At 44.6% G+C, this 143,407-nt stretch overlaps 4 protein-coding genes across 26 annotated transcripts; 1 reads left to right on the forward strand and 3 right to left on the reverse strand.

The window, feature by feature from the left end:
• Positions 1 to 5,708: 5,708 nt before the first annotated feature.
• Positions 5,709 to 56,068, reverse strand: KIF3A (kinesin family member 3A). Of its 7 annotated transcripts, none has more exons than XM_043587409.1 (19): positions 55,894 to 56,068; positions 52,231 to 52,504; positions 42,721 to 42,865; positions 42,497 to 42,581; positions 33,669 to 33,774; positions 27,999 to 28,138; positions 27,164 to 27,361; positions 26,683 to 26,857; positions 22,885 to 22,983; positions 21,074 to 21,145; positions 18,973 to 18,981; positions 15,262 to 15,418; positions 14,694 to 14,874; positions 13,982 to 14,092; positions 13,018 to 13,143; positions 11,789 to 11,842; positions 11,362 to 11,430; positions 10,662 to 10,786; positions 5,709 to 9,000 (listed from the first exon to the last, which is right to left on the reverse strand). In XM_043587409.1, the coding sequence occupies exons 1-19, from the start codon at positions 55,897 to 55,899 to the stop codon at positions 8,952 to 8,954; spliced, it is 2,181 nt and encodes a 726-aa protein (XP_043443344.1). In that variant the 5' UTR covers positions 55,900 to 56,068; the 3' UTR covers positions 5,709 to 8,951. The 7 variants fall into 7 exon arrangements, with proteins under 7 accessions (XP_043443344.1, XP_043443391.1, XP_043443381.1 ...); XM_043587456.1 differs by having other exon boundaries at positions 55,808 to 56,068; XM_043587446.1 differs by lacking the exon at positions 55,894 to 56,068 and adding an exon at positions 55,402 to 55,650.
• An 8,953-nt stretch (positions 56,069 to 65,021) lies between these two features.
• On the reverse strand, positions 65,022 to 91,688 carry SEPTIN8 (septin 8). 11 transcript variants are annotated; one of them, XM_043587536.1, is made up of 10 exons: positions 91,393 to 91,531; positions 79,665 to 79,785; positions 78,526 to 78,721; positions 78,004 to 78,184; positions 77,317 to 77,478; positions 76,636 to 76,732; positions 76,267 to 76,435; positions 75,902 to 76,034; positions 75,617 to 75,807; positions 65,022 to 66,345 (listed from the first exon to the last, which is right to left on the reverse strand). In XM_043587536.1, exons 1-10 carry the CDS (start codon positions 91,420 to 91,422, stop codon positions 66,180 to 66,182), a joined length of 1,446 nt encoding a protein of 481 aa, XP_043443471.1. In that variant the 5' UTR covers positions 91,423 to 91,531; the 3' UTR covers positions 65,022 to 66,179. The 11 variants fall into 11 exon arrangements, with proteins under 11 accessions (XP_043443471.1, XP_043443428.1, XP_043443417.1 ...); XM_043587493.1 differs by lacking the exon at positions 91,393 to 91,531 and adding an exon at positions 89,459 to 89,578; XM_043587482.1 differs by lacking the exon at positions 91,393 to 91,531 and adding an exon at positions 89,459 to 89,576 and having other exon boundaries at positions 65,022 to 66,342; positions 78,004 to 78,190.
• A 31,566-nt stretch (positions 91,689 to 123,254) lies between these two features.
• On the forward strand, positions 123,255 to 127,087 carry SOWAHA (sosondowah ankyrin repeat domain family member A). The gene has a single exon (XM_043587584.1). It carries the CDS (start codon positions 123,676 to 123,678, stop codon positions 125,383 to 125,385), a length of 1,710 nt encoding a protein of 569 aa, XP_043443519.1. The 5' UTR covers positions 123,255 to 123,675; the 3' UTR covers positions 125,386 to 127,087.
• A 4,297-nt stretch (positions 127,088 to 131,384) lies between these two features.
• Positions 131,385 to 140,063, reverse strand: SHROOM1 (shroom family member 1). Of its 7 annotated transcripts, none has more exons than XM_043587646.1 (9): positions 139,730 to 140,060; positions 139,174 to 139,327; positions 134,778 to 135,786; positions 134,632 to 134,687; positions 134,193 to 134,402; positions 133,437 to 134,003; positions 133,202 to 133,316; positions 132,823 to 133,095; positions 131,385 to 132,703 (listed from the first exon to the last, which is right to left on the reverse strand). In XM_043587646.1, the coding sequence occupies exons 3-9, from the start codon at positions 135,747 to 135,749 to the stop codon at positions 132,371 to 132,373; spliced, it is 2,526 nt and encodes an 841-aa protein (XP_043443581.1). In that variant the 5' UTR covers positions 135,750 to 135,786; positions 139,174 to 139,327; positions 139,730 to 140,060; the 3' UTR covers positions 131,385 to 132,370. The 7 variants fall into 7 exon arrangements, with proteins under 7 accessions (XP_043443581.1, XP_043443563.1, XP_043443553.1 ...); XM_043587628.1 differs by having other exon boundaries at positions 133,202 to 133,337; positions 139,730 to 140,059; XM_043587618.1 differs by having other exon boundaries at positions 134,632 to 135,786; positions 139,730 to 140,063.
• Between the last annotated feature and the right edge of the window lie 3,344 nt (positions 140,064 to 143,407).

The following is a 143,407-nucleotide window of genomic DNA, read 5'->3' on the forward strand; positions in this document are numbered from 1 at the left end:
AACCATGATATCAGGAACTGAGCCAAAGTAGGATGCTTAACCCACTGAGCCACCCAGACACCCCAATAAGTGTTTTTTGAAAATTAAAGAACTAAAAATGACAAAGACAAATGCTGGTGAAGACGCAGAAGAGTCAGAACCCTCATATATTGCCAGTGTGAGTGGAACAAGGTGCAGCCACTTTGGAAAATAGTGTGACAGTTTCTCAAAAGGTTACACACAGTTCCTATATGCCCCAGCAATTTTAATCCTAGCTATCTGTCTACCCGAGAGAAGTGAAAGCTTATGTCCACACAAAAACCTCTACACCCACGTCCATAACAACATTCTTCACAATAGCAAGAAAACAGAAATAACCCAAATAACACCCGAGGAGAGAATAAAGTGTGGTATACCTATGCAACAAAATATTACTTGGCACTACAAAGAAATGAGGTACCGATACATGCTACAATATGCAAAAAGCTTGCAAACACTAGGCTGAGTCAAAGGAGCCAGACACAAAAGGCTACATAGGTTATGATTCCATTTATATAAAACGTCCAGAAGAGGCAAATCACTAGTGGGGTACCTGGGTAGCTTAGTCGGGTAAGAGGCAAATCCATAGGGGCAAAAAGCAGAACACTGATTTCCAGGGGCTAGGGGGATGGAAGAAGATGGAGTGAGTGCTAATGGACACAGGCTTCTCTTAGGAGAGATGAAAATGTTCTCGGACAGTGATGACGACAGTTGCATAACTGTGAATACTAAAATACTAAATACTGGGGCGCCTGAGTGACTCAGTCGGTTGGGCGTCCAACTTCGGCTCAGGTCATGATCTCGCGGTCCGTGAGTTCGAGCCCTGCGTCGGGCTCTGTGCTGACAGCTCAGAGCCTGGAGCCTGCTTCAGATTCTGTGTCTCCCTCTCTCTCTCTGACCTTTCCCCATTCATGCCCTGTCTCTCTCTGTCTCAAAAATGAATACACGTTAAAAAAAAATTTTTTTTTAAATAATAAAAAATAAAATACTAAATACTAAAATTCTAAAAACCACTGAAGTGTATACTTTAAAAAGATGAACTTTATAGTATATGAGTATACTTCTAGCATATGAGTATACATCTTAACACAACAGTTACTTTTTAAAACGTTAAAAGGGAAAGGGCGCTTGGGCGGCTCAGTCAGTTGAGCATCTGACTCGATTTTGTCTGAGGTCACGATCTCACGGTTTGCAAGTTCAAGCCCTACATCAGGCTCTGCGCTGACAGTGCAGAACCTGCCTGGGATTTTCTCTCCCCCTCCGTGCTCAGGCTCTCTCTTTCTCTCTCTAAATAGATAAATAAACACCAGAATTTAAAAAAAAAAAATTAAAAGGGAAGACAAACAAAAGCAGTGGCAAGTTGTTGAAACTTGCCTTTTGAAGACATGCAAGAAACTGCATCTAGTAGCAGTGAATGAGCACTCTCGTTTCATCCTCGCTTACACGTATGTGACAAAAATTAATACTAGTACTAAAATTATACCCAAACATGTCACATCTTTTTAACCCTTTCAAAATAAGGGAACAAATCAAAAGCTTGAAGTCTCACCCTGACCACAGCCAGTTTCACCCTGCCCACATAAAATACCAGCATGTCAAGGGCAACAAGTAACTAAGAGAGTCATGGAGCCTTCTAAGGCCACACTGAAAACTTTAGTTTCCTTTCTTCTTTGATTGAGACTCATTTGCATTCAATGGTTAATGTGAGCTGTAGTCTGCCACAGGATATGAGTTGTGGGTTGTATTTGTGTATGAGGCCAGGACGGTAAAAGGAAAGGTTGTTGGGAACAAAGACTTAGACGGGGCCATAGGAAGGACAGGCAGACTCCGGGCACATCTGTCAGAAGCCAAGTTTCAATGGTTAAGAGGCAACTAACATTTTTATTTGCTTCCAGACGGGTGGTTCCGGGCTCTGGACAGAAACGCCCAACAATCACCCCTTGAATTTACCAGGAGGGCAAGAGAACATGAACTGAGGAGGACACACATAAGAAGAAGGAGTGAAGAAATGAGGATGAAGTGAAAGGTGAGATGGCTGTCATTTGAACACATTCATTTAGAAACTTTGCCACAGCCCAGGCTTGAGGGGATGTGCCTGCCTGCATGGACTGTGCAACACTGACGACAAAGTCTGAACCTCTCCTTGCCAGCAACCACCTCCACCTGTTGCCTACGTATATATTATATCTCTGACATTAGTAGGTAAGAAATACCTATTGAATAAATGAACGAAAGAAAAGATGTTTCACTCCAATCTATGGTGGAAGGACTTTTATTGACACATCCCTGGACCAGCCACAGTTAGAAATGCACCAGGGGCTTCCTTGTTCCTTACTGGCTTATCCATGCCGGTGAGCCTGCCCTATCCTTCTCCCCCCTCCTCCACAGGTCATCTTGGGGGGGGGGGGGCTCTCAGGGTGCCCAAATCATCTGAGAACAGGGAATTTCAGCGCACAGCGGGCTGCATGGCTTTCTCATGGGGTAGGGCTCAATCAGTACGCAACGTTAGCCTCTCCATTCCCGCCAGCTTCCACTGAGAGCAAGGACTTTGTCTGGTCCCAGAGCTGATTTCTTGGTTCAATTTATAAGCTCAAGTCGAGAACCAAAATCTAGTTAGCTGTCAGGCCCAGCGTTTCCCGAACTGGGTTTGCCCTGAGCCCCTGGACATCTTCTCCTCAGCTCTCCACAGTGCGGCTCTTGGGATCCATCCTTCCTATCAACTTCCTCTTAGGTGCACCTTCAGGCTCTCCACCGTCTATTAGCCAGTGTTAAGCCAAACACAATCATTCATTTACTTTTGTGCGTGCTGGCTGCAGGCCTGGGTACCTGCCAGGTGACGTGAGTAAAGAGAACCAGGGAGCTCGCAGAGAAGACAGAGGGCTTGGCTCCTCTGGCTCAGAACCAGGTCAGCCCCCAGGGCCCGGGTGTGCCCACCATCTGCTCTCCCAGCTCCCGTCTATCTAATCCTTCACAGTCTTTCCTCTAAAACACAAATGATATGAGTGACCCACTTTAAATTCCCATGTGGCTTCATATTCCTTACAGAAAACTCCTTCACAATAGGGTCCTGGCCTATCGCTTTCCTTTTCAGGCTCATCTGTCCCCATGCTTTTTGCCTTCTGTATCAAACATCCTACCGGGGCACGTGGCATCCAGACCCATATGTTACTCCTGCTGCCCCGGATGCCTTTCCCTACTTGTTACAACATCTCAAACAGCACTGTCCCTGAGAAGATGCCTTTTCTGACCATTTGGTGCCAGGCACCATCCTGGTTGCCAGGGAAGAACACGGAGCCTGGCAACTCACCAGTCACACCCCGTAACTACAGCCCTCAATGTGCCGCACGCTTGTTCTCATTTCCATGGTCACCTGTCCCTCCGGAGGGAGGCTGTGAGCATCGCAAAGACCTTCTGAGCAGAAGAGCGTGGGCACACAGTAAATAGAGAAGACACCAGTGACGCAGTGGCACAATTCATGATGGAGTAGAAATCAAGGTCAACATAATATTTCTGTAATGACTCTGGTGCTTTTAGGTTGGGTTAGGCAATATCCTCTCACTGAGATTCGTATCAACTCCGAGAAATATTTTATTCAGTTGTAAAGTCCCAGTTAAATTCCTTTGTACCACTGGAGAAATAAAGCCTTTGATTAAAACCTAAAATTTCCCCAGCCCTCTGAAAAGGGGAGGGGGAGGGGAGCAGGTGTGGAAGAATGTGTGATCTGTCATATTCTTTAGTCAGAGCCATAAACGTGTTTGGGTAAGACAAAGTGATGTTCTGATAATGTTGATAAAAGTAACTTGAAGATTGGGTCACAGGAAGCCCAAGATAAATGCTGAGAGGAAACAGGTTCTTTTTGAAGTAGCCTCTTCATAATCATTTTCCCACACATTTGTTCAACTTCCGAAGGAGGACTGAAGACCTGATTTGCTTTGCAAATGAAACAGCCTAAGAATGAGACACTCAGCTCCTGTTGTAACAAATGTGCTCAGAGGCTCCTCCAGCTCGGTGTAGGCTTAGGCTGTGGCTTCCGAACTCTGTGAACTATTCCCGCAGGCACAGGGTAACTATGGTCCCCTAGGCTGGTCCTTGGCTCTATTTTTTGTTTTGTTTTTGTACTTGGTTTTAAAAGAGATTTCTCAAGGTCTTCAAGAGGATAGACAACATCCTCAGCAGCATCCTGACAACACAGGCAGTAACAGGTTTCGTGAGGGAACGCATTAGTGGGTTAGTGGTATCGCTTGGTCAGAATATCACGCTCGGAAACTCAACTGGGGAGGATGGGCAGATGCGAAGGCGGCACTATTTATTACCTTGCTTGGGCCATAGCGGGCCTTTAATCTTCTTCTCACATTCTACACAGTGAAGGAGTGGGAGCTAAGTTAGCAGCTGGGAAAAGAGAACAAGACTGAAAGGCCCAGAGGACTCTCCTTTCCTATGTAAAAGCACATCAAGTCCTCTGAGACTGGCTGACAAATCCAAACCTCTCAGCACCTGCCTGCCGTGAATTTTCCAAGGCAGCTCAGCACGGTGCCTGGTAATCAATAAGTGTTTGTTAAAAGAACACACGATTAATAATAATCCAAGCAAAGTTTTGTTTTACAGATATATTAAGCTCATTAAAAGTTTTTGAAAGAAATCATGGTATCTTACCACTAAGAAATGTCTCCTTTTACCTTTTAGTGACATACATTTTTCATACATGCTTAAGTTTCTGTTCTCAAATACCTAGTGAAAGGGTAACAAAATTTGGATAAAAATATTTTTGGTGAAAATAAATTTTATCAATTAGAAGAAACATTTTAAAACTTCTCTCCCAGGTTTCTGTTTCAGGATGATTTCTGTTTAAAGGCTCACAACATTAAAAGCTTTGGGTGTGGGGGCGCCTAGGTGGCTCAGTCGGTTAAGCACCCGAGTTTGGCTCAGGTCACGATCTCACAGTTTGTGGGTTCAAGCCCCGCACTGGGCTCTCTCTGTGCTGACAGCTCAGAGCCTGGAGCCTGCTTCAGATTCTGTGTCTCCTTCTCTCTCTGCTCTCCCCCCACCATACCCCCCCCCAGCTCGTGCTCTCTCTCTTAAAAATAAACATTTGGGACATGTGGGTGGCTCAGTTGGTTGAGTGTCCAACTTTGGCTCAGGTCATGATCTCACAGTTTGTGGGTTTGAGCCCCACGTCAGGCTCTGTGCTGACAGCACAGAGCCTGGACACTGCTTAGGATTCTGTGTCTCCCTCTCTCTCTGCCTCTACCCTGCTCACACTCTGTCTCTCTCTTCCAAAAATAAACATTGAAAAAAAATTTTTAAATAAACACTAAAAATTTGTAAATAAATAAATACACATAAAAAAAATTAATAACAAAAAGTTTTGGGTGTGAAGGATGCTTGGGTGGCTCAGTCAGTTAAGCTTCTGACTAGTGATTTCGGCTCAGATCATGATCTCACGATAGAGCCCCACATTGGGCTCTGATGACAGCACAGAGCCTGCTTGGGATTCTCTCTTGCTCTCTCTCTCTCTCTCTCTCTGCCCCTACCCCACTCACACAAATCTTTGTCTCCAAATAAACAGACATTAAAAAAAAAATTGGGGTGTGAAATGACACAGGCCTCTCTAAACCATATAAAATTGAGATGCCAAGCATAAAGACCCACAAAGAGAGTTCAGGGGAAAAAGCAGACCACCACTATCAGTGTTAGGTAAAGATTTTTATTTCTAACTTAACCATGCTGCATGTATACATACAATATCAATATATACAACTTGAACAAATACAATTTATACATAAAATACAATGGAAGTGTGGCTTTTGAAATTAATGCAACAAACTCATTGGAAGATTTGCAATTTTGGCCAGTATACAGTATTGTAGTAATGCTACTGAAGTTATTAATGATTTAAAATTAATCAAACTACAGTATAAGTTCAAAGGCACTAGGAAGATCTAGGTTTTCTTCTAGCATTTTAAAAACAAAAAATAACTAAAAAGGAAAACAAATGTATACATTAAGAAACTGGGCAGACACTGGCATGCTTAAATGTAAACTCTACCCATTCCTTAATTCACAGCCCTGTAAGAAAGAGAGGGACCTCCCTTTATAGAAGAGTTACGGGGAAAAATATTTTTAGAAGACTAAAAATGACAGCTACAACCCAAAAACCATAATCATAATTTTAAAAATATGTTACAGATCAAGTAGAATCACCTCCTTCCCCCAAAATAATCTTAAATTTCTTGCTGCAAAAAAAAGGTCCCCTTTTCCCAGAAAGATGAGATACCTTGTCAAATGGATTCTACTTGCCAGATAAAAACACAGATGCAGGCCACCCCCATATACCTTGATTAATCTTATATTTTACAAGAATCTAAACAAAAAGGGGGTGTACTATTATATTTTAATATCCTAATTATAAGTATATATAATTGAGGTTTTAAAACAGGGTTTATTAAAGAATGTATCACAAACAATTAACATTCTACCAAGGCTCCTTTTAATAAATAAATATTACTTTTTTAAATTAAAGAGAAAATACCCTTTCAATAACCTATTTATATGAGACACTCATCTTAAAACTGTCTATTTCAAATAATGAGCAAGTATCTTCATCCATATCCTTTCATGAAATTAACACTGAAGTTAAAAATATTTCATTTTATGGGCAAAGACACAGTACATGTGAAGAAACCACAGAATTGCTATGATCAGAGCTAAATGAACAGCTCTAAAGTCACTATCCCATGTTTTCATATGGATATTCAAGCCTGGCTCAAATATCTTATTTTGGTATTTCATAAAATGAATATCTAAGGTACATCTGGTATAATCAATTTCTGATGTAAATGTTAAAAAAAAAAACTGCTCACATGGCCTGTTTTGTAAATTCCTCAATGTTTTGACTTTTTACAGATTTTTGCTATTGTAGCAGAAGTGGAATAGAAAAATAAATCTAACACACTGGCTTAAATTTTCTGTTTTAAAGCTTAATGCACAAGTTGTTCCTTCCCCACAGCAAAGGGAATATAGTGAACGATACTGTAATAGCCTGTAATAGCGTCTTATGGTGAAAGATGGGAGCTACACTTGCCATGAGCACAGTGTAACTCAGCAGCGGAATCACTATTTTGCACACCTGAAACTAATGTAACACTGTGTGTCAACTCTACTCAAAAACAATAAAAAATGAAGTTATTCCTTTCCTATTCACTGGATGGTTAAAGGCTAGAAGTGTGGATTTTTAGAAAGAAGTATGCATCTTTTTTATTCTACTGGCAAAATTAAGATTTCTCTGGAGCATTTGCTAACCATTAAATGTGCATCTACAACTGCCAAGACATTGTGCACAGACAAAGCTTTTACAAGACACAAATTCACCTCTAGTCTTCACAGTACCTGAACAATGCCCCACAGAGTGTAAAGTCAAAACTTCTAACTATCTTACACATTACAAGGAAAATGCTGCCAGGTAAATGCAATTCTTATTACCTAGAAAATATTCACCATACACAGGACATCTGGTACACCACCTTTGGAATGAACTTTAAACTTAGAGACGCATTTTTACCACCACCTCACAATCATGCCACCTACACTCACCCCCAGTCTATAGGCAGCTTGGTAACTACAAACCAATATTTAACCAAACTTACTAAAATACTGTTCACTTAATAAATACTAATTTATGAAGTCTCAAACTTGCAACCAATGGACTTTAGGGCTGATCATATAATTTTAAAATTCATAAAAGATACATTAAGTGGCTTAGGAGTAGCATAACTTATGAAAAAATTAAAATTTTGTAAGCAATCACCATGAGAACAATTCTAACTATTACAACTTATTTTACTATAAAAATGATTTTTTTTTTTATTTTTAAAGGAATATGGTGTAACTGGGATTTGTCAATAAAAGAAATTCAGGGAAGAATGCTTTCTTTTTATAAAATATGAATAAAAGCAAAACAAATGTTATAAAGTCTAAGAATTAAAAGATACACATATTTCTTGCTTTGATTGCATTTTGTGGAAAATGGAGACCTTTCTCAATTGGGAGATACAGAGCAATTCCTATCACAATTTAGAACTGAGATGCAGAAAAGCATCCATTAGTCACACTCAAAGTGAATTTTAGAAAATATACACATATGGGCAAAGGTTAGTGACCAGTATTTAGCTTCTTAATTTTCTGCAACTGTGACTTTTATATCTATGTACAAACTCAATGCTTCGAGAGAACATGAAACCAGAACCAAAAAAGTGTATTTCACTTGAAGTCCAAGTGGCAGAAAAAGGTCAAGAGAGGTCCTAAAGAAAAGTGTTTCCAACTTTTGCATTTTAAACATGTATACTTCTAAAGTTTGGCTGCTGAATTATAAAATTTTCCAAAGATCAATAACGTAAGTTGTCTCATACTTAAAATGCAATGAATGTTAGTATAAAAATTAGAACATTTTTAAATAGGCCAGGTGGGTGTTAAGATCAAATAATTTCTTAGATATGCAGCCCATACATTCACATATGACAGCACAACATAGAATGATGAGATCTGCTACTTTCTGTGTGCAAAACAGGACATATATATTTTTTTCTATTTTGCCTATCCAGTTACCTAATTATACAGTAGTTGAATAAATCACTAGCAGATTTATGTATACATTAAACTGCAACTCTCTCAGTATAGTAAGCTGCTCCCCCAAGTTCCCTGCACAGTATAGAGTGTAATATGACAATCTGAACAATTACCAGTTGTACAATTTTAATATGACATTAATATATATACTGACTAAGACTTATTAGGCAAAATATTAGTTCCAGTCTTACTCCATGATTTACAGCTTCCATAATCTGAAATTACACAACAGTCTTCAGTGTTTTAATTAAAGATTTTGTCTAGGCATGAGAATATCATTAATTTTTATTGTGACTTTAAGTCTGTAATGTTTACTGAAGTAAAGAGTCAATCACAGTTTCAGGCTTTGCAGAACGCTTTCTGTTTGGAGAAGAGAAAAAGAAAATATGAATGCTTTCCTAAAAGACTGAATGCAAACACTTTACATTATGTAGCAGGTATGGCCACAGAGTGGCCATAAGGTCTAGAAACAAGCCAAGGTTTGCCACGTTTGACATGTTAAGAGATCAATGCCCACCTTTTTAGGCCAGAGGAAGGTCACCTGAAGTAGGTGCAAGAGCCTGACACTTCACCCTACCAACCAGAATGTAAGGGATTGAGTCAATGAAAACTTCTAAAATAGGACTAGACAGGCCAGGGCCAAGTGGGCTGTATGTTTGCCAGGCCTGAGCCCCTGGATTATCTGTTCTGGGGCATGCTGAAGGTACAGGTTCATTCAGTGAAAAAAAGAGACACAAATCCTCTGAAGCAACACCTGCAGAAGCATGTGCAGGGACCGATGGAAATACTACATTAATGTACGGTGTTCAATGGAATTTTGCTTAGCACACTGAACTATGCATTTCTAATTTACAGGAACATCACATTGGACCTTATCAGGTAATGTGATACATTATCAACAAACCATTTATTGTGTATGTTTACGTTCAGGGGCATCTACTGTTTTTATAATACAGAAGGCTAATTCTGGTACACAGAGAATGACAGGTTTGGCTCATCCAATGTTGGCTCAAATGAAATTTTTTTACGTTAAACCATTTATCATCACTCTTGTGTTGTAATTTTTCTTATTGACTGCAGAGGTAAGAGAAAAATATCTCTATTAAAAATGGAAAAATGAACGATCCAGCAGGATTTGTGTTTGACTTCTTCATTCACTAATATTACACACATGGCTTCTGTTGACATGTGAAAAGTTTTTAACAAGTGGCACTTGAATGCCAAGAAATGTAAAAATTTCTACATCTTTACAATGCCACTGACCTTCAGTCACATATACCAAATTTATAGATGTTAGGTTATGTCTATGATGTTACGTAACATAAAACATTAAAACCTTACAACTTCATCTGACTTATAGCTCAAAAGTCTACATACTCAAAGTAGGGGGGAAAATAAGCTTAATATTTCCTATCATTTCAGGAGCTCCAAGTGTTAAAATCAGTTTAAACAAGCTGAACAGTACTTAACGTAGGGAAGGGAGAGAAGAAACACGCCCCAGCCCTGATCTCATGTTATGATACATATAGACTACTCAACAGTCAAAACCAGCACTCAAAGGAAAGGGAAAAATGGTCAGAAAAGCTTTCTTTAACTAGCAAGGTTCAAGGTTCTTGGAGCAATGTTTATAACAGAAAAGCAAGCCAGCAAATATAAGACCTTGGAGTTGAACCAGGCAAATTCATTAGCATCTCACTAGAAGAATTACTGTAAGAAATTAAGGGATTAAGATAGATAGATAAGAGATGACTTCTAATACATTTGGATAGAACAAAGTATATTAAAAATAAACTCTAGTACTCAGGAAGGCTAAAGAAGTTGGAAGCCTTAATTTAATTCTTTAGTTTTTACTTACTCAAATCATTACTACATAAGGACTCTGATATCTATTTAAATACAACTAAAATGCAGCTTTTTAATACAGCTAAAATATTTATTATGTTAACTAAATTTCCTCTAAATGTATCTACATAGGATATCTCAGTGCTTTTATCTCACAGGACTGAAAGAGAAGTCTTTACCTTCGCCCCGTCTTTGGCCTTGCTTTCCCCTTTGACGTCCGTGGCCTCTCTAACTTCATCAGGGACTGCCGGAGGCTCTCCTCAGTATAGGCAAGATACACATGGGAAAGGTCCACTTCAAAGGGCTAAGTAAAGGGAGCAAACACAAGACACTCTTATAGGAAGGATTTAAACCAGATGTGGGGAGAAGATTAAAAACACTGAATATACTCCTAGAGAAAAACTGCAGAAGACCAAATAAATGTCTAAGGGTATCTTTTTCTAATGCCACTCATGTCAAACGTATTCACCACGGGCGGTAAGTAAGGATCCCTGACACCCTATCAATATCTTCAGAGGAAAGGAAAACCATTATTGTTTCCCCTACAGCTGCTACTTCCTCTTGCTGACCTAGGTCCAGGACCAGCTCTGAGAAGGAGACAGACCCACTCTGGTCTCTAACTATCCCCCCGCCATGGCCTGGAGAGGTGAAGAGGCTCTGAAGAAGCCACCATGCCACCTGTGTGGTGCAAAGGGAAAGCCTACCTTCATGACTGAGGGGAGCAGAAACGTCCTCTACCCCCCTCCCAGGGCTTCTCTTCCCAAAAGATAGGCCTATTTTTCAGCTGAGCTGATTAATTTAAATCATATTGATAACACAGATGAGTGACCCACATCCTATAAAGAAACTGGAGTTACAACAACAAAAAAGCACTCTTACATCTTTCTCTTTTTTATCAGGAGCTGGAGTCTGCTTCCTCATGTTATTTCCTGTATAGGCAACACATTTCTCAAAAAAGGAAAAAAAGGGGAGGGAGGAAAATTATCTTAATTAGCAATTAATACTGAGAATAAGGCAAATTACTATGAGGTATACTGATGTTACAATCATAAAACGTAATTTGAATACTGGAAAAGAAAGGAATCTAGAACTCCGACAGTCCTGTGCAGCCCCAAACGACACCACTTCCCCTGAATAGTCTGTGTGTTAGAACACGGTTAATGAGAAAAAATATCTTATCCACTCTAGTGGACTCTCATCTGATTCATTCCCTGGACCATCTTAGTCTCCTCAGAGCCAGCACAGTCCCCAGGCCACAAGATGCACTCCATTAAGTACTTCATGAGAGGATGAAGGTAATACTCACCAGCTGCCATTCTCCTATGTCTTCATTCCAGTGGACGTAGTTTTCAATCATTTCCTTTTAAGAGTCAAAGATGGTCTACTTTTAATATTTAATAACATTTGAAATACTGAAAACGCTCTCAAAACTAAAATTTTAACATATTAAGTAAAAAAAGTTGCCTCGAAACATTATAAACTGCATTATAACTTCCTGATAAATTTAAAAATACATACTTTGAAGGAATATACATAAATGCAATTAAACCATATAAAAATAAAAAAGCAATAAAATGAAGAACATGGGATTCAGGATGATGGCGACCATGAGTTGGAAGAGGCAACGGGATGGCAGAGGGGAGAGGGAAACCGTTTGGTTAGAAATAGGTTACGTCCTGATAGCAGCTTTTGTTATGCATGACAAGGTCACTACAAAATAAATAACAAAAAAAGGCCAAAACAAACACAACTAACCAACTAAATAAAAGCAGGTCACCCAAGGACCAGTAAGGAGAATGTACCATGAAACAAAAATTTCGTCAACCTGAGGTCCAAAGGAAAAAAATATTAAGGCTTATTTTCAGAAAAAGTTCTTTGAGCTATACAGAGACTCGAAATAAATTTTTGAAAAATTAGTACGTTAAGGTACACTAAAATGTACCAGAAAAGTGGCAATTTGGGGTACAGAGAGGCTGACATTTTAAAATTATACTAGAATTAAAAATCAACATCCACCTGGAGATGGATGGCAGTGATGAGTGCAAAACACCATAAACATACTTAATGTCACCGAACTATATTCCTAAAAATAGTCTAAAAAGGTAAATTTCATGTTATGTGTATTTTACCATATACACTACACTATGATACACACACATGCGCGCACACACACACACACACACGCACATACACACAATTAGTATCCATACAGAGGGAGAAAAATTAGCAAAGGAGTTTCATTTATTCTATTTATAGGATCAAGTATATTGAATGAATAAACAGGAATGCAATTACCTAAATCTGGGTTCCTCCAAAGGGCTGAGAAATTCTTAGTTAGATACTTACATACTCAGAGAATTATGTATTGAGAAAAGATAACAGTTGAAGTGAAATGTGATGGCCTTAGTTCAAGTAAATTTTACTGTCAACAACTGAAATGTAAATACGTACCATCAATTAAATTAAAAACTATATTCCCATTTCTTCACCCCAGCCAAGTGATGTAACATCTAGGTCAGAGAACTTCCCTCTTACCTGATAATCTTGAGGTATAAAGTTATCAATAATAAGCATCTGAAGTCGAAGCTCCCGGCTAAGTTGTCGAATATTCTCCAGGAGGCCTTCAATTTCCCTCTGATGCTCCTGTTGGAGATCAGCCATCTACCAGAAGAATCAATAAAAATATGAAGGGTAAACAAGATTTTAAATACAGAACAGTTTTATCTGATTTAAGCACTGGCCTAAGAAACCTTGTAAAACTTACTCAGTTTTTTCACAAAAACAATGCACAAAATGATACTACCCCTTCACTATCTATTTCCACATTATTTTTTTTCTTTTTTAATGTTTGTTTATTTTTAAGAGAGAGAGAAAGAAAGACAGAGTAGAGTGTGAGTGCAGGAGGGGCACAGAGAGCGAAGGAGACACAGAATCTGAAGCAGGCTCCAGGCTCTGAGCTGTCAGCACAGAGCCCGACGCAGGGCTCAAGCTAGGTTAACAGCGAGATCATGACCTGAGCCAAAGTCCGATACTTATTAACCAAATGAGTCACCAGGTGTCCCTATTTTCACATTATCAAGGTTGGAAATACACAAAATAGCTTAACAGCTAAAATGTGAAATTGCACACAAAGGAGAAAATGTTATTTCTTTAAAACTGTAAGCATACAGGGGCACCTGGGTGGCGCAGTCGGTTAAGCATCCGACTTCAGCCAGGTCACGATCTCGCAGTCCGTGAGTTCGAGCCCCGCGTCAGGCTCTGGGCTGATGGCTCAGAGCCTGGAGCCTGTTTCCGATTCTGTGTCTCCCTCTCTCTCTGCCCCTCCCCCGTTCATGCTCTGTCTCTCTCTGTCCCCCAAAAAATAAATAAAACGTTGAAAAAAAAAAAAAAAAAAAACTGTAAGCATACATTATAACCTCTTTAGGATTTTTAATCATACTCAAACAACTTTTTTTTTTAATTCAGAGCTACATTTGTAGGTAATGTCTAGGAAACCAACCTCTGATTTGGCAGCCATCAGCATAGTCCACACTTTCTTTAATTTCTTGGTTTTTCCCTGTGCTTCCTCTTGCAAGCTGGTGTATTTTTCTTCAATATCCAAGCGTTCTTGCTATGACAAAAATTGATAAACTTCAGCCAGAAACATTTATTCGTTAAGTCACAAATTTCATTATTTAACAAATGATAAAAATGTTTAGCAACTATTATCCTTCAAAGCAATTCACAGATCTGCTTTAAAATTTTATTAAGATTATAGATATAAGACAAATACCACATGATTTCACTTATATGTGTAATCTAAAAAACAAAACAAATGAACAAAGAGATAAACAAAAAGCAGAAACAGATCTATCACTACAGAGAACAACTGCTGGTTGGGTTTCAGGGGGAGAGAGGCAAAATGGATGAAGCAGGGAGTAGGAGGTACAGGCCTTCAGTTATGGAATGAGTAAGTCACAGAGATGAAAGGTGCTGCACAGGGAATATAGTCAAGAGTACCGTAACAGGGATTATATGTTAACAAATGGCAGCAACATTTGCCGGGAGTACAGATTAACATATAGAAAAACTGAATCACTATGTTGTACATCTGAAACTAGTATAACATTGTGTGTCTACTATACTTAATTAAAGATTATGGATATAGAGCTTTTCACTAGAAGAGTTAAATACCCAAGGCTAAGTGTCAACCAGAAACAAAGTCACATTACCTCTTTTTCCTCAAGTTCTCTGCGAAGTTGCTCTGCTCTTTTCCTCCGTTCTTCCAGCTCCATGTTAGATTCTTCAAGAAGTTTCTCTTGTTCCTCAGCTTTTGCCAACAAATCAACACCACCAACAATTACCTTCTTCTCCAGAGCAGATAATTTCTCTAGCAAAGATTGATGTTCTTGTCTGTTGATTAAAAAGAATAGTTAATATCCATCGATTATCTTCTATCAATATCATTTCCCAAAATTTACCAGGTATTTGGATGCAAAATTTAAAAATAGGGATATAATTATGTAACACCTCTATCAAATTATATCACAGTGTAGTATTAATTAACTTATGATTTAATCTGTAACACCCAACTTCACTGATAATTGTTCCTCCTACACAGAGATGAAATAACAAAAACAGATGTAATTTCTGGAAATACAACAAAACCTTCGATCCCAAAAAGCTATTCTGGAGACAAAAATCAAGCTTTTAATTACTATTTAATTTTCTTGCTTATACATGCTATGAAAAATACAAGATTTTTAAATCACGAATCTACCTCAATTCAGTAATACTCACTGAGCCTTAAGTAGATCTTTTTCCCGTTTCTCTAATTCAGCTCTAGCCTTGTTTCTTTCTTCTTCTTCCATGTCAAGCTTTGTTTCAAGTGCTTTTCTCTCCTCATCAATTTTTGCTTGCATTTCAACCATCTTATCTGGGGACACTTTCTTTTTACCTATATGAGTCATTTATTTGCAACAATCACTTTAGGGCCAATTTTTCAGGCTTGTATAAATTCTCTTCAATTACAAAAGATACCTTCCTCAATAATACAAAATCAAATACAATTTTGAGCAAATCAAATAATATATTTTATTTCTATTTAATATGTTCCTAGAATAACTTTTTAACTAATTGCTAAACAAACTGCTGTGTAATTATGCGATGATAACTAAAAACAAAAGTATGTGAAAGAGAAGCAAAACAGGTAAGTAGGAAAAAAAAAAGAGAAAGATTAACAGGAAAGCCTAATAAATAAAAAAACCAAAGATCTATGTGTCCTCAAATACGCAGTATGTTCAAAAAAGCAGTATGATTATTTACTTTTTTCTGATAACGAGGTACAAAATAAAGTGGCTTCCAAAAATACCCCCCAGAGTTTATTAAAATAAATGAATAAATAAATGGCACATATAGTCATAAAATGCACAGATGAAAGTATCAGGCAAAATTTATAGCAAGAAGTTTCTAACATGTATCTTCAGAATTTTTGTAAAATTTATGTTTAATAACATTACTTGAAACATTTCATATTATACCTTTATTAAAGGAAGAAATTCTATACTAATTATTTAACGGTTACATTACAATTAACCAGGCATTTTACAGTTGTTGAGCTACCATGATCTATCATCGTGTCTTAAATAAGCAATTAAAATAGCTCATTATTATGTCAAACTCAGGAGCCTAAATCTCAATAAGCCACTTTAAATATGTCAAGAATCAAATATAAATAGAAATACTATCAAATAATAAAGCTGGAAATGCAGTTTCCAGTTGATTATTTTGACTATAATGCCAACTAGAGTGTTTCACATATATATAATAGGTATCCAATGTAAGTTTATTGAATGAATTTCAAAATCATGAAACTAAAATGAGAAATCAAAAAGAGCAAATAAAAAACCAGGTTATCAAACTGGTTATGAAACTGAATCAAATAAATTCATTTCTGGTAATACAATTTCTTTGAAACATACTTTCCTTTAGAAAAACGATCAAACTTTTCGTAGAATTGGTGTGTGGCTCTCCTGAAAGCTTTCTGTCATTCTTAACTTCCTTCCCAAAGGACCACAGAAGAGTGTAAACCAGAAGAGTTTATAAATTGTTAATGTCTCCACCCAAAAGCTAACCCCTCCTGCTAACAAGGAAAGAGAACTGAAAGATAATGATGATGCAGATATTTATCTGAATATACATTTTCAGGAAACATGAGATGAAGAAGCATTCAGAGACTTTAAATCTTTAGGATAAAATTATATTAAAAACCCAAGGGTTTAAAATATATTACCCTCCATTTCTATAGAAATAAAAGTCCAAAGCAAACTTAAGCCACAAAACAAGTAAGTTAAACAAAAGAGTAAATAAAAGCACTGATCCAAATTCATGCTTTGGTGTGGTGTGATTCATTGCATTCCAAAAGTCAGGATGTAGACCTGAGTATGTTGGCTTCTTTGGCACAGCCACCTGTATTGAATATTCTGAATTATGCTGTTAAAAAAATGATTTTAAAAAGCAATCTAATTCCTACTCCCAGTGAACTCCTAGACAGGATTAATCAGCAGTACTATTTCTTAGAAATTTGAGGGGGAAAAGTTGAAGTTCAGGTATAAAGGAATTGCATACAGAGGGTGCCTGGCTCAGTGGGTAACACATACAACTCTTGATCTTGGGGTTATGAGTTTAAGCCCCACATCGGGTGTAGAGATTAAAAATAAAATCTTTAAAAAAATAAAACAAGGGGGGCGCCTGGGTGGCGCAGTCGGTTAAGCGTCCGACTTCAGCCAGGTCACGATCTCGCGGTCCGTGAGTTCGAGCCCCGCGTCAGGCTCTGGGCTGATGGCTCGGAGCCTGGAGCCTGTTTCCGATTCTGTGTCTCCCTCTCTCTCTCTCTGCCCCTCCCCCGTTCATGCTTTGTCTCTCTCTGTCCCAAAAATAAATAAAAAACGTTGAAAAAAAAAAAATTTAAAAAAAAAAAAATAATAATAAAAAAAAATAAAACAAGGGCATGCATTAAAAAATTGTAACTTATTTTCCACCTCAGCATTACAAATATTTAAAGAAAAAATGGCCAATATGTTAAGACAAAAAACAAAACAAAAAAACCTCTCTGTAAAGATGTGGATATTAACAGTATAGTGGAAATAATCTGATAAACATATGCACATTAATTTTTAGGGTTCAGGGTTCTAGTTGTTTGATTAACACTTAAAAATATCTAGTTTCTAACCCCATTAAGAGGCAGTAAAAAAGATATTATATATAGAAATACAAAAGCACAACCTGTTGATGAATTACTAAGCAGGCCTGAATTGCATTAGTTATTCAAAACCATTCAGGTAGGATTTTCAAACTGATGCTTTAGCAGCAAAAATCTTACTGTGCTCTTACAATATTCTCATAAAGATGACCATGCATACAGGGTTCGGTTCAGTTTCAAAAGTCTAATATTTAAGTTAAATAATATTCTAGCCAGTATTATTCAGATAAATCAATGTATTTCTCTGCAAATAATATTTCAGGCTAAATGTGAATATGTTCCAACTCTCCTAACCAGTCACTTAAAATTGTGACATCACTAAAAGTCACTCTTACGTTGATTTTTTTTTTTAAGAATTTAAAAAAATCTTAACTAAACCAACCAAAAACCCTTCTTCTAATACTGCATGATAGATTTCAGCACAAAATTTCAGGTAAATACATCTTAAAAGTTGGTCATGTCATATAAGTATATAATTAAGCCAAACAGGAATAATAGTATTTTTAATTGCCCTTTGCCATGAATTCCAACCAAAATTGCCAAGATGAAATTAAAGGGAAGAATTTCAGGAAGAGTTAACTGAATTTCATTCTCATTACATGAGCATTGTTGGGCGTAAGTACCCAGGTGTGTGATTCCTTTTTTTATTTAAGAAAAAAAAACTTTAAGTTTTTTTTTTTTTTTTTTGATTCCTTGCTTTAAAAAAATGCTTGAATATGAAAATCATTTATATTTGCATTACTGAAATTTGGCCTAATGGGTCCTTAAAAATTTAGGAAAAAATATTCTGTCATCTGGTTCTGGTGTTATATTGACTTTTGTCTATTGTGTTGATGAGGTCTAGAGAATCCAGTGTGTGTGAATGTTGATCTAACACTTGTGAAATGTTCCTCTAAAAAGATCATTTGGAAACAAGACTGTTGCTAATATCCTCCTGAATAAAAATGGAGGTAACTTTTTTTTAATTTAGGAAAAAGTAAGTTTTTTAAAAAAAACTAAAAGTTGAAAACTAAAGTTGATTTTTTAAAATAAAAATTGAAACATTTTTTTTTAATTTAGGAAAAAGTGAGGTTTTTTAAAAAAACTAAAGGTTGAAAACTAAAGTCAAAAGAGTTTTTTAAATACAAAAGACAGATACTTACCTTGTAAAAAAATAGTATTAAATTTTAAAAATGTAATGTAATTAAATAACAAAATTCTTTATAGTTTAAATAATTATACCATGTGGAGTGCAAATCAATCACACCAACCTGCTTGATCTTTCAGTAAGAAGTAGTAAGCAAATCGTAGACAGGAAGCATATGCACAGAGATGAAGAGGAAAAAAAGAAAAACATTATTTCCTTTGTAAAACAAAGAAAAATGTATAATAGCATTTACTTACAGTATAAATACAGAAATAAATCAAATCATCAACACTGAAAGAGAGCAGCTTTACGTAAAAAGAAAGGATATTCAACACAATCAGAGATGTAATTTAAGCAAATAAGATTAAGATTACACTTCAAATCAGTCTCAAAAGCTCACACAATGACTCCCACACTCCTGAAAATATAAGAGTTCAGCACCATGTGGTTACACCAACGATACACATGGAATTGGGAACCTGCTAAGATCTAGGAAGTGGTCTGTAAGGACAAAACAAAAAACGATGCCAAATTTAAAAAATTAGCTGAAAGTAGCAAAATTTGCATTGTCTGTTTATAAAATTTCCCAATTCAATGTTCTAATATAAAGATCCAATACAGGTGTGCCTCCCTTTAAGAAAATCCAACACAAAAACCTCAATCAACTAAAGAGATGAATTGGATTATGGTAATTTGTAGCGATAACTTGATTAACAAAAGGATTTAACGAAGAAATGTTAAGGACAGCAAGTTCTCCCAATGGATGTGATTCTCCAATTTGGTTTATAAGCAAATTTTTCAGAAAAAAAAAACCACAACACATTAACTGCATAAAGTGAAGTACACCTGTATAATAACAAACTTGCATTCAATCTATTAGTAGATTGTTAAAGGCAATTATGATTTCATAGAAGTAAATGATCAATTGATGATTCAAGCAAAGAGCACCTTAAAAAAGGCCATTCATATTTTTAAAAGGAAAGGTACATACAAGTTACACACAGCAACCACATGCTGGGAAAACCATTTTTCCAATGCACCAACACACCCACATCACAACAAAAAACGTTGTATGCTAGGTACACAAGTAGTAACTAAAACTGCATGAACAAAGTACAACTCATTTCATATAACTACTCTTTAAAGATTAAGGTAAATTTTTAAAAAGAAAATTAAATTATAATGTTCCACTCAGATATTTTCTCAGACCTGACAGTTTATAATAAGAAATAATACCTCTATATGGTTTCTAAAGCAATTTCTTGTATTTTATAAATTATCCTATGAAATTAATTGTTTTGCTAAAATGTAAGAGTTGTCAAGAGAGAAAACAATTCTTAATATTCTTGGAATTCTTCCTCTAGAAAGCTAAATGTATAAGAACAACCAAAGGTTTTTGTTATTAGTTTTGGAAAGGTGAGTACACGGATAATGCTTTAAAAGGCAGTAAGCTGCAATCTAGTACAAGAAAACATCAATTCCCCTTTCTTCTAAAAATATAAATAAAATTAACAATACTTTTCAACTTAATGAAATTAAGGTTTAAGAAAAAGCCTTTACGACTGAAATAAGTCTAGACAGATCCTGCAGAAACAATTTCTTGTGGATCTGAAGTCTCTAATCATACCTTAGAACATTTCTTAAAATCAATCAGGTAGTTTAGAAATAGAGAAAAGTGGCCATTTGAAATACTACCCAATGTATCTTTACTTGCTTCAAACTTTACAGTTTATTTGGGAGCTTTCCATCTTAAGCTACCCCTAAGAATAGGACACCAAAGCAGAAGATCTTTATAACCGTAAATAAAACATGTTATAATGGGCACTGGTGCATTGCCAAATATAATTTGTACTTTTAGAAATTCAGGATTTGTTACTGCATGTCCCTTATACTGACTAGGGTTAGAAATTTATGATGAAACCTAAAAAGGAACCTCTTAATTATTCTTTTATACAGCTTACTAGCTCTCTTTACATTATCTCAATTGCAAAAGCATGAATCTCTCTTCCATTGTCTCAAACATAAGCTTAAGCACATGTTTTAACAATTATGGGTAATTGGAAGCAATGAAGAAGGGGAGAAATCATCACATGCTTTGTTCTACTGAGAAGTCCAACACGTATTCTTTAAATAATGACAGGGAGCAGTGCAGCATTTCTCAAATGAAGCCCACGGGTTATGGAAAAGCCAAAGCTCTGTGACGTAATTTAAGAGCTACCACTCACTAGGCAAGGACTTATCCAGAGGTTTCTCTATGACAGAACATGTGGAGTCTGAACTACTGCTGCTGCTACTGCCTGGAAGACAAAGAAATGAACCCAACGGGAACCAAAGAAAGAGGAAACAAGAAAATGAACACATACACAGAGGAAAATTCAGTTCCAGAAACAGAATTTTAAAGAACAATCAAGCTTTGTACTAAAGAACCAAAACTTATTTTCCCTTAAAACCAGTCCTGGTATATTATCCAATATTCTCTAATTACAAAGTCAGACAGGGCAATTAGAAACTGTATTCCTTTAAGCATGTACTATGGGCAAATCCCAATATCTACTTAAAACAGCAGCAATTCAGAGGTTGGAATGACATGAATAAAAAAGTCAGTCAGTTGGTGACATTTAAGTCTCTTTAAACTATTTAGTTGATAAGTTACAGGAAGTGAGTTTTAAAACTCCAAATTTAAAGTTATGCACAATTAAAACTATAGAAATGATAAATTACCCTTCATTATAGACAGCTTGCTTTGTCTCCAATTTCACTCCTTCTCCACCAAAAACATCAAGCAATTGGATGTAATTATGTATGTTTAAGGTTTCATGGCAAAACTGTGAAAGGCTCACTGAAAAATTTAAAATTTGTAAGCCTATCTTACAAGGTAATAAAATATCTTACTATTAAATATTTTAACATATTAAGCAATGGCATTTTTTTCTACTTAAAATTTTATTTTTAACAGATCTATTATCTGCTTTAGCTATGACAACTCTGAAAAAAATAGGTATGAACACAAAACCATTTATGTAAATCAGGGGTGGGCAAACATATTCTGTTAACGGACAGATAATAAATGCCTTAGCATTTATTCTGGGCTATCCAGAATCATGTGAAAGCAGCCATACACCATATGTAAACAAATGAGCATGGCTGTTTAAATAAAATTTTATTTACAAAAATAGGTGGCAGGGCAGATTTGGCCAGTAGACTTATCATTGACCAACTCTTGCTCTAAATCATGTTCTACCTGTCTTTTTAAGTTATAGGACCTTTCATTTTAAAATTGGGGACTTCTGGGTTTATCTTCAACAAGATCATTTTAATAAGACAAGCAAAATATGCACCAGCTTGAAAACAATGATCCACACATTAATGATCCACATTAATGGAAGAGAGTTCTGAAATAAACAAACACTCAGAGCACAAAGGCTTGAAAAGCGGGCCATTATAATGTCTCTTTCACCTGTTACTTTTATCTTTATCACAATAAACACAACCTTACTTCACCCTTGGCAACAAATGCCCCATAAAAGAGTAAGAATGAAAGTGCATTTTACAAAGTATTGAAACATAAAATCCTCATACAAAGTTATTTAAAAAATTCAGTGACTTCTAAAGCCTACCCATGCTTGAGAAAAACTCCACATTATCCTGACTTCCTAAAACAAAACAAAACAAAACAAAACAAAACAAAACAAAACAAAACAAAAAATTTAGGTTCCTAACAAAGATCAAAGTTCCCACATAAAATTAAAACCCTGAATGAAATCTTAACATGGTATAACCACTATCACAGATTTTTACATTTCTAAATTGTAAAAAGACAGAAGATAAGGTATTCTGATTCAGCTGTAAATAGAAGATCAGCACTAGAGAAAAAAATAAGGCAAAGTTAACCATGTATATGGCATATTTCTTGTTTGAACTGCTACCATAACTAAAAATGGCAAAAGAAAAGGCATGCACTCAACTGCATTAGGAATGTGAAATCATATGTAGGTAGCAATCCCAGTTAATTTCTAGAATATTAAAAAGAACTTACCCCTTCTTTTTTTCCTCTTCTCTCCATCTTCTCCAACCTCACCCTCTTCATCATCCTCTTCCTCTGACCCACTGATATCAGAGCCTGATATTTCTTCCCCTGAACAGAAATTTTACAAAACGATTTATATTCTATACCAGGTAGGTCATGACCTCTATTAATTTTCTTCATTAAGTTTTTTTTGCCTGAAACAACCCATATTTTAATATTCCTAAACAGTATATCAGATATGCTAACCTCAGGAATAGATATGATGTACGTAGAGGCTTTAAAGTTCCTAAAGAGAAGTTAAACTGATCTACTTAAAATTTCAAATGATTAGTTTACAAACAGTTCTAAATACACATAAAAATTTCATGTTAAAGTTGCTATTTCGGTTTTTTGAAAAAGAGATCACTTTGGGAGACCATTTTCTCATGGGTTTTCTGTTTAAGATGTTAAATAATTCATTCAACCAGCATATTTTTTTAAGAACCATAAAACTGTCATCTAACATAGTGATTCCACTTTTAGAACTATATCATAAGAAATGTTTCAAAAGAAGGGGTTATTTGTACAAAGAGTATAATAACTTTTCCTTAAGACTGCATTTAAAAAAAAATTTTTTTTAATGTTTATTTATTTTTGACAGAGAGAGACAGAGTGCAAGCAGGGGAGGAGTAGAGAGAGAGGGAGACCCAGAATCCGAAGCAGGCTCCAGGCTGTGAGCACGGAGCCTGATTGGGGGATCGAACTCACTAACTGTGAGATCATGACCTGAGCCGAAGTCAGACACTTAACTGACTGAGCCACCAAGGCGCCCAAAGACTGGATTTTTTAAGTAATCTCTACACTCAACGTGGGCCTCTTAACTCACAACCCTGCGATCGAGAGTCACTCTTCCAAATGAGCCAGCCAGGCACCCCAAGTATGACTTACAATGAAAAACAAAAAATAAAATAAAAGGGAGTAATTAAACTAATATTACTTCAAAGCAGTACTATATTACCTCCAAAATAGTTATTTAAAAATAATACCGTCAATGTAAGAAATGTCTAAAAAAAACAAAGGTAACTTGGGGGGAAAACTATACACTCATCACAAATGATAATATCTGAACAACAGTAAATAATAGATGGGAAAAGATCGGCATATTGGGAGAAAAAAATCATTAAAAACATTTTCTTTAGGCCTAGTGACAATGACACCCTTGTAGCAGTGAGTGCACATAATGTCCAAATCTCGATTTCTAAATACCATTCTCCACTGAGAGGGACCAGGGAGAAACAGATGGTTTTAAGACCAGAGCAGGGAAAATATAAAATGAGCCTAAAACACATGTGGTGCCAGAAATAAGTAAGTGCTCAAAACCACAAGCCAAAAAATGATGGGAGCATGCTCAAAGGATGTAGCAACCAACTACCCTGAAGGGGTGACTATGGCTAAAGTCCAAGTAATTTGAGCAATAAAACAAATAACGATATTGTTGCATTACACTGCACAACACAGTGCATTGACATAAATAAATAACTGAATAAATAAACCAGTGGGAGATAAGGGACTATTCCCCCTCACAAGAGAATGCCAGACATTAAATATTAGAAGGAATGGTGAGAAGAGAAAGTCACCAATGAGCAAATGCCACAGATTTATTGCTACAGGCAAGAACCCCTGTTGGGTGCTAAAATTAGGGCAGAAAAGAATGATGAGAAACAGGATCTTTTCATAATTTTTCAGAGTATCTTCTCATGAGACATACCTTAAGACCAAAGAAAAAAATTAAATGATAGAATTTATAGTGAAGAATCCTTGCAGAATAATTATGAGAGAACTACAGACAACCCAAACTGAAGAACATTCTACAAATATATGACCTTCACAGTGTAAAGACCATGAAAGACAATGGAAGATGAGGAACTGGAGACAGGAGGAGACTAAAAGGTCCTGACAACTAACTGCAATGTGTGAGCCTAGACTACATTTTAAAGTGAAGATAAAGGGCATTTTTTGAGAAAAAACTCAACATCTGAATAAGATCTACAGATTAGTTAATAAGTCTGTATCATTGTAAGTTTCCTGGTTCCAACAAACATAAGAGATGTTAACATTAAGGGAAGCTGTATAATAGCTATATAGAAACTCACTATACTTCCAAATTTTCGATAAGTCTATAAAAAGTGTTTAAAAAATCATTCTTTTAATGGTTTCCCCTACCTTTTTATTGTTTGTGACCAACTGTATTAACCATAACACTCTTACCTGGATTATAAAAACAAATGTCATAAGCATCAATGAAATGAAATGAAATGAAATGAAATGTTTTAAATATAAAGTCAGCATTACCACATGATCCAAAAATTCCACTTCTGGGTATATACCCAAAACAAGTGAAGGCAAGAACTCAAACATGTATCTGTATCCCCACATTCATAGCACGATTATTCACAGTGGTCAAAAGGCAGAAGCAACCCAAGTGCCCATCAACAGATGCACGGATAAACAAAATGTGGTGTATACAAAGAATGAGTATCATTCAGCCTTTAAAAGGAAGGAAATTCTGACACATGCTATGACATCGATGAACTGTGAGGACTTTATGCTAAGTAAAATAAGCCAGACATAAAAGTACACATATTATATGATTCTACTTATATGAGTTATCTAGAATAGTCAAATTCAGAGATAGAATAGGGATTACCATGGGTTGAGGCAGAGAGGGGGATGGAGAGTAAATGTTTAATGGGTACAGAGTTTCATTTGGGGATGATTAAAAAGTTTTAGGGACGGACAGTGGTAATGGTTGCAGAACAAGGTTAACATACTTAATGAATAAACGAATAAAAGTAGTTAAAATGGTAAATTTTACGTGATGTGCATTTTGCCACAATTAAAAAATGTAAAAAAATAAAGGCAGCAAAATAAAGGATGAAATGAACATTAACAAATCTAAGAAATTTAAACCTTTAAAACATACTGACTATAAATACCACCTAGTGGTCATATTTAAAATACCAAATTTCATTACCTAAGAGGCAACTCAATTATACTGCTTTTCCTCAATAATCTTACTCAAATTTATTCAATCAGTACTATCTCCAAACATTTGTGATGTTGGAATTCACATCTGACGTATCCAGTTTCCCCATAAACTGTAAAAAAGCTATTTTAAGCCCTCTGTTTATCTGCTATGCAAAGCACCCCTTATGCCAATCAGTTCTTAGCATGAAGTGGAGAGAGTCATTGAGCACTTAATGACAGCTGGTAAATTTCTCACCCTCATGAACAAGGTCTTCAAACTTTCTAACCTTCTAACACCTTATTAGAAAAGGATTCCTCAAATTCAATCTCATGTTCAAATTTAAGAACGAAAGCATTATTTTCAAAGCCACACAATGAATTTTGACTTAGAGTAAATGTGGTTTACCCATGACTCTCTGATAGCTTTCTTTATTTTGAACAAGTGACTGATACTCTAGGTCATTTTCACCTAAATACATATATGGTAAAACTCACTCTTATATGGAGACAAAAAAATTCATTATTGAATAAGTGGGCAAATGAAATCTACAAAAGGTCATAGGGATTGAGATGGAGGTTTAAATTAAATCAATTTTTAAAAATTACATACACAAATATTACATAATTAAACTTAATATGAAAATGCTAAAGTATGTATCAAGTTACCTTGTAGAAATATTCCTTAAAATATCAAAGTGAGATGCTCAAAGAATTTAAATAAGTGATTTTTATTAGAATACTTAGTGGTTAAACAATATATTTTTAGCCAATATTAACATTAGTATTTTGAGAAAAAGTTACCTTCTTCAAGCTTTTTTTTCAGTTCTTCTATTTCTTTCTGAAACTGACGAAGCAAAGCATCCTTTGGATCTTCATTGATTCTAGCTTTATTTTTAATATTCTTAGCACGGTTAGCATACCGTAATGTACTAATAGTTTCATCATAATTGTAATCTGCTGGCCCAATATTTGCACACTGTTGAATCAGGAATACAAAACATTTTACCCTTGATGCAGTCAAAATTAATACTACCACTACAAATATATCAAAAAGAATTTCTTAAGCATAGATAGTTCCTCTCTGGCCTTCTGGAACAAGAAAGCAACCACCACACAGATTTCTAAACACCATTATATGGGTTAGCACACATGATGTTCTTCCAAAAGAATCATCACAAAATCAAAAAAAGTGAAATATCAATGGTTTTTAAAAAGTCATGGCAATACATAAACAGGAATCTGAAATTTGCCTGATGCTAACTATTCCACAATTAAGTCTTACCATCATGGTTTTTGAATTTCCTCCTAAGGAATCTTGAAGAAGACGAGTCAATTTAGAGTTGCGATAAGGAACATGAGTGCTTTTTCCATCAACCAAGGCAGAAATTACATTACCAAGGGTGGAAAGGGAAAGATTGATTTTTGTGGCTTCCTTCAGGCGCTGTCCAGTAGCTCCAGTTTTTGCTTGTCTTTCTGAACCCTACAACAGACATAGAAATAAAGCTCAAATAAAAAATAGAGAATATGCCTCTGACAGTTTAAAACAGACTTTGATGCTGAAAAATCTGACAGGATATCTGGAATTTGCTTCAAAATAATACAGGAAGGGAAAAAGTGGCTAAAGGCAAAAATGAATCAGGACTGGCCATGAACTGGTAAGCTGAAGCTGGGTCACAGGTATATGGGAGATCATTCTCCTATTCTAACTACTTTTGTATACATTAGAAATATTCTATGAGGGGCGCCTGGGTGGCGCAGTCAGTTAAGCGTCCGACTTCAGCCAGGTCACGATCTCGCGGTCCGGGAGTTCGAGCCCTGCGTCGGGCTCTGGCCTGATGGCTCAGAACCTGGAGCCTGTTTCCGATTCTGTGTCTCCCTCTCTCTCTGCCCTTCCCCCGTTCATGCTCTGTCTCTCTCTGTCCCAAAAATAAATAAACGTTGAAAAAAAAATTAAAAAAAAAAAAAAGAAATATTCTATGATAAATAAGTTAAACACGTACATAAGTAAACAACTTAAAAACTGTATGTAAATTACACATTTTCACTTGAATTTTTATCCGTTAATAAAAGGTAAAAAACAACAAAGGTTATTCCTTCAGTAGTATCCTGTTACTTACCGCAAGGTCTACAAGATGGAGCTTCCCCATTCTGACATGCATGTTACCATCAACGCCTTTTTCACTGCATTCTATAGTAATTGTAAAGATGGCATGGGAACGGGAACTGTGTTCATTCATATTAGTTGCGCCAACAGAACCTTGAAGAAAGGAAGGAAGTTCTTAGAAAGTGTAACACCAGGGAGCATCTTTAAAAATAATCAAATATCCAGGGGCCCCGGGGTGGCTCAGTCAGTTAAACGTCTGGCTCTGGAATTCAGCGCGGGTCATGATCTCATGGAGCCTGTTTGGGATTCTCTCTCTCTCTCTCTCTCTCTCTCTCCCTCTCCCTCTCCCTCTCCCTCTCTCTGCCCATCCCCTGTTCTCTCTCTCTCTCTCAAAATAAATAAAACATTAAAAAAAAGTAATACCACAATTAAAATTTTTTTTTAATCTTTAAAAATCTGATCCGACACCACTTTATAACATCTGGTAAGTAGTACTACACATACATGTTTCCACAGAGTATTATTTTATCTTCTGTTTTTTCCACCTAACATTATCTCCTATATTTCCATGCAAAAACAACTTGCAAATCTTACTAAAACTGATTTTGCTATTCCCTGATACTTGGATTGTTTCCCATTTTAGGTCCTCATAAGGAACAACAATACGAGCATCTTTGAGCAGATACCTCTCTTTCTCTTAAGGACTATGTCTATGGGATGTATTTTTCAAACTGGCACTAGTGGATCAAAGAGTTGGAAGAGTTTTACAACTATGTGATTTTCAATCTGGGGTGGGAGAAAACGTGTAATGTAAAAAACTGGTATTAAATATTTTAGTACCTATTATTTTTCCAACATAAGTACAGCATGGGATTTATGACTGTGATTTTTATTTCCAGTTATGAAAACAAAGCAATGCAACAGACAAGCTATACTGAATGTTATAATCCCTAAGGAGAAAACTGCTTGCAGCAGTCAAATTGACTCAATACTCCAACCTACTAAAATATCACATATGGAAATAAAACAAAATTCCACAGCTTTAATTTGTGTCAAAATTTTTATTTTGGAATAAGAAAAAAATTAGGGCGCCTGGTTGGTTCAGTCGGTTAAGCGTGCAACTCTTGGTTTCAGCTCAGGTCATGATCTCACAATTTCGTGACTTCAAGCCCCTTGTGGGCTCTCAGCTGGCAGTATGGAGCCTGCTTGGAATACTCTCCTTCTCTCCCTCTCTCTCTGTGCACCGCCCCCCCCCCCCCACCAACTCATGCTGTCTTTGTCTCTCTCAAAATAAATTAACAAACTTTAAAAAAAAAAAGAAAAAAATTAAATATTTATGTTTTTCAAGATGGTAAGGAGAACTTATGCTATAAATACGACTGCATGTGTATAAACTCATATATGTAAGAATATTTACTACAATATTACTAATAACAGTGAGAGTGAAAACAACACAAAAGTCCATGAATAAAATATTGGGTAAATACGTTATGTAGCTAAATCCAGCGAAATACTATATAGCTATTTTTAAAAGGTCTACCATGTGTTGATGTGAAATGATTTCTATAACAACACCCTTAAGTGAATAAATACTAGTATTATTTGGTTCCTGAAAAAAGGACAAGCACTCTCTGTAAAACTGCACTTGGGCATTCATGGACTGTATCAGGAAGGGTACGTGGGAAATTAATGGAGGTTGCCACTGGGGCGGGAACTAGGTGAATGACACCCAAGGGTAAAAGAAAGACTTGTTTTTCAATGTTTACTTTTGTGCCTTTTGAATTTTAGAACATGTGTATGGATGATCTATTCAAAAATAAAACTTTTCAAAGAAAATGATAATTTAAAAAAAATTTTTTTTAACGTTTTATTTTATTTTTGAGAGAGAGCGTGAGCAAGGGACGGCAGAGAAAGAGGAAACACAGAATCGGAAGCAGGCACCAGACATTGAGCGTGTCTCCAGAGAGCCCAACGTGGGGCTCAAACCCACGAACCGTGAGATCATGACCTGATCCGACATCGGACGTTTAACCAACTGAGCCACCCAGGCGCCCCAAAATGATTATTGTTTAACGGCTGAAAGACACTGGTCTAAAGAAATATTAGCAAATTCACAATAGTGCCCGCAATGCAAATATAATTGACTATCTTAAATTTGCATTTTAGTTGCCAAGCACGTCACATATTCATGAAATGAAAGACTTTTTTTTTAATGTTTTTTAACATTTATTTTTGAGAGACAAGAGAGAGACAAAGCATGAGTGGGGGAGGGACACAGAGAGAGAGAACAGAATCCAAAGCAGGCTCCAGGCTTTAAGCTGTCAGCAAAGAGCCAGACGTGGGGATCAAACCCACAAACCATGAGATCATGACCTGAGCTGAAATCAAACGCTTAACTGACAGAGCCACCCAGGTACCCCTAAAGACTTATTTTCTTAAGTGTAAAATCAACTAGTTCTATACTATGACCCCCTGCACAAAATGGGAACTAATTTTATATTTGTATCAATTTTTCATCTGTTTAGAATAACAGCTTTTACTGTCACATTTCCTTGCTCTGCTACTGTCCTCTGGATAGTTACTTTACTCTATTTCCATATGATAAAATTACTATTTTTATGTTAGAACTTTTCTATTTGGTATTTGTACTAAATGTCTAATTCTTGGATTCAATCTATTAATTAAGAGTATTTTTCTCTTTTCTATCTTACGTCTTAAAATGTCTTTGGCTTCATTTCTCTTTTTTTATTTCTTCTTATTTCTCTTATTTCTCTCATTAGAATTATAGTTTTCCTTGAATCAATCTCACATACCAAATTAAATTAATTCTTTTTTTTCTTTTTTTTGTTTTGTTTCTGTTTCTGTTTTTTAAAAGTTTATTTTTGAGAGAGAGAGAGAGGGAGAATGTGTGAGCAGGGGAGGGGCAGAAAGAGAGGGAGACAGAGAATCCCAAGTAGGCTCTGCATCATCAGTACAGAGCCCAACATGGGGCCTGAACTCACAAAATGCAAGATCATGACCAGAGCCAAAATGAAGAGTCAGATGTTTAACCAACTGAGCCACCCAGGTGCCCCAATTCTCAGTTCTTAATGGAAGTTTTGATCACTACTGTGAATGGACACTTAAGTCAAAAAAAAATTTTTTATAGAATAAGCAATACATGATCATATTCCTGGTATAAAAAAATTTGAAAATACAGACATCTGAAAACATAAAGTAAAGGCTCCATATATCCCTTTTGCCCAAACTTACTTCCCCTTCCCTAAAGGTAACCACTATTGGGGTGCCTCGGTGGCGCAGTCGGTTGGGCGTCCGACTTCAGCCAGGTCACGATCTCGCGGTCCGGGAGTTTGAGCCCCATGTCAGGCTCTGGGCTGATGGCTCAGAGCCTGGAGCCTGTTTCCGATTCTGTGTCTCCCTCTCTCTCTGCCCCTCCCCCGTTCATGCTCTGTCTCTCTCTGTCCCAAAAATAAATAAAAACGTTGAAAAAAAATTAAAAAAAAAAAATAAAGGTAACCACTATTAAATGTTTTGTTTTGTATTTAACATACACACAAGTCTATACACACACACACACACACACACACACACACACACACACAGCCCAAATACAGAGTTGTTTAATAATTTGGCTTTTTTACATACATAAATGAGATGATGCAGTACATACTATTTTGTGATTGGCTTTCTTGTCATTTAATGATATACCTTGAAAATCTTTCAGGTCTCTATATGTAGATTTACTCTTTCTTTTTTTTTTTTTTTTTTTTAATTTTTTTTTCAACGTTTATTTATTTTTGGGACAGAGAGAGACAGAGCATGAACGGGGGAGGGGCAGAGAGAGAGGGAGACACAGAATCGGAAGCAGGCTCCAGGCTCTGAGCCATCAGCCCAGAGCCCGACGCGGGGCTCGAACTCACGGACCGCGAGATCGTGACCTGGCTGAAGTCGGACGCTTAACCGACTGCGCCACCCAGGCGCCCCTACTCTTTCTTTTTTTTATAACTTCATTATGTTCCATGGTATTTCTGTACCATAATCTGTATAGACAATGTTTGACTGATAGATATTTAGACTACATCAAACTTTTACTATTACAAATAATGTTGCAATAAGGCATTTTGTTTGTTTATGTCTAAAAATATTTTTCTAGAGGTGCCTGGCTGGCTCATTTGGAAGAGCATACAACTCGATCCCAGGTTTGTCAGTTTGAGCCTCACACTGGGTGTAGAGATTACTTAAATATTAAGAAAATATTTTTCTACATATATATCAATATAGGTAGGTAGGTAGATAGATACGTGTTAGAATTAGAAACACTGGGTCAAAAGGCATGCACTCTCTATCGCTTCTCGGCCTTTTGGCTAAGAGCAAGTGTAAAAGGCATGATCTCTAAAAAATGTCAACAGATACCATTACACTACACTTCAGAAAGGCTGTAGCGCATTACACTCCCATCACCAGTGCCCGTTTCGTCAGAGCTTCATGAACCTGGATATCCCTTCGTCAAAAACAATGGGTGAAATATCTCCCACTGTTGTTCTAATACACGTTTTCCTGATTAATTGTCCTGTTGAACATACCTTCATATGCTGGTTGCTGTGTATAGTTCTTCTGTGAGTAACATATTCATATATATCTTTTGCTCATTTTCCTGTTATCATGTGGTCTATTACTTGGTTTTTTAAGAATACAATTGATTTTTGGGGCGCCTGGGTGGCACAGTCGGTTAAGCGTCCGACTTCAGCCAGGTCACGATCTCGCGGTCCGTGAGTTCGAGACCCGCGTCAGGCTCTGGGCTGATGGCTCAGAGCCTGGAGCCTGTTTCCGATTCTGTGTCTCCCTCTCTCTCTGCCCTTCCCCCGTTCATGCTCTGTCTTTCTCTGTCCCAAAAATAAATAAACGTTGAAAAAAAAAAAAGAATACAATTGATTTTTAAATTTTTCTTTAATTTCTTTGAGCTTCCTAGATTTACAGTCTAGTCAAAAAAAAAAACTCTTAAAAAGACGTTTACTTCCTACGTTCTTAATTTTTTACCTCTGATCTCTCATTGCTGCTGGCAGCACCACTAGTACTAGGCCCGAGGCAGCTTGCGTTTAAACAGTGCTGAAGTTTCTTACTCTTTACACAAAACTTCGAATAATTCTTAAAAAGAATTTCATTTAATTTTGGTTTGCTTTCTCCCCAACAAAAGGGAAGCAGTAAAGAGCTTGGTTAATGATGACTAACAGTCTACACTCAAAGACTATGCCACTTACTAAGTAGTATACAACCTTTTGGACAAGTTACTTAAACTAAGATTCAGTTTCCTCAATCATAAAATAGGAATTTAGTACCTTCATAGTCCACTGTGAGGATTTTTATTATTTTATTATTTAAAAAATTTTTCTTTTTAACATTTATTTATTTTTGAGACAGGGAGAGACAGCATGAACGGGAAAGGCTCAGAGAGAGAGGGAGACACAGAATCTGAAACAGGCTCCAGGCTCTGAGCTGTCAGCACAGAGCCCGACGCGGGGCTCGAACTCACGGACCGCGAGATCATGACCTGAGCCGAAGTCGGACGCTTAACCGACTGAGCCACCCAGGCGCCCCAACTGTGAGGATTTTTAAAAATCATTTTTATAAATAAAAGCTTACTCAACACATAAATGTTCAACCACAATTATGCACTACCACTTACGATTTTTGTGGCCTAGAGTCATAATTCTATCCATATCGTCAGCATTATTTACCACATAAGCTGATAAATCTTTGATATAAACTCCCACATCAGGTCTTTCTTTAACCTAAAAAAAAAAGAGAAAGAAGAAAATTACCATAAGATTTTATACACATATCCGTAATTCTTCCACAGTTAATTATCAAACATCTATTGTGTATTGGACACTCTGCTAAACAGTGATGATACAGTGATGGACAAGGTAGTCATAGTCTCTACATTTGTGCAGGTGACAATCCATGGCAAGAACATACAAATGAAAAATAATACACACTATTTAATTTCAATTGGTATATCATGAAGCAAAAAAGTACAGGATAGTATGAGAATGCATTATAGCAAGACTAAGACATATAGTTTCCCCAAGATGATGTTTAAGCTAAAACTTGATAAAATAAGAGGTAGCCAATTCAGGCTGGGGTAGCAAGAAAAGAGTATGTTATGGGATCCTGAAATGGGAAAAAAACTAAGCACTCAAAAAAGTTAAAAATAAATAAATAAAAAGCCAGATCAGCTGGAAAGAGTAGGAAGCCTGGGACAAACAGGCGGGATACCTGGCTACAGAGGTAGGCAGAGATAAGACGAAGCACAATTATTGGTCTTTATGTTAACAGCAACTTGAAGCCACTGGAGGATTTCAAACAACGGAGTAAAATAATCAGATCTACAACATCTATGTAAAAACATTACCTTTCTACGAGTAACCTTACGAGAACTTTCATCAAATTTCAAGGACATATTTAGGATAGGTTTACCTAAAATACAGTGTTAAAAAGCTGACACTCACTTTGTAAGGCCCTATTAGTGACCTCCACGAGTCAACAAAATATAGGCATACCTCAGAGCTATTGCGGGTTGGGCTGCAAATGACAATGAAGCTGAAATACTGAAATAAACCAAGTTAAATGAATTTTTTGGTTTCTCAGTATATATAAAATTATATTTATACTATACTGTAATCTATTAAGTGTGCAATAACATTATGTCTAAAAAACAGTGTATACAAATCTTAAATAAGAAATATTGTATGGGGCGCCTGGGTGGCTCAGTTGGTTGGACATTAGTTAGTCCAACTCTCAGGTGAGGTCATGATCTTGAGGTTCCTGGATTCCAGCCCTGCATCAGGCTCTGCAGTGCAGAGCCTGCTTGGAATTCTCTCTCTCTCTCTCTCTCTCTCTCTCTCTCAAAATGGATAAACAAAAAAAATTTTTTTAATATCTTATTGCTTAAAATGCTAACCATCATCTAACCTTTCAGCCAGTCATCATCTTTTTGCTGGTAGAGGGTCTTGCCTGACTGATCAGAGTGGTAGTAGCTGAAGGCTAGGGTGGTTGTGGCAAGTACCTAAAATAAGACAACAAAGTCTGCTGTAGTGATGGATTCTTCCTTTCAAGAATGATTTCTCCATAGAACATGATGCTGTTTGATAGCATTCTACCCACAGAACTTCTTTCAAAATTGGAGTTAATCCTCTCAAACCCTGCCACTGCTTTATCTACAAGTTTATGAAATATTCTAAATCCTTTGTCATTTTAACAATCTTCACAGCATCTTCACCAGGAGTAGATTCCATCTCAAGAAACCACTTTCTTTGTTCAATCCATTAGAATCAACTCCTTATCGGGGCGCCTGGGTAGGTCAGTGGGTTAAGTGTCTGACTTCCGCTCAGGTCATGATCTCACAGTTCATGGGTTTGAGCCCCGCATCAGGTTCTGTGCTGACAGCTCAGAGCCTGGAGCCAGCTTTGGATTCTGTGTCTCCCTCTCTCTCTGCCCCTCCCCCACTAGCACTCTGTCCCTCTCTCTCTTTCAAAAACAAATAAACATTTTTAAAAAAAGGAAGCAACTCCTTATCCATTAAAGGTTTATCATGAGACTGCAGCAAGCCAGTCACAGCTTCAGGCTCCATTTCTAATCCTAGTTCTCCTGGTGTTTCCACCACATCTGCACTGACTTCCTCCATTGAAGTCTGGAAACCCTCACAGTCATCCATGAGGGTTGGAATCAACCCCTTCCAAACACCTGTCAATCCTGATATTTTGATCTCTTCCCATGAATCATGGATGTTCTTAATGGCACCTAGAAAGGTGAATCCTTTCTGGAAGATTTTCAATTTACTTTGCCCAGATCCATCAGAGAAATAACTCTCTAGGCAGCTACAGCCTTAGGAAATGTATTTCTTCAATAACAAGAGTTGATGGACAGGCTGCAGAATGGATGTCGTGTTAGCAGACATGAAAACAACATTCATTTCATTGTACAACTTCATCGGGACCCTTAGGTGATCAGGAGCATTGTCAACGAGCAGTAATATTTTGAAAGAGATCTTTGTTTCTCAGCATGTCTCAACAGTGGACTTAAAATATTCAGTAAACTGGGGCAACTGGGTAGCTCAGTCACTTGAGAGTCCGACTCTAGATTTTGGCTCAGGTCATGATCTTAAAGTTTGTGAGATCAAGCCCTGTGTCAGGCTTTGCACAGACAGCACGGAGCCTACTTGGGATTCTCTCTCTCTCTCTCTCTCTTTTTCTCTCTCTCCCTGCCCCCATCTGCCCCACTCCCACTCATGCTCTCCCTCTCTCAAAATAAATGAACATTTAAAAAAGATATATTCAGCAAACCATGTTGTTGACAGATGTGCTGTCATCCAGGCCTTGTTGTTCCATTTATAGAGGAAAGATAGAGTATATTTAGCATAATTCTTAAGGGCCCTAGGAGTTTTCAGAGTGTTAAATGAGCACTGGCTTCAACTTAAGAGTCATCAGTTGCATTAGCCCCTAACAGGAGAGTCAGGGTGTCCTTTGAAGCTTTGATGCCAGGCACCGACTTCACCTATCTATGAAAGTCCTAGATGGCATCTTCTTCCAATAGAAAGTTGTCATCTACACTGAAAATCTGTTGTTTACCATAGCCACCTTCATGAATTATCTTACCTAGATCTCCTGGATAACTTGCTACAGCTTCTACATTAGCATCTGCTACTTCAGCTTGCACTGTCATGTTATGGAAACGGCTTCCTTCCTTAAACCTCACAAACCAACTTCTGCTACCTTCAGACTTTTCTTCTACAGCCTCCTCACCTCTCTCAGCCTTCACAGAATTAAAGAAACTTAGGGCTTTTCCCCGGATTAGGCTTTGGCTTAAGAGAATGTTGTGGCTAATATCTTGTATCCAAACCACTAACACTTTCTCTACATCAGCAATTAGGCTGTTTGCTTTCTTATCATTTGTGTGTTCACCAGTCTAGCACTTTTAATTTCCTTCAGGAACTTTTCTTTTACAGACAAAATTTGCTGTTTGGTGCAGGAAGCCTGACTTTCCACCTATCTTGGCTTTTGACAGATTTTCCTCACTAAGCTTAATCATTTCTAGCTTTTGATTTAAAGAGGTGTGACTCTTCCTTTCACCTCAACACTTAAAAGGCTGCTATACAGTTAATTAGCCTAATTTCAATACTGCTGTGTGTCAGAGAATAGAGGCCACCAGGAGAGGAAGAGAGATGGGGAACAGCCAGTGTGCAGAGTAGTCAGAGCACACGAATTTATTAAGTTTGCTGTTTTATGTGGGCGTAGTTCGTGACACACCAAAACAATTCTAATAGTAACATCAAAAATCACTGATCAGAGATTATCATAACAAATATGATACTAATTAAAAACTTTGGAATATTGTAGTAATTACCAAAATGTGACACAGAGACATGAAATGGGCAAATGCTGTTTGAAAAATTGTGCCAATGGATTGCCCGACACAGGGAGAACCACATTATCTGGAAAGCGCAATAAAGCAAAGCATCATAAAACGAAGTACACCTGTAAAGTGAAATGGGAGGCTGAGGTCTGTGGCTGCCAGTAGGGAGAACCATTCCACAGGCAGTAAGATCCCAAAGACAAAGATGACAAACAAAATTAAAAAAAAAAACAACCCCATGGGCACCTGGGCGGCTCAGTTGGTTAAACGTCCAACTGTTGATATCAGCTAAGGTCATGATCTCACGGTGTGTGAGATGGAGCCCCACATCGGGCTCTGCAATGACAGCACTGAGCTTGCTTGGGATCCTCTCTCTTCTCTGCCCCTCCTCCTCAGGCTCTCTCCCTAATTAAATAAAGTTTAAAAAAAAATTAAAAAACAACCCCAGAGACAAAAATCACAAGGGCAGACACTCCAAATTCTAGGTGTTGATTCGAGATCTACTTGGCGGTTTGGGAGTTTTTTGGTATTTTTTGTAAAAATTTATCAGATATATTTATACATTAGGAAAAATTACTCTTTACCTTGTCATGAGGTATAAATATGCCCTTATTTTATTTAGTAGTAAAGGAGTAATGGTGGTCTCTATAAACCAGGGGTGTCAAGCTGCTCTGAGAGCCCTAGAGAGTCCATGGTGGCCCTGAGGGGGCCACTGTAGGAGTTTAGGGGTTCTCAAGCCCAGACAAATTCTAAAGAGAGCTTCACTTTCATGTGTTTTGCACACTGTGCTTCCATACAAGGCCTGGTACAATGAATGTATTTAATTGTTTTAAGTCTTTTAAATGTTTGAAAATTACTGGTCTATATCATTTACAGATGATAAATTTTCCTTCTCAGGAAATCTATGGTAAAGAACACTGTGTATATTTCTATTCCAGCAAACTGATATTTCTGAGAAATACAAAAATCATGCAGCTGATGTCATGGCAATGTCAAAACTTTTAAGCATTTACTCTCATTTTCTGCAGTCATGTCATTATAGAGCAGAAACACACTTCTAACTTGCTTTAGTCTGCAAAATCTAAGGTCATTTCCAATCACAATGTGACATTAATTTAAAATTCATTTAGTAAGTGCAGTAGATAAACTGATTAGATATGAAGATGAAGAACTGAAATATGACTCTAAATTTATGAAAGTTTTTATTGGGTAATGATATCAAATAATTTGTCATAAAAACAAAGAAATTTAGCTTCTATAACAAATACAGTTTATAACACTCAAACAATAGATCTCAAAGGAGCAGTTACTCCCCAGCCTAGAATATTTTAGAAATTTGTAGATTGAGTTTCTGGTTCATTTGAGAACATGATTGGTATTCATAGGCAGGAGCCATGGATACTAAATATCCTGAAATGAATGGGATGGTCTATCACTGAAGAATTGTCCCATACAATTTTGATGTCCTAGTATATATTCACATGAATGAAAAAAATTATTTATGATTACCTGAGTCTAGACCCAAACTCTATTTTATATATAAAGACAAAGTGCTTTTCCATGGTAATAATAGAGCAATGTACAAAACTGAGGAAAGAACTACTACTTTATTTTGTTCAGAATACCAATAGGTAGTTACTATTTTAAAAGACCATGCCATTGACAGGAACACCAAGCAAGGTGCTTCTTTGTTTTTGTTTTTTGGAGGGGGAGTTAAAAAATTTTTTTTAAGTTTATTTATTTGAGAGAGAGAGAGAGAGAGGGAAAGGGAGAGAGACAGAAAAAGAGAATCCCAAGCAGCCTTCACACTGTCAGCGCAGAGCCCAATGCGGGGCTCAAACCCATGAACTACACAATCAGGACCTGTTTTTGGGGTTTTTTGTTTTTTTTTTTAAAAGAAGGTTCTCACCCAGTGGGAGCCCAACGCAGGGCCTGACAAAGGGCCTGAACTCACAACACTGAAATCAAGATGTGAGCTGAGATTAAGAGTTGGACACTCAACTGAATGAGCCACCCAGGCCCCCCCAGTCAAGGTGTTCAGATCACGGATACAACATACTTATAACAGTCTGCATTTGTAGCTGTTGCGTTCATGATGTTTACATATGCCTGACTATTTCATTATGTCACTGAGTACGGTCATATCTAAGCATTTATATAATGAAATACTACCATTTTATATTTTCAGTACTTTTATTCTCATTTATATTACAGTTGGGCATTCATCAGCAGATGAATGGATAAAGAAGATGTGGAATTCTGGATTACACCACCATTCACCTACATGACTGTGATTGAGTCAGGAAACCTCTCTAGGTTTCGGTTTTCACATCAACAAAACTGAACTGCTAGGAAGATTAAATGAAATAAAGTGTGTACTACTACCACAGTTTATTGCATTTAATGCCTACTACCACACTGTAAGAACTTAATAGTAGCCACTGTTACTCTACATGTATTCTACGCAATTCTACGACAGTACCTATTGTTGTTCCATATTCAACTACCATATACACCTTATTCTTTAATCATTTTACTAACAATGACATTCCAATCAAAATTCCAATATTAATATTTTAAAGGCTAATCTTTTTTATGTCTGTCTCATATCTTAAAATATTAAAATGTTAGGCAATATTTACCAATTATTTACCACCTGAGCCAGCAGTCGAGCTTCAGGAATTTATGCTCAGATACGCCTGAAGATGTATGAATTAATATATGTACAACACTATTTACTATAGAATTGTTTATAACAGATCAGCAACAACCCAAGTGTTCATCAAGAGAGGGCTGGCTGAATACATGATGCCCCCCAAAAACAGTATGCAGCTTTTAAAAAGGACAAAAGAAAAAAAAGAAGAATGAGGAGGCTTTTCTGTACTGATATGCAAAGATTGTCACAATCCATTGGTTCAGTGAAAAATACAAAATGCAATGAGGGATAAAAATAGGATTTTCCGGGGCGCCTGGGTGGCGCAGTCGGTTAAGCGTCCGACTTCAGCCAGGTCACGATCTCGCGGTCCGTGAGTTCGAGCCCCGCGTCGGGCTCTGGGCTGATGGCTCAGAGCCTGGAGCCTGCTTCCGATTCTGTGTCTCCCTCTCTCTCTGCCCCTCCCCCGTTCATGCTCTGTCTCTCTCTGTCTCAAAAATAAATAAATGTTAAAAAAAATTAAAAAAAAATAGGATTTTCAATAAAAAACAGTGAATAGGAATCAGCTAAACTTATCAGTTAACAACCTTATGTACCTGTTCACAAATTTTGTGATTCTCTAACATTTATGCATGTAATTTCGTATTTCCCTTTTCGGGAATTCATCATGACAACAGTCTTTCATGACAATCTATTATTCCAATGTGTAAAAACTAGAACTTCTTAATCAGAAATTATAGTTTTTCCTTTAGGTAAAAGAAACATTGAAAACTACTATTTTTTATTATATCTATAATTAATACCATTATTTTTGACACTTAAAAAATTTCATTTTTCCCCCTCCCCTCTTTTTTTTCTTTTTCCTTTTTTTCAGTCACATTAGTGTTGACCTTTTTTTTTTAGGTTTTTTTTTTAGATTATTTATTTTGAGAGAGAGAGAGACAGACAGGGAGGGCAAGTGAGGGAGTGGCAGAGAGAGAGGGAGACAGAGAATCTCAAACAGTCTCCATGTTCTCAGCACATAGCCGGACAGAGGGCTTGATCTCACAAACTGTGAGATCATGACCTGAGCTGAAATCAAGAGTCGGACATTCAAATCAACTGAGCCACCCAAGTGCCCCTTCTTTTTCTTCTTTTTTGACACATTAAAAATTTCTGACTTAGAATAAATTGTAAAGTACTCTTGGCATCCATACCAGAAAATGGAACCTTACATTCACATAAAAATCTGTGTGAAGGGGCACCTGGGTGGCTCAGTCAGTTAAGCATCCATCTCTTGGTTTAGGCTCAGGTCATGATCTCACAGTATGTGGATTTGAACCCCACATTAGGCTCCAGGCTGAAAGTGTGGAGCCTGCTTAGGATTCTCTCTCCCTTTCTCTGCTCCTCCCCTGCTCACACACACACTCTCTGTTCTCAAAATAAATAACCTTAAAAAAAATCTGTGTACAAATGTTCATAGATGCTTTATTCATAACAGCCAGAAACTATAAACTGCCTAGATGTCCTTCAACAGGTGAATCGTTAAACTTTACATATATACACCATACATTACTACTTACCAGGTGAATGGTTAAACTTTACATATATACACCATACATTACTACTCACCATAAAAAGTAATAAACTATCAGTACATGCAACAACTTGGATAAACCTCAGAGTTATGCCAGGTGAAAAAGGCCGATCACTAAAGTTATATGTTGTAAGGCTCTATTTATATGACATTTTTGAAACGACAAAATTTTAGAATTGGAAAGAAGATTAGGGACTGTCATGGGTTAGGGAAGGGGACAGAGGAACATAGTCAGGAGAGAGGTGGGTGTGGTCATAAAAGGGCAACATGAGGCATCTTTGTGATACAACTGCTTAGTACCTTGACGTGGTAGTGGACAGATCACATAAACATGTAACAAAATAGTACAAAGTACAAATGAGTACAAGAAAAACTGGGCACTTAAGTAAAATCTATAGACTATAGCAATGTCAATATCATGGTTGTGATACAGTACTAAAGCTCTGTAAAATATGACTACTGGGGAAAACTGTGTAAAAAGTGCTTCTATGTAAAGGGTAATATCTCCATATTCCTTCTTAACAGCTGCACATAACTCTACACTTACCTGAATAAGAATTTTAATTAAAAAAAAAGTGCAGATCAATATACATATAGAGCTACTTACAGAGCAGAAGTAAAATTCTATTTGTTTGTATTTACATAAAGGAACACTGAAGGAATACTGACAGTGGTTATCTTAGGGTGGGGAGAAAATGGAGTAGCAACAACTTTTCAATGCATAAATTTTCACAATATTTAAAATTTTGAATTGGGACCATATAAACAGGTAAAAAAATAAACTATTAAAAGTACCTTTTGTACAAAAGGAACTTTAATTTAGTTAACATTCTACTGCTTTGGAAAGCACTTCAATTCCAGTTATCCTTACCTCTAACCTCTGTGTCTGATCCTTGCCCAAAAGGTCACGAACTTCTTCATTATATATTTCCAAGTAAGACACTCGAACCAAAAATCTGTAAATAAAACATCATTTAAAAAAACAGAGAAATACTTACAAGAACAGTTTTAATATGTATTGAGAAGATATGTGCCTATATGCCTTTCTTGTGTTTGTACTTCTCAATAGTAGAAAATAAAAGAATTCTCTTTTACCTTGTATCTCCCTCTGCTTTTGCAATATGACCAAATATGTGAGCAAATGAATTTGGAATGATTCCTCTAAGTTCAGGAACAGCTCGAACGCCTTCCATGGTAAAAGTTTTGCCTGTTCCAGTTTGTCCATATGCAAAAATAGTCCCTGAAAATGATGAAGAGATTCAATCACTTTTAGAGTCCAATGCTACAGAATAACAGCTCTTAAAAATAATTCCTTTGACATTGTGATGCAATTTCTTCCTTGGATTTAAAACTTACTCAAGTACAAATTTCACTTCTATTATCAACAATTACAACATGTACTCTGTGCCAGGTAAGCCAAGCACTGTTAAAGCCCTAAAATCAATGATATATTCCTAATTATTAATAAAAAGTATCCCAAACCGTAAATGTAAAGTCTTACACCATGGCTAAGCATAAGAAATTCATTATAATGTGTATGCTAATTACTTAGTGTAAACTTTACGTTGGAGAAGGTAGTACAATTGCAGGAGCAAAAGAAGACCAAGTTCTAGAATGGAAAGACCTCAGTGTGACCTATCTGCCAGTGGTGAGCCATATGACCTGACACAAGAATCTACCCAGAGACTGTCTCCTCAGTGGTAAAACAAGGATAAGAATAAGTACCCGACATTAATAGTAAGAACCAAATGAAACAATTTACTCCCAAGCGACCATCATGATGCCTGGTAGAGTAAAAGTAAATGGTATTTTTTTTCTTCTTTATCCTAAAATAAATTCATTACTTCAAAAATATGTATTTTTGAAGTAAAAGCTGTAAGGAATAGGGGAGTCAAAAAAGGTGACAATACAATCATTACAGGTAATTACAGATAGAATTTAAACTTTCTAAACACCTAAATTCACTCATTCAACAACTACTCACCACACACCTGAGTATGGTATTGTGCTAGGCAGCAGGGGACACAGTGACAAACAAGACAAACATAGTCCTTAATCTTACAGTGTGTGTAATCTTGGAAAGGAGGTATTGGTCAAATATTTATAGGAGGATGAATCCTGGGACTGAGAAACAGAATTCTAGATGACAGTAAAGGGACATAGTGTAGGCAGGAGAACTGATGCAAGAGGAAATGCGGGGGTGGAGGGGGGAATCAGGAAAGGCATTCCAGAAAAGCTAAAATTTAAGATGCAATCTGAAATATGAGTAAGAGATAGTAACAGAGTGGACAGCAAGAGGCAAGAGAGAAAAAAGAGAGGTTTTGAGGAAATGAAATGAGATCAGAATGAAGGAAACAGAGATGGAAAATGAAGATGGATGTAGACAGAGCTAAAGACACCAGCAGGAGCCTAATCACACAGGGCCACGAAGACCATACTAAGGTTTTAAGAAGGTATCATAAAAGCAAAGCGAAGCCAAAGAATGATTCTGCAGTTAGGAGTGAACCAGGATCGCTACAGCTATACTGTGTACATAGAATTGGAAGAAAGCAAAGGGAGATTTGTGAAGAAACCAGTCAAAGAGCTGGAGCTGACAACAGAAGGGAGTGAGAAAGGTGGAAGGATTTCAGAGACATGTAACAGAATCAACAGCACCTGGGAAATAACTAGCCAGGGGAGGAATCCAGGACGACTTTCAAATTTCTGGCTTGAACAAAGGGATGTATGGTTATGCTGTATACTGCTGTATACTGAGATGGTGAACACCACTAGAAAAAATGACAGTTTGAAAAGAAAGACCATGAATTCAGTGCAGGGCACATTGAGCTTTAAGTGCCCGTGACACAACCAAATAAATGCATGCATCAAGCAGGCAGGTGGAGGGATGAAATGTATTTGCTCAGTGAAGCCCTACGAGTGCATGTGATTTCCACGGGAGACAGCTCAGTTTAAGAACACAGCACAGGAAGTGACAGCCCAAATGACAAAGGCTTTTCAACTATCACTCTATGCAGTTAACCTCTTATGTCATCATTTCTAGACTTTCTGTGACAATAAGCACAATAATTAATCACAACAGAAGCCATTTTTTACCCATGGGAATAAAAAAGTCTTAATTTTTCCCTAACTCACTGAATATTTCAAACTCTGCCATAAAAAATGCATTATTGCATTCAAAAGAGCTAAAAATATTATGAACTCACAGACTGCACTTTATAACTGACACAACAGCTATCATTTACAGATCATCTGCTATGAGCTAGGCATGTACTTTACATGCATCCTTACTGAATTTTCACCCCAATCCTAAAAGCTGGGCACTATTTCTATTTCCACGCTTTAGTTGAGGAATCGAAGGCTTACAGAGGTTGGATTACTTGCTCAATGTCATAGTAAGTGGTAGAAAGAAGGTCTGCACACAGTCCATTTGGGTCCAGAGCTCATACTTTTAAAAAGTATGTAAGGGCCAGAAATTTTTTGAATTCAAAATTAATTCCTAATGCAACTTCTATGAATGCATTAAATACATGAAGATTACTAATTTAAAAAGGTTATTAATCTCTAATTTTAGAGCTGAGAAAGAAGGATCAGGAATGCCTGAAAACAAAAGAATCTCATCTCATTTTCAGAGAGGAAATTCCAAATTCCTAGTTTTTTACGTTCAGCTTAACAAATCTAATGCCAGAATTTCCTTCATATGAACTTCTCTTAAAACTCTACTTTTTAAAAACTAAAAACGACCTGAAATCTTACCACATCTCCCTATTTCCTAACTACATCTTTAAAATGGTGGAAGGCCTACAAAAAATCTGCACGTGGATTTTTATTTCAGTGCATAATTCTAACTGCCAAAACTTGGATGCAACCAAGATGTCCCTCAGTAGGTAGGTGAATAAATAAACTGTGGTACAGCCAAATAATAGACTATTATCCATTATCAGCATAAATAAAGATATAAGCTATCAAGCCATGAAAAGACACGGGGAAAACTTCAGGGCCTATTAACTAAGTGGAAGAAGCCAAACTGAAAGTTTACATACTATATGATATTCTAGAAAAGGTGAAACTATGGAGAGAGTAAAAGCATTAGTGGTTGCCAGGCTTAGTAGGGGAAGGAAAGATAAACAAGCAGTGCACAGAATGAAACTATTATTTATGATATTACAACAGTAGACACATGTCATTATATTTTTTGTCAAAGCCCACAGAATGTACAAGAGTGAACCCTAATGTAAACTATGGACTTTGGATGATAATGACATGTCAGTGTATGTTCATCAGTTGTAACAAATATACCACTGTAGTGGAGGATGTTGAGAGTGGGGAACTTTGTATACGTTTGGGGACAAAGGATATATGGGAAATCTCTGTGCTTTTTTCTTTCTTTCTTTTTTTAATATTTTTTAATGTTTGCTTATTTTTGAGAGAGAGACAGAGTACAGATGGGGTAGGGGCAAAGAGAGAAGGAGACACAGAATCTGAAGCAGACTCCAGGCTTTGAGCTGTCAGCACAGAGCCTGACGCGGGACTCAAACTCACGAACTGCAAGATCATGACCTGAGCTGAAGTCGGACACTCAACCGACTGAGCCACCCAGGCGCCCCTCTCTGTACTTTTTTCAATTTTGCTTTAAACTAAAACTGTTCTAAAAAACGAAGTTCACTAACTTTTTAAAAAAAGTTTTAAATGGTAGAAGGATTATGTATTTGTCTTTCCACATTTGAATAATACATTTAAATAATGTAACATTCTATGTTACAGCAGTCCTGATTTTGGTCCTTTTTCCAAATGTTTTTCTATGTTACTATCAACAATTTTCAGTCAGCATAATAGGTGCAAAATAGGTGAAAAGTCCCTTGACATTTACATACTAATTCATACGACATTTTTTAAAATACAGTTCTATTATTTCAAAATTAAACTTGTGACACTTCAGCTTCCAACAAAGATAGAGTAACAAGGACCAGATTCACCCTCCTAACTGAAACAAATACGAAGCAACAGTTTTCAAGACCATGGACTCCAGTCAACAAAAGGCCGTGACCCCTGAAAACTGGCAAACAGGTGAGGTGGGCCCTGTGACAGCCCAGCTTCCTGGCTTGTGAGATAATCAGAGCCACAGACCAGGATGGGGAACCCAAGGAGTGCTGGGTGCATTCCCCGAGTCAAGAAGGAGCCACAGTCCAGAGAGCCCAACGCAGCTATATGCTGTAGGGCACAGCAGTAGAGAGGACAACAGTGCACACAAAACTCCAGATTCCAGACATCTGCAGATGGTCTTCCTCAAGTACTCAGCTGAGTACTAAGCATCTCACGAGTGTGAGGAAACTATTTAAATGGGGGGGGGGGGGAGGCAGGGGGGAATCATTTGGAAGGAAGAGTCCCCGGCACTCAAACAGGCCAGAAACAGTATCTATTTATACCAGTCAGACTGGAAAACCTCATGATTCACAGGACATTAGGTACAAAAAGGTCTTGCCTCATTCTTAGGGAAATAACCTCAGACTGAACACTGTTCCACTCCTAACTAAAGATCTTAAAAGATCTAAAAGAATCAAACCATTTTCAAGTAACTGCAACTCAGAACAAAGTTCATCAATATTTATAGAAATAAAAAAATTCAAGAGGCAAGGTGAAACTCACAGTGTCCTGGCACCCAACCAAAATTTGCCTAACTTGCAAAAAAGATATGACTCATAATGAAAAAATCCATCAATCAGTCAAAACCAATTCAGAATGGACACAAATGTTAGAATTTGCAGATAGGGACATTAAAACAGTTATAAAAACTATATTCTACATGTTAAAAAGTTAGGTGGAAACTTTGGATGGATATATGAAAGAACTTGGACAGAAGATACAACAAAGACCCAAATCAAACTTCTAAAGATAAAAATTACGTGTGGGATGAAAAATACAATAGATAAGATAAATGGCAGATTCAACACTGCAGAATAGAAGATCAGTCAACTTGAATATATATCAGTAGAAACAGTAAAAAATGTAACAGAGGAAAAAAATAGAAAAAAGAAAAACAGCATCAGTGAGCTGTGGGACAATTTCAAGCAGCCTGATATACATGTCACTGCAGACCCCCCAAAAAAGGGTGGGGACAGGAAAAATATTTGAAGAGACAATGCCTGAAATTTTTCCAAATCTGATGAAAACTACAAACTCACAGATCCAAAAAGCTTAATGAATAGTAAGCACAGAAACATAAAGAAAAATACATGGCACATCATAATCAAATTGCTCAAAACCAGTGATAGAGAAGATCTTAAAAGCACCCAAAAAAGATATGTCATGTAAAGAAGAACCAAGATAAGAAGAAAAGCAGAATTCCAGGAGGAAAAAATGCAAATGAGAAGATAGGAGAGGTATATTCTTCAAGTATTAAAAAAAGCTATCAACCTAGAATCCTATACCTAGTGAAAATTTCTTTCAAAAACAAAGGCAAAATAAATACTTTTTAGACTACAAAATCTGAAAGAATTCATCACCAGTAGACTTGCACTTGAGAAATATTTAAGGAAGTTTTTCAAACCAGAAGGAATGTTACTAGATGGAAATATAGATCTACATAAAGGAATAAAGAGTACCAAAAATGTTAACTACATAAGTAGTTATAAGTAATATATGTTTTTTCCTATTATTTAAATCTCTTTAAAAGATAACTGATGGTTTAAACAAAAATATTAACACTGTGGTTTGGAGTGTATAACATGTAGAAGTAAACAACAGCACAATACTGAGGAGACAACCACTGGAAGTACAGCACTACATAATTTTTTTAAGTAGCATAGTATCACCTGAAGGTAAAGTGGGATACATTAAAGATTTATACTATAAACTTTAATGCAACCACTAAAATAAAACAAAGATGTATTGCTATATATGCCAACAGAGAAGAATGGAATAATAAAAATAATACAAAAGAAGGCATAAAAAGAGGAAAAGAGTACAAAGAGAAAACAAAAAGCAAGACATAAATTGTCTCAATACCCGCAGTGAAGAAGCAGAGTTAGCAAGACTGAGTTTAAAAACACACACACACACACACACTCAAAATACTACCAACTACACAGTGCTGTGCCAAAAAGAGCTAACAACAGATCTGGGACTGCTATTCTTTGAGAGGCCTGCTTTCAAAGGTGGCTTTTGACTATCATCTGGGAATTTGGATTTAAGAAGGGTTCTCATCACTCCCTAACTGGTAAGAGTAGCTCACTATGCCTAACTTGTTTATATAAACAAGGTGGTTTGTGCTAAACACCTGCCTTCCTTCTCCTGAGAGCCTGGGATCTTGGCAAGTGCTAGGCTGAGGGTGCCCATATGAGCAGGCTCCAATAAAAACTTTGGGCACTGTGTCTCTTACAGAGCTTCTCTGACAAACAACATTTAACAAGTACTATCATAGTCAATGGTAGAACAATTAAGCACATCTTGTGTGCCTACTAGTAGGAGAGGACTCTTGGAAGTCTGTACCTGGTTTCCTCCACACTTCACCCCAGGCACCTTTTCCCTTTGCTGTTTTTTGTTTTCTTTCTTCCTTTTTTCATTTCTTTTCTTTCTTCCTTCCTTTCCTTCTTTCTTTTGGCTATGCATGTGTGTCTTTTTTGCTCTAATAAGCCAAAGCTGTAAGTACAACTATAGACTGACTCCCTTGACTTCTCCTAGCAATCTGCAAATGTGGTAACCTTAGTGACTTCCAGTATAGCTACCTACTAGAAATGCACTTTCAATATAAAAACACAAGTAGGTTCAAAGTAGAAGGATGAAAGAAGATATACTATGTTAACATAGCATCAAAAGAAAATTAGAGTGTCTATATCAATATCAGACAAAGTAGGTTTCAGAGTAAGGAATATTACCAGGGATAAAGAGAGTAATTTCATCATGAAAAAGAGATTAACTCACCACAAGGATTTAAAACGCCTAAGCATTTATGCACCTACTCAGAGGGTTTCAAAATTCATTAAGTAAAAAGTGATAGAACTGAAAGGAAAAAGCAAATACAAAAACGAAGTCAGAGAATTCGAAACCCCTCTCTCAGTAATTGACATACCAAGTAGAAAATAATTAAGTATAAAGAAAATCTGAACGACACTATTGAACAAATTGATGTAATGAAAGAACATTTATAGAACACTCCACCCAACAACAGCAAAATACACATTCTTTTCAAGAATATACAAACATTTAGGGGAGCCTGGGTGGCTCAGTCGGTTGGGTGTCCGACTTCAGCTCAGGTCATGATCTCACGGTTCATGGGTTTGAGCCCTGCGTCAGGCTTTGTGCTGACAGCTCAGAGCCTGGAGCCTGCTTCTGATTCTGTCTCCCTCTCTCTAGCCTCCCCCACTCACACTCTGTCTCACTCTCTCTCTCTCAAAAAATAAACATTAAAAAAAAATTTTTTTAAAGAATATACAAACATTTAATAATAAACTTCATTCTAGATTATACAACACATCTCTAATTTCAAAAGATTCAACTTTTACATAGTATTTCTCTGACTAAAATGGAATTAAACTAGACATCAGTAACAGATCTCTGGAAAATCCCAAAATATCTGGAAATGAACACTTTTTTATTTTTTTAAAGTATTTTTTTATTTTTTTAATTTTTTTTTCAACATTTATTTATTTTTTGGGGGACAGAGAGAGACAGAGCATGAACGGGGGAAGGGCAGAGAGAGAGGGAGACACAGAATCGGAAACAGGCTCCAGGCTCTGAGCCAACCGCCCAGAGCCTGACGCGGGGCTCGAACTCACGGACCGCGAGATCGTGACCTGGCTGAAGTCGGACGCCCAACCGACTGCGCCACCCAGGCGCCCCTAAAGTATTTTTTTAATACTTATTTATTTTTGAGAGAGAGAGCACGCGCAACATAGCATGAGCAGGGTACAGGAAGAGAAAGAGGGAGACACAGGATTTGAAGAAGGCTCCAGGCTCCGAGCTGACAGCACAGAGGCCCACACGGAGCTTGAATCCACTAACTGTGAGATCATGACCTGAACCAAAGTCAGACACTTAACTGACTGAGCCACCCAGGCACCCCTTAACACATTTCTAAATAACCCAAAGATCAAAGAAGAAATCAAAAGGGAAGGAAGAAAGTTCTTGCACTGCATGAAAATGAAAACACAGTGTGTCAAAATCCATACAATGCTACTAATGCAGTAGTTAAGGGTTAATTCATAGCATTAAACCTCTATATTAGAAAGGAATATAGGTCTCAAAACAATGACCTCAGCTTCCACCATAACAAAGAAAAAGAGGAATAAAGTAGGAGGGAAAAATAAAGATCAAAGCAGAAATTCACAAAATAGAAAATGTAAAAAATAATAAAGGAAAATTATTAAAACCAAAAGCCAGTTTTTTGACAAAATCAGTAAAATTGTTAAACCTCCTGCGAGACTAATCACAAGAAAAAGAGAAGACACAAATTACGACTTATCATGTATCACGTACCAATATCTTACTGAAAAAGATCACACCACATTCTAACATAAGAATGATAGAGGACTGACATAAACAACTTGTTGCCAATAAATTCGACAAATTCCATGAAAGATAAACTACCAGAGCTTACTAAAAGAAAAATAGGTAACTTGAACATCACTATATTATTAAAGAAATTGAATCTTTAGTTAAAAACCTTCCCACAGGGTTCCCTGGTGGCTCAGTCAGTTAAGCATCTGACTCTTGATTTCAGCTCAGGTCATGATCTCACGATTCACGAGATCCAGCCCTGCACTGATGGTGTGGAGCCTGCTTGGGATTCCCTCTCTCCCTCTCTCTCTTCTCCCCCACCTCAAAAATAAATAAACATTTAGAAAATAAGTATATGAATAGCTGCTCAACATTATTAGTTACAGAGAAATACAAGTTAAAACAATGAAATACCACCACAGAGCCTCTACAACAGCTATAATTAAAAAGACTGATAATCTAAATGTTGGTGAGAATGTGAGGAAACTAGAACCCTCATACCATGCTCATGAGGAAAACAAATTAATAGTCACCACTCTCAACAACAGTTTGGCAATTTCTTCAAAAACAAATATACCTTAACCATATGACCCAGAAATTCCACTTCTAGGTATCTACCCAAGAGAAATTTTAAAATTTAGTTGCATAAAGACTTATAAAAGAATGTTCATAGCAGGACTATTTATAATAGGCAAAAAACTGGAACAACCCAAATTTCCATCAAAGATCACTAAAGGAGGTATATTCATAAAATGGAATTCAGCATTAAAAAGGAACAAAGAACTGATATACACAACAACATGGGTGACCCTCAACAACATTATACAAGTGAAAGAAAACAGATAATAAAGATGAGATAGAGTATGCTTTGGTTTACATGGAATTTTAAGGAAAGACAGAACTATAGACAAAAGCAGGTCAACGGCAGCCTGGAGATGGGAATGCAAAGGCACATAAAGAAATTTCAGGGGTCATAAAACTGGATTGTGGTGATAGTTTCAAAACTGTATGTATTTACTGTAACTCATCAAACTGTATGATTACAATGGGTGAAATTATAGGGTATTAATACCTCAATAAAGTTATTTTTAAAAAAGTGGACTTTATACTCACCATTGTAGCCTTCAAGAACAGAATCAATAATAGGTCTTGCAGTTAAGTTATAAACATCAAGTTGTTTACTCTCTGGTCCAAACACAGTATCAAAAGTAAATGTCTTTGGAGGTTCATTGGAAGAATCAGTCTTATGTACAGTAATAGTTCCCCTCATCTCATCCACACTGACAGCTTGTTTATAGCACATTGATTTCTCTCTCTCGTTGAGGGGCCGGCACCTAACAACCACCTTCACATTATCACAGCTTTCAGGCTTCTCTGATTTATTGATCTGGTGGAGAAAATATTCACAAATAATGAAAAGAATATTTACTTTTACCTTCAGCAAATTAAATTTCAAATTTGAAAAAGGCTACTTTGCCATCCTAGTACCTTGCACATATTAAATACTCCATGAATATTTGTTAAATGCAATTAAAGATCTTACAGATATATAGAAAAGGCTTATTAAAAGATATGAAAAGGCAGGGGCGCCTGGGTGGCGCAGTCGGTTAAGCATCCGACTTCAGCCAGGTCACGATCTCGCGGTCCGTGAGTTCGAGCCCCGCGTCAGGCTCTGGGCTGATGGCTCAGAGCCTGGAGCCTGTTTCTGATTCTGTGTCTCCCTCTCTCTCTGCCCCTCCCCCATTCATGCTCTGTCTCTCTCTGTCCCAAAAATAAATAAACGTTGAAAAAAAAAATTAAAAAAAAAAAAAAGATATGAAAAGGCAAATAGTTTTTTTTTATAATACAAATGAGGGGAGAGAAGATCCAATTTACATTTATAGTAAATAAATGCTATTCAAGCAGAAAATGAACCAGTATATTATAGACTGCCTTTCTGCATAAAAGTCCCTGACTTCCTCTGTGTTTCCTGCCTATAGGAAAACACACGTGAACATGGTTAACAACTTTAATCAAGAATATAGTAGTAGGTTCTGTGTTCCCGAGACTTTTATTTTCTACAATGCATTAGTCAAATGTTTTTTTTAATCACGTAACTGTATGTAGTCTATCTTCTCTATAGAAGACAACATTAAATAAAACACAGAAAAGAAAGCCCAATAGCAGACATAAATGTTTTAGTATGCCTCTAACCTTATGAACATCTATACATATAAAGTTTCAATTTTTGAAATTTTATGATTAAGACTATGTTAAAATATAATCCTTAACAAAGACAAATACTGTACGATTTCACTTATACATGGAATCTAAAAAAAACAAATGAACAAACAAAACAAAATTTGTAGATACAAAGAACAGATTAGTGGTTGCCAGAGGGGAGTTGGGTACGGAGGTAGACAAAATGGGTGAAAGGGATCAAAATGTACAAACTTCCAGTTATAAAATACATGAGTCATGTATAAATAATATATGGCATGGTGACTACAGTCAATAATACATATTTGAAAATACATATTTGGAAGTTGCTGAAAGACTGTATCTTGAAATTTCTCATAAGAAAAAAAAATTTAACTCTGGCGATGGATGGTAACTAGACTTACTGTGGGGATTATTTCACAAGGAATACAAATATTAAATCGCGTGGTACAGGTGAAATTATTATAGGTCAGTTATACTTCAATTAGAAAAATACAATCCGGTTACTGAAGTAAAGGTCAATCGTTTAGTTGAACAGTACCAACACAAGATACCTCTCCCCTTCTCTACTTTCACCACGTTAGTCTAGTCCCCATTCTCCCACCCTGCATTGTAAGGCTCCTTAATGGGACACCTGCATCTAGTTAGGTTCTCCTACAGTCTGTTCCCTACATGGCAGTCAGCTTCAACACAAATTTAATCATGACGCTCCCTTAGTTACAACTCCGCAAAGGCTTCCCGCTGACATCACTGACTTAAGGACTGTGTATGAAAATCACAGTCCTTAAGGCGGCCTTTAAGACCTGGCTCTGGCCCATGTCTACTTGTCTAGCCTTATTTCACAAGTTTCCCTGCTTGGCTTTCTTAGCCACAGCCACACGTGATTGTTTGGTTTTTTTTAATCCTTTTCTGTTCACCATGTTCCTTCTTACCACAAGCCTCTCCATGTGCTGTTCCTTCTGCCTAGAACATTCCTCACTCTTACCTTCACTTAGTCTCAGATCTCACCAAAACAGCCACTTCACTTGGAAAGACTTCCCTAACTAGGTCAAATCCTGGTATAGGCCCTGAGAGCACCCTACTCTCTCCCTCCTCTACAATGGTTTCAATTCTACTTTGCTTCTTATTTGACTGTCTGTCCTATCTGTCTACACTAGAGGTTGCGAACTGGTATTCAAGGGACTGAATTCAGCCCACAAATACTTTTTGTTTGGCTCATAGGATTTAAAAATATTTTTTAATTAGTTGCTAAAATTCAAAAATGGAGAAATTTCATAAAAATAACAATTTCTAGATTCTCCTAGAAAAAAACGATGATTTGGGTGGCTCAGTTGGTTAAGTGTCTGACTTTGGCTCAGGTCACCATCTCGTGGTTCGTGGGTTTGAGCCCCATGACCAGCTCTGTGCTGACAGCTCAGAGCATGGAGCCTGCTTCAGATTCTGTGTCTCCCTCTCTCTCTCAAAAATAAACATTAAAAAAATTTTTTTAAGAAAAAAAAGATGATCTGACATGTATAAGCCAGCGTTCCTACATAGAAACACCTTACAACTCACCAGAAGCTACTTTCTATTATATGCCACCCATTCACTTCGTTAATGTTAAGGGTCTTGTCTCTACCAACATGATTTTCACCTCTGCCCATTAAGGCAAGCTTCTATCTTCCCAAGTTCAAGAACCTGTCTGGTTTTGCTCAATATTTTACCTCCAGTGCCTAACTTGTGATTGATTCCCAGTATTTGCTGAGTGAACTGATAAATAACTTGAAAGCAAGATCACGGAACAAATACTAAGCATTTAATGCTAAATGTCAAGTACTGTCCTTCAATTCCGTTGTGCGTTACCTTATTTCATCCTGATAAAACCCCATGAGGAAAAGTTTAATTACGTGGGAATTAAAGACCCAGAAAGATTAAATAATTGTCCGAGGCCTCGGACCAGAAGAAAAACAACCAAAGCCCTATGTGTTCTCCATGACCCTATAATGGACTTAGGACGCCCCCTATTAAATGTACGATAATATCCTGTGAAATCCTACAAGACAAACATACCACCCAACCCCCGGCCTCACACACAAAGACACCTACGGGTTACATTCTGCACTGTAAGCGAAAGCACCACGAAAGGAATGACAGCTCGAGTCAAGGGCTGGAGTAAGAACAGGCAGCTCTCGTTTCGCTCCTTTCCGGAGCTGGGCTCCTTGGCGTACAGACCCCACCAGGTGCGGAGCATCCAAAGCCGACCCCCCGCGGCCGCTCCCAGGCGCCCCACTCAGCTAGCAGGGCTGGGAGCGAGAGCGCATCCTCAGGCGCTGTGCCTTTATGTCAAGCAGCACAGGCCCTGCGGGATGCAGCACCGGCGAAGACAGCAGGGCCTGCCTGGGGCCCCTCCCAGGACCGGCAGGATCCTCGCGGGCTCGAGCCCACCCGCCAGGCTCCCCAACCGCTGGGGCCAGCAGAGCTGACCCTGCCCCGCCCCACCCCAGACGCCTGCCTGTTCTGCGCCTCCATGGCAACAGCCGCGCCCCCGAGCCAGGCCGCTGGGATGAGGAATCCCAGCAGCTGAGCGACTCTCCTCACCGGCATCGTGGCTCCCTCCTGTGCCCCGCTGACGTCCCCGCCCTGGGCGCAGTCCAACGGCGCCGGGTTCGCAGGAGAGGTTTGTCAGAGATTACCGAAATACCGCCTTGGCGCTCTCGAGACTGCGGCTCCTCGGGCGAGAGCAGGCTGTGCGCAAGCGCACTGCGAGCTCGCCCCGCCCCGTCCTCGGGCCTCAGGCTCTCTCGGCCTTCTGAATTACGCCTGCGCGGAAGCTTTCCGAGTCCGTCTCCTAGGACGCCAGACTAAGGCTACGCCTGCGCAATGCTGCCATTCGACTGCGCTAGAACTCTGGCCCGCATTGGGGCAGGGATACCTGGCTGCCACCGGTAGGCAGGAGAGACGCTCCTAAATCCCGCGACCTTTCTGGCTCTGGCAATATTCCCAGTATTAAAAACAACCATAGGGGGGCACCTGGGTGGCTCAGTCGCTTGAGCGTCCGACTTAAGCTCAGGTCATGATCTCATAGTCCGTGACTTTGAGCCCCGCGTCGGGCTCTGTGCTGACAGCTCAGAGCCTGGAGCCTGTTTCAGATTCTTTGTCTCCCTTTCTCTGCCCCTTCCCCGCTCTCTCTTCTCTCGAAAATGAGTAAACGTTAAAAAAAAAAAAAAAAAAACCATAGGAAAAAATTTAAAAAGCAGTTGTACACTGCGTCCATGCGGAGAGCTAAAGACTCAGCCTGATTGCTGACTTGTTTATGACCTCTCTTACAGATAAGGTCATAAGGAGCTTTGTAGGTGTTTTCACAAGTATCTCCAGAGCCTAAAATAGGACTTAAAATAGGACCTAGCACAGAGTAGGTTTTCAATAAATATTTGTGAAAGAACGAATGATCTTGATCCATCTTGTTTCCTGTCTGAAGCTCGCTCTGAACACCAACTACTGGACTTGGATGTGCAATAGGCTTTTCAAGATCATCCTTGTCAAAAATTGAAAGGTTGATTCCCGCCCCCGCCCACACACACACTACTACTGCCCATCCCCACCCCAAAACCCTGGCGAAACGTTAAAAAAAAAAAGGTGCCCTCTCAGACTTGCCTCAGCATAATAAATCTAAGCTGAATCCTGACAGTTGCTCAGGTCAAACCAGTCTCTTTTTCTCATACCCAATAATCAATCTTTAAGCAGAGCTTGTTGTTTCTATCTTCAAAGTAGAACCAGAATCTAACCCTTTCTCACTACCACGATCACCTGTTATCTGTACTACTACAACAGCTCAAAATTGGTTTCCTTGAGTGCACCCTTGTCCTCTTTTAGATGTTTTCAACACAGGAGCCAGAAAGATGGTGTTTAAACATGAATCAGATAGTGTCTTTTCTCTATTCAAAACCTGCCGATGATTTCCTATCTCACAAACTGAAAGTCACAGGCCCTTTCCCCACTTCCTACAATCTTCCCTCTTGCTCATTATTTTGCACCAGCCCCACTTGGCCTCCTTCAATGGACCTTCCGGGCATGGTTCCATCTTAGAACGAAAGAGCTTTTGCACTTGCAGTAGGAAATAATAAAAACATCTATAAAGCATTTTACTTAGTGCCAGTGTACTATTCTAAGTGCTTTACTTTCTTTTTTTATTATTTAATCCATATAAAAACCTTTTGAAATAGGTACTGTTAGTCATTTTACTAGAAAATAGGAACAAGTATTTTACAGATAAACAAACTCATGTACAGAGCCATTAAGTAACCGTCCAAGGTCAGACACAGGGGCAGTGACAAAGCTCAGATCCAAACTTAAGCCCTGGAAAGCTCTCCCTCTAAATATCCCGATGACCCCCCCACCTCTTTCAGAATGTCTTTGTTCACACATCACCTTCTCAATGAGTCCTACCATGACCTCTCCACTTAAAATTTCAGCTTTCATCGCCCATCTTCTTATATCTTCTCCCTATTTTATATTTCTCCATAGTATTTATCACCATCTAATATACTGTATATATATATTTTTCCAACGTTTATTTATTTTTGGGACAGAGAGAGACAGAGCTTGAACGGGGGAGGGGCAGAGAGAGAGGGAGACACAGAATCGGAAACAGGCTCCAGGCTCTGAGCCATCAGCCCAGAGCCTGACGCGGGGCTCGAACTCACGGACCGCGAGATCGTGACCTGGCTGAAGTCGGACGCTTAACCGACTGCGCCACCCAGGCGCCCCATACTGTATATATATATTATGTAAACACATATACATAGCTTTCTTGAGATATAATCAGACATCATACAAGTCACCAATTTAAATTGTAAACATAAATGACTTTTATTATATACACAGACTATAACCACAATCAATTTTAAACATTTTCATCACCCCAAAAAGGGACTCTATATTCATTATAGTGACTCCCACTCATCCCACCCGGTCCTCACCAACATCCTAGCCCTAGGCAATCACCAATCTATGTCTCATAGATTTGCCTATTTGGAACATTTCATATAAATTGAATTATATAATATGTGGCCTTTTGTGAATGACTTCTATCACTTAGAGTAATGTTTTCAAGCTTCAGCCCTGTTGTGGAATATATCAGTAATTCTGTACTTATAAGGCTGAGTAATATTCCGTTATGTGATATACCACATTTTTATACATTTGTCACTTGATGGACATTTGGGTTATTTCTACTTTTTGGCCATTATGAATATTGCCACTACAAGTTTCTGTGTGAACATGTTTCATTTCTCTTACATCTAATATGCCTACAAGTGGAATTGCTGAGTCATTCAGTAACTGTAATGTTTAACATTTTGAGGAACTACTGAACTTTTCTCTACAATGGCCACACCACCAGCAATTTTTCATTCTCACCAGCAACGTTATGAGGTTTACAATTCCACCACATCCTCAGCAACACTTGCTACTTTCTTGTTTTGTTTTGTGTTTTGTTTTTATAGTCATACTACTGGTGTAAAATAGGATCCTATTACAGTTTTGATTTACAATTTCTTGATAACTAATGATGCATTTGCTTTCACCTGCTTATTGGCCATTTGGACGTCTTCTTTAGAGAAGCATCCGTGCAAATCCGTTGCCCATTTTATTTGTCTTTTCATTATTAAGTTGTAAGAGTTCCTTCTGTATGCTAAATACAAGTCCCTTTTGGGATACACAGTATGCATACATTTTTCTCTGTGGGTTGTGTTTTTAATTTCTGGAGATCATTCTTTGAAGATCAAATGTTTTTTGATTTAGATCGAATACAATTTATATATTTTTTTTCTTTTGCTGTTTCTTTCGTTGTGCTTTTGGTACATATCTAACAAACCATTTCCTAACCCAAGGTCATGCAGACTTATTCTTCTAAGAATTTTATAGTTTTAGCTCATACATTTAGATCTATGATGTATTTTGAATTATGTTTACATAATGGTGTGGTACAGGGATCCAGCCTCATTGTTTGCATATGAATATCCAGCTGTCCTATCACCATTTGCTGAAAAAACTATTCTTCCCTCCACTGAACCACTTGTAGCACCCTTGCCAAAAATCAGTTGATCATGAATGTGACTGTTGATTTCCAAACTCTCAATTCAATTCCATTGATCTAAATGGCTAACCAAATGCCAGTACACCTTGATTGCTATAGGTTTGTAGTAGGTTTTGAAGTCATATAGTATGAGACCTCCATCTTTGTTCTCTTTTTTCAAGATTGTTTTGGCTATTGTGAATCCTTTGCATTTCCATGGAAACTTTAGAAACACCTTGTAAATTTCTGCAAAAAGCCATCTGGAAACTTAACAGGGATTACATTGAATCTATAGATCAATTTGGTAAGTATTGCCATTTTATTTTATTTTATTTTATTTTTCAACATTTATTTATTTTTGGGACAGAGAGAGACAGAGCATGAACGGGGGAGGGGCAGAGAGAGAGGGAGACACAGAATCGGAAACAGGCTCCAGGCTCCGAGCCATCAGCCCAGAGCCTGACGCGGGGCTCGAACTCGCGGACCGCGAGATCGTGACCTGGCTGAAGTCGGACGCTTAACCGACTGCGCCACCCAGGCGCCCCTAGTATTGCCATTTTAACAATGCAAGTCTTTTAATCTATGAACATGGAATGCCTTTCCATTTATTTATGTCTCCTTTAATTTCTCTCAGTGATGTTTTGTCATTTTCAATATATAAATAATGCAGTTTTTGGTTGTATTCTTGAATATTTTAGTCTTTTGTATGCTATTGAAAATGAAATTATTTTCTTTCTTTTTTTAAGTTTATTTATTTTGAGAGTGACAGAGAGTGTGAGCAGGGGAGGGGTAGAGAAAGAGGGAGAAACTCAAGCAGGCTCCACACTGTCAGCGCAGAGCCCACTGTGGGGCTCGATCCCACCAACCATGAGATCAAGTCCTGAGCCAAAATCAAGAGTTGGATGCTTAACCGACTGAGCTACCCAGGCATCCCTGGAATTATTTTCTTAATTTTATTTTCAGATTGCTCATTGATAGTGTATAAGAAATTGATTTTTTCTAGTACATTGACCTTGTACTCTGAACTTCCATGAACTTATTACTTCTAATAGTTTTTTAGCAGATTCCTTAGGATCTTCTATATACAAGATCTTTATTTCTTCATCTGAAAGATAATTTCATTAGATACACAATTCGAGGTTGGTAGCATTTTTCTCTCAACACTTTAAATATCTCGGCCCACATCTTGCTTGCATGATCTCTGAAGAGGACTGAAATGTAATTCTTATCTTTGCTCTTCTATAGGTAAGTTTCTTCCCCTCCCCGCCTCCAGCTTCTTTCAAAACTTTATCTTTGATTCTCTGTAGTTTGAATGATATGCCTAGGTATACTTGGGGGGCATTTATCCCACCTGGTGTTCTTTGAGATTCCTCGTTCTGTGGTTTGGTGTCTCATATTACCTGAGGAAATTCTCAGTCATCATCACTCCAAATATTTCTTCTATTCCCTTTTCTTTCTTCTCCTTCTGACATTCGCATATATTTTAATGTAAATTTAATGTAATGTAAATCTTAATGAAATATATCTCACATAAATAAAAGTGCACAAATCAAAAATGCACCGCTTGATCAGTTTTCGCAAGGCGAACACGTGTGTAATCAGCATCCAAATCAAGAAACAGAACATTTCCAGCCCTGGAAGCTCCTTGTGTTCATTCCCAGTCACTGTCCACGGCCCTCTAACGGTAACCACTATCTTAACTCTTAACGTTACAGATTTCGTTTTTCTTGTTCTTATACTTTATGTTAATGGAATTATACAGTATGACGTCTTTTGTCTCTGTCCCTCAACATTCAGTATTATGTTTGTGAGATTTTTTTCTTGTTGGGTGGAGCATTAGTCCATTCTTTTTCAATATGGTGTAGTATTCCATAGTGCGAACATACAAAAATTTGTTTATTGCATTCAATTGCTGACGGACATTTGGGGCTATGACAACATTGCGTAGGTGTCTTTTTGATGCACATATATGAATTTCTGTTGAGCATATACTTAAAAGTGAAATCGCTGGGATTTCTATATATTCTGTTCATGTTTATTATCTGTCTCTCCTGGCTAGAATGTAAACTCCATGTCTGTGTTATTCACTGTTATGTCCTAACATTGTAGGCCTTCACTGATTAACTGCTGATCGGAAAAATATATGCATGAAGGAACTACTTTGTGAGGCAGATTTTGCCTTTTTTTAAGAGTCGAAGTAAACAGGACTGAGAGCTCAAGTCCCATAAACGAGATCACACAGAGTCAGAATTCCATCTCAAGGGTGTCTGACTGAGGAGCGCTCTGGACGCTTCTCTACCTGGTCTTGTGTGTCGCAAAGCCCTACTGTGAAATAAGACGCAGGGTCTGCGGCCCGGTGAACTTCTCCAGGGCCCAAGTGCTCACCAGGTGATGCATTCCGGGTTCGGGACTCTGGTCCTGGGGCTTCGGGCGTCGGGTGGGGAAGAAGCGCTCAGCGGGAGGTGGGGCCGGGGAGTGAAAGAAGACGGAATCCTTCACCCACCCGCAAGCACTCCACGCGCCACAAGCCGTGAGCAAGTGTCAAAGCCCGGCGGGTTGGGAGTTCCAGGAGCTGCTGCGCGCCCGGGCTGGGGGTGGGCCCGCCAAACCCTCCCCGCCCAGGCGCGGCCCCAGCTGCAAGTCCCCCGCGCCGGGTTATAAAAGGCCGGCTATGGCGGGACCCAGACCCAGGAGCCGGCGCTCGCCTTGGCCTCCGGCAGGCGGCTCCCCTGGCAACCTTCGGCCCCAGGGGGGAGATCAGAGCCGCTTTTGGGCGAAGCGGCCCGCGGCATTCTTCTCCCGCGGCCTTGGTGGAACCCGTAGCTCTCCGCGCCGTCACCGAGAGGACCCCGAGCTGCCTGTCCCGCTCTCGGTGCCGCGCCAGGTCCGCAGCTCCCGCGGCCACCCCTCCAGGCCTCAACCCCGCGGGTGCCGTGCGAATGGGGACGCCCTCTGGATGAGCGCCGACTGGCCGCCCACTCGCAACTGGCCCTGGGACGCGAGGCGCGCCCGTGGCGTGGCGGTCAACCCCAGGTAGCGGGCCCCGCGGCCGGAGCCTTCCGGGAGCATGTTCACCCCCTTCCCCTTGCGCGCACGGGAGCGGCCGGGTTCCACCTGCGCCCGCGCCCAGGTGAGCAGCACCCTGGAGGCGGGGACCTTCACCAGGTGCGTGCCATGCACGAGGCACGAGGCGGCGGTCGCTAGCCCCTCTCGCAGAGAGGACGCCTTTCTGGTAGGTGCTTCGGAAGAGGTCTTGAGTTGGGAAACTCTGCTTAGGACCAAAACGGGCGCGAGGACCATCTCAATCCGTGAACCGCTGGGCAACACTCAGTCCCATCGCGGTTTAAGGTGCAGGGACGTCTCACATCCCCTCTGGTGACCTTCAGCAGGCTTGTGTCCACACAGGCGAACCTACACTGGCCACCAACGACCTTCCCTGCCCTCCCCTACCCCTTCTTTCCAACAGGCTGAGATCTGCCACAAGGTCCAGGAAATCGTGTTGTCGCTCCTGGGGCTTAAGAACATTTTTAGCTTCTCCCAAATTACTTTTAACCTGGCTCTCACTACCTTCAGCGGCCTACTGGTTTCAGTAAAGGTAGGGGCTCTGGGGGTGGTAATAGAGGGTGGGAGAAGAAACTGACCTCTGCCCTCGATTGCTGCCTGAGAGGTCCACTATCCCAGCTGCTTAGAGGCTCATAAACTAAGGGTTACATCCCACTACCCAGCCTGTCTGGCTCAATGTTGTGTGGCTGTCCCTCTGAAGGGACCTAGCTGGGAAAGGACTTACTGTGTGATCATGTGGGGTGTGTTTGTCTGGATCTCGCCATTGCAGCCTGTGGTCATGATGTGTTCCCCGAAATGGTGCTGTATTTCCCACCCTCGTTCATCCCCCTAACAAGGGACTACTGACTAGCCACTGGTGCTTCTGAAATCAGGGGCATATTCATGGGTCAAATGTAAAACATGGCACTAACTGGTGGAGGAATACGATACATCTCTTTTTGAAGAAAGGAAAAAACTTAATTTCCCAAAGAAACCCACCGGTGCTTGACTATTTGTTCCTGGCATTCATATTCTGGTCAAATGTGTTTGTTCCATACTTCAGATAAGAGAGAGATTACTCCATTGTGTCATGATTACTTGCTTGAGACTTGCTGCCACATTTAACGAAGAAGAGGAGGTAGGCATCCCTGGGAGTCCACTCTGGGCTGCTTTTGAAGTATAGGAGTGTTATACTGGAACATTCAGACTCCCAGAAAGGTGTGTCCTTAGGAATGGTGGGCTTTTTAGAAAATTCATTAACTTCCCAGGATCTCTGCTGTGCTGCCTTTAGCCTTGTCGGACCTCACGACCCCATAATGGGCACTCAGAACAGCTGAATTCTCCTGGTCCAGCAAACCCAGAGGCCTGATCTCCTGGCAGATATATCTTTATTGGTCGATGTCTGATGCCACCTCCCACTGAACAGAAACATTGGCTGTTGAGCTAGGAAAAAGGCCTCCCCAAACCATGTGCCGTAATGTCCCCCCCCTAGAAACCTGTTGAGACTTAAGGACTTGTCTGTGTCACTGAAGCTGCTCTTCAGGGACTTTGGGACCCTTCTCTTGAGAGGCAGGAGGGCCATGTGCCAGGGGTCGAAGAGATGCCCCCACAAGTGCTTCAGGCTTGCTTGAACTTGGCAGTTTCACTGTAGTTTCTGTTCAGAAGATTCTCTCCCAATATCCTTTCCAGACCCCCCTCCTTCCATCTCCACAAACTTTCCCCCTTTAGGGATAGTAAAGCCTGTCATTGCCACAGGGTTCCCCTTGGCTAAGTTCAGGGTCTGAAGGGTCAGAAGATATCGTTTGTGTGTCCAGTTCCAAACATTGAGTAAAAATGCTTTTAACCCCTGTCCATTACAATATAATGTGTGCTCCCCTCCAACAAAGTTGCTTTTATTTTTCAACTAAAAATCAAGTAAATGACCCTTAAAATAAGTCTTTGTGGAGGTTATAATAGTAGTTGGCTTACCTAAAAAAGTAGACTGGTCTGTGCAGCACCTGGTACTTGAATAAGTCTTATAAGTCCCTCTGGGAAAAAGTCCTTGTTTTTCCAGAACTGAACCGCCTTAAATCAAGGTTGAAGGAAACATGGTTGTAGCTATGGTGTTGCCAAAACCACGGGAGGTTTTGTGAGTGAGCCTGTCTAGTGCAGACCGGGAAGTTCAAAGACCTACTTTTGCTCTCTATGACAAGTAATCACCGTGGGGGTCGGGAACAGGAATGATAAGGATAAAAACCGTGGGTGAGTTCTTGCAGCTGAATGGGGAGGACGCGGCACAGCCCCACCCTCCAAAGCACCTTTGGGCATGAGCTGGAGTGCGTTTGTGGATCGAGGCCTGTTTGCACTGAAACACCATATTGTACACCTAAAATTGACCTCACACCATATGTTAACTATGCTGCAGTTAAAACAAAAACTTGTTTGCAGAGGGTGACCATGTGCCATTCACTACACGTTGTAATCACTACCTGGGACTTGACACATGGCCAAAATCTGACTTGGTGTTTCTGTCAGAAGCATTTTCTGTGGCATGTCACGAGAAGACAACTCTCCTAGGGTCACAGATGCCCGGTTCCCATGGATAAGAAAACAAGTTACCATGACATGATACAGGGCTTTGGCCTCTTTATTTTCTTTTTACAGTTAATTCCACGCATAAAAGACTTCATAAAGCACTATGGCTCTGGCTATACCCCGGGCGAGCTGCTGAGGGTGGAGCTGGCTATTTTGGACAGACTGCACTGGGACCTCTATACTGGGATACCGCTGGACTTCTTGACCATAGTAAATACGAGGAGTTTGCAGAGTCTGCCCTAGACTCGTGTGTGCCTTTGGAACAGCTGTTCACAACATAGGATGGCAAAGCACAGGCGTGCACACGTCCTTACACATACCACAGTGAGGTGACCCACAGGGCTCATGACACCCGTAAGAGGGAAAATGGAGATCTTAAATCCAACACAGTTCCACCAGACCCCCGCTTCTAAAAGACAATAGATTATAAAGATTTTTTTGACGGCACTGTTGTGGTGAGTTTCTCTTTAAATACACACTGCAAAAATATTTAACTTTCCATTCTATGAATACTGTACATAAAAAGCTGTCTACCTGTGCTACACTTTACACACATTCACTTAGCTGTCTTTATTCACCTACACACGATCCTTATTGAGGCTTTAGACCATATTGATCTGGCACTTAAAAAATATTGTATTAGTTGGTATTTTTTGAGTTGGGGAATGATGGTCATTCTTAAGGAATGATTCCGTTAGTAAGGCAAAATTATGCAATGGGAAATGTATGGGGTTTTGGTCGGTTAGGAAGCATGAAGATTAAATCACTAAGGGCTGTTTCATTCTGAAAACTGGCCATTGTTGCCAAGTTGCAGTATACAGATACAAGTAACTTTTCTGCCATCTTAATCTTGAATAGTATGCTTCTGTTTTTCAGAACTGAAACATTGTCATCTAGGTACTTTAAGCTCTTAATGACCATCCCAGGAAGCAGATTGTCTTTTCTCTCCAAGGTTGAAGCTCAGCTTGGCCACAGAATGAATATTAAGCTTCAAGTCCCTTATGGGGCCATGGATGGGAATGGAGGGGGTTGGGCAACATCAGATGCTCCCTGATGGAAATTTAACTTGTTTGCACTTTTGGTCATTGATATATGAAAGGTATGGGGTTTTCTGTTCTAACATTAAAAACCACGGTCTCTAGTTCCATGCCCTGGTGGTCCTGGGCTGGCCCCACGTGGTGGAGCTGCTGCCTCAGAGGAATCCTTCCCTCCACGTCGCGTCCCTGACCAGGCAGCTGCAGCACTGTATGGCGGGCCACCAGCTGCTGCAGTTCAAGGGCTCCACACTGGCCTTGGTCATCATCACCTTAGAGTTGGAGAGGCTCATGCCCGACTGGTGTACTCCTATATCTGATCTGCTAAAGAAAGCACAGGTAGACATCAACTTTGCCCTGGACCAGGCTCTCAGTTTTGCCCCTTGAGCTGATGCACTCTGCCCCCAAAATGGTACACATCGCCCTTCTTGGCCCCTGTGGGCTCCAGATGTTCTGGCCACAATGACTCTGTGAAGAGTCTACCTAAGGCCTAGGCTCTGTACACTTGGCATACCCTCTGGATGAGTATGGGGTACATGTTCCCTTCACTGGACCAATTGGGTGGGTTTCTTGACAGTGAAAAGAGCTTTATCTCAGTGGCAGCCCTTGTTGTCAAGAAGATGGGGTGAAGTCCGGGGCATGTGCCCGGCTCAGGAGGAAGCACCCCTGAGCTTAATATTGCAGCGTGTAAATCTCAGACCCCTCACCTTTTATCTGACTGTATGGTACCGGGTACTGGGGTACCATGAGGGAGGCACTGAAGGATCGGAATCTCTGAGTATGGTCAGGGTAAGATGGAAATGCATAGTTAGATGAATGACAGTTTTACTGAGGTTGGAGGTGGATGTCCCTGAGATGGTGGGGTTAATGCTCTTGAGCCAAACAGTTGGGCCTTCCTGAAATTACTCTGTGCTAACATTTAAGCACTCACTATTTTATTTGGAATGTAAAATGGTTCTGTTTCAAGGATGACTCTATTTTAATTACAGGTCAGTAGTGAGCAGTTGAGCCACTGCAAGGAACTTGTAAAGCAGCACCTGAGAAGTTTGTAGTCCTCTTCCTGCTCAGACAACTTTGTTTCACTTCCCAGCCTCTGTGCCCCTATCCTAGTACCCTTTAGAGCATCATGGCAACCCCTTCTTGCTGGGACGCCTCTAAATTCTAGGCTTTATGGATCCTGTAACAATAAAGGAAGAAGGCACTGGAAGGCAACTGAGAAAAAGCTCTCGAGTCTTGAGAAGGCAGTAAGGAGAAAAAAGGCAGGTCGGGGGTCCCTGTTGGGAAGGGTGGTCTGACAGATCAAGACCCTGCTCCCTTCTCTCCCATGGGTCCGAGACCAGCATGAATGAATGAATGGTCATACTGCACCTTGGTTTTCCCTTCTTCTCCAGCATGGACTGGTAGTGCCCCTAAGGGAAGTGGAGTCAGGCCAGCAGTGGGCCTTGCTCAGGACCGAAGGGCCGGGCTGGTTCTGACTGACCAGCTTGTGCTGCTCCACCTACGGAGCTGGCCAGGTTCTGTCAGCTTCCCAGACTTCTGGGAAGTGTAGCACTTCAAGTGCCAATGACCTTGCCCATCATGGCAAAAATGGGACCGTTTCTCCAAATGAATGTCCCCTGACTTGGCCCTGACTTAGGTCTTCTCTTCATAAGACCTGGATCATAAAGTATGCTTTGTTCAATGTACAGTAACTTGGTCAAGCTTCACACATGTTTGTCCTTTGTTACTCTTAAGCAAAGTAGTTTACTACCTTAGAGGAATTTTATGTTTAAGAATGATCTCAGGGGCGCCTGGGTGGCGCAGTCGGTTAAGCGTCCGACTTCAGCCAGGTCACGATCTCGCGGTCCGTGAGTTCGAGCCCCGCGTCGGGCTCTGGGCTGATGGCTCGGAGCCTGGAGCCTGTTTCCGATTCTGTGTCTCCCTCTCTCTCTGCCCCTCCCCCGTTCATGCTCTGTCTCTCTCTGTCCCAAAAATAAATAAATGTTGAAAAAAAAAAAAAAAAAAAAAAGAATGATCTCAGCAGCTGACCCCTGATGGGGAAACACAGCTCTGAGAGCTTTAGGTCGAGATGAACAGGTTCTGAGGCTGAGGCTGCTCCCAACATGCCACTGCTAGAAGGAGATGACTGGCACAGCCGTGAAGGAGAAGCCAGCTGTCTCTCGGACAGCAGGACACTACAGAGCCATTGTCTGGGCAGGAGAGTCCAGCAGGCAGAGCTGCCCCCTGGAGCTGTGTAAGCAGCGTCGGGAATACGAATGACAGAACCACACATTTCACAGTGATTTCTGAAGTCTTGACACCCTGAGCAGTTTTTTGTAAACAGGCTAAGCTGTGAGGAATACGACCTGCTGCTAGATGCAGAGAGGTCACAGACCAGGTAGACTATAACAGTGCGCGTATGAATCTCTACCTATTGTCCACACAAATTTGCCTGGTGGAGCTTCTGTAAAAATAAAGTTTAATTCCTTTCAACCTCATCAGAATCTTATTTTAAATGTATTGGATATCCAGCATTTAGACTCGATAGTCACATACACTTAGAATACCACCTCCTGGGTCCCAGCAACAGCTGTCTGTAGTCCAGCACCAATGGAGAGGCTGAGGCACATCCTGCTGCTCACGGCAACCCCTCCCAGGGCCACAGCTGCCCCCTGCCCCCTTCCTTGCGCTGGGAGTGAGGACTGGGGGCAGGGGGAGCAGGGAGTACGGGCTCATGCTGAGCACCCACCCCAGCTCTGGCTCTCTCTGACTTTGGAGAACTGCAGGGAAGTCTTGACCTCTTAACTAGGGAGCTCTGAGTGGAAGCTGGGTCCTCAACGCTAATCTCTCAGAGAAAGGAGAAGGTGGACCTGTGTGTGAACCCTGTACTGAGAAAAGGGACAGCCCTGCTTTAGTAAACAGTATTGCTCTTTGAGAAAGCAAACTTCTGCGTTGCCAAGTACCACTTGGGAGTTTGAGAAAAGTTTTTAGGCTGTTGAGGCTCACCTTGGGATTCCAGGTCCCATCTTCCTCCCTCTCCCTCTCCCTCTCCCTCTCCCCCTCTCTCCCTCTCCCTCTCCCCCTCTCTCCCTCTCCCTCTCTCCCTCTCTCCCTCCCCCTCTCTTTTTAAGCAACTCCTATCCCACCTCAGATCAGAGATTGGGATTGTTGTGGTGGGAGAAGTATGGACACGATTTGTCTTGCTTTTGTCCCTGTCTACAGAAGGGGAGGGATTGGTGAAGGACTGTAGCTGCAGAAAATGGAGAGGAGAGAAGACACGGGCAGATGGGCTGAGAACAGAGTAGGGGAGCATCCTGGGCCTTTTTAATACTTGTCCAAATATTACTTCCCCCAGATGGGTGAGCGAGCTGTACAATGCTGTTCCCTCTACCAATGTCACCTTTGTCTCCTCTGGTTTCCTGGAGGGTCTTTGTCCTTCAAAGCTCGGTGAAGACTTTGCTTCCCTGCTAGCTGACTCCCCACAAGGAGAGCTGAGCTGAACGTTCATTAGGGGTGTCTGCACACAAGTCTCTCCGGTGTGCTGTCACCTCTCTGACCTAAGTCCCCCTCTCCTTGTTTTGGTCTTCCCAGTGATGAACCTAGTGCCCAGTAGAGAAAGCTCCTCTGCAAATGAATCCACAAGCTTGTCAATGCTTCCCTCCAGCACTGGTCTGCCCTTTCTCAGCCAAATATCCACCTACCAGGGCATCCCACCTCTACCAAACCATCTCAGGTCCACCAACCCACACTTTTGTGTGTCAAACTGCACACTTCAATTGTGGCTACATTTTCACTATAAGTCCATCATCCCACTGGGTTGCCAAGTAGCAACTGTAGCTCAGGAATCAAGGGTACAGGCTACCAATAATCAAATCTCAACTCCACCAGTTACTAGCTGTGTGACTCTGGGTAATTACTTTACCTCTCTGCCTTACCTATAAAATGGGGGGGGGGGGAATATTACCTGATCTTGGAATTATTATGAATATTAGAGGAATTAATGCACGTAATGCAATTCAGAACAATGCCTGACACACCATAAGAACTCAGATGTTAGTTGTCCCATGTCAAGCCTCTTCCACCAGGATGTAAACTCTTAAAAGGCAGCCCTTCCCTTCTCTGGTGGCCTGCACCCACTCACGCACGCTGAAGATTGATGGACCATAGGCTCTCTCCTAACTATGACTCTTTCCTCCATCCCACACCCATTCCAGAGCTTTTCACAGATGCCCACAGCAGGAGTCACTATTGAAACACAACTCCTATAGAAGCTGGCCAACCCCACAAAGTTCACAGAAAAGACAAGCTGTGTTTTACCACAGTCGTAGCAGATTAATAGGCTAGAAAACATGTTAAATCAGAAAAGCTACTGCCCAAAAAAGACACCACAAAAACTCAAAATAAATGCAAAATTTAATGGGGAAAAAAAAAAGAGTACAAAGTGAATGGAAAGGAACAAAAACAGTCAATGTATGAAGGAGTAAATGAATTAACAGGTGAAGCAGTTTTAGAAAAGCATGTTAACGTAACAGACGAGCAAGCCACACTTCCCTTGGGCCTCTTATCCAGTAATATGAGCCCCACTTAACGAGCACCCACACACAGACACATGGAAACATATATGCAGTCAGTCTGCACAATTACAAACCACCTCCATTCGGGTTACCCATCACCAGGGTAACCATTCATGCCGGTTCGCCTGAGACCGTTCCAGCTTACACCTGTTGATCTGGCATGATTATTAACAGGACCTGCTTTCACTCTGAAAAGTCTCAGTTTGGACAATAAATTACATGATTCTACCCAAAACCAACGTAACTCATGAGAGACATGATCATAAATGCCAGCATGACCCCACTGACAGTCCTAATAATGCTAAAAGATGATTCTGAAAAGGAGAGGCAAATCAGATCCTGACTACAAGGGTCACATCCCGGACAGGGTAGCTTGTTAAATAACGGCACGTTTTAAGCTCATTTTGTGCATCAAGGATTAATTTGGTCTCAGCTGAAGATGATAAACTTACAAACACAAATAGCCCAGGGAGAGAAGGGTGGCAAGGCTCACTAGAGCTGATGGTACCTGTGGAAGCAGCTCAGACCCCAGAAAGTGTTAAGAGTGACAGGTCTCCCGAGAGATGCTGGGAAGCCCTGCACCCATAGGAAGGTAACCAGCCACAGTTCCGACCTTCCAGTATGCTCGAGCTGCAGCCCACAGGCTGTGGTGAATGGGTGGCAGGAGCTGTCCACTCCAGAGTCCCCAAATCGGCCCGTGAACCAGGAATCTGTTTCTTATATAACCAGGGAATCCTCTGGGTCACTGAGCCTCATCTTCAGAAATACATTAGCTGACAGAGGCGATCTTACAGGTCATGCCTCAGCCAAAATGAATACACTCTCACACATATAATCCCCCTAAAGTCAAGCCACCGACAGTCCACATGTGCCTTAGGTATACGCTGATTGGCCTTTTGAATGCCCACACTGAAGCCCCTTACAATCTGGATCCACCCCTGGTCACGGCATGACACTTCGAGCAGTTGCACTCCGGACATCCGTAAGACCTTCTCTGCTCCTGGTGAGGAGGACAAGGCTGCCTTTTTCCTGCTGTGCCTCTGGGGACACACACACGGCTCGCCCCTCCTCCCCACTCTGAATGGAGCCCCATCTCAGAAGGGCAGGACGAAGCCAGGACTTGGTCCCGGAAATCAGTAAAGCAGGCCAAGGCAGAAAGGGGGAAACAGCAATGGGAAGGAGGACAGAGGACATGAAAAACAAACGACCAATCCGACAATAAATTAGCGCAACTTCCCAAGGCTTCCGACTAGGGAGTGCACTAGACTGTGAGCTGCCTGAGGGCAGGGCTGCGTGTTATTCTGAGTACACTGTATCTAGCACAGTGCTCCATCAACATTAAATGAAATCCTTTCATCTACTCATTTTTATCTATTTCATCACACCATATTCTCAGCCCTGATACTCGCAGTGGCTCGCAGACCAACAGGAACATCGGAGAATCAATACTGCCAGTACTTCCTGACAATGATCCCCTGAAGAACGCAGTGGAGGTGGGAAAGCTCCTTGGCTGGTAGTGTTTTCTCAAATAGTCCACATACATCAGACACCTTCGTGTCTTTGCCTTGTGAGTCGGCCAGGAAAACAGAAAACAACGACCTTGAGATAAAAAAACGACCTTTTCCCGGCAGAGTACTCTTTGCATTTGGAATATGCAGGATTGGTTTGGGGGGGGGGGGTCTTAGTTGGAGTCAAACACTTAACACACACGTGGAGTGGTCCCTGTGTATGGGTAGCACCTGTGGAGAACACAGACAATGGCTTTGGGCTGCTGTTCCATTTACGTCCACATTTAAAACACTGCATGGGGTCTCCTCCGTGTCCCACTTTCATCCATAAAGAAATTCCAAACACTGTCATCACAGGATGTTTATTACCCACCTCTCCCTAAATATTATAGGGATACTTTATACATAAGAAAGGTTTAGAGATATTTTTAGTTTTTAAAAAATGAGGGAATCTGGGTTACTTATGAAAATAACGGGAGAGGATATTATTTGTCTTTACGCTTGTGCCAAAATAAAAATTTAGAAGTATCTTAAAAGTTATTATTGAAATTAAGCTCTAGGTTAGAAAAATTAAACTGAGGGGGAATCGAGCGAATTTTGCAGCATGTATACCAGACCACGCGGCCACACCTAGGGCACCGCATGAGTTGCCATCTTGACGCTGAACAATTAGGCCGAGCATCGCCGGCTGGGGCCTTCGCTAGAGCGGCACATAACTGCTCCGTCAAGGAATAGTGACACTGTAAATGGAAGACCAGCCACTGGCTCTGAAAAAAATAAACCTTGTCAGTTTTGGATTCCAGCATTCATGGCTTTGACGTGTTTGCATAGAGAGGGTGGCCCACCAGGCCCAGGGCAGCCTGGGGGTGGGGGTAGGGGACAAAGCAAGGCTGTAAACACTGGAGTCTGTACCGGCTCCCAGTCCATCCTCACACCATGTTATGGGAGAAGAAGGGTCACAAGGTGTAACTCAAGCAACTTAACACATGAAAGTCTAAAGTCCGCTCTTGACATGTAAGTCTGTGCGTGCGTTAACTGAAAAATAAAAATAAAACAAACAAAACAAAAACAGACACATTAAAAGATACGCAGACGACCAAATCAAACAGAAACAAAAGACAGCAAGTTGGCTGCTGGGAAAGGGCAGTCAGTTTGGCATTTGTGGCGAGCAAAGCAGAGAATTTGCTTTAGTTTGTGGCATTCCGGGCTGAGGGTCAAGATCTGATTGGGAAGTAATTTTGCAAAAATGGATTAAAATCTAAAGACTAAGTATAACCAATCAAAGCAATCCAACTCAGTGGTCATGAAAAACCACCCCCAACCCCGAAAGCGCTCTTCACATACCCCATTCCCCTGACCAGGACAAGAGGAAGGGGCACTCCAGGCCACCTCACCTACCCAACTCCTGACCTCACAAGGCCAGCACGGGAGGAGAGGTCTCTCCCGGAGGCCAAACTGACTGAAGCTTTCTGGCATGTCCAGCAAGCAGAAAAGACCTGTTTGCCAGACCCAGGCCACACTAGGAAGGCAGGGAGACCCGACACCACAGATGAACTCTCACCCCGAGAGCTGTGCTGGTGCCCTTGCAGCCAGCCTGCACCCCACCTCCTGGCCCTGTCCTGGCCACACGTCCATGTCTTCAGTGTCTGAGTAGTTTCTCCATAGTTTATCTCCTAGGAGATTCTGCCTGTCTTTTCTGAAACAAGATGGCCCAGACCAAGCTGGCAGGGAGCAGGGCACAGTCTCTTTAGATGCCAACACCTGGGACGTAGACCCACACACCCCTTTCCAGGAGAAACTGGATTCTTAGCCACTAGCTTGAAACCCACAGAGATTCCAATTCACAGAGCCCCAAGGCTCACCAAGCCAAGAGCTGGACATGGGGCTGGGGCTGGAAGCAAACGCAAAGCAAAGAGCGAATTCACATGGTTGAGGGAAATGTGGGGCTAGGGTCCTCCCTGGGGACAGGCAGGGGGTTATCTCTGCCAACAGTGCCAGCAGATGGGGTAGGACACACCAGGAAGCAGGATGAGGGAGACTATAGAAAGGAGGGAGGGGGAGGGTCTGTCCCAAAGCAGAGGACAGGCCTTAGGAATAAGAACTAGCATTCATTCCTAAATGCCTGGCTTTGTCCCCCTCATCTCTCCCAGGGAGCAGCTCAAGAAGTTTTTTTTCCTCGGATGTCTCTGTGCTTATGTGCCCTGGGGGCTGTGTGTGTTGGATGACAAGTGCCTGAGTCTGTGCATGTGACAGGGCTGGAGTGAGAGTAAGACTGTGTGCATGGGTGTATGTGTGTTAGGGAATGGCAATACTAGGGGCGGGGAGAGTGCTGATGCCACAAGCAGCATCCCAGAGCCACGGCTGGCTACCCACTGCATGGCCTTAACCACAAGCCTCCACTGCCACCAGGGAAAGAAGGGCTTGAACACACACATTCCCAAACATTCCTAGGAGACATGAGTGTCCAAGAAACTCGAGAATGAGGACAAAAATGGAATCATCTGCTTAGTTCCTCAGCTGACAAGCGAAAGATGGTATCTGACCCAGGCCAGGGGCAGGGAGAAGCAGGGATGGACGAGATCCCACAGCATGATGAGGTACGGGACACTGAATGAAGTAGTGTGGAGGAGGGAGACCCCCTAGGAACCAGGGCATCTGGACTCTGGCTGAGAGTATGGAAAGAGGCTTTGAAAAAGGCTGAGAAGAAATGACTCGGAGTTGCCCCCACCTGGCCAAGAGGTTCACTGCACTGCGGGAGGCTGGAAGCCTCCTGTCCTCCTCTCTCTTCCAACTCTAACTTCTACTTGAAGGGCAGCTCCTCTCTGGAGCAGGACTCCCAGAGCCCCTTCAGGGAGCTGGTGTCCTTCCTTCCACCAGGCAGTGAGCAGAGTGCCCGGGGGCCAGTGCTGCCTGGGCTCAAGCATCCACCTGCCAACCAATGCAGGTCCCACATCCACTGTAGAGACTGAGGGGGATGCACCACACTGCCCAAGCAAAAACCACAGGAGATTCTGGAATCTGGAAATGCGGACATTCACGGGTCCTGCCCCTCTCTGGGCTTGAAAGACCTTCCCTGAGACCTCTATACCCTTTTAGGCCTGTGTGGCCCGGGCTTCACCATCCCAGTTCTGAGGGGGCAGCAGGAGGGGGAGAGAGAGAGAGAGAGAGAGAGAGAAAGAGAGAGGGGGACAGGAAGAAAGAAACAGACAGAGCCTGAGACAGAGCCAGGAAAGAGAGAGACAGAGAGAGAGAGAGGAATAGAGAATCGGGGTGGGGGGGGGAGGGTAACAAGGGGTTACCTGTGCAAGACAGAGCATGCACAAATACCCAGTATCCTGAGATATCAAGCTCACCAGTGAGAAGAAAAGAAAGGAGGGCAAAAATGAAGTGGGAAAGCGGGTGGGACTGAGAGCCAAATGGTGACTAGGCAGAGCATGGGCGAGAACCAAAGTAGACTCAAGGAGCCAAGAGTAGGACAGAGTGGGTGCCCAGGAGGGAGCAAGAGCCAGCGTGGGCAGGAGGCCCACCACCTACTTCTTCTTGTCCTTGTCCTTCCTCAGAGGCTGCTGCGAGGTGGCGTGCAAGGCCTGGGACTGCAGGGCCTCCACCGCGGCCTTCCTGCGGTTGAAGGCGCTAGTCTCCTCCTCCAGCTCCCTGCGCTTCTCCTCCACCTTGCGCTTCTCCTCCTGGTGGACCCGCTTGAGGTGCTCAAACTTCTCATGCAGCTGGGAGCAGAGGAGGAACAGGGGCTTCCTGTGAGCCTGGCCAGGCCCCGCCCTCCCTCACCTGGCCTCTCCCAGACCTGGAGCCCACACGTACCTCCCTCTCCTTCTCCTTCAGCTCCAGCTCTGTCTCCTTCACTTTGTTGACGAACATCTGCCTCATCTCTTCCTCCTTCCTCTGCAGCTCACTCAGGAACTCCTTGCGCTTGGCCTCGTAAGTCTCCTGCAGACTGTGGAGACGCACAGACAAGAGGCCAAGGGTGGGATTGCAGCGGGATGGGATGGGGCAGAGCCGGAGAAAGGGGATCACTTGGGCAAAGGAGGGGTGTGGGGGTGCCAGGGTCCCCACGCCCCTCCCCCTGGCTCATGAGACACCCCCCCACCCCCACCAGGCACAGCTGCCAGCATGGCAAGTCTGGCCGTGGCTGTGGAGATGGGCTCACACCCCACGCAGGATGTCACCTGAAGGGCTGGCTGTCACCATCGCTGTCCTGGAAGCCCATCTCCTCCAGCTTGCAGCGCCGGTACAGCTCGTAGTGCCGACTGTGGGTCTGTTCTCGGAGGTCCTCCATGTTCACTCTGATCAACATCTCCCGGAGCTTCACAAAGTCACAGTGGTTCTCATTCTCCACTGAAAGCACAGGGCCCGTGGGGTATCAGGTGAACACACACACAGGTGGGCACAGGGAGGAAAGGACACAGGAACAGCAGTCAAGTGTTCCAGGCCGACTCCATTGGCAGCACAGGCACTGGACAGTCAAAGGGAGGACACAGACCAGGAGATTGAGTTTAGGCCCACCACCTGGGGATGTGCTCCCTCTAGTCACTTACCCTGCACCACTCCCCATGGGTACTGCCGTGCTCGGACCAGCTTGTTCCCCACCTTCACCTCCTCAGTGCTGCCTACCACAGCGAAGGGCAAGTGCGCCTGGAAAGGAGCCCAAGTATGAGTGAGCACTGGGTGGACAGACTAATGGACAGACCCTCCCTCACTATCCTGGACCCCAGGGAAGGGATGCCACACCTGAACAAGGCGTGGCCAGATGCTTGCTTCCTGGCTCTCTTTTGGAGAAGTATCCTAAGGCCTCCAAATAGGAGACCGGGCTGAACCTGCACCCCCATCTTCCTCACATTTGAGGGGTTCTTTCAGACCTTGGGCTCCCTAGGGGCCATTAGAAGCTCCCTCACAGGACCTGCAAGCCTGGCTTTCCTCCATGTTCCCAAGCTCTGGCATCTTACCTGCTTACTCCTACAGGTTTCAGTTCCTGCCCTGCATCCTTATCTTGTGAAACTTAAGCATGGGAAAGGCCCAGCACCAGCCCAATACCCAATTCCTCCCATCTCCTGGCCATAGGATGTAGGACTGGCTGGCTTCCAGATGCCCACCCACCCGTCTTTCCCGAATCCTGAAAATCCTGGGGAATCCTGGGGGAGCCAGAGTCTCTGGGGCTGCCACAGATCTATGCTGGCTCCAAGCCCCCTCTGGCCCTGAGGCCAGTGCCCAATGCTCACGTTCATGACTGCGTTAATCTCGGCAACAGCCTCATCATCAGTGGGAAACTGGTAGATCTGAACCCCATTGCTGACCAGCTCGCCCATGATCTTGATCTTGAACTTGTGGAGCTCACTCTTGGAGATGGTGTCAGCCTTGGCAATGATGGGAATAATGTTCACCTGCCAGGATGAGGGGTGAGGGGCAGCAGGTTAGTTCTCCCTGACTGTGGACAGCCCTGCCCAGGCCACATCCCCAGGCAGAAAGGCAGAAGGTCAGAGACATGGAGCTGCTCCCATGGGCAGCCCCAGCCTGAACCCAGCCACCTAGGGCCTTTCTAATGGGTGGTACCAATTGACTATGGGGCTTCTTACAGCCCTGCTTCCCTCAAACCACCATCTAGCCCTAAAAACTAGTCCTCTGGGCAAACCCAGCTTTGGTTTTTAAATAAGAAATAATTCAGCTAGAAGGAAGGGGCTCAGGACCAGACTAAGGAGACAGAGCTCTACAGAAAGAACCCAGAGTGATGAGGGCCCACTGGAGCAGTAGGGAAAAGGCAAGAGAAAACAGGACCAAGCCCAAGAGCTATCTGCAGGCCCCTAAGCAGCAGAGCCCCTGAGGACCACAGTAGACAGTCACACTGTAGCCCCCAACTCAGTGGAGGACCATGAAGCCCATGGAACAAGTTTGGGGGGCAGGGTGTGTACCTTGCTGTCTAGTTTCTTCATGGTCACCAGATCCAGGGACTTGAGGGAGTGCCCAGTGGGCGTGATAAAGTAGAGGCAGACGTGGACCCTCGTGTCGTGGTAGTCGAAGAGTGAGCGGCGGATCTTCAGCTCCTCCTGCAGGTAGTTTTCAAACTGCGCATCGATGTAGTCAACTATGGGCCTGTAACTAGAGACAGCTCCATCACTCCTGAGGCAGGCACTGAGCCACAGGGCGCGGGCTGCCCCCAACCTGCTCTCTGTAGGGACAAGCGGCTTCAGTCTGGGGTTCCCTGTCTGGGTACAGGTGGCTGACCCTGTCTCCTAACCTCCAAAGGGGTCCTTGGGACCTCAGGTGTTCCCCAAGAGGCCCTCCTCTGGCCCCCCATAGAGTGGAGGGCTTGCCAATTAGTGTGGGAGCAGCTAGGAATTAAGGGTGCTTGGGCAGAGCGTTAGAACCGAGCCCACCATGGGGGGAGGGGGGCGGGGATGAGAGTAGGCGGGGCCGCCCTTCCCGCCTCTTGCCTCTCATCCTTATTGATCTGATCCCCAAAGCCCACAGCATCCACGATGGTCAGCTTGAGGTGCACGTTGCTCTCTTGGAGGTCGTAGGTCTGGGGCCGCAGGCGCACACACTCCTCATGATGACTGGCTTCCTCGGTCTCGAAGGTCGTGTTGAAGAGTGTGTTCATGAGCGTGGACTTGCCAATGCCAGTCTCCCCTGGGGAGCAAGGAATGGAGGAGATGTCGAAGTTTAGAAACAGGACTGTCCCTGGCTGCTGGCTAGGATGGGTGGGGCTTGGGCACCTCAGCCTCCACACAGAAGAGAGGGGTAGGCCTCCAACTCCATCCCTCGCTGTCCCATCCCGAGGAGCCACCCCTTCTTGGTGGCCTCAAAAACGTGTGGAAGAAAAAGCCAAAAGGCTGACTTGGACATAAGCCATGGCTATGTGGGATGTGAGAAATGTTTCCTCAGGGTGTGGGGAAGAGGCAGAGCCAGGCAGCTGTGGGATCCACTGGACATTAGCCTCTGCTAGCTTCAATGGGACCCATCACCTGCTCTGCACACCATTGTTCCTGGGCTGGGGCTGGTCATGAGCCAGGGTCTAAAGCCATCAGTGGCCTCCTGTTCCAGCTAGCTTTATCTGGTTCAGGACAGGCTGCTTCCCGAGGGGCACCCACAGCCCAGCAGATGCCAGGGCTTAGGCACCTGCGGAAGGTGTGGCAGAGCTCTTTGTACCGTTGGCCTTGAGACCCATGGAACCTCCCAGAGCCTCCCTGTTTGGGGCTGTATTTGTTCAGATGCGTGCCAGAGCTCTCGCATGGTATTATAATAGGACAGTCTTGTTTACCATAGTGTTCTTAATACACAGTAGGAACAAGAGTGAATGTTTTAAAAATAAACACACAATCTAAACCTCTGTGATAAACACTCTCAGTTTACAAAGCACTTTCACAGCCCTGATCTTGTTCACTCTTCGAGGCAACTGGAGTCAGGCCCCCAATATCTGTCCTTGACCCTGGCAGAGACACCAATCAGTGCCTTGCCATGACCCTCAAAGTGTCTCTCTGCCTAGGAGGTCCCTTGTAGCTCAACAAGTGGACAGGGCACAGAGCTCCATCCCCTGTCTGAGGCTGCCCCCTGGCCAGACTATGACACGTACCCACGCAGAGGATATTAAAGCTGAAGCCCTGTGTGACTGACTTGCTGACGAGCTGGTCCGGGAGGCTATCAAAGCCCACGTGGCCACCAAGGGAGAGGCTCCGGGGCTCTGGCTCTGCATTCTGCCAAGAGAGAAATAGGGCAAAGCAGTGAGCCCACCGGGGAAGAGGGGCCACGTGGGGAGAGGCTAAACCCCAGTGACATGCACCACCCCTGCCCTTGCCAGAATTCTCAGCAAATCTCAGGACACAGTGTGAGTCTGCCAGAGCTCCAACTCCAGGACGAGTTTCCACACAGGAAGCCCAATGTGCCTCAGGGCCCCCGATCCTGTCCTAGAAAAGGGCTTTCACCCATGGCTCTTCTCTACCTGGGCTGGCAAGTGATACCTGGGCCTGGGGCATCTCCTGGCACAGATGGCCCAGAGAACCATCTATCCTGGCTGCCATCCCTGAGGGTTCACCAGTCCTCCTGCCCAGGAAGAGGCCCCAAATGGTTCTCCCATCTTAAATAAAGATTTCAAGAGGCCAAGGTTGGAGGGTGTGTATGTTCCTGTAGCCCCCTCTCAGACCTCACAGACACTCCTACTGAAGCAGGATTCAAGCAGAGGCAGGCCTGGTCTGACCCCCTCACACCTGTTCTCCATCAGGGGGCCCTCCCTCATTGGGCTGGGCTCACAATCCTCCATGTGCCCCCCTTGTTCGTCATATACCCAAGCATGGAGTGCACAAATGGGCCCTGCTAAAGGGGCTGGTGCTCCCTCATACCCACCACTGGGTCTCAGGGCTAGTGTCTGAGGCATTGTGACTGAGGCTTCATCCCTCCTGCCTCAGCAGTGTTCTCTAGGGATTTCCAGGCTCTGGCTCATACCACCCTCCCACACCCATTCCAGCCCTGGTTGTTTAGACAAAGGATTCTGGATGAGAATATGGAGGTCTGGCCTCAGGAGAGAGGCAGGCAGCAGGTCCCGAGTGAGCTAGGGCCACTGGAGCTGGCCCACAGCACTATAAAAAGAAACCAGCAGGACCCGAAGCAGAGGGTCAAAGTCAGACTCCAATTTGTGCGGATAGTTTCTCTGCTTCCCTGGGAATGGGGATAAAATGCTGTCCTCCGAAGGAAGGTTCCCAGGCTCAGCCTTCCCTGGTTTGGCCCTCTTAGGGCGCTGGCACCAAACAGCTCCAAGTTGGGCAGAAACACGTCTCCTCCATTCTTGAGCCCCTCTGCCCTGACTGCCCATTAGAAAGAGCAAAGACGGGGAAGGGCAGTGAGTGTGAGTACCATCCTGCCATCCTGCCCACAGCTCCAGAGGGGAGGAAACAGGCCCAAATGGAGGCAGCCCTAGGAGCTACTGCTCAGTAGACAGTGTGTGGCTACCAAACAGTGGATACACTGGGTGCCTATCCTCCTGCAGAGTGATATCCTCAGCACCTGAGCACATTCTGACTTCTTCATAGCTGCAGCCTGTTGACTTAGCCTGAACCCCTCCAACCATTCTTTCCTCCCCACCAGAGCCCCTGGCACACAAACTCCACCCTCTCTCCTTGACTAATAATGTTCCCCCCGCATCCCCACCCCTGCTTAGTCACTTTAGCCTTTTATCAATGACAGCCAAGTGTGTGCCATGGCAGCCTAGACTCCACATGGACCCTCTGGGCAGTGGTACTATCTCCTCAAACAAGTCGGGGTTACCCCTAAATCTGCTCTCTGATAACGCTCTCTGTGCAGAGCCTCTGCTCTTACAGCTGACCCTTTCTCCATATCCCCTGTCGCCAGGGAATCGTGTCACAACCTCCCCACTCAAGCCCAGGTTGCCCCCAGGGCTGCAAACATAAACCAACAAAGAGGCCCCAAAGGGAGCTTCCTCTCACTGGTGCCCACATCAGAAACAGTTAATGGAGCATAGAATGTGCTGGGTCAGGTCCAAACCCCACACACATGGCATCCTAGGCCCTCACGGTCTGAGGCCTTCCTCACAGGCTCGGCCAGGTTACCTCTGAATTTGTTCTCCTAACAGAGTCCGCTTCTCAGGACTCCAGAACTCACTCTCCCTTTTCCCCGGCACCTGCTCTGTCCTGGCTCTATACACCTACATTCCAGACCCCTCACTTGGCTGTGACCCCATTTCCATGCACTATTAGTCGTCCTTTCTTTATGCATCCCGGTTCTCCAATTCTTCCATAAGCTCCCTGAGGTTGGCTGCAGGCGGGGGGAGGTCAGGCTTTCTGCTCTTCCCACCCTCCCACCACGATGCCCAACATGCTAGACAATGCTGCCATTTATAAACTACTGAACACTGTCTTCAACTGCTGTGGCATCAGGGGCATCTGCCCACCTCACACAGAGCTTCATTATTTAGTCTCGGTTCCACCTGCTCGTGGCAGCTTAAGGATCAAATGGGGGACAGAACAGGGAGTCTAGAGCATTTCTCTTTGCAGGCGAAACAGAAAATCTCCAAAATTTAAGGCGTGCTGTGCTTGCAGAGAAGGCTATGTGTTTATTCATCCTCTTCTTCCAAGGGTGACACAATCAGGACGCAATCCAACATCCTGTAGCCTGCCGCCAAAACCCATCCCGTCAGCTGTGTCTGGGAACCACACGCGCGCGCACACTCGGCCACAGAGTCCTTGCACAGAGACAGAGGCCATCCTGGTTCTGCATTTCCCCCACTTCCTCACAGTTCCAGGCTTCAAAGGCTCAGAGCAGCACTCGGATGGGGGCTCTTGCAGAAGTCCACCTATCCTCACTCACCTGGCCCTGGCTGCCTTCAGTCACACAACACTGCTCCCTCTGGAGAAGTGTGTGGAGTACAGGGAGGTGCTCATCCCCAGATTGCTGTCCAGGTTGCACTCTGTCACTCCAGGGACCACAGGGCTGAGGCAATCAATGCCTGCTCAAGAGCCTCAGGGACCATGGGACTATTGATCTCTAGGACATGTGTGCACACACACATGCATACACACAGAGGAGTGGCCTCTGGTCCTGAGGAGGGCAGATTGCTGTTCCCCCTTCTCAGGAGACAGATCTGACTTCCTGACTCTACCGAAGTGTGACTCTCACTAATGCTAGCCTCTCTGATCCTATATGTGTAATCAACAACATGTGATCCAAGGTGTGCTGCTCACTACCAAGTGCCTGGACCAGGTGTCTTTGCTGACCCAGCCTAGGAGGAGCCAGCAGCCCCCAAAGCATCATCAGCATGTCTCAGTTAATACACATTAGAAAGAAATTGCAGATCTCCCAATGGCTGCCTGATGACCCTACAAATGCCCTGCAATTTGCAGCTAAGACCTCAGCTCCAACTCTAAAGGTAGGTCCTAATAGTCCTGAGCCAATCATCAGCATGATCCCATGACTGGCTACGTTACAATCAGGTGACCCAGGATGAACCTTTATTATCATCTTATAACCATTAGGGGGGCTGGAATAACACTAAAGCCCACTCAGAGGACAGCAGCACCAAGAAAGTCACAAAAAACAGAAAGCCAGTCTCTGCTCTACCTCTGAGCTTTTCCCTTTGCCCCCCGCCATATCTCCCCTTTACTGCTTCAGCTAGTTGAGTGGGTCCATCCAGTCCTTGCAAATGAGGACATCTTGACTGCTAGGGTTTCCAAAGTGAGACTCGGAATGCAAAGGAACAGAGAGAAAGCAAGGAGCGTAAGGAAGGGAAGGAAAAAGTGTAGAAAGTAAAACGTCTCAGTGTTTACAACCAAAGGAATGAATGAATGCCAAATGATGACACAACACCTCACTGAGGACCACCCTGTGTGAACTAAGCCAAATGGTTTACGGTCTCCTACACAGCCCTTCCCCACCCTGTGTGCCTGACACCACTATAATTCCCATTTTACAGGTAAGGAAACTGAGGTGCACAGACACCAGAAAACAAGTCGGAGCAGAGCCAGGATTTGAGAGTAGCCAAGCCCTTGCCCTAAACCACCGTACTACACTACCTCCCCTATTCTTACAAGGCCCCTGGACTCCTTCATTCAGTCACTCAGCACACACGCGCCAGTCCTGCCTGCCAGGTGTGCCAGGCCCTGGGATGGCTGCCAAGGAAAAAATGAGGACACCAGATCCCAGACCTCAGGGGCTCAATCTGACGCAGTTTAAACTCAAAGGGCTACAGAGGCCAGGCAGGTAATGTAAATGAGTGAAGAGGAAAAAGTACAGGAATAACAACAACAATGGCACTAACAGTTGTCAAGAGCTTACCATGTATGACTCTGAATGTCATCTGGCCCACACATCAGCCCTATGAGGTAGGCTGTAATATCACCTCCATCAGACAGATGAGACAATGGAGGCTCCAAGAGATGAAGTCATTTGCCCATGACCACAGTGCTCAGGAGGGTGAAGCCAGGATCTGCACGGAGACAGTATGACTGCAAAACCCACGCTTCTAGCCACATCACTCCGTGGCCTGCTGGCTGAAAGACCTGCTGACTTGGCTGAGTGTGGGGTCCCTCAGGGAGAGGTTAGGAGCGCCAGGGAACTGCAGAGCCTGTGCTCAGTCCACAATGGCCGTGGTTCTGCAACTCCAGCCAACTGTGGGAACGCAGGCCCAGTGCTGCCAAATCTTAACGATTTTTCCAGAGAATCCACAAATCTAGATTTTTACGTGCAACGCCCTAATTCTGAAAGGTTGGCAACCAACACAAACTGAGCACACCACCGAGGCCCAACACAACCTGTCTGAGGGGTGTACCTGGTCCGTGGCCTGACAGTCTGCAACGCCGTGTCTGGTAGGAGAGTGAGGTAGAAGGACAACACACTCGTGTCTCCATTCTTGGGGCACGGAGACCAGCAGGAGAGAGCTCCGCAGGAGAGAGCTCCGCCGGAGGGGCCTTCGGCTGGACAACTCACCTCCCTGGCCTGCTGGCTCAGGGGGCTCCAACTATCCTCAAAGCTCCAGAACAGAGTTGGCAGCTCTGAGCCCTACATACACAATGGGAAACTCCACAGGACCATTATCCCCTCTCTAATCACTAACAAGCTTTTGGCTCCTGAGCCAGGCCCCAGGCTTCTGTGTCATCATTTCTTTGGCACATCAAAGACAACAACCAAAATAATAACTGCTCAGGCCGGCTGCATTCCTCCATGCCCGACCATCCAGAACAAAGTAGAGAATGGCATTTTGTTATACAGCCCAGTGGATAACTAGGACGTCATCTTCCTGACCAGGAAACGCTCGCTCCGAGCTTTCTGGAGCAGCCCTAAATGCCAGCCAAAAGGAGATACTTCTTTCACCATGAAGAGAGGTGGGTTTGGGGGAGAAACCATGTCTGATGGCTTGCCCACACAAAAACAGGATTTTATCCAGAAGAAATTGGAAATCTGCTGAATGTGTGAACCAACAGAGCCAAAGAAGCTGTGAGTAGATAAAGAACCCTGAGATCAAACCTCCCAAACTAGGCTGGTCTTTGGGATGGGAAGAGAAACGGTAGCCCACTGGAAGTGCACCTGACTCCTGAATCCTGGACAAAGAAGAGCTCCCCATCCTAGGCCTTCCACAGAGTTCTCTGGTGCCTCGGTCTTCGTACAGTTTTCTCCCGCAGGCTCCTAGGCCTAGAACCCACTGGCCTAAGCACCCTGCTAGGCAAACAGGAAGCCCACTTGCCAGGAGAGCTCCAGCCCTAGGGAAGCCCTATTAATTGTTGAGCAATGGACCCACGAGTCATTGCACCACTGGGAGCCTTCCCCACCCATGTTCCTGGCACAGACTATCCAATCCACAGCTCTAGCTACTCTAAGCAGCCTGGGCCTTAAATAGCCAGAGCAGAGGCTGCTGGCCAGAACCCGTGGTCATAGCACAACTGTCCTTGAGTCTGAGAGGAATCCTAGGAATTTTCCCAGGAAAGGCTTAGGCTCACATCCCAGGATTCCACAGCAAGCCTCTAAGCCCAGGTCAAAGGTTACGGGAAATAACCAAAGGGATGTGTGCAGGAGGGCAGGGGGTAGGAATGTTGCTATCCTGGGCCAGAAGGGAAGGATAGAGGCAAGATACACCTATCCACAATCAAGGGAATACCTAGGAACAAAAGCATCTCTCTCCTAACACAGCAAAAAAAACCTGGGGAGGAGAGGTGCCTGGGTGGCTCAGTCAGTCATTAAGACTGACTCTTAATTTCAGCTCAGGTCATGATCCCCGGGTCATGGGATCAAGCCCCACATCAGGCTCTGTGCTGAGTGTGGAGACTGCTTGGGATTCTCTCTCTCTTTCTCTCTCTCTCTCTCTCTCTCTTTCTCTCTCTTCACCTCTGCCCCTCCCTGCTCATGCATTCTCTCTCTCAAAATAAATAAACATTTAAAAAGAAAAAAAACCTGGGAGAAGACATGAGCATAGACCAAGCAGCACGGTGGCAATAACAGCACCAAGGTAGGTAGGCCCCAGGAGGAGGCCACCATCACTCTCAAAAGGCCAGTCACCCCCTCCTGCATCCTGGGAAGTGAAGGGACTTTGGGTGCAAAACTACTCCCAGGAGCCTAAAGCCACCCCTATACTCCATTCTCTCACCTTCCCTGTCTCACTAACAGGCACTTTCCTCCCTCTTCATGCAAATAGAAAGCCAGGGCCACTGCTTAGTAATATGGGATAATTTGTTGCATACTTCTCATGACAAAATCAGATTTCCAAGAAGCCATAAGAAGTTACCAACTTCTGGGCCCAACCAGCTCGCTCCAAGCCTAGGACACATACCTGCTTAGACTGTGTTGTGCTATCTGAGAAGGAGGGGTCCATCCCACCATGGAGCAGATAGGAGAGACACTCTGGGCCTCAGAAGCTACTGGAAACTCATGAGTTCATACTGTCCCATTTGGCTCAGGGACTCCAGCAACAGCTCCCACTGCTTTGCAGTTGGGAAGCCATAACTGATCTGGACATCACTGGAAGGAAACAGACTATGTTCCCAAGTGAATGAGACCCCACCCTTAGAAGGGGGAATGGGGACAGCAAACATGACCCTCCCCCTCTCCAATCCCAGGATGGATCCCGGTGATGGGAAGGGGCAGAGAAATGCAAGGGCACCAACAATGGCCAGTGAATACTCAGGGCTGCTGTATTATAATTGTCTGTCACTTGCTCCATTCACGCCAGCACCAGGTTAAGTATCAGGCTTGCACCCTGGCCCCACAACCAGGTCTGGAAAGTGGACTTGAGTCCATACCCAATGGTCCTTCTGAACCCCAGGCCCCAGGGAGCCCAGACCTAGGAGGTCCCTCAAAGAATAGTTTGAAACTATGATCTGAAATAGACCCTAATTCCCTCCTCCCCTGGTTCTATCCCTCTAATGTGTCCTCCAGCATAGGGGCCAAGAATTGCCTGGAAGCCATGTGCTCTAAGGACGAGAATATCTAATTGCCTCAAGACCACCCAGGGCAATTAAAGTGAAGTTACAGGGTAGTGCCTGGGTGACTCAGTGGGCTAAGCATCTGACTCTTGATTTTGGTTCAAGTCATGATCTCATCATTCATGAGATCGAGTCCCACATCAGGCTCCATGCTGATAGTGTGGAGCCTGCTTGGGATTCTCTCTCTCCCTCTCTCTGCCCCTCCCCTGCTCATGCTCTCCCTCTCTCAAACAAAACAAAACAAAACAAAACAGATTAAAAATAAATAAATAAATAAAATCAGATATCTTAAAAAAAAAAAGTGAAGTTACAGCCAAGATGTCCCTTGCCCTATTCTCCACCACCTCTTCCCAACCATGGTTCCTCATGTGAGTCCTGAGGATACAGATGGTCCCAGCAAAGAACACTCCAGCTCTATCATGATGGCAAACTGCCCTTAGAAAATATCCTTTCCCCATGTGCCTGTGTCTCCCTCCTGACCTACACAGCTTCACATTGGGTTGTCTGGCAAAGTTTGAGCCTTGCGAGCCATGCCTGGGGATCTCAAGACCCGTGTTGGAAGCACAGGGGCAGGAAGGCTGCAGAGGCTGCAGGGGACACACGGAGGCCAGTTAGCCCTCAGGCCCTTTGCTCTGTCATCCTGCAGTTGCTCTCTTCCAGTAGCTGGACCCGAGCCACAGAGACATTCATGGTAGTTAATGCCCCAGTACGCACCTCCACCTAACCCATCTTAGGGCCCCAAATTCAGAGGGCTTTACCTTCTCTGTCATCTCAAGGGTTACTTGGGTGCTGGGATTGGGTCTCAGGTCCAAACTTGCCAATGGCCAGAGACTGCCATCCTCACCCAACCACAGGCTGCTGGTATCAACAACCTGATGGGCACAAAACATCCAGAGCCCTCTATGCCACCCAAAGCTTTTCACAAAAGTCAGGCCCTGGGTCAGGGCCTCCATCCATTTTCTCATCTTGTTGGCACTATAATTAGGCTCCTTCTTGCCACCTTTTCTGTTCCGAGCTTAGTCAGTCCCTTATCATGTGCTCCCTTGCATCACCAGTGCCTTCCCACCAGCCTCCCTGCTCTGACCCATTCCAAACAAGACCCCAGGCAGACCTTCCTAGAGTTGACATCCATAGCAAGGCCCGCTGCCCATGAGGGTGGTGGGACAGAGCTGCAGCCTTGCAGGTGGTGTTCACTGATGATCTCTCGACACCACCAGGGCACTGAGAGCTTCGCAGACATTCCTTGCTGTGCTCTCATTTCTCTCTCAGAATGGCTCAGCAAGGAGGTTCCTGGCCATTTTTACAGGACAGGGAGATACCAGTCCATGAAAGAGCCCTACTGCGTGAGAGGGTTGCCTCCCACACCCCTTCCCACCAGCTTTTGATTCAGGGAGGGAAGAGGCACTCCTTGGATAGCCTGCTTCTTGGAGAAGTGTCAAGATTACAGGGGTGACAACGGAAGTGACAGATGGTGCTGGGGATAAAGCAGAGATGGCGGGGGGGGGGGGGTTGGGGGGGATGACTGGCTGGGAGGAATGCCAGGCATGAGGCTGCCATGCTCACGCTTCTTCCCTCTCCCCCTCATAGCTCCGCATTCCCCCAGCCTCCCTTGCCTTGGAGTTTCAGCCCTGCGACATGAGATTCTGACAGAAGGAACACAGGAGATGGCCATGGGTGCAGGAAAGTCTGGAACCCATTAAGGAGTCTGGGACCTAGGAAGGAGGAGGAGCAGAACAAGAGTGGACAGGAGTTGGACTGCTCAAGGACAGCAAGAGGCAACAGAAACTCCCCAGAGCGCTGTCCCAGACATACACGCCCAGGAGATGTCAACCCTAACCCCGTGGTTGACCTAGGATTGAGCAGGGCTAGACAAGATGTAAAGGCTACTGATCCTGTTTATATCATGCTATGTGGGCAATAGGAACCCAGCACATAATGACCTTGAAGTACAAACTCCGTATGCTCATCTAAGCTCCAGAACGGGACAGTTCCCAGGCCCTCCAGGGCTGGGCTGACCACCAAGCCAGCCTGGGGTGGGGGCTGGGAGGCAGTGTAGACCTGCCAAAGCTCAATCAAATCATAGCCTCATGGTCAATGCTTAACACCAAAATCAACCCTGAGGCTGGGAGACATCTAAACAGATCTCCAAACATGCCACAGACTGCAATTAACCTTACACAAACTCTTTGAAGAATATTAGTATGGTTGGGTCCATTTTATAGCAAGATAGAGAAAGAAATGATTTTCCCAGGATAACAAGCCAGGAGAGCAGAATGGAGTCCAGACTCTGAAATTCAGGCCAAACCCCACCCAAGGTCTCCACCCAAATTCAACCCCATACAAGTCCTCCCAGGAGGCTGCCGGCTCAGAGCATGGAGGGTGTGGAAGGCGTCCACCCAGCCAGCTTAACCTGACATAGTCACCAAGGCTCCTGGACAGCCATACATACATGAGTCAGTCCTGTCTCTGTGCCTTGGCCCACCATGGAGATAATACCCGAAATCCTCACAGAAATGCCAGAATGGGAATCTGAGGGAAAGGCCTTTTCCATTCCACCTCCTGGAAGTGCAATCAACTCCCTCAGCTCAATTCTGAGGACAATCTCTGGGTGTGCAGTGACAGGAGCCCTAGGGAGGGGACCATGGAATGGAGCAAACTCATTTTCTGCTGCCTTCCTATACAGAGGACCAGTTTCTACCTCCACATGGACACTAGGTATCATGTGACATTTATTATGTCCTTATCACATGCCAGACCTTGCTCTACGTACTTCACCAGGATTCTCTTGCTGAATCTGCCCAATAACCCGAGGAGGAAGGTAATATTTTCATCCCATTATATAGATGAGAACACTGAGGGGTTAAATAATTTTCTCAAGGTCACATGGCCAATAAGTAGTAGCCTAAGATTCATATCAGACAGTCTGATTCTAGTTACACTGCATACCGCTCCCACCAGCAAGACCAACTGTTAGGGTAACCTCTGACCACAGACAAGACTCAGACATAACTTTCTGGTCAGCTGGACACAGAAAATGTACACAGACACACATGCACAGATGCACAAACACTGCCAGATCTCTTGGCCTCCATCTCATCAGCAGGTCTCTTAGGATTCAGAGACTGCCCTCCTTGGGTACATAAATTCCAATTTATAGTGCAGGGGTGAGGTAAACCTCTGATTCCACTCCTCCTGTATTTAAACTTACTTAACTGACACAGCGCCCCTTCCTCAACGGGAATAAAACACCTCAGTCTAGAATTATGAAACTAAGAGCTCCTGCTTCAGTTATGCATATTTCCAAAGTAGACCAACAAATGTATTTTCAGATTAAAGGGAAAATTTACATACACTAATTCAGATGACAGTATTTATAGCATTAATTACATAAGTCCTGACTCCCTTATTTAGCCCCAGAACCAATTCCTTATCGGTCACATAGTCAACATTTCCCCCTCCCCCCCAACAGCTCTGGGCCCTCCCTCCCCCTTCCCGCCGACCAGGGCCTCACATGCTGGCAAGAGGACACAGCTTCCTTCACTGTCACAGCCCAGCCTCTCAGACACACCCAGATCCAGCCTCAGACACCAGAGGACAGGCAGACACAATCCCCAAAAGGCTCCCCTCCCCCAGGTGAATTATAAACACCTTTAGAAAGTTGGCTATTGGTGGGCTCAGCCCTATAGAGACCCCTGCAGGGACCACCCGAACCGAGAGCCCTGCAGAACGCATTCCGACTGGGGCCCAAACAAACATCCACTGGGCTGTATCCAGAATCGCTGGTTCCTGGGGGAATGGCTGCCTCAGACCAGACCACTGAGGTGGGACCTGCCTGGAATCGCACCCGGGATCTGAGCGCTTAGGCGGGGAGTGGGGATGGGAGAGGAGTGGAGGGGAAGGCAAAGAAGGCCCAAGGTCTTCGGGATCCAAGTCTGCAACTCATTTGAAAGACTCCCTAGGATCCTTTGGGGTTTCATCTTCACAGTCTGTGCCCATCCAACAGCACCTGCGCGGCTAGGAATCTCCCCCCCCCCCCCATCAGTTCAGAAATACCCCGGGAGATGTGGGGGTCCGGAGGATCCTGGATGCCCCCCCGCCCCCCCTCCCCGGCCTCCGCGGCTCCTGGGCCCCCAGTCTGTCCTCGCACCTGGTCCGAACCAGGCAGGTATTTATTTGCTCCTTCCCGCGAAGGGGGTCTGTCTCTCGTGCGCCCAAAGTGGACGCCCCCTCCCGACGCCCCGGGACCCCGCGCTAGCTTCTCGAAGAGCTCGTTCGGGTGTCCCCGAGCTGACAGCCCGCCCGGCGCCCCCCGCCAGCTGCAGGGCGGCCCCTTCCCAGCGCCCCGCGCCTCTCGCGCGCGCCGCGGCCCGGCAGGGCCCTCACCGAGAAGCGCTCCAGGTCAGTGGCCGCCATGGCTAGCTCCGCACCGGGCGGGCGGGCCGGGGCGAGCACCCGGGCCGCGACGGGGACCAGCCGGCTGCGGGACGCGCTCCGCCCGGGCGGCTGCGGCTGAATGGATCCAATATGGCCACTTCCTGGAAACTCCCCTTGGCGGCGGCGGCGGGAGAAGTCGCGGAGCCGCCCCCGCCCCCGCCCGCGGGACCGGCCTCCCCTCCCGGCCCCGCCACGAGCGCAGCCCGAGCCCCACTTGGACGGCCGGGGGTCTCCGCGGCGAGGCGGGAGGTGCAAGCTGCGAGGGCTGCTGGGACTTGTAGTCCGCGAGTTGGGGGTCCGGGAGGGCAGTGCCTGGGGGGCCAGGGGCCGGTGCGCGTGTCTCTGGGAGGCTGGGGCCGAGCCGGGGTGGTTGTGGCTGGGCCCCCGCGCGCTAGGAAACCAGTTCCATGGTGAGGACAGTGGGGTGCTGCGTGCGCCTTAGGGGTATCCCCGACCAAGCCGCCTCCACCCCGTCCGAGGCTGCAAATGCGCTGGGACCACCGAGCAGAGTGTCGACAGGCTACTTGCCGCCGGTCAGGTCCAGGAGAGACCGCCTCAGCCTCGCACTCCCGTGCCCTAGGCCCCACCTGATGCTCTGGTCGGAGCCAGGGCGGGACCTGGGGCGGGACCCGCGAGTCTGCCCAGGCGGCCTTCCTGGGAAAGGACCCAACCTGGGGCTCCTGCGAGTTGACTCCTCGCAGGATGCTCTTTTCACCTCGACGGTCAAGGCACCAGAGTGCAAGTTCTCATCACCCTGCTTGCCCCAGGGGCTTGGGGCGACATAGTAGTGGAATCTGGGCTCTGTGCAAAGATGATGACGGATCCCAATGCATGCACATTCTCTCTGCTGAACTCACTATTGAAAACACACACAAATCTCAGAAAAATAACACTTCTGCCCAAGTGTTGGCTTCAGCCGGCTCTCGTCCTTTTCACTGACTAGCCACACAAAATTTAGCTCCAAGTCATCTAAAACGCTCCTTTTTCTTTCCTCCCCTTCTGCCTCTCTGTTCTCCCTTTGGGAATATGGCAAGGTTTGCCTCCACTGGCCTCACCTCGGGTCATTCCACCCTCCATACCTCCTCCTCACCACCTCCAATATCTTCCTGAAAAACAACTCGGCCAGTCCCTCCTACTCAGAAACGTACTGACTAGAGGTGCCCAAAGACCATATCTGGACTTGGAAAACTTAGTTTTAAGGGGAGCTCCCTTCCTGCCCCTTCCACTGGCTCACAGGGAGGTAGGTGACTTTCTCTCCCCAAAAGGGCTTTCTCCTCTCTTCTCTCCCAGGCAAATTGTAGCTTGTCACCAGAGTGAACTGAGTCCTTTCCGACTCAATGTGTTTTTCCTTTGTTCCTCTCTATCATGGTGTTTCACGTGCTGTATAGTAGTAATCTACAAGAAATAGGCAGGGCAGTGGCAAAGTGAGGTGGACAAATGACAAGCCGCCTGGGTTGGAATCCTGCCTCCAGTCCCTAGCTAACTTTTTAACCTTACATAATTAACTGTTCCTCTTTTTCGTCATCCTAAAAATAAGAATTAGAGTACTTATGTCACAGGATTAAATGAGAAAAAATAAGTCAAGGGCTTTAAACTGTACTTGAGGGGCACCCGGGTGGCTCAGTTGGTTGAGCGTCCGTCTTTGGCTCCAGTCATGAACTCACTGTTCATGGGTTCAAGCCCCGAAGTGGGCTCTGTGCTGATAGCTCAGAGCCTGGAGTCTGCTTCAGATTCTGTGTCTCCCCCCTCTCTGCTCCTCCCCCCCACTCCCCCGCCTCACGCTCTGTTTTCTCTCTCTCTCTCTCAAAAATAGAAAGAAAGAAAGAAAGAAAGAAAGAAAGAAAGAAAGAAAGAAAGAAAGAAAGAAAGAAAGAAGCTATACTTGAAATAAAACGCTTAATAAAATGTCCCCCTCTAGACTATAAAAGCCTTAATGTCAGAGCAGAGAGACAGAGAGAGATGAGATCAATGTTAAATTGATCATCCTCAACCATCTCTGCTGTTTCCCTTTTTTCCACCATAAGTGGCAAGAAATCTTTCCCAAATGCCATTTTCTGCATCACAACTCCCTGAGATCTGCCCTAAATTATCTTTAAAATGATCTTTTTTTCAGGGCACCTGGGTGGCTCAGTCATTTAAGTGTCCGACTTAGGCTTGGGTCATGATCTCGTCATTTGTGAGTTCAAGCCCTGCTTCAGGCTGTGTGCTGACAGCTTGGAGCATGGAGCCTGCTTCAGATTCTGTGTCTCCCTCTCTCTCTGCCCCTCCCCTACACACACACACACTCTCTCTCTCTCTCTCTCTCTCTCTCTCTCTCTCTGTCTCTCAAAATAAAATAAAATAAAAACATAACATTTTTTAAATGATCTTTTTTCCCTTAGTTGGGCATGTTTCAAAATGTCTACATCTAGTAGTCCCAGCTGATGGCCATGAGAAGGAACAACCCAGATTACAGCTGACTTTCTTCTCTTGGGATATGTTCACTTGACTAGGGGAATTTACATCTACTCCCCAAACCCTGGATTTCTTTTTTCTTTCTTCCTCTTCTTTTTCGTCTTCGTCTTCGTCTTCTCCTTCCCCTTCTTCATCTTCTTCCTGTTCTCTCTTCTTCTCCTCCTCTTCCCCCTCCTCTCCCTTCCCTTCCCCTCCAATGCTACTACTGGTCAAAACTACTGAAGGAGTAAGAGTTACCTAAGGGGACACAAAGATGAATGCAACAGTCATTTCTCACATGAGCCAAAGTGTTATTTTTTTGGCAACTTTTCCAAGTGTTCCTCAAATTCCTCATACGGAGAAGTGCATAGATGGAACACACACACACACACACACACACACACAACATGGTCTCACAGTTAAATAACTGTGTGTATGAATGCTGAGTTCCATACAGGGGAAAAAAAAAAAAGATTTCTGTAGAGGTTCTTAGATCTTTTGATAAGCCAGTATGCATTGTCACTACCTGAGAGGTAAAAGGAATACGCAGCTTTCCTCAAATTTAGTCGTCTACCCCTCTGCCCCCACCCTACAGACACATCCAGCACCACACTGAACTTGAACATGACAGACCTCACTGCTGCTTATCTTTTACATTTATGGTTTCTTTTGCCATACAAAAGTTTAAACTGTTAGTGTTGTAAAGTTTACCTATTATTTCCTGTATGGTTTTCCCCATAAAACCTCTTTTTAAAAAATCCTGCCCTCTCTCAAATTCATAAAGATATTCCCTTTGTATTTTCTTACAAAGCATTTTTAAAATTTTTGTCACATTTAGGTCCATCCACGATTTGTTTATTCACGTACCAAGCCAATTGTTCCATCTTTCCCCACTGCTGCACAATGCAAATAGTATCACAGACTAGATTTCTGTATGCATATGTGCAGGTCTGTGGATCAGTTAGGATCAGGTTCCATTGCTTCCACAAGATAAAAGTTTCTTTCTTTCCCATGTTATCCACAGAGGCAGTCTAGGTGATGTGACATTCTATACATACCTTGTGTGTTGCTTTAGTTTGAAAGGTCCTGACCTCATGGTCCCACATAGTGAAATCTGCATTCCAGGCAGCAGGAAGGAATGAAGGTGATAAAGAGAAAATGATCAAATACTGTCAAACGATTCACAAGCTGCCCCATGGTAGCCAGAGCTGGGAAACGGGGTCTTTATTCTGGCCATCACATATATGCTAAAAATTCCAGACAATGTTAAGGGAGCAGACACCTGGGAAATAGCAGCCATCTCTGCCAAATCTGCTTTGGGACTATTTATTCTGTTTCAGTAAGGTGCCTGAAAAATTCTTGTTTTTAATATTTTAAAATTTTATTTGTAGATGTATCAGAAAATTAAAATATAAAAAAGTAACAAACAAGAACATAATCAGCCGTGTATGACTTTTCAGAATCAACCACAGAAATGACCATGACATTATATCATTCCAGAAAGCTCTCTGTGCATAAAGATAGGAGGAAAGATCACAGAGATACTTTATAAGAATTGAACCTTAATATAGATGCTATTTAATAGAAGTATTACATTTAATTTTACTTCAACTTAAAAGAATTTCAAGTGAAACTGAAGGAAGAGTTGACCTTCAAATAATATTTCTTGACCACAAAAGACATTACTTGTTAAAGGTACCTCTGAGGTTAAACAAAAATGGTGAAAAACATTAAGATATTCGGTCATTTTTTAAAATGATACATTTCAGGGGCGCCTGGGTGGCTCAGTCAGTTAAGTGTTGGACTTTTGATTTCAGCTCAGGTCATGATCTCATGGTTTCATGAGTTCGAGCCCTGCATTGGGCTCTGTGCTAACAGTGCAGAGCCTGCTTGGGATTTTCTCTCCCTTTCTGCCCCTTCCCCGCTCCTGTTTGCTCTCTCTATCTCTCTCAAAATAAATAAACTTTAAGGGAGCATCTTAGATCTCAGGATTCTTTCCCTTTTTACATCTCCCTTGACCCTGTCTCCTGACTTTTGTTACTTATATTATTCTTGCTACATTGTCCAGGTTGATGAGAAACATATTCTGTTCTGTAAAAACACAATTGCATAGTTACTTGGTATATATTCTAGATTTAAATGAATTCCAAGTCTTTTATCATGGCTTTTCTGTTTGCAAGTTCTTTATTTCAATTCATCTCTTCATGCACTGAGTTTCATCGTCAAGCTGTGTTTTCAAGAAGGGTTTTGGATGTTTAAGAATCTCTGTTGCCTTTACACTGGAATCATATCTTGGCTGGGTATAATATTCTTGGGTCTCACCCTCTTTCCCTTAGAATAATGTAGGTTTTGCTCTTTTTGCTCTGGAAGAAATCTGAGACAAGTCTGAATGTTCCCCCTTAGAGGTGACCTCTTTTTCCTGCTTATATGCTTAAAGAAATCACTTTTCATCATTTTTTTTTTAGTTCAATAATCTAACTAGCACATGTCTTAGTATTAAACATTCTGAATTAAGCTTTTCTGGAACAAAATGTGTCTTTCAATCTGCAGTTATTGTTTCTGCTGCATTAGACATTCTCTTTTGGCTCTATTTTTGGTTTTTCTTCTTCAGGGATATCAATTCATCCTCATATTGGATCATCTTTGTATGCATTCCCTTTCTATTACTTCTACTTTCTTAAATCTCTTAACTTTGTTTAGCTGCCCTAGTTCGGTCCTGTGAGTTTCAGTGTGGTTAATTGCTTTCTTGTTAGTTCTAATTTATTTCTTTGTTCTATAATGATGTTGTTTTTGTCCTCAATTTTTTCCTTGTCATTGATTCTCATTTTATCATCCCATCTTTGAGACTTTGATAATTATTTTTTTTATTTTTTAATGTTTATTTATTTTTGAGAGGGAGAGAGAGAGAGAGAGAGAGACAGAGTATGAGCAGGGGAGGGGCAGAGAGAGAGGGAGACACAGAATCTGAAGCAAGCTCCAGGCTCTGAGCTGTCAGCACAGAGCCCAATGTGGGGCTTGAACCCACAAACTGCGAGATCATGCCCTGAGTTGAAATCGGATGCTTAACCAACTGAACCACCCAGGTGCCCCTGATAATTACTTTTTCAAATTTATTTATTTATTTTGAGAGAGAGAAAGAGAGAGAGGGAGGGAGGGAGGGGAGAGAGAGAGAGAGAAAGAGAGAGTACATGAGTGAATGAGGCAGGGAGGGGCAGAGAAAGAATCCCAAGCAGGTGCTGTCAGCATGGAACCCAACATGGGGCTGGATCCCACAAATCGTGAGATCATGCCCTAAGCGGAAACCAAGAGCTGGATGCTTAACCAACTGAGCCAACCAGGCATCCCGGGCCTTGGATTATTAAATTCATATTCTTATTAAGTTGTTTTCTATGTGAAGCAACTGAAAGGAATTTCCTTGGGGTGGGGTCAGAGGAGTCTTTTTCTTTTGCCTACTGTTTTCTCTCTATTTATTATTTGTTGCATGTGTTTGCATCCATTTCTTTTCATTTTGATTTGATGGCTGCTGGAACATGATAGCAGGAGAGAGGGGCTCATTGACTATCTCCCCACTGTTTGAGACCAGTCTGTTTTTCCCTCTGAGCTAAGTGAGAGGCAGAGTATTTGGATTTTGTACACTTTTTGGTAGTGGGAAGGGAAGGGAAGGGAAGGGAAGGGAAGGGAAGGGAAGGAGAGAGAAGAACTCAACCAAAGCAGAGTGCAGTCTTTGTTGGAATACTGGTGTGTGCTTCTGTCCTGAGGTTCTGATTAATGTCCTGCACAAGGCTCAGGTCACCTGACTGGGGATGGAAAGAAGGACACTATATACCTTTTACAAGGAAAGGGGATAAGCCAGGCTTTACATCAGTTTCTCAAGTTGGAATATTGTTCTAGATGCTTTATTTCCACCAACTGAGTCAGCTCCACTGGTCATGCTCCCAGCTTCCCCTGTTTCTCCCCAGCACACTTGGTAATACGATTCATTCAGAAGAGGAAGAAGGTAAGGGCATGACTCACATCTGTTTCCTTTCCAGTTCAGGAGCACTAGGGAGAATGTTCAGGATTTTGTCCATTTCTGGAGGTTCAGGACAGGCGAGGGAGCAGGAGATGTTGTGCCACTCCGTGTCATTCCAAAACATTCTGCATCTTTCACTGGCTGCCAAATGTGAAGTTTATCGTGTTGGCTGTTGATAGTAAATCTCCACTATGGTTGATCTCTCTTTTGTTAGGAACTGGGAAAGACAAATGCTGTGGGGAAGCTTTAATCCACTACCTATATCTCGAAGTGCCCCTACGCATTTTTAAAAACAGTGTTTACTGTCACTGGCTTTCACGTCTGACTGGTATCATTGCAATGTGAACCAACGCAAAGCCAAGAGCCGACCCAAGAAGCCTACTGGATCCCAGGCACTGAGCTCACAAGTCCCAGGATGTCCCAACCAGGCAGGCAAATGCTCCCGTTGTGCAAGTCACAACTCTGAAAAGCTGGATTTAGGAATCAGAGTCAAGGGGCAGTCCTTCTGTGTTGAAGCCCAGACCAGGAGTCCTGGCCTGCTGGAAAAGTCATCCTGAAGAGAAGGAACTGTGTTGACTCCTTCCAGAAAGACCGGACAGAGTTTACACCAAAGCTGGATGTAGAAGCCGTGTGGCACAAGGGGAGCAACCAGCAGAAAGCCCTTCCCTAGCTCAGGGGTTTCCAGTTGTCCCCTGCCTCAGAGGTCCACAGTGGGAACTGCATGCTGGGGATGGGACAAGAAGGAAAACTAGGCTCCCTGCCCCCCACCAGAACATTGTCATGGACACCTGTTCACAAAGTACTACAAATGCCTAGGAAAGCCTTGGAGATGAGAATCTCTGCCTGTTTTTCACAAAAGAGGCTCTCCTAGAGCATGGGTCCCTGGGTCCCCTGGAGAACCCTGAGACCGTGGTTCACAGGGACACATCCAGGTTTTTTTTTTAACTGTTTTGTTATAAGTTTATTTATTTTTTTTGGGGGGGGGGAGAGGGAATCCCAAGCAGGCTCCACACTGCCAGCACCGAGCCCGCTGTGAGGCTCGAACTCACAAACCATGAGATCGTGAGTCAAAACCAAGAGTTGGACACTTAACCAACTGAACCACCCAGGCGCCCCTACATCCAGGTTTTTATAGGGCCTGAAGCTTATAGAATGTGGAAGGCTTTCTTTGAGAAAAAGAATACACGATTATAAGCACAAGATTAGGTATGGAAGTGATTATTTATTTAGAAGGAATTTGGGAGGGGCCCATGTAAGTGGGAGGCCTGGAAATTTAAGCTTCCTGTGTTTCAGGAGATCCAGGAGGTCCAGGATGCCCTCAGTAAATGAGCCACAGAGGCACCCACCGGTCCCCAGTCCCTCAGTCTGTAGGGACTCCTGAGCAACCCCTGTGGTCCAGAGCTGCCTGCTGGGGAGGACAGCCCACTCCAAGCCTGAGGACAGGCCAGATACCAACTTTCCAAGGGGCACCATGTGACTTGTGAGAAGAACCTGCTCACGGCCCTGCCCCACCCCCATTCCCCAACAGGCACATGGAACCCGGGCCTCCCTGAGGTGGAAGCATGTCTGCCCCTCCAAGGTAGTTGTGACAAAAGAGAATTCTCTGGGGAAAAATTGACTGTCCAGTAACCAGAGGGGTGTGGTCTATGTAAGTGAAGGACTTCACATGCTCACATTGTGGAGAGACCAGCCCATTTCAGCATGGCCTCCATCCCTGAAGGCCAGACAGGTGGGATACAAGCAGGCGAGAGGAAGCCCCACCTGGGGACACGCCAGACACAGTTGAGCAGTTAAAGGGTCATGCTTGTTTGGGAAAATGTGACCTTCAAAGAGCATGAAGGACATGGAGAGAGAATGAATGCTTCATGCTGGCCAAGGCACTAAAGGAAGCCAGACATCAGGAAAGGAGACAGTTAACTGGGGAGAAGCAAAAGTCGGCATGTGGAGTGATGGTTTCCAACCTGGGCCCAGAGGCGCCATGCAGAAGAGCGGGGAGAAGAAGGGGTACAGCTGGAGGGGCTGCCCCCCACCCTGCAAACAGCTCCATTCCATCTGCTGTATATAGTGGGCTTTCACTTCAATGAAGGATTCCTCTGCAACTACAAAGAATCCTGAAGAACCACATCTCTGGGGGGAGTTTAATCAGACAGACAAAACAGGCCTGGAAAAGGCTGGTGCTGGAAGGAATCTAGAGAAACCAGTGACTCTGAGTCAAAATAGCTGAGAGGTAAGGTTTTACCTGGAACCAAGGGGTTGGCCAGGGAGTTTGGAGGAATGAATTCAAGGGACCTGAGAGAAATTACTCTAACTTGAATTTGAATGGAAATAAGGAAACCTGGGTGGTTCAGTCAGTTAAGCATCTGACTCTTGATATCAGCTCAGGTCATGATCACATGGATCAAGCCCTGCGTCCAGCTCTGTGCTGACAGTGCAGAGCCTGCTTGCATTCTCTGTCTTCCTCTTTTTCTGCCCCTCCCCCTCTCTAAAATAAATAAATAAACATTGAAAGAAATAAAACAAATTAGCAATAAAGAACATACACACAGAAGAGGAGGCCAGCTGACTAAGGAACGAAAATAGAACTAAGGACCTGATTAAGGTACAGAACCCAATCTAGATATACTGATGAATAAGAGGCCAAGGCCCCATAACTCACCTATTTGGTTCATAGTACTGTTTTTTTTTTTAATTTTTTAACGTTTATTTATTTTTGAGAGACAGAGAGAGACAGAGACTGAGCAGGAGAGGAACAGAGAGAGAGGGAGACACAGAATCCGAAGCAGGCTCCAGGCTCCAATCTGTCAGCACAGAGCCCAATGCGGGGCTCGAACTCACAAACTGAGAGATCATGACCTGAGCCGAAGTCAGTTGCTCAACCGACTGAGTCACCCAGGCACCCCCATAGTACTGCTCTACTAAGTATTCCCCCCCCCCCCTGGTTAGACAAAAGCTCTTAGGAAAGCAGGCAAAGGTTTGAGGGAATGCTCCTCCATTCCCTGGAGTGTGACAGAACTTCCACTATAGAACGTGGGGCCCATCGGTCCAGGACCTGGTTTGGTACAAGATACTAGACCTGTCTGGGTGGAATGGTGGAGTAATCAGAATAATGACCTCCCAAAGATATCCCTGTCCTAATCCCAGAACCTGTGGATATGTTCCCTTATATGGCAAAAGGGATTTTGCAAATGTGTTAAGGATATTGAGACAGAAATTATCTTGGATTATCCAGATGGGCCCAATGTAATCATAAGAGCCTTGCAAGAGGAAGTAGGAGTGTCAGAGAAGAAGATGCAACAGTGGAAGCAGAGATCAGAATGATGGAGCCACAAGGCAAGGAGTTCAGACAGTTTCCAGAAGTGGAAAAGGCAGAGAGAGGTGCTGGACCCTACGGCCCGCCAAAGGACTGCACACAGCCTTGCCAATGCCTTGGTTTTATCCCAGGAAGACCGTGTTGGACTGCTGGCCTCCAGACCTGTAGGATAACAAACCTGCACTGTTCAAAGCCACACTGTTGTAATTTTACAGCAGCAGCAGGAAACTTATACAGTTGGCATTGTGTCTAAGTGCTGCACTCTGAGCTTGAGCTGTCTACAACCACTTGCCAGCTGAATGACCTCGGGTAACTTAATTTACATTCTGTGCCTCAGTTTCCTCATGTGCAAACGAGAATAATAATCATCTCCACCTTTATTGTGAGGATGAGATGTGAGGTGCTTAAAACCATTCCTGACACAGTAAACTGTCAATAAATGTAAGCTGCAGTTAATGTATTATTTTTATTAAATGCTCATCACAAGATTCAGTTTCACTCTCCTGCTTTGACCTTCCCAACCTGGGATTCAGAAGTGAAGTATGATCAGAAGACAAAGCATGACTTCAGAGTCACAGGTATTAAGGCTGTGCATGGGCACCGTTCATTCACTCATTCAACCAACCGTTTGTTGAGTGCCTATTATGTGCCAACCACTGTTTCATTGCCGAATGAATGGAGAGAGGAAACACGACAAAGGATTTCTTCCATACATTGCTTTTGCCTTTTGTCAGGGAAGAAAAAAATCTTTTCAGATGCCCTGTAACAATTCTCCCGGGGGCCTCACTGACCAGAAATGAGTCACATGACCACTCAGAGGTTTTGTGATCGCCAAACGTTGGCTTAAACTATTATAATATGTGTTGGCTGAATTATTGAGAATATTTAAATCTGCTGTGGAAGGAAAGAAAAGAGAGACAAAACTCATAAGATGTGTTAAGTATAGACAGTAGTTGGTAACTTGCAAGAAGTGCTAGACACAGAATAAATGAAACATATGGATGTTGAACATAGATTAAAAAGATACAAGAATACAAGAATGTTACTTGCACATAGAAAAGGATGGAAAAACCAAGTTATAAGATTAGGATCATGCTAATTCCAGACTGACAGCTGTCAACCTCAGCTGGGGATGACCCCCAGGCCCCTTGGTGGCCCTCATTATGATCCTGTTCTGGTCCCTTGTGTACTCTTCCCTAGCTTCCCATAGGGTTACCCACATGCTATGATCGTAGCTAGGAGTACCTACCGGTCCCACGTTTCTTTGATAGAACATCTGTTGGCTCCAGGAAATTTCTGTCGGCTGAGCCCATTTGTTCAATCTCCATTCTGGGTCTCACGACCACACTGTCAGTGGGGAAGGATGATGGGAGGGAGGGAGCATGGGTGGAGAATGTGAATGCCATGGGACACAGGACTCAGGCAGTGTGCTTCCTGCGCCACGTCCACACCTCACCCTAGCGGGTTCCCCTACTCCAACTCTTTCCCCTTGCTTCTCACTGCAAGCTTTCAATTGAATCCTTAAACTGATTGATTTGACCATCTTAAATTGGTCTATGAGTCCTTCTGTTCATGACCTCTGAACAGCTTGCCGGATGGAGTCCTTAGAAGCAGCATCGCATCAAGATAATTTCCTGCATGACAAACAAATAATATTTTGTCCCTTCAGGCTGGAAGCATTGCTATCTGAACAAAAGTGGAGTCCTGTTAGAAAGAAGAGGACAATGGTTATTGGGTAGGTGCCTGAAGTCACAAAAGTTGGTCTATTCTAAACTGATGGTTTTCAGAGCAGCAGGGGTGAGGGACGAAACATGGGTGAAGCGGGGTGGGAGGTACAGGCTCCTAGGTACGGAATGGATAAGTCATGGGGATGAAAGGGACAGCACAGGGAATATGGTCAGTGGTACTGTAACAGCATTGTATGGAGACAGAGGGTAGTGACACTTGCGGCGAGTATATATAACATGCGGCGAGAATACATAACATATAGAGTTATCCAATCACGGTGTTGTACACCGACCATATATAACATGCGGCGAGAATACATAACATATAGAGTTATCCAATCACGGTGTTGTACACCTGAAACTAATGTAACACTGTGCCTCAACTACAGTTCACTGAAAAAATAAAATAAAACAGAGGCGCCTTGGGTGGCTTAGTTGGTTAGGCATCCCACTCTTGATTTTGGCTCGGGTCATAATCTCATGGTTTGTGAGTTCGAGCCCTGCATCAGGCTCCACACTGACCATGCAGAGCATGCTCAGGATTCTCTCTCTCTCTCTCTCTCTCTCTCTCTCTCTGCCCTCCCCCGACTCTGTCTCTCAAAATAAATAAATACACTTTTTAAAAGTAAAAAAAAAAAAAAATCTGTTCTGATTCCAGGTCAGACACAGTTCATCTGACATAAAACAGTGCATTTTCCTGATAATTTGCAGAAATGGGACCTTTAGAATTTGTTCTTGTTTGTTAAGCCCCTCCTGGAGTGGAGGGGAAGGACTGGCTTACTTCTCAGGACCTTGCTGGCCCATGCTAGTATGATTATAGATGGTTTATAGATGGCACTGACCAAACAGAGGTCATTCAGTCATTTGCGAAACAAAGATTTACTGAGCACTTACTGAGTGCCAGGGGCATGAGGATAAGGCATGGTTACTGGCTGCCAGAGTTCACAGTCCAATGAGAGAAAACAAACATTATTGATTATAATAGTACACGGCTGAACGTGGCCAGCCACCTCTTTAAGAATCTGCCCTGAGCAGGGCCAGGCTCAGTTGGTCAAGCATCAGACTTTGGCTCAGGTCATGATCTCACGGTTCATGAATTCCAGCCCCGTGTCGGGCTCTGTGCTGACAGCTCGGAGCTTGGATACTGCTTCAGATTCTGTGTCTCCATCTCTCTGGTCTCCCCCGCTTGCATTCTGTGTCTCTCTTTCTCTCTCTCTCTCTCTCAAAAATAAGTAAACATTAAAAAAAAATTAAGAATCTGCCCTCAGCAAAGCAAAACACGTTGGGAGTCAAATAAACAGGCACAAGCAGCAGTATTATTAAGTCCAAATCCTGAGCCACCGGGTGCCAGTGACCTGCTCTGGTCTGTCACTGCCACCCTCCACCCTGTTCCCCATCTCTGACTCAATCTTCTAGCCGGCCTGTGTTTGGTCTTCTGTTGGTCTCCGGAACCCTGGATCCCAGCTAACACCACTGTTCTTTCTCTCTGTGGCTGGGCCATCCCGCTGAAAGCCTGTTGGAGAATACCTGATGTCCCAACGTGGCTCCAGTCCTCGGGGTGTGTGCTTGGCCCTAGCTGATTCCACCCCAGCCCAGGCTTCCTAGGGGGACTCGCAGTACCCCTGCTGGGGACCCGGGGGGGGGGGGGGGGGGGGGGGGGGGGGCGGGCGGGAGGGCGGGGGGACGATCCTGAGGAGGATGCAGGAGGGAGAAGGCTTCCCTGGGGATGACATTTGGGCTGAGGTTTACACACTAATTTGCTCTGGTCACAGCAGCGACAAACACAAAGGATCAGCCCACCCAAGGCAGAAACACTCTCTAGGAATGAAGCCAGGGCCTTGGGGAGTGACATGAACTCTTCCAGGCCTCTGCTGAGAGAATGACAGCAGGTCAACTCACATTACAAAAAACCCATCTGCTTTCTCGGCATGCTCCTACACTGCCTGGAGTCGCATGACAGGGGAAAAAAGTATCACAAGACATGCTGCCTGACAGCACTATGTCCTGAGGTTTCCATGCAGCCCTCCCAGAGCTGCTTAGAAATTCTAAGCCTGCTCCCGGCCACCGCCCTGGCCCTTTCCCCACGCCACTGCTCCAAATATTAGTCACTCCCCCTCACTTCCATCCCCTCCACATTCAGCTGATACCCCTTGACCTCTTTTTTACAAAGAAAATCCATTCATTCAGTCAACAAACATTTCTAAAGGCCTACCATGTGCTGGAGTCGCAGGGTAAGTCCACTTTCCCTCACAGGAGAGCAAGATGCAGACAGAAATCCAGACAGGCAAGACACAGAGGCAAACAGGCTGTGCTCTAAGTGAAGCTGCTGGGCATAGGTCAGCCTTCAGAGCCTTTACCCTGAGCCGTGCTCTCCACAACTCACCCGGCCCAACACCTGTCTGTGTCCAACAGTACTGCCTGGACCACCTTCCCTCTGGGCTCGCAGATGTAGTGCCCAGCTCTTCCTCCGGGCGTTCCCTGTTACCATGCCGGTAGTTCCTTCCTTTTCCCACAGTCCTAAACCTCCTCCTTCCACCTTCTCATCATGGCGGGCACCTCCATCTAAATAAGCCTTGTCTTCACCCCCTGCCCCCTCACGGCCCCTTCTGATCTCTCTCCTTCCCCTCCCCATCCAATCTCTTGAAAGAGCAGTCGACTTTTCAACTCACTCATGTGTCTTGTGTCTTGTGTCAGTCTGTCCTGTGTCTCCACAAAGCCAAAGAAACTGTTCTTGTTGAGGCCACCAATGACCTCTCATTGGCCAAACCAGTGGCTTCTTTTCAGTTCGGGGCCTACTCCACCCACACCACACTAGGCTCCTGTTACTTTCTCTGTTATGGTATTCATACTCATTGAGCAAAAGAGCCAAATATATCCAAAGTTTAGAAAAAGAGTGGGAGACCAGTGTCCCAGCCTCCTCCTCCACTCCCATGCAAGTCTTTCCAGATATCTGCCCACACATAAACAAAAGTCAAATTTGTGTACATTTAGAGTTTGGATTTTAAAAAATAACAACAGGGCGCCTGGGTGGCTCAGTTGTTTAAGCATTCGGGTCAGGTCATGATCCCATGGTTTCGTAAGTTCAAGCCCCACGCCAGGCTCTGTGCTGACAGCACGGAGCCCGCTTGAGATTCTCTCTCTCTCCCTCTCTCTCTCTCTCTCTCTGCCCCTCCCCTGTCAAAATAAATAAATAAACACTAAAAAAAAACATGAAAAACTATACATCCCCCTGTATAAGCTCCTCCCCAAGCTCCACCTGATTTCTTACTCCTCTTCCCTTCTTTATTCTTTCCCCTTAGTGCTTGCCAGTTACACTTGCTATGCTAGCACTTGCTTCTAATATACTGCTGTATTTCATTTTTCTAATTTGTCATCTGTCTTCCCCGCTGTATTGTGAACCCCACAAGGACAGGGATTTGCTCACTAATGAATCCCCGCAGCCTGGACAATCAGTAGGCCCTCAATAAATATTGGTTGAATAAAACCACTAGGTTCATTTCGCAAACACCATGCGTGCACTTCACTCCTCATCAGAATGTACAGCTCTTTTTTCTCCCTGTGTTCCAAGGAGACGGCCATGTCCCTACATCCTTATGTTCTGACACTCTTTCCTCCTTTGGCTTTCCTGACTCTCGTCCTGGCTCTCTGTCCACTCCTTCCTCTTCCCCTCCACCTGCCACTTCAGGACTGAGATTCCCCAGGGTTCTACCTGCTCCTGCCTGCTCTTCCACGCCTTCTCTCTAGATGGATCCACCCACACCCTCAAGTCGTCCACCATCTGGAAGCTCATGACTCCCACTGCTGCAGCCCAGGTGCCTCTCTTGAGCGGCAGGGTCTCATCTGAAGCTACTTCCCACATGACCCACAAACACCTCCTAACATAAAAACTCAATTTGCCCAAACTCAACTTGCACCTTCCCCTTCTTTAATCCTTCCTGTCTCAGGAAACAGCAACACTGTTTTCCTCTTCTCACAAGACAGGCACTGTGGAGCCACTTTTGAACACTCACTGTCTTTCATCTCCTTCTGAAGGGTCACCAAATCCTAACTGTGTCCTCAGAAACATCTCCACGGCCGGGCTCACCTCTCCCTCCCTCCTGCCTCTGCCCTAGTCCAGCGCTTTTCTGTCTTCCCAGTCAGTCTCCCTGACATGGCTCCCTCCAGCCTGTCACCCACACTGCCACCTGATAGCTTCCTCAAAGCCCCGCTGGCCACTCATTAACTCCTAGCTACCCACAGAGAAGGTCTTTGAAGCAGGAGCATCGTGCTGCATGCGGCAGATGAGGTCCCGCCTTCAAGGGGCCCAGGGTGTGGAGACATGAACCGGACAGGTCATGAGAGCAGATGGAGATGTGGCAGTGGGGAAGGCAGAGAATGTGACGGGGGCCTGAGCTAGTGGAGGAGCCAAGGGACCACCCTGAGGAAGGGCTACAGACTGGAAGATGAGCAGGAGTCACCAGGCACAAAATCTGTGCGGGTGGAGGTGGGGAAGGAGAAATATTCTGGGGTGAAGGAACAGAATGCAGAGCAAGCAAGACACCTTGCAGGCACTGAGAAGAGCCAGAGGTCAGGGAAGAGTGCTGAGGGACGAGGCTGAGGCTTCCAGTTCACATTCACCTCCACGCTTTCCAAGAGCCCATTACAATAACTATAACAAAAATTTGTAAAATATATTCCTTTCTGCTCCCGTACAGAAGAGGAGGAGATATCGGCAAGATTTCAGATAAAGGATGTCAACATATTTCCATAAGGCAGCATGCGGAAGGATGAATGTTTAGAGATGAAGCAGAGAAGGTGGAGCCCAGAATCCTCACACAGGGGACTGCATCCACCTGTCCACACATCCTCCCAGTGGCTGGACTCAGAGACCACAGACGCCACAGACAGCAGGCAGCACAAGAGGAGCTAAAAGCCAGAGGGTAACTGGCCACCTGCATATTGAATACTTCCCCCTATTCACCTTCCCAAGCAAGTGTGGATCAAGGTTCATTGTAAAGGGCCCACATCATGGGGCAGGCACCTGGGTGGCTCAGTCGGTTAAGCGTCCCACTTCGGCTCAGGTCATGATCTCGTGGTTTGTGAGTTGAAGCCCCGCATCGGGCTCTGTGCTGACAGCTCAGAGCCTGGAGCCTGCTTCGGATTCTGTGTCTCCCTCTCTCTGTTCCTCCCCTGCTTGCACTCTGTCTTTCTCTCTCTCCCAAAAATAAACATTAAAAAAAAATTTTAAAATAGGCCTGTCTAGATGTACCTTAGCCACATCCAGGGGCACCTGAGTGGCTCAAGTTGGTTAAGCGTCCGATCTTGATCTTGAGTTCCAGCCCTGCATTAGGCTCTGCCCTGACTGTGTGGAGCCAGCTTGGAATTCTCTCTTTCTGCCCCTCCCTTTCTCTCTCTCCTTCAGAATAAACCTAAAAAACTAAAATAAATAAATAAAAGATCCACACCTAGATATGTCATAGTGATATGTCAGAACTGCAAGGATAAAGAAAAGATCCTAAAAGCTCCCTCAAATGAACAGAATAAAATAAAATAAGGCCCTATACACGAAAATGGCAGAATGGCACTAGACTTCTTAACAGCAACATTGGTTGCTTGGAAGAAAATGGAGCATGTCTTCAAAGTTCTCACGGAAAACTATTTTCTTTTTTTTTTTAATGTTTATTTGTTTATTTTGAGAGAGGGTGTGCGCAGGACTGAGGGGGGCAGGGAAGAGAGAGAGGGAGAGAGAAGATCCCAAGCAGGCTCCGTGCTGCGCTAAACCCACAAATGTGAGATCATAACCTTAGCCAAAATCAAGAGTTGAATGCTCAACCCACTGAGCCACCCAGGCACCTTGCATGGAAAACTATTTTCACCCAAGAATTCTCTACCAAGCCAATCTGTCAATTCAGCCTAAGGGAGAACAAAGAGTTGTTCAGACATTTCAAAAGGTAAAAAGCTGACTTCATACTGAGTGTGGAAAAAAAAGATTTAAGATCCATGAAGTTAAGTAAAAATCCCTACTCTTCAATTTGATTTAGACGTTTTGGTGTGAATTCATGATATATTTTCTCTCTCTAAAAATGCATTTCTAGGGGCACCTGGGTGGCTCAGTCCATTGAGCATCTGACTCTTGACTGCAGCTCAGGTCATGCTCCCAGGGTCATGGGATCGACCTCTGTGTTGGCTCCACACTGAGCATGGAGCCTGCCTAAGATTCTTTCTCCCTCTGCCCCTCCACCACTCTCTCTCTCCAAAAATTAGTGAATGAATGAATTAAAAAATAAATATTCATTTCTAGCTCTACCTACTAAAAAGGTCTGAAAATATGACCAACCCAGTAACAATGAGAAATAGTTTATTACATGTCTAGGACAGGAAATATATAATATGAAACTGGAACATCCATCATTTCAGATACCAAGGAAGAAAAAGGCAAGAGTCTCAGGAGCCAAGTGAACAAAGTTTGCACTGGCAAAAGAAGGGATGATGAGAACATCCATAAGGATAAAAACTGTAATGAATCGGAACACATCAAACATGCTTAGGTCCATGACTAAAATTTTATAAGTTCACAGGTTGCCCTTGGGAGATGCTAGGGACTCATTATTCTGAAAAATGGTAAATAAAGGGAATTTATCCAACCTTTCCCATAGGAACCTCAGAGTAACTGAATAGTAAATGAGGGGACCTATCTCTCTACTACAGAAGGAGTGACAGAATATCACCAGGTTGCCACCTGCAGTAATATAATGCATATAGGCGAGGATCACCAGTGGCTGCTCATGTCATTAGCAGAGAAACACGTAGACATACTGTGCATCTCTTTGGGAGTAAACAATACCACCTAAGAAAGTGCCTGCAAAATAATCAAACTTGAATCTGATCAAGACCCTAGATTTAATGACTAATTCACAGGAAGTACAGGAGATCAAAGACTGTGTCAAATGTCACAACAGGAATGCAATCGCAAAATCCAGATTGTGGGAAATTTTACAAGAAAAACAAAACCGAAAAAACAATTCTCTTCAACAAATAAACTATAAGGGAAAAAAGAGGTGGGGGAACCATAGATTCAAAGGCACTCAAGAGGCACATCAAACAAATGTAATTGGATCCAGTTCAAACAAGCAAACATTTATATACATCAGGGATATCTGAATACTGCTGGTGATTTGATGATACTAAGATTTTATAGCTATTTTTTAGGCGTGTTAATAGCATAGTGATTATGTTTTTTAAATGAGCCTGTACCTTTTCAAGATATATTCTTTTTTGTAATGTTTATTTATTTTTGAGAGAGAGAGAGAGAGAGGGAGAGAGAGAGAGAGAGAGCATTAGTGGGGGAAGGGCAGAGAGAGAGGGAGACACAGAATCCGAAGCAGGCTCCAGGCTCTGAGCTGTCAGCACAGAGCCCGATGCGGGGCTCGAACTCACAAACCATGAGATCATGCCCCAAGTCGAAGTTGGGCACTTAACAGACTGAGCCACCCAGGCGCCCCTATTCTTTTTTTTTTTTTTAAGTTTACTTATTTACTTTGAGTGAGAGCTGGGGAGGGGCACAGAGAGACAGACAGGAAGACAGAATCCCAAGCAGGCTCCACACTGCCAGCACAGAGCCGGACGCAGGGCTCAAACCCACAAACTGTGAGATCATGACCTGAGCTGAAATCTAGAGTCAAATGTTTTACCCAATGAGCCAAGGTGCCCCCAAGATATACTCTTACATATTTACCTGTGATGTGATACCTGGGACTTGATTTCCTTGAACATAACCTGGGGGTAGTGAGAAGTGGCTACTAATACAGGTGAAATAGAGATGGCCAAGAATTGATAATTATTGGAAGTGATTGATGGGTATATAAGGGTTCATTGTATTATTTTCTCTTCTTTTATATGTGTTTGAAGTTTCCCATAACAACAATGAAAAAAGGTAAATAAAAAAAAATCATCCCCCAAGCATTCTTTCTTAGGAAATTACTTCATAGCATGCTTCAGCAGTTACTAAGAGAAAGATACGACAGTCAGAAACAGTGCATCTAACCCAGTTAAAGGAAGTCCCAGGTTGAGAGCCCAGAGCTGTGCAGCAAGCTGGGGCAGCCACCCAGTGGGCATGACCAGAGATATGAGGTGGGGGTTGGGGAGAGGGGTTCATTAGAATAGGTAGTATGATTGATGGTTTGGGAAACTCACAGAACAGAAAGAAAGAAAAGACAATTACATTTCCAGAAAACCCATAAAGTAGACAAGAAATGCCGAGTCAGATATGAAGCAAACTGAAACATAGCATAGATAGGAGCTGCACGGAACAGTTTTTGGTGATTATCACAAAGTAAAAAACCAAAGTTTTTTTTTTTCTTTTTAAAATCAACTTGGAAAAAGCTTATGGGAGATTTCACTGTGTTTAAATGGAAAACAAACATCACAAAAATGCATAACGCATAAGGCACAGAATGGTTGGGTCAGGTAAGGTGGATAGTAGGCTGGGAACTCTAATGGTCTCATCTTACAGAGGGGGAAGATAGTGGTAAAACTGTTGAAGATTGATGAAGCAAGAAGTTAAGGTTTAAGTCTACTTTTTGAGGTTTCAAAATAAGTCTGAGGAAGAACTACAAATAGTCTGGTGACAGAGAAGAGAGACAAAGGTAATAGAAGTCAAAGATACTTGATATATACCCTTGCTATACTAGGATATTCAAGATTGATAAACCAAGAAACCTCAGTATAAGAACAATATTTGGGGATATAGAGGTAACCACCAGAAGTACAAAACTCAGAACTGCTGGAAGAGTTTCCGTAGGCGGGGGAGGCATCTGAATGTGTCAGTCAAGTGTCTGACTTTGGCTCAGGTCATGATCTCACAGTTTGTGAGTTCAAGCCCAGCGTTGGGCTCTGTGCTGGCAGCTCGGAGCCTGGTTTGGATTCTCTGTCTCTGTCTCTCTCTTTCTCTCTCTCTCTGCCCCTCCCCTGCTCACGCTCTCTCCCTCTCTCAAAAATGAATAAATAAACATTAAAAGAAAAGAGAGACAGACAGAGTGTCTCTAGGAAGGAAGCCTGGGATGGGAAGGGCTTTGTTGGAGCACAACTGCTTTCCATGATGAGCTCCTCTGTGCATGTAGTGCTTTGATCCGAAGCTCTACTATAGAGGGTCTTGTGAGCCACCTAAGATAGTTGACAGTTTTACATAGATGACCAGGTGATATGATTAAATCTGTGTTCTAAATGGATCGCTCTGGTTGCAGGCAGAGAATGGAATGGAGGTGAGCCAGAATGGGAGTAAGGAGGATGGGGTGTGAAGGGGTGGGGCTGGGGCAGGGCAGGAGAACAATTGTAGATGTCCCAGCTGGTGGGAATGGAGACAGCTGGATGGATTCAAGAAGTAGCAAAGAGGGTTTGGGAGAACCACGTCCACTGCCCGGGTCTCTGCCAGCTGAGTGACGGTCCCTTTTTATGAGCTGGAGATCCCTGGTGGGAAGGACAGGAGGGTTCGAGAAGAAGATAACCAGTTCAGTTTGGACATGTTCGGTTTGAGTCATTGAGGATGTGTGAGGCCTTTAATAGTCTGGGACCAACCACCCTCCCAATCTGTTTCTGCACTCACCTACCACCCCCTGCCATCCTCTCCCCTGTTCTATTTTCACCCCGAGCTTCTTGCCATTCCATAAGAGCACTGTATGTCTTTGCTTCTGCAGATGCCTCTGCTGAGAGTGCCTTCCTCTCCCTCCCTTCTCAGCCTGTGGAGTTTCTGGTCATGACTCGGCTCAAATCTCTTGTCTTCTCAGAAAGTTTTCAGATTTTAGGGATGCTCGGTCAGTTTAGCATCCGACTCTTGATTTCAGCTCAGGTCACAATATCACGCTTTTGTGAGCTGGGGCCCTGCATTAGGCTCTGCACACTGACTCCAGGGCTCCTGCTTGGGATTTTCTCTCTCTCCCTCTAGCTCTGCCCCTCCCCCACACGCTCGCTCTCTGTCTCTCGCAAAATAAACTTAAAAAAAATAAAATAAAAAGGAAAAAGAAAGTTTTCAGATTCTCCCAAGATGTGCTCCCTCCTCTGGGCACCCCCGTATGCTAAGAGATCTCTGTCTAGCCCTGAGCACATCCTCCCATAGATCTCTTTTTATGTGCCTGCTTTCCCTACCAGGCAATGTTATAGAGGATAGGAACTGTCCCCTAATATCCTTTCATGCTAGAAGTATGAAGATATTTCATCTTGTTTATCATCTGTCAGCTTGGTGATGACTACCTGGAATACCACTCTGCAGATGCTTCTGGACAGATGCGGGCAGCGCAAGGTGGTGGGCGCTCTGGGAAAGTCAAAGTCGGTCATGGCTGGAAGAGGAGCAGAGACCAGGAGTTCAGTGAATGAACTATCAAGAAACACTCCTCCCAAGTGGAGGAAAAGAGTCTCCTGGCCTGCCATCTCAACACTTCCAGTGCCTCCCAGAATGAGGAGCCTGCCTTGGGGTCTGGGTGCCTTTATGCTACCCGGGAATTTTTGCTCCCAACATTTGATCTGCACACCAGGACTCTCCAACATGCAGCCACACCATGGGTTTTAGCTGAGACAAGCCTGGTCCGGGTCTCTTCACAGCCCTGGGTCATCTGAGCCCTATAGACCTGAGGAAAGCCATTTCAGGAGGGAACCTTCCAGTCCAGCAAGATTTGGATAAATCCCCCATTTTTTTCTAACCTTCTATATTAGTTTTCCTGTAGCTACCATGACAAATTACCACAAACTGGACAGCTTAAAACAACAGAAATTTGTTTCCTCACAGGTCTGGAGACCAGAAACCCAAGATCAAGGCATCAGCAGGCTACACTCCCTCCAAAGTCATGAGGGGAGAATCCTTCCTTGCCTCTTCCAGCTTCTGGTGGCTCCAGGAGTGCCTTGGCTTCCCCGGCTATATCTTTCCCATCTCTGCCTCCGTCTTTACGTGGCCTTCTCCTTTTCTCTGACTTCTCTTCTGTGTCTTAGAAGGACACGTGTCGGGGCGCCTGGGTGGCTCAATCCGTTGAGCGTCCGACTTCGGCTCATGTCATGATCTCACTGTCCGTGAGTTCGAGCCCTGCATCAGGCTCTGGGCTTATGGCTCGGAGCCTGGAGCCTGCTTCCGATTCTGTGTCTCCCTCTCTCTCTGCCCCTCCCCCGTTCATGCTCTGTCTCTCTCTGTCTCAAAAATAAATAAACGTTAAAAAAATTAAAAAAAAAAAAAAAGAAGGACACATGTCATTGGATTTAGCATCCAACGGATAATCAAGGTTGTTCTCATCTGGAGATCCTTAATTACATCTGCAAAGATCTTTTTTCCAGATAAGGTCCCTTTCACAGGACATAGACATTTCATTTTCTGGGACACAGACTTATCTTTTGGGGGGCCACCATTCAACCCCCTACACCTTCTGAATGGAAAAATGACAAATAAGACATAGGATTTGTTAACTTTGAGACATAAACAATTTCTCTTAATGGGGACATAAACGATGTTCTTTAAAATTTTAAACAGAATAGTGAACAACTATCACAAAGAAGCAGCAGCAAAAAAACCCAATCCTAACCAACAACATTAACGTGATTGTTTTTGTCTTCCCTGTCACAGTCAAACAGAAGGCTCTGTGCAGACTGTGGCCTTATTGTCTCTCCCCTGGAAAGTTTCTAAGGCCCAGTATGTTGAGCTCTGAGGACAGTAGAACATTGTGATACTTTGCCAAAATTTTCCAGCTAAAAAAGAAAGGATTATTTTTCCCAGGAAATTCGGTCGCCACCACTAAAGAAAAGAAAAATCGGGAAAGGAAAGAGAGAGGAAAGAACGCAGTGCTGAGCTGCAGCCTTCACCCTTTTTCTGAGAGAAACCTTCAATTGCTTGTGTTTCAGAGACTGGATGGCGAAGTGGAACCCTTCTTCTTGCCGACTGCCACCAAGTACTTCTGTGTATTTGTCCCTTGCTCTTGCTCTAGACATCCCATCTGGAACCCAAGCCTGCAGGGTTAGTGTAGCTTGTGCCGGTAGCCTTGCCAAGCTCACCTCCATTCCATCAATAACTGAGAAGGTCACCAGAAGTCTACATGCAGAAAAGTCCAAAAGAAGCAGTCCTCTCGTGACCTCACTCCTTGCTCCTGCAACCAGGGGCCTCTTGAACCAAGGTAACCTACCATAGCAGGTCCAAGTTGGTTACCCCCAAGCGAGAGTCAGCTATGCGGACAGAGCATCTATTCCCATTTTGAAAAGGAACAATCAAAGTGATGAGAGTCACCGTCATGGGGAAAATTGTTACTGTTTCACCATTATCAATAGCTGTTGAACATACTGAATAGCCAGCTGTTCAATAGTTATTGATGGGGACGCCTGGGTGGCTCAGTTGGTTAAGCATTCGACTCCGGTTCAGGTCGTGATCTCACAGTTTGTGAGTTCCAGCCCCACATTGGGGTCTGTGCTGACAGCTCGGAGCTGGAAACTGCTTCAGATTCTGTGTCTCCCTCTCGGCTCCTCCCCCTCTTATACTGCCTCTGTCTCTCAAAAATAAACCAAAAAAAAAAAAAATTGAAATAGTTATTGATGACAGTGTCCTCTGACCCCACTCTGAAACGGAAAAATCAAAGAAAGTCAGTATTATGTGACAGATCGTTGCCATTCCATCCTTATCAGTATTTATTGAACATTTCGAGTTTTATCTCAACTGGTGAGACACAGCTTCTTGCTTCTGGGAGCCTAAGCCGCCTGGGGAGTAGATATCCAGAAAAAGGCCTATGTTATCCATGTTTTCATGTAGCACTGCTTGTATTTCACTGATGCTCAGTCAGGTAAGTAAAAGCCATACTATTGATGACTCCTTCCCCAGACCATAGCCTGAGAGGCAGAGTTCAGCTTCCTGTTTCTGGCTCATTGTTCCATGTCACAAATTATAACTCTGAGGGCTGTTAATAAAACTGTTCGATATTTACTTAGCTGATAGTCTCCAAGTGGCAAGCAGGTAGATCTGGATGAGGACCTGGAATTAGCCCTTTGGCTGCCTGCCCACCCCACCACCCACCTCCCACTTCCTGCCACACCCCAACTGCACAGACCTCAGCTGGACTCCTCCCCCAGCACATCCCTTCTGGAAGGGAGGGTCTCAGTTTCAGTGTGTTCGTGTAACTTACTTCAAATTATTTTGAGCTCTCTGTTAATGAGCTCTTAGAACCACTGACTAGGAAGCTGGATAAGTTGATACGTAAGAATTCTTCCTATCTTTAGTCCTGTTGCTACACAGAAGGCAAGTTAAACATAGTATACTAGTACAAGGCTTCAGATTTGAACTGTTTCTACCTGTCCACCTTTAAAGCCAGATGCTGCTGGGGGATCTCACATTTCCATACATTCAGCGCTGTCTTCTCTCAGCCCATGTGAACCGGGCGCCGGTAGTGGAATGGATACCTGGCCTCTGGATCGCTGCTTTGTTCACCCTGACCCACGCAAAGACTCCACTTTACAATTAAGGAAATGGTTAAAATAGTACATTGCAGACCTCTCAAACTAAGCTCTCTTAATCTAGACACTGACTCACTTGGAAATAAAAAGGAGCCCCAAAATATCCCTCTGGGGGGGTCAATTTTTTTGAGTCAAAACTCATCTATGAGAATAAAACAGGCCAAGTAGGGATGACTGAAGGTAGCAAAGGACCACATCTCCTCATGACTCACCTAGCCAGACAGCTTTCCAAGTCTCCACAGACTAGGCCTACGGGTGCCCTACCAACCAACCAAGCAAGTCTGCAGAATCTGATAAGCATCCTGAAAAATGAGCCACAGATGCAAAAACTCAGTTTACAGCACGGGATCTGGCACTTGTCATTAAGATTTAGAAATAAAGTCTCTTGACCTCAAAGAAGAGTGAGCTTCACAAGTCACAGGCATGATGAGAAAGAGGCCCTTCTTGCTTCCCTTGGGCTGGTAAGCAAGAACAAAACATGATTTGTTCCGGAAGTCATGACTGCAAAAGCTTGCTATCTGGGCAAAGTCCCTTTACAGCCACTCTGGGCAGCCCATCCCCTTCATGTCCTTGGAGCTCCCAGAGGCCCCAGACACTCTTCTTTACCGACGATGACGCTTTGGTGAGACACCAGGAAGTACAGGGGCCAGACTGTGGTGGATGAAGCCTAGTGGAAGGGGCCTATTCTGGTCCCATGACAGCGACCAGACACTCACAAACATGAAACATTCATTATGGGTCTCTGTGGGGCCCAGGCATGGGGTTCAAAGGATACTGTGTGTTGGAAGAGGCAATACAATACAACATAACATGATATAATACAGATTAGGCAGAATTTAAAATCTTACATATGGTTCAAAATGTGGCTTTAGGGGCGCCTGGGTGGCGCAGTCGGTTAAGCGCCTGACTTCAGCCAGGTCACGATCTCGCGGTCCGTGAGTTCGAGCCCCGCGTCAGGCTCTGGGCTGATGGCTCAGAGCCTGGAGCCTGTTTCCGATTCTGTGTCTCCCTCTCTCTCTGCCCCTCCCCCGTTCATGCTCTGTCTCTCTCTGTCCCAAAAATAAATAAACGTTGAAAAAAAATAAATAAATAAAATAAAATGTGGCTTTAAAAAATATGAAGAGCCTTCTACCCTGACCTTCAAATTTAAGATACTGAGATAAAAAATGTTTGAGAGATGTGAGAAATGAGAGAAATGACATAGAAAACAAATTTCCGTTGCTTTCTCCCATGTTCAAGACACATTATAAAATTTTACCCTTGCTATAAATGTACATTTTATACTTTATTTTCCTAATATTTATGAGCAAACTGCCTGGTCACTGGAAGAATTGATTCAGCGGCCTCACTGGCAGCAAGGCACCAAAATTTAAAAGCAGCCTGGGGAACTGGATGTCACTGGCAACCTCGCCTTAATGCTTGCTCGAATTATAAAGTAATCACCTAAAATAGTAAAGCTGAGTATGTTTAGATGCACAAATATAAAGGTTTAAGCTAGATTTTTACTTGAGGAGTTTTCCCCTTTACTTGTTAAACATTCAGAACATTGTTTTTACGTAATCGGTGATCTAATTGTAAATGGCAAACGAGTACAAATTAGTATTGGGCTCAGCCAATAATAAACTGTGACCTTGGGCACATTGCTTTGTGTAGCTCAGAGCCTGGAGCCCATTAGGCACTGTCAATAGACTTTGCTTGTACCAGCAATTCCGTTTCAATCAGTATTTAATCCCTGGTCTATTCTTAGTGATCATAATCAGAATGAGTTCAAACTCTATACATCAGTAATGATCTTTAACAGGGGGTTTTCTCCCTCCTCCCCCTGGAGAGAGGGGCCTATAACAAAATTCCAAGTTGATTGAGGCTCCACTTCCTATGAGATCACAGAATGATTTCTCCAAGGCACCCAGCAGTCTGTCCTGAAAAAGCTTAGAAGATGTGAAAAGCAGCTATGGAAATGAAAATCACAACAAAGGGAATATGACTAAGAATGAAAACAGAGAGTATAATGCCAATTCTGCTTCTGAAATAGCTTTGGCATCCATCTCTGTCTTTCTGCCCACCCCCCACCCAGCTCAGTGTCCCTTACCATCTCTCCCAGGGACCTGCCACCACCCCAGTGGCACCATCCATTCGCTGTACTGGCATTGGTCATAGCAGGCTGTAAAGAAGCATAGGTCATGAAACAACATGTGGTCTAATTCCATCTGTATAGAACATATATTTGGCTGTGTTTATACCTATGGACGTATACAGAAAACTTTGCAGAATAAACAAAAGTTAAGAATGATTCTCTAACATGTGATCCATTCCTCTTATATTTTGGAAATTATTGAGAATTGGGAAAACATAATCATCAATTTTATGATCAGAAAATAACTAAAGCTTATAGAGAACAAACTGATGGTTACCACAGGGAAGGTGGGTTGGGGGATGGGTGAAAAAGGTGAGGGGGATTAAGGAGGGCACTTGTCATGATGTACAGAAGTGTTGAATCACTATATTGTATACCTGAAACTAAAACAACACTCTATGTTAACTAACTGGAATTAAAATAAAAGCTTTAAAAATAATAAAAAATAAATAAATAAACCCAATGTTTTCAGAGAACCAAAAAAGAAAAAAGAAAAAGAAGAGAATCGAAGCTACTTTTTAAAAAGAAAGCAAGCAAGCTTTCCACGGTATTCTACTGCAAACAGGGTAAAGTCCAAACTAGAATTTAAGAGCCTCTATCCATGACCCCAGATTATTTTTCCAACATTATCTTCTGTCTCTCTGACACACACCCAAATGGAAAACACACTAGACTATTTACCCTTAATTCTGTCTTCCCCATCTAACCTGCAAGCCCTTGCCTGTATTGTTCATATAGCCTGCTTCTTGAAGACCTCAGATGCCTTTTAGAATCTGCCCGCTGGTAAGCCCATTGAGCATTGATTTCATTTGGATAGGTAACATAATTGTGTTTTTCTCTAGTCCACTAAGCAGTGAGCTCCCCAAAGGCAGGTAGTGCCTTCTCCCCTGAGTATCTGGCTAGCTGCACCTGCAGCAGTTGCAGAAGACTTTACAGGGGTGGGATTTCAGCTGACTTTAAAGAAAAGCTGAGTTTAAAGATAACTATTTAGATAAATGATAGCTGATTGCTGTTCTCATTGTATATTTAAAATGCAAGAACTTCTTTGAAAGGCATTGTTATGATTCTGATGTAGACTGTTTAATATTACTAAATAAATTGGCCTCAAAAGTTCTCCTTTATTTTATTTATTTGTTTATTTTTATTTGAGAGAGAGAGAGAGAGAGAGAGAGAGAGAGAGAGACAAAGCGGAGGGGGTGTGGGGTAGGGAGAGGGGCAGAGGGAGGGAGAGAATCACGCAGGTTCCACACTCAGTGCGGAGGCTGATTCAGGGCTCAATCCCACGACCCTGGGATCATGACCTTAGCAGAAATCGAGTCTGATACCCAACCCATTGAGCCACCCAGATGCCCCTAAAAGTTATCCTTTAAATGGGAGATGTACCTTCTTTTTTTTTTTTTAATGTTTATTTATTTTTGAGAGATACAGAGCATGAGCATGGAGGGACAGAGAGAGAGGGAGACACAGAATCCAAAGCAGGCTCTAGGCCCTGAGCTGTCAGCACAGAGACCGATGCGGGACTCAAAATCACGAACTGTGAGATCATGGCCTGAGCCAAAGTCAGACACTTAATCGACTGAGCCACACAGGCTTTCCGGGAGATGTACCTTCTGATTTTGCACTAACATTCTTAAGCTAAAAGGATACAATATCTACAATTTATAAATGGTTGTCATCAATAAACAAAATGAAAAGGCAAATGACAAACTTGGAAAATATTGACAACATATATAATAAAAGGTTAATAACTACATATCAACAAGAAAAATGAATGGGGAAAGGGGAGAAAGGCAATTCACAAAAGAACAAATTCAAATAGCCAATAAATAAGATGGGAAAAGTTTAACGTCATTAGTAATAAAATAAATAGGAACTAGAGTGAGATACAACTTTTCACCTTCGAAAATGACAAGTTAAAAGATCCTACTCAGCACCATTGAGGAAAAGGCAAGGTACTTTCATGGGGCTGTAACTTTTCTGGAAAACAGTTTAGCATTAAGTTTCAAGAGTTTTGAAAATAATTCCCTTTGGGGCGCCTGGGTGGCACCGTCGGTTAGGCGTCTGACTTCAGCTCAGGTCATGATCTCACAGTCTGTGAGTTCGAGCCCCTCATCGGGCTCTGTGCTGACAGCTCAGAGCCTGGAGCCTGCTTGGGATTCTGTGTCTCCCTCTCTCTCTGCCCCTCCCCTGCTCATGCTCTGTCTCTCCCTGTCTCAAAAGTAAATAAAAACATTAAAAAAAATTTTTTTTTTAAAATAAAAAAGAAAAAGAAAATAATTCCCTTTGACCTAGTGATTAGACTTGTAGGATTCTATCCTAAGGAATTAATCAGAAATGTGCACAAAGTTTTGTATATGAGCACCACCATTCATAAGAATTAAAAACTGGAAATAATACAGACTGCCAACTATAAGAAAACAAAGTGTAATACTACTACATTTATTTGATGCCATAATAAAAATGCATTTTTAGAGGCGTCTGGGTGGCTCAGTCGGTTAAGCGTCCAACTTCAGCTCAGATCATGATCTCACAGTTTGTGAATTCGAGCCCAACATTTGTCTTGCTACTGTTGACACAGATCCTGCTTCGTTTCCTCTGTTCTCCTTTGTCTCTGCCCCTCTCCTGCTTGCTCTCTCTCTCTCTCAAAAATAAACATTAAAAATTTTATTAAAGGGGCATCTGGGTGGCTCAGTTAGTTGAGCATCCAACTTTGGCTCAGGTCATGATCTCATGGTTTGTGAGTTCGAGCCCCGCATCAGGCGGTCTGCTGTCAGCTCAAAGCCCCCTGTGGATTTTTTGTTCCCTTCTCTCTCTGCCCCTTCCCCACTTGCACTCTCCCTCTCTCAAAAAAAAAAAAAATCTTTTTTTAAAAGTTATTAAATTTTTTTAGTTTAAAAATCATACATTTTTATGTTTTTTAAAAAGTTTACCTATTTATTTTTGAGAGAGAGAGAGAGAGAGAGAGCGCGCGCGCATAAGCGGGGGAGAGGCAGGGAGAGAGAAACACACAGAATCCAAAGCAGGCTCCAGGCTCTGAGCTGTCAGTGTAGAGCTGGACGCGGGGCTCGAACCAACGAACTATGAAACCATGACCTGAGCCAAAGTCAGATGTTTAATTGACTGAGCCACATGGGCTCAAAAACCATATATTTTTAAAGAACAGATATTGTCATTGAGGAAAATGTTCACACTATGAAATGGGAGAAAAAAGATTAAATACTAAGCATTGTGGAAATAGGACTAAAGATAGAAATCACCCTGGGAAATGGGATTGGGGAAAAGATGGTCTTTCATATTTCACTGTTCTCGTTTTTGTTTTAGTCAGTGATAATAGTATAATAGTTGCTATACAACTAATAACAATTTGAATGTTCACTGTGGGCCAAGTATTGTTTTAAGTATTTTGTGTTTATTTTCTCACTTAATCCTCACAACGACGTGATGAGGTAAGCATTATTATCATCCCCACTTTACAGATAAGAAAACTGAAGTGCAGAGAGGTCAAGCAAGTTCCAAGGTAGAGAGCTATGCCTCAAGTGTGGCATTTTGACTCCTGTCTTATTCTCGCTAACTACTACTGAGTGGCACCTCTGGGTATCTACTTGTAGTATGGTGTTTGAAAATTAAGCTGATCCTATTTTTTTTGCCCTGGTGGCTTACTCAGCTGAAAAGCTTCTTCTACCTAGCTACATAACTACCTGATCTCTTCAAGTCTTTGTATAATGGGACCTTCAAAAGAGTCCTACCCTGAACACAGGGTGCAAAATGGCAGTCTGCCCCTCCTCTGTTTTACTCTGCTTTATTTTCTCCATAGTATTCATCTAGCATATTATACAATTTTCGAATGCACCATATTACTTCTGTCCCCCACCTCCCCCAACCCATGAGCTCTACTAGGTTAGGGGGTTTTATCTGTCTTGCTAACTGATGTATTACAGCCTGAAAAGGTACTGGCACAAACTAGGTGCTCAATATATATTTACGTATTAAAGAAAAATTTTAAATACAGCACAATTATAATTTTGTTTCTTTGTTTTAAAGCACAGCATACTCATGTGTATGGTGGAGAAGAACAATTCTTTCAAAACTTTAATGGTGATTTCAAGTGATGTTTCTTCTTCATTGTGTCTTTTGTGGTTTTATTCTCAAAATTCCATGTGAAAATGTACTATTTTATCATGAAACTACTGCTTTTTAAAACGTCTCTTCTAGGGGCGCCTGGGTGGCTCAGTTGGTTAAGCTTCCGACTTCTGCTCAGGTCATGATGTCGCGGTTCGTGAGTTAGAGCCCTGGGTCGGGCTCTGTGCTGACAGCTCAGAACCTGGAGCTGCTTCAGGTTCTGTGCCTCCCTCTCTCTCTGCCCCTCCCCTGCTCGCACTCTGTCTCTCTCTGTCTCAAAAATAAATAAACACTAAAAAAAAAAAAAAATTAAAACGTCTCTTCTAAACCTCGGCTAACATACATGGCCATGCACAATGAATTGTCTTTGCTGCAGATTGCAAGAAGCCGTTTTCCTCCGTGAAACGCAGAGGAATCGACAATTGGAAAGATACCGATGGTCTTTAAATAAAATATTGCTTTTAAGTAATCTCCTGATATTTTGTGGTGGTTAACTATTCCTTATGGAAATAAAAATCCTTCCCTCTCCGGTCGACCACGGCATCCCTGGGAAACACGCCCACCTAGCAACCGGGAGCCAGCTGAACCATGGCACTGCGCCTTTAATTCCCGGCTCGGGAGGGGTGCAGTGGATAATTTCCGCTCCCCCACTCCCTCCGCGGCCCTGGTGGCAACCGTCACCTGTAAGGCGAGCACCGAGCACGGGCGATGGAGCCTGGCGCCCATTGGACAGAATACAAAGGCAGAAACCTACCCCGAAGACTGGGGGCCTGGCGCAGCGGAGGCGGTGGGCGCGCGCCGCGGCCCCCCGCACCTTTCTCCAGGAGACACCCGGGCCCCGCGGCGCGGGCGTGACCGGGGTCCAGCTTCATGGTCACGCCCGTCCCGCCTCAGTGAAAACAGGTGAGCGTGGCGGAGGAGGACGTGACTCCCGGAACCTCTGCTCCGGCTAGTCCCAGCGGGCGCGGCGACGTCCACCTGCCCCGGCAGCCGGGAGCCGAGGGCGGGTGGCAGGGGGTGGCCTCCGCTCTCCCGCGGGACGGGACTGACCATGGCGCTAGCCGCCGCGGCCGCCGCCGCGGCCGCCGGAGTGAGCCAGGCGGCCGTGCTGGGCTTCCTGCAGGAACACGGCGGCAAGGTGCGCAACTCGGATCTGGTGAGCCGCTTTAAGCCGCTCCTGGATGCCGGCGACCCGCGCGGCCGTGCCGCCCGCAGGGACCGCTTCAAGCAATTTGTCAACGACGTGGCTGTGGTGAGGGAGTTTGACGGCGTCAAGTTCGTGGTGCTGAGGAAGAAACCTAGGCCCCGGGAGGGACCAGAGCCCCTGGCCTCGTGCGTCCCCGGCACCCCCGCGATACCAGACCCTCCGTCGAACATCACTTCCGTCTCACAGGGGGAAACCCCCGGCTCGGGGGTTCCATCCCTGCCTGCAGAGCAGCAGTTGGTGGAACCACTTGAGGACCCGGCCCAGCCATTAGAGCCACAGGACACCCCCGGGGATCCGGCCTCTGAGCCCACTCAGCCGAACGGGGAGCTGTTGTTAGGTCTGGCCCAGCAGTCAGGGGGACCCTCCGACTCCCAGATTCCAGCCTTTGAGCTAGCCCTGCCCTATGAGGGACTCTCTGCAGACGTGGCCCCGCCGTCTAGGTCACCGTCGGAGGAGGTCTTGTCCCAAGCGGAGTCGCCGGACCAAGAACCTGGGCATGGAGCCACGAAAGAAGCCCTACCACTCCCTGGGCACGCGCCGCCGCCAAAGCCCTGCATGCTGCCGGTGCGCTGCGTTCCGGCCCCCTCCGCCCTCCGGATCCGGGCCGAGGAACAGGGCCTGCGCCGGCAGCTGTCGGAAGAACCGAGCCCCCGGAGCTCCCCACTGCTGCTGCGGCGGCTCTCGGTGGAAGAGTCTGGCCTGGGCCTCAGCCTGGGCCCGGGCCGTTCCCCACACCTGAGGCGCCTGTCGCGCGCCGGCCCGCGCCTGCTGAGCCCAGACACCGAGGAAGTGCCCGCCGCGCCGCCGCCGTCCGCCGTGCCTCTGGAGCCGACCGAGCACGAGTGGCTAGTGCGGGCGGCCGCGGGCTGCTGGACCCACCAGCTGCACGGGCTGCTGCTGCGCGACCGCGGCCTGGCGGCCAAGCGCGACTTCATATCTGGTTTCACGGCCTTGCATTGGGCCGCCAAGAGCGGAGACCGGGAGATGGCGCTGCAGCTGGTGGAGGTCGCGCGGCGCGGGGGCGCGCCTGTCGACGTGAACGCGCGCTCACACGGCGGCTACACGCCACTGCACCTGGCCGCTCTGCACGGCCACGAGGATGCCGCCGTGCTGCTGGTGGTGCGCCTGGGTGCGCAGGTGCATGTGCGTGACCATAGCGGGCGGCGCGCCTACCAATACCTCCCGCCCGGCGCCTCCTACGCGCTCCGCCGCCTGCTCGGCGACCCAAGCCTTCGAAGCTCTAGCGAGCTCGATGCTACCGGAGCTAGTGGTGGCACGCTTGCGACCCGGCGCCCGGTGCAAGTGGCTGCCACCATCCTCAGTTCCACCACCAGCGCGTTTCTGGGTGTCCTGGCCGACGACCTGATGCTCCAAGACCTGGCTCGGGGCTTGAGGAAGTCAGGCTCCTTGAGCAAGTTCTTGGGTGCCTCGCCCATGGCTCCACGTAAAAAGACTAAGACCCGCAGTGGCCTACCGGCTTTTTCAGAAATCTCTCGTCGACCTACTCCGGGGCCCTTCGCTGGGCTAGTGCCCAGCCTGCCTCCCACAACCTGACGGTCCCTGAGGCTCAGCTTGGTTGATGTAACCCAGCCTGCCCCTCAGTCCAAGCCTGCCCAGAACAAGGGCTCAACACCTGTGGCTACATCCTATTTCCAGCTTTCTCCACTGCAGCCTGTTTTACCCAGGTGGGCCTACGCCTCTAGCTTCTGCGGGAAGCTTGATCTGTCTGCGAAGATGGGAATCAAGATCTGAGAGAGCGCCACCTATAACAAATTCCAGAAATCAGGCTTGAACTTGGGAAACTTGAAATTTAGGATCAGAAGTTAAGGGCCCCTGCATGAGTTACCCGGACCTCTGCATCTACACACTCCCAAGCCAGAACTAGAGCAAGGGTTTCTAAATGTTGTGTGGTGTTGGATAGTTTGTGAGCTTTAAGATACAGAGTGGTTTTGTAATCTGATGCTTTTATCCTATTTTTAAATTGAAATGAGGTAAAACAATTTTCATAATAGCCTTTTGAAATTATATTTTTCCATTTTTAGGCAAAATGCTCATTTTCAATCTTTTGCTAAATATTTTGGAGTTCTATTTAAAAAACAGATGATCAAGATCTAAAGGAAATTAGTCCCAACCAACAAAACCCTTAAACCTTTACCTACCTCATTTTAGGCGTTCAAGATTCTAGAGAGTCTTGGAGACAGAATGTGACCATTGTGAATGTAATTAATTTCAGTTGTGCTGTGAATGCTAAATATTAGGAAGCAAGTGCATCTTGGGAGAAAGAATGATTTAACTGAGAGAAAGAGGCATTTTGGCAAATACTTTTAATTTGTGGTTGTCTTTATGATGAAATACAAAATGTCTTTGGCACTGGTGGGTGATTTTTTTTGATTTGGCATGAATATTTAATTTTTTAAGTGTGATTTATTTGTGAATGCACCATTGTGCCATGTTCCTGAATCTGGTTTTTCAAATCTGGCTGAGCCTTTCGATGCAGTACGTAAATATTCAAAGAAAAAAATGTCATAGCATTACACCAGAAAAATAACTGGTTAAATAATAGTGGGTACACTTAAAGAGCTACTATTTTATGTGAAAATTCTATAAAAACAAAAAGTATGTTATATCCATCTTTAAAAGCCATCTGAAAGCGGGCGCCTGAGTGGCTCAGTAGGTTGAGCGTCTGACTTCAGCCCGGGTCGAGCCCCGCGTCGGACTCTGTGCTGACAGCTCAGAGCCTGGAGCCTGCTTGGGATTCTGTGTCTCCCTCTCTCTCTGCCCCTCTCCTACTCATGCTCTGTCTCTCTCTCTCTGTCAAAAATAAATAATCATAAAAGCCATCTGAAAGCAAACAACTTATTCCAAAATAGCAAATGCAGAATTTCTTTGCTCAGTGAACTTAGAGGAATGGCCTAACTTCCCCAGACATTTGCTCACATCTATAATTGCGAAGGTTTGTAGATATCACCAAGAGGTCCCAGGCTCAACACATTGTAACTATAGTGGCTCTTTTTGTCTTTGAAAGATGGGGAATCTATTTGTTCAACCAGTCTTTTTGTATATCTTATTGTGGTAATGCTCTGCTTTTGCGAACTGTGTCTGCATGTCATTACTTCTATCAAATAGTTCTTGTGGCAGAGGAGAGTGCGGCTCCTCCCTTCCATATATATCAGTGAGGCATCTGACATTATTTAAGGCAATCCTTAATGGAATGTTTTGATTTAAGCAATGAAATAAACAAGTCTCTCATTTTGTTCCTGCTTGTGTGATAATGCACTCCCCTTCAACATTCTACAGCTCTTGCTACTGTATTTTTCTGTCTTCTAATCTAAATTTCTTCAGTTTCTCTTCATTCTCTTCCTGGCATTCTATTATTGAAAGAGTTTGAATTGATCTGCAAAATAAAGGCATCAGCCACACACAGTTACAAAAAAAAAAAAAAAAAAAAATAGATGAATGTAGGCTCTAATCTGACCCTTTCTACCTTCCTTGCCTGGAACTCTAGCTAAACGGCATAAATTATTTAAAAATGCAAATTAAATCTGCCTCTGCAGAAAAATTGTGGGAGGCAATAATTATAGCAATCTCAGTTGCTGAAGGTGTAGAAGATGGAATAAAATATTAGAGATTTTCCATGGTAAAAGAGAGGCTTGACTGAAAAAGTATAACAAAGGTCACAAACACAGGTATGACCTGCCTGGAGAAAGACAAAATCTAAACCAGCAAAGTAGTAATAATAGGAACTAATGTTTATTGCACACTCAAATCAGAGGAGGGTTACTTAAGCTGCCAGAAGAATCTTTGTGTTTCAGAAGGGCATGCTGCAAGCCTTTCAAGTGAAGTAAAACATTTGGCAGGAGTTCAGGATCAATAAGCCTAAAACTTAGGTTAAAAACCACTGTGTTTTCCTTACAGGTCAAGACTTTCTAAAACTATAGAGTAAATCAGTAGGAAATTACACTTTGATATGCATATGGAAAGTTTTCAAGTAACATATATTGCCTAGCAGGAGGTATACCTGTGAGGGGTATTGCCAACAAATGACATTAAATAAATAAATAAATAAATAAATAAATAAATAAATAAATAAATAAATAAATGTTGCTTATAAGTTAAGACAATTTAGCTGGCTAGAATCATCACAGGGAAAAGAATCACTCTTTTTAATGCAGGAGAAGTTGATCATTGATATAGATGTGTATGAGTCACCCAGAGCAAGCTTTTAAATAAAGGTTTACACTTCCTTTCAGGGAGGCTGGGGGTTGTTCTTAAACGTGTCTCACTTATCTAATGAAGACCAGGGTATATGTGGTGATATACATATGGCCTGCATTTATTAAGCACCAGCATGCTTCTAACCACTGCACAAGTATTAACCTCAACCTTATAAAGTATGTTCTGTTAGTATCTTGATTTTAAAGCAAGGAAACTGACACCACAACAAATTGTAAGTATCTTGTCCAGGCTTCACAGCTAGTGACTGTCAGAAAGGGATGGCCTTCTGGTGCTCTTTTCCATGACAGTGTCCTGGTGCAGAAAAGCGAGGTGGTCTTATCTCAGCCCTTACTCATCTAGTGACCTTAGGCAAATCACCTAATTCTCCAAACTCTGTCTCCCTCCTTCATGGGACATAAGACTGGCCGTACCTATCCTACAGGCTGTGAGGAGGGTGGGGCATAGGAAAGAAGTAGGTATAGCTCCTTGGGAACTGCAACACCATCCTGAAATATCACCGGGGTGCCCAGTTGGTCCCATAGGGGTATCTGGCTGCATTCCAAAACCAAATAGCTCTGATTTGTGGCTTTGCTTTACACGATCAGCACTCTTTTACCATGTTAGTATCTGTATACATAAGTAACAATGGCAGCTGCAGGGAAAAATATTCCCACCAAAAGGAGATTATCTCATGTTCTGTATGATATCACTTTAGTTAAAAATAGACACCACAATGTCTTTCTTAATACACATTCCTCTAGCATCCCTAACCCGCCTTCCAGACCTAACCAGATGTCATTCAGCCAGCTGTACTGAAAGCACTTCTCAACACAATTATAAAGCTGGGACCACCCAGGACCCATATTCTCCGCCCCCTCCCCCTTTTTTTTTTTCACTTTTTCCTGGAAGAAATTATTTGACCTTTTAAAATGGTTTCATAAATAGACTCTTTATGGTTCTCCAGATAGCTTTTTGCCTTGAACCTCTGTCCTGGCCTTACCCTTCCAGAACTACCACATCTCTGGACTTGAGCCTGTGAAGCAGAGGTGGCCTCAGGTGTTACTACAGGGAAGAGGAAAAAAGGAAGAGATGGAGAAACCAGTCGGGCAGGTGCGGGGGTGGGGGGGAAGGGTTGGAATTTGTCCAGATATCTCCTGGTGGGGGGGGGGGGTCTTCCTAGAGGACAGTTGGTGCTGATTTATTTTATTTAATTATTTTTTTAACGTTTATTTATTTTTGGGACAGAGAGAGACAGAGCATGAATGGGGGAGGGGCAGAGAGAGAGGGAGACACAGAATCGGAAACAGCCTCCAGGCTCTGAGCCATCAGCCCAGAGCCTGACGCGGGGCTCGAACTCACGGACCGCGAGATCGTGACCTGGCTGATGTCGGACGCTTAACCGACTGCGCCACCCAGGCGCCCCCAGTTGGTGCTGATTTAAGTTGCAACAACAGGTAAACCCCCTACCGTGATGGTCTAAACTGTAGCCAGCCTGAGATGGTAACACTACCGGGGTGGGGGGCGTTGAGAGGATTGCTTTACAGCAATTGCTGGCTCCGGCCCCTCCTCCCTCTGCCCCCACACTCCCCTTCCGTCTCTTCTCTCTGCAATTCTCAACCATCTTTGACCTAAATCTCCTCACAAGCTTCTGATTTACATGTGCATGAACAGCAAGGTGATTTGCTCCCGAGAGGATCCCTGAGGTTTACAGCAGCCGCTCCCGGAGGTACGCCGTATGCAGAGCAGTCTGTTCCAGACAGATTGCGCGCCGGTTTGGGGCGCCGCGGAACGCTGCTTCCCTATTCCGTTTCCAATTCACAGTCTGAAGGTAAAAAGTACACTAATTAAATCCACATTAGGAGGCGCAGCGGGGGCGGGGCTAGGGGAGCTGGGGAGGCGGCCGCGGGACTGCTGTTGCCTAGCAACAACGCCAGCCGAAGCATGCCCCTCTGCAAAAAACCAGGGACACCGCCGCAGGCAGCGGGGCTGGGGGCGAGCAGGTGCGTGTGCTGACGGCTTAAAGACACAGAGGCAGGGGCGCCTGGGTGGCTCAGTCGGTTAAGCCTCCGACTTCAGCTCAGGTCACGATCTCCCGGTCCGTGAGTTTGAGCCCCGCGTCAGGCTCTGGGCTGATGGCTCAGAGCCTGGAGCCTGCTTCCGATTCTGTGTCTCCCTCTCTCTCTGTCCCTCCCCTGTTCATGCTCTGTCTCTCTCTGTCTCAAAAATAAATAAATGTTAAAAAAACAAAAAAAGACACAGAGTCAGAACCCCCAAAAGAGACCCATGAAACCCTCTTTTCCACCCTGGGGGACTAAGTAAGGCTCTTTTTGATACTGATAACTCGATATCAACACTCCCGGCTTCCCTGCTCCCCACTTCTCATTAACCAACAACTTTCCAACGAAGGCCCAGTGGCTGGCCAGAATTCCTTTCCGACAGAAGCAAAAAGGCTCAGATCCAGCCGTCAGGCCTAAGGAGCACTGCTCAGCAGGGAAGGCAAAGCCCCTGTGGTTAGCCCAGAAGCCCTCCTAGCTGTAGACGAGGCGTTATGAAATACAGGTAGCTTTCATCACAAGGAGAACAGTGCCCTCTGCTGGCAGCGCCCCGGCGGGTCGAATTCACCGGCCTTCTGGCGCCCGCTCACACAGCACTGCTAAAAGTCTTAGCCTGTGGTGCCAGTGCTGAACATGTATAGTGCACCTTCTTGCACCTTGAGGGAATAACGGCGTGGAAGGGGCATAAAAGGGAGAAAGAAGAAGACAGAGGCAAAACGGAAAGATGGGTGCAGGAGGTGTGGCCGTACTCCCCATCTGGTAAAGACAAGCACAGGAGCCTCATAACTCTCCGTGGAAAACCCCAGACAGAACCAAAGTGCAGTTAAACGGAACAATGACAGGCACTGCTCCTCAAGCCCATCCCGGGCTGGAAGTGCTTTGTCTGAAGTACACAATTTCCGTTGGCCTGATGACTGTTAAGTGTTTTTCTAAGAGTATCACAATGGGAGAATGCAGTGGGGACTCTACCGGCCAAGAGGCAGAAATAAGTAGATTTCATCCAGACTATTTCAAAGCGACCTGCCCTGCTAGGCAGAGGACTTTGGAGCGGAGGCCCTGCCCACAGTGTTCAAAGGAGAGAAGCAAAGCATAATGTTAGAACCCACAACTGCCTCAGCAGGAGCCCCATATGTTTTTTATAAAAAGGCACAATGTTAGCATTGTTCTATGCTCAATAGCCCGACTGTTATAACTAATGCTTTGTTATGAATACGACCATTTAAAATTCCCAACCAGTTGCACTTAGTGACAATATGCATCAGAAAACAAGCCCAGAAGCAGAGATTTCTCACTTTGGGGTCAGTTGGCTTTAAATACACATACACATGCCTTTTAGTGTGCCCAGCTTCCAAAAATACACCGAACATTTGCATGAACTATGTTCTCAGCCCTGGCGTTTGCAGCTGCAAATACTAAAGCACATTCTCACATGTATATTTGAGAACTTAACATTGATTCTGTGTACACAGGGCTGATGCGCAAATAGAGGGGAGTATGTGTCCTCTGTTTCGTTCCACACCAGCACCTTCCTCCCACTCCCAACCCCAAGGCACCCCCACCCCAGCCTCTCTAGCATACAAGCTCAGCTGCCTCTCCAGGTCCTCAGCCCCCACATTCTAGGTTTCCAGGGCCCTCATGCCTCACCTTCAACTTGAGGTAAAACCCAGCAAAAGAGACCTGGATTCGGCCAATCAGGCCTAGGCTTTTGTGGTAGTGACGCAGTCACCAGAACTGGGAAGGATTACTGGTGGCAACTGAGTTGAGGGCCCAGCATTCCCTTGGTCACGACCGGTTTCAAGCCTGTATAGTCTTCCTAGGGATTCCCACACCTGACTGATGCCCTCCAACAAATCCCTCTTTTGCTCTACTCAGGCAAGGCTGGTGTCCATGGTCTGTAAACAAGATCCCTCCAGGTGACACACATTTCTCACATCAATTATTATTAAGAGAAAGAAAGAAAAGACAAGTAAAAAGACCGTTTTTCATCTTAAATTTAAATGCTCCTCTAATTTGTCTCCTCTCCCTCCAACCAGCCTGGACTGAGTCTCTCATCACAAAAAGGGGAAATACTGCAGTTGTAAAAATCCATAAATTAATTACCAAATAATCCACAAGACTTGGGTAAGACCACATGAAAACACTTAGAAGAATTCTGGGAAGACCCGTCAGGGTCTTCCCCGCCCCAAGGGAAAAGCACCGAGTAAACAAGCGTCACCCCCAGTTACGTCGGTGAGGCGCAGAGAAATGCTCCCCACCCCCACTGCCTGTAATTAGATGAGGGGCAGAGGGAAAGACGGTTTATCTGGAGAACGGGTCTCTGGGGGCAAGGTCATCCTGGGAGGCAGGGGACGACGGCCAAGGTCGCTCCTGACGGAGTCCAGTTGGTCCTGAAGGAGCCGGACCCGCTCGTCTAGGCTGCGCTGCTGGGCCAGAACGGCGGCCTTGCCCGCCAGCAAGGCGCGATAGGCGCGCAGCTCCTCCGCGGGCAGGGCCTTCACCAGCACCTCCCGCAGGGCCCGCTCGCGCCGCGCCACGTGCTCCTTCAGCTCCTTGGCGTCTTCCTGCTGCCGTTTCAGGAGACCGAGTCGCTGCAGCAGAGAGGCCTGCAGTCGCAGGGAGAGCGCGCCGTGAGCAGGGAGATGGCGCCGTGGTTCCCAGGATGGTCCCAGAAGCCGGCAGGCCCCTCACCACCCCGCTCTCCCCCGGCCGGAACCCCTGTCACCTGCTCGTCTGGGTCGCCGTCTGCGCCCTCCCGGGCCAGGGCGCGGCGCACGCGGGCCAGGCGACTGCCCAGCAGCAGCAGCAGGCCAAGCACGCGCTCTAGGTCGGCCATGAACCTGCTGAACCGCTCTAGGTCGCGGGGTGCACAGGTCTGGCCCACCACGGCCTCCAGAGCAGCCCCGCGCCTGGCCCAATCCTGGGCCACCCGGTGCAGCCGCTCCTGTTCTGCCTGAAGGTCCCGCAGCATCTTTTGGAGGAGATTGGCTAGCTCCATCTGCAGGGAGGGCGTGGGTACTTAAAGGTGAGGCCAGACTCTGAATTCTTAGCCCATACTCTGGGCTCTTGCCCCACCCAGTCTCCACCACCCCCTCCACACTCACTTTCTTGGCTTCGATGCTGTTTGGATCAGGGAGACCCTGACCACAGGGTTGGTCAGGCACAGGGTGGGTGGTATGGTTTTCAGACCTCATCTCCTGAGAAGTTGGCCGGAGCTGGCTGGAGTTAAATAGATAGCACCTGGGTACAAAACCAGAGCTCCCTGGGTTATCCTCCCCGCCACCCACCAGAGTGCAGGGACTTAGAACCCCCCTAGTCCCTAGTACCCCCCACACTCACCCTGGCTCAGGAGTACCAGCAGCGTCCTTTCCAGCCTCCTCACCGGCTGGCCTCATCGCAGCCCAGACCTCAGCTAAAGGAATCAGCCCATCTAGCAGACCCAGGGGTGGCTCTGGACTGGGACAGGAAGTGAGTGTGTCACTCATAGAGGGATCCAGTCTGGCCAGCTCCTGAACCAGCTCCTCAAGGCGCAGACTGCGCCATGTTGGCCTGGAAACAGGCTGGCCAGTGCCCCAAGCTAGGGCAGTACGGACAGGAGCACCTGGGGTACTGTTGCCTGGAGGTTCCAGGACATCAACTGGAAGAGGTTTGAGGGGGTCTGTAGCTGCAAGTGGGTCAATGGTCAGCAGTCCAGTGGGGTTGAAGGTTGGAATGTCACCATTTGCAGTCCCAGGGGGGCTACAGCATGTAGTCCTGGAAATGCGCACAGAACCATTTATCCTCCACCAGCTGTCATCTGCCCCTGCAGTCTCTGGGTGCTCATGGAGGGGGTGCTCTGGGGGGACTCCAGCTTGGTCAACCCCCTGGCCCAAGCCGGTTTCATACTGCTGGTCAGAGACATGGACACTGGAAGTGGAAGAGACAAAATAAGAAAAAACTCTGTCCAAAGACAAGCACTGGCCTCCAAGGACCACCTGTCTCCATCCCCACAAGCCAGGCTGCCAGGCTGGAGAAGGTTCCATTGCCCTCTAGAATTTTGTTGTTATGTGTGGGAAAGAGGTATCTCATTCAGCTTGGAAGCAAGAGGCAACTCACCTGGTTGGGTTTCCTGTGGGCGCATGGGTGTCTGGAGGTGATCTCATTCTGACCAAGGGGACGTCTTCCAGGAAAACCTCATCATCAGGAAGGGAAGGGAGTCGGGCAGACCCAAGGCATGTCTCTGAGACCCTCTGTTCACGGTCTGCAGGACTGCTCTGGAGGCACTCGGCAGGACACAACACTGCAGCTTCCTTCTGAGTCAGGAACCTGGAGGAAGGGACCCCACACTGACTACAGTGACCAGAAAGGAAGCTCTAGGTGCTGCACCAGAAGACACAGCAGGAGGTGGGGGGAATAGTAAGGGATGTCGTTTGTAAAAGACAAAATCAGAAGGCCCAAACTGAGGGTAGGTGATGGGCCCTCTCTTTTCTTGGACAAGAGCTATGAAAACTGCTTCTCTCCAACTTCTGGTCCCCTGGTGGTCCATGTCTCTCACCTGGAAAGTTTGGTCTGAAACAACAGTCTGGGGGTTTCTGCTCCTTGGGGAGCAACCTGGAAAGGCAAACAGTTGCTTGAAATGTAGCTCAAGTTTTCATTTTCCCAGATGTCCCCTACCCCAAGCCTGCAGCCTATCTTCCACACCTGAACAACGGGCGTGACCCCTCCTGAACCTCCCCAGGGAGCCAAGACTTCGCCTGAAGCGCTCCGACTCCGTCTGGAAGGCCTATGGGCGTCACCGAACTTCAGGGACCGCGGTTCTGGATCCTCTGTGCCTCGAGGCTGCGTCTCAGGCAGCCATCTGATCTGGTGATCTTCCAACTCTGCCAGCACCCTGCGCTCCTGGGGCTCGGGCCCGGCAAAGCCAGAGCTGGAGCAGGCGTCACTCGAACATCCCCCCACAGATCCACCGCCTCGACCCACGCGATCCAGCTTCCCTGGCTCAGAGAAGCACCACTTCCGCTGCTGGGTGGCTAGGCGCCCCCGGCCGACTGGTCCCCGCGCGGGAGCCCCAGAGCGCCCCGGCTCCACTTCCCCGCCCGGATGGCTGAGCGAGGCGGAGCGCGGGTGCGCCGCGGGGGGCCGCGCGGGTGCAGCCGGCCGCAGGCGGGCGGGCAGGCTCATGCGGAGCTCCTTGCGCTGGAAGGACGTCTCCCGGAGCACCCGCCGTTGCGCGCCCTGCAGCCGCTGGCGGTAGGCAGCCCGCGAGGCCGGTGGGCTGGGCGGCTCGACGGCCCGCGCCTCCGCCTCCGCCTCGGCCGCCAGAGCAAACAGCAGCGGGGTGGCCTGCCGGCTGAGCGGCCCCGACGTTCCCTGGACCTCTGGGAGCCGCAGCCCACTGCGCGCGGCGGCCGCGGGCCGGGGCTGCGGGGATGCCCGAAGGCCGGCGGCGGGCGCGGCGGAGGCTGGGCCACCCCACACCACGCGCACGTAGTCCCAGTCTAGATAAGGGAGGAGGTCAGTTCCAGGCGATGGCGTGCGCGGCTCTGGAGCGCCGGAGGCCGCGGAGAAAGAGCTGTAGGCCGAGTCGGCGCGCGCGGACAGCCGCCGCAGGTCCAGGCTGCGAGTGGACGAGGCTGGGGAGGCGCGGTCGCCCCCAGGCCCCAGGGCCTCCATGGCTCACAGGTGAGTGCTTAGACCAGCTCCGTGGATCCTGGAGGAACACAGATGGCGCCGTGGGGGAGGAGCCGGGAAAGGCTGGCCACTCCAACAGGGACAGCCAGGTGCTTACACATCCCCTCTTTGGTCACAGGATCTTTAGTGCTGCCATTTCCCGGGTCAGGGATGGCATAGGCGGTGGGGCCAGCCCCTGGGAGCGGAATTTGAGGGCCTTAACTATTCTCCCTTAGCTTAGGGGAAGGAATTGGCAACTGGCCCATTCCCTCCTGGGGTTCTCCTGGCCCGTAGCCCACCTTTACCCTGGCACCTCCTGGAGCGCTGAGAATGTACCCATATTCCTTCCCTCCCCAACCCAGTCCCACCCAGGCTGCTTCCTGCCAGCTTTGTTAGCTTCTCCATGTGATCTTTCCCTGATAAACAATGGTCAAGAACGTTCTGAGATCACAGGGGAGCCAAGAAAGGAGGGGGGGGGGGAAGACCCAGGTCAGGTGGTAGGGACAGCTTCACAGCCTCCCTTCCTCCTCTGTGTCAGTTATGTTCCCAGTGCTTTATATAAATATTTATCTTGATCCTTATAACTGCTATCTGCATTTTACAGATGAGGACATGGAGGGTTTTAGGGGGAAATGATTTGCCCAGGGGCACACGGCTGGTAAGAAGCAGAGCCCGGCCTGGAATTTGGGCCTGCCTCCAAGCTTACTGCAGCCAGAATCAATTTCCTAGAAGCAAACCCTGCTGAAAGTCAGTTTACCCTCACACCACCACCCCCCCCAACTGCCTGAGTCCTCCAACAAAGCCCAAACTCCACTGTGGGAAACAGTCACCCTCACCTCCTCTCAAAATACTGGCAGATTCCAGAATAATATGGTCTCTGCTTTGGAGCCTCACACCCCAGACTTTGTCCTGCTACTCCTCCTACTGGGACCAGCTTAAAGGTCTCCAGACCTTTTGGGACCGCCTACGGTGTCCTAAGCTTCCCCCCAACACAGCACTCATCACCCTATGTAATTGTTGGCTTACTTGCAATTCTGATTCCCTCTTCCCATTCCAACCCCTGAGCTTCCAGAGAACAGGCTCTGCACTTACTCATCTCTGTCCCCTCAGTGCCTGGCATGAAGTCGATGTTAAAGAAATAGTTGTTGAATGGCACGGAAAGGAGTAGATTGGCAATGAGTGCATGGAAGGTGGCTTTGGTGGAGAAGGAAGAGAGTCCTTTGCTTCTGCCCACTCTTCTCTCCCTAGTTGTCTTTTCTGGTGAATGGGGACAGAATGAATGAGGCAACTGCCACTGACCAGGTTTCTCATGCATCATCAGGAGCAAAAAGAGCAGGCAAGCACAGGTGCAGCAGGAGAGGCCAGAAATCAGTACCTCCCCAGGGCCAAGAAGAGAGAGTGGGGAGGAGTTGCATTGAGTGGGAGTGCATTGAGTCTTGGGAAACTGAGGTTCCATAAGGGCTCTGGAGACTTTGGGGAGGGGAAGGGCTTGCTTTGCCTGAGCTGGCTTGGTAAGGGGTGCAGAGGAGGGTGACTGGCAGCTGGAGCGGGTACTGAAAAGCAGACTTATTTGAGCTGCCTAAACTGGAACTCATGGTCACCCTTCACCCCCTTCCCCAAGGCCCCAGATGCTACAGAGTGCAGGTCACAGGCAGTAGGGGCAGTTAGGAGTGAGGATACAGTGTTTCCTAGAAGGCAGAGGCAGTACCTGCAACGTTCTCAGGAGTGGCTGTCAGCTGACCTGGGACCAGAGCATCTTGAGATTGCTGACTTGGAGGCATCTTTATGCCCACTAAGACCAGCCCAGCAGGTTGGTCCTCACGGTCAGGTTTGGGGGCCTCTTTTGCAGAGTGTTTCCACTCTCTGGACTTGAGGAAGACCAGAAGCCACTCTGAGTAGCAGCTCTGGTGAGGACAGTCACCTCCTCTAGGAAACCCACCCTAGGCACCTGGACACTAGCCCTCTCTCTTCCTATTCTGATTCCAGCTTGGGAGTATTGTTTCCTCTGACTCATGCTACCTATGTCTGTCCACTGTTGGCTTCCTGCATCTATAGGCAAGTGACTGTTCAGATATAAAAAAGGTTCCTCCAAAAAGGCCTTGAAAATTTTATCTTATTTGTGAGTTATTGTGTTCACCGAGGATTCTGAGGTCACCAAATAAAAACAGCTTGAATGGATAAGAAAATAAAACTGTGTGCACATATGTTTGCTTTTTACCCTTAACTTGTCTTGAGGATACTTTTCTAACGGTGGCCCCAGGAGACTGATAACCATGCAGGATGCTCACTGCTGTGCTATGAGGATGCAGCTCCTTTAGTGTGTTGTGGGGTCTCAACACACAAAACAAGGAGTCTACACACTTGATGGGCTGCAGGAGCCTCTTGCTGTCCAGCCAGCCACTGTGGGTGGGGGTGGCCGCACCCCTGGAGCCCTAGCACCCGCATTAGTGTCAGCTGTGGGCGGGGGCTGCAGAGCCAGTACCTACATAGAAGTGAAGTCCAAAGCCTAGAGCTCAAGGAGCTCTTCAGGCCTTCTGCCAAGCCTCTCCAGAGCCGGGGGGTTGGGGTGGGGGTGGGGGTGGGCAGCATGGAATCCTTGCTAGAAAACTGCCAGATGGGGGTCCAGCAGGTGGAGGTCACGTATACTCATCCTCTGAATGAAAGAGCAAGAGAGGAAAAGGAGACCAAGATGACTTCAGTGTTCAGAGCTGGAGGCCTGGGAGGTAGAGGTGACAGTCTCAGGAAGGAAGAAGCTGGGATGGGGACTGGCCAGGGGTCCAGTGCTCATTCCGTCTGGGGCCTGTGGGCTTTATAGTTTCTGTGGCAAGTTTGGGAAGCTGGGAAGTTGGGATGTCTAGACCTCAGCAGAGAGGTTGGACCAGGCAAGCAGGCCAACTCAGGTTTTTAGTGAGATGATGTTAGGGAAATAGATGAAGACAGCTTTCTGGCTCCTCAAACCTCACCAATACAGGTAAGGTTACCAGAAGGGTAGACAACCTCACATGATCAACGATGACCAGGAATTAAAGCACACTATCTCAAAGGCCACCTCACATTTGACCTCTCTATGGAGAGGCTGTCCAGGCCACCCCTCTAGGATGGTTCTTCCCTCAGAACTAGGCTCACTGTGGGGACACTGCCTGCACCCGCAGTGTCCCTGCCACAGTGAGCTTCTGGGTCCAGGGACGCGTCTTGAATGCCAGCGCCCCAGATGTGGGGAAGTTCCGCGGGCTCTCCCATCCCCTGAGGGCCCTTTCTCCAGGCTGGTCCTCCCGGATGGTGCAGCCCGCGCAGCCTCCGCTTTCCGTCGCTCTAGCCCACACGGAGTCCCCAGAGACTCGAGCTCTGGGCCGCGCCGCGCGCAGAAAAGGCGGGATGCTGGCTGCACCCGGGGAGAGGAGGCCGCGGTCGTGGGCGGGCCACATACCTGGGGCTTCGAGCTCTGGAGAGTCGAGGCGGGAGAGAGGCGCAAGCCTGGCGACCGCAGGGGGCGGCAGAGTCACGCGGTGTGGCGCGATAGCGGGACCCCGGGGATGCCGGGAGAGCCGATGGCCGCGGGCCGGCACATTTCGGGGCCTTTCCTGTGGAGTGCAGCGTTGGGGAAGGAGGGCTCAGACCCATGCGGGAGACTGCGGGAGCTTGGGCGAGGGGGGCCCGCATTGTTCCGCGGCTCGGCGACCGCAGGGCGGGAGCCGGGGGTCGCGGACAGAGACCCCGCTGCGTGCGCTGGCCACACGGCGCGCTCCCCCGGCACCCTCAGTCTCTCGGTGTCTGCGTCCTCCCCGCCCGCTCAGCCAAAAGTACCCGCACGCAGGGCCCGACTCGACCCGCGCAGTCCAGACTAGGCGCGGGGCGAACACCTCCAGACTAACGACTCGCGGGTGCTCCGCGGCGCCCCAGCCCCACCCCCCAGCCCTCCCCGCCGCGGGGCGCGTCCTGCCCCCGCTGGGAAGGGGATCCCGCCGGTCGGCCCCGCAGCGTACCTGAACTCCAGCCCGAGACGCGCTCCTGGGCGCCGGCGGCCGCGCGGTGACATCAGAGCCCCGGGCTCCGGCTCCCGACCCCACCTCCAGGCTCCGGCCGCCGCGGGGGAGGTGCCACGTCCGGCCACCGGGGGCGGGAGCGCGGAGTGGCGGCGCTGCCCCCGGGATCGCCCGCGCCCCGCCCCCCACCCCGTGGGGTCCGCTCTCCGGCCTTAGCCCCGGGCCCGGGGGTTGGACACTCGTTCCCCCGCCGGACACAAGCCTCCTACTCCCCGCCGGAGAAGCGGGAGAGGGGGAGGAGGAAGGGCGACCGCGGCCCTCGCCCGTCCACCTCCAGCGCCGCCTGAGCCGGCGGGCGTGTCTTCAGCGCCAGTGGTGCGCGGGCTCGGGTCCCTGGGGGTCCCGACAGCCCCCTCGGTAGGGAACCCCTGAGCGGGCCCCAAGGGCACCAGACGGCCACAATTCCTTTCAAGCTTAGCTGAGTAAACACATCGGCCCGGGGGGCTGGTGTCTCTGTTCCTCTCCTGTGTGCAGTTCAGATGCTAAGTTACTCCTGGACCAATTCTCCCCCTCCACATCCTCCATTTCCAAAACTCGTCCAGCTCTTTGACTCCCACAGTAGGCTCTTATCTCCGATTTTTGCACGCCTTTTCTCCATTTCTCCTACTACCCGCATTAATCTAGGCCCTCTGGCCAGCCACCTGAACCACAGGGGGTGCATTGTGTATTGGCTTCTGCTGCCTTCAGTGGGTCCGTTAGGAGCTGCATGTAAGCACGTCTCCTGTGGCTTGGATAGAGGTCACTCCAGCCTTGGAGTCTGGTTCTCAAGGTCTTTGCCTTTGGGGTTCTCCGGACTTCAGAGATGCTCTAAATTCACTGCCAATAGCAGTGCTTTCCTCCCTGCTAGACCTCAGCCTTCCTTGTCCCTACTTCACAAAACTCTATCCTGTGACTACTGGCTCTGCCAAGAAATGCTCCATTCCTAGAAGGGACTAAGGGGCCCTTTGCTGAGCACTTTCAGTTCTCCAGTGCCTGAGGGCAGGGACTGTGTCCCCCATCCTGGCATCCTTGAATGATAAGTTTTGCTGGTGACAATAGCAAGGACCCAGAATTCAGACCAAGGATCAAAGCTACCACTTTCTGGTGGCACTGGGAAACTGAGGAACTCTGTCTGCTTGGATCTTCTAGGGAATGGAGACAACAGACACCTGAGTCTGGCTTCTCATTGTGCCCTCCTGTCTCTGCTCCTTTTTTTTTTTTTTTTAACGTTTATTTATTTTTGAGACAGAGAGAGACAGAGCATGAACGGGGGAGGGTCAGAGAGAGGGAGACACAGAATCTGAAACAGGCTCCAGGCTCTGAGCTGTCAACACAGAGCCCGATGCGGGGCTCGAAATCACGGACCGCGAGATCATGACCTGAGCCGTAGTCGGCCGCTTAACCGACTGAGCCACCCAGGCGCCCCTTTTTTTTTTTTTTAATGTTTATTTATTTTGATAGAGATTGAAAGGGAGAGCAGGAGCAGGGGAGAGAGGAAGAGAGAGACGCAGACAGAGAAACCCAAGCAGGCTCTGCTCTGTCAGCACAGAGCCCAATGGTGGCCCAAACTCATGAACTGTGAGATCATGACCTGAGCCAAAGTTGAAGTCTGATGCTTAACCGACTAAGCCATCCAGGCAACCCTGTCTCTGCTCCTTCTTCAAACACCACCACTATTGAGGCATCAGCCTTAGCTGGAGCCCTGGGTGTTAAGACAGTGGCTCAGAACTTCTTGGCTTTGAAAGCCTGCCTCTTTTAAGCTCCTGATCTACATGACTGGTGGCAGAGCAATATTACAATAGAGGGAACACATCTCAGCAACTAAAAGCCAATTCAAAATTGCTCAAGTTTTTAATTTGTAGTTTCAATTTTATATTGAAAAAATATCTTTATTGAAAACCACAAAGTGGACATAGTGTCCACAGCAATTTTTATTAACCCACTCAACCTTCCTGCTCCCTTACTTCTCTTGCACACTCTACAGAAGCTCTGTAGTTACCTCCCAGAAAACTGAAATCCTGTCCACCCACTTCTGTCCTTGACTCCTCTCTTCTGCCTTTTCTGACATCTGGAAGTTGACCTGGTCTTATGTGCTAGACATCGGTGTTGCTAGGAGCTGAGCTGACATTCATAGTTCTCCTGTTGCACATAGTCAATTCCACAGGACATCAGCATCAGACAAGGCCATCTGTAACCATGACGGGTCAAGACAAAAACAGAACCATTCTGTAATCATATCTGAACACAGACAATCCATGAACATTGTCCACATCGTAAAAATGACTTGGGGTGCCTGGGGGGCTCAGTTGGTTAAACCTCCGACTCTTGATTTCGGCTCAGGTCATGATCTCAGGGTTCATGAGATCCAGCCCCACATTGGGCTCTGCACTGACACTGAGGAGCCTTCTGGGGATTCTCTCTCTCCCTCTCCCTCTCTGCCCTTCCACTACTTGCACGCATAGCTCTCTCAAATAAATAAACTAAAAGAAAAAAAAAAAGACCAAACATCCTTGTGTCCTGGCTAATATGAGTGACTGCTGTTTCTTCACCAATGGCAGATTTAGTTTCACTCTCCTTGTTCCTCCTGCTACATCGGACTCATTGATACACCCAATCATGGAATTACTCCTCCTTCCTGAGGCATCAAACACTGAGAAAAGTCCTGCTGCTTTAACTCTCTCCAAAATCACTAACACAAGCCCAAATCCTGTAAGTCCTTTCTAACAGTGTCTTACTGAGATGCCCAGTGGTTCCTCGTGCCATGTGTTCCCCATCATTGCAGCAATCAATGTACCCAGTTTGTTCAACTGCAGGTGTGTACCTGGCGGTCTTTGACTGGAGAGCATTAAGAATTCCTAGCCCTTTATTACAAAAGTTCAAAGAATCTTGGAGGAGGGGAAGAAGAAACTGCTGCCAAGTTTGAGTCTCCTTTAGTGGTGGTGGAGGCCATGAAGAAAGTGGAGGCATGTACATATTTATGACATTTTTCTACAACATGAAAAAACAAATGCCTGTGCCCCTCTGTAATTCAGTATTTTCCCAGGCCTGGGAGAGGTCTTTTTTTGCTTACGTTTATTTATTTATTTTGAGAGAGACGAAGCGAATGTGAGTGGGGGAGGGACAGCGAGAGAGTAGAGGGAGAATCCCAAGCAGGCTCTATGTGGTCTGTGCAGTCAGTGTGCAGAGCCCAATGCGGGGCTCGAACCCATGAAACCATGAGATCATGACCTGAGCCGAAATCGAGTAGAGAGCTTAACCAACTCTGCCACCCAGGCATCGCTGGGAGAGGACTTTTAAAGAGCCTCAGGTGACTGTGCTTAGCCAGTGTTGAAACCACAGATCTCACCATTCGGCCAGGCCTTATCTCAAGGAACTGATGGGTGGGAAGGTGGTGGGCCTCATTCCACATGGCTTGGCACTTGTAATCTGAACTGTTGGAACCATACCTAAGTAACTGCCCACCTCCCAAGTCTCCCACAGATTCCTGCCCCACCCCCCCAGTGGATTTGGGTAATATGTTGTGACAATGGTATAAACACTAAAGGCTATGTCCTTCCTGCCAGGCACTGTGCCAAATCTCTGTACTCATCTTTTTAACACTGTTATTCCTGAGAAGTAGAAACCATTATACCCCCAGTT

The sequence above is a fragment of the Prionailurus bengalensis genome, chromosome A1, assembly GCF_016509475.1.
Source record: "Prionailurus bengalensis isolate Pbe53 chromosome A1, Fcat_Pben_1.1_paternal_pri, whole genome shotgun sequence".
Lineage (NCBI taxonomy): Eukaryota > Metazoa > Chordata > Mammalia > Carnivora > Felidae > Prionailurus > Prionailurus bengalensis.

Excerpts from the sequence above, each read along its gene's own strand:
- SOWAHA (XM_043587584.1), top strand. The coding sequence starts at position 123,676 with ATGGCGCTAGCCGCCGCGGCCGCCGCCGCGGCCGCCGGAGTGAGCCAG.
- KIF3A (XM_043587409.1), bottom strand. Across the intron at positions 42,866-52,230 it reads TGTTCTTGAAGGCTACAATG|GGACTATTTTTGCATATGGA; the intron begins GTGAGTATAAAG and ends CATCATTTTCAG. Across the intron at positions 10,787-11,361 it reads CTGATAAAAAAGAGAAAGAT|CCCTTTGAAGTGGACCTTTC; the intron begins GTAAGAGTGCTT and ends CCCTTTACTTAG.
- SHROOM1 (XM_043587600.1), bottom strand. The coding sequence starts at position 135,749 with ATGGAGGCCCTGGGGCCTGGGGGCGACCGCGCCTCCCCAGCCTCGTCC. Across the intron at positions 134,403-134,631 it reads TTTCAGACCAAACTTTCCAG|GTTCCTGACTCAGAAGGAAG; the intron begins GTGAGAGACATG and ends CCCTTCCTCCAG. Across the intron at positions 133,096-133,201 it reads ACAGCATCGAAGCCAAGAAA|ATGGAGCTAGCCAATCTCCT; the intron begins GTGAGTGTGGAG and ends CCCTCCCTGCAG.
- SEPTIN8 (XM_043587474.1), bottom strand. The coding sequence starts at position 89,560 with ATGGAAAAGGCCTTTCCCTCAGATTCCCATTCTGGCATTTCTGTGAGG. Across the intron at positions 79,786-89,458 it reads CAGAGACAGGACTGACTCAT|AATGCAGAGCCAGAGCCCCG; the intron begins GTATGTATGGCT and ends CTCTCTTGGCAG. Across the intron at positions 78,722-79,664 it reads CTTTAATATCCTCTGCGTGG|GGGAGACTGGCATTGGCAAG; the intron begins GTACGTGTCATA and ends CTTGCTCCCCAG.